The sequence below is a fragment of the Cnephaeus nilssonii genome, assembly GCF_951640355.1.
Source record: "Cnephaeus nilssonii genome assembly, chromosome: 24".
NCBI lineage: Eukaryota > Metazoa > Chordata > Mammalia > Chiroptera > Vespertilionidae > Cnephaeus > Cnephaeus nilssonii.
In genome coordinates this window covers 13,893,363-14,035,307 of record NC_137095.1, presented here as the reverse complement: position 1 = coordinate 14,035,307, position 141,945 = coordinate 13,893,363, and the positions used below count along the sequence as shown (strand labels likewise).

At 50.3% G+C, this 141,945-nt stretch overlaps 3 protein-coding genes across 10 annotated transcripts; 1 reads left to right on the top strand and 2 right to left on the bottom strand.

The window, feature by feature from the left end:
- Positions 1 to 43,085: 43,085 nt before the first annotated feature.
- On the bottom strand, positions 43,086 to 85,245 carry LRRC28 (leucine rich repeat containing 28). 3 transcript variants are annotated; one of them, XR_013813167.1, is made up of 11 exons: positions 85,174 to 85,245; positions 83,527 to 83,754; positions 80,702 to 80,742; positions 77,280 to 77,317; positions 76,513 to 76,650; positions 62,644 to 62,850; positions 57,047 to 57,149; positions 50,905 to 51,080; positions 49,856 to 50,015; positions 44,281 to 44,475; positions 43,086 to 43,216 (listed from the first exon to the last, which is right to left on the bottom strand). XR_013813167.1 is itself a non-coding variant. In XM_079764200.1 (10 exons), the coding sequence occupies exons 2-10, from the start codon at positions 83,692 to 83,694 to the stop codon at positions 44,403 to 44,405; spliced, it is 1,104 nt and encodes a 367-aa protein (XP_079620326.1). In that variant the 5' UTR covers positions 83,695 to 83,754; positions 85,174 to 85,245; the 3' UTR covers positions 43,826 to 44,402. The 3 variants fall into 3 exon arrangements, 2 of the variants coding, with proteins under 2 accessions (XP_079620327.1, XP_079620326.1); XM_079764200.1 differs by lacking the exon at positions 43,086 to 43,216 and having other exon boundaries at positions 43,826 to 44,475; XM_079764201.1 differs by lacking the exons at positions 43,086 to 43,216; positions 85,174 to 85,245 and having other exon boundaries at positions 43,825 to 44,475; positions 83,527 to 83,710.
- Positions 85,246 to 85,468: 223 nt separating this feature from the next.
- TTC23 (tetratricopeptide repeat domain 23) lies at positions 85,469 to 114,016 on the top strand. Of its 6 annotated transcripts, XM_079763841.1 has the most exons (13): positions 85,469 to 85,736; positions 86,529 to 86,728; positions 87,454 to 87,577; positions 89,522 to 89,672; positions 90,306 to 90,431; positions 94,989 to 95,166; positions 98,743 to 98,844; positions 99,282 to 99,387; positions 103,885 to 104,012; positions 104,468 to 104,617; positions 107,796 to 107,918; positions 112,129 to 112,211; positions 113,495 to 114,016. In XM_079763841.1, the coding sequence occupies exons 2-13, from the start codon at positions 86,549 to 86,551 to the stop codon at positions 113,610 to 113,612; spliced, it is 1,569 nt and encodes a 522-aa protein (XP_079619967.1). In that variant the 5' UTR covers positions 85,469 to 85,736; positions 86,529 to 86,548; the 3' UTR covers positions 113,613 to 114,016. The 6 variants fall into 6 exon arrangements, with proteins under 6 accessions (XP_079619967.1, XP_079619968.1, XP_079619969.1 ...); XM_079763842.1 differs by lacking the exon at positions 98,743 to 98,844 and having other exon boundaries at positions 113,495 to 114,015; XM_079763843.1 differs by lacking the exon at positions 107,796 to 107,918 and having other exon boundaries at positions 113,495 to 114,014.
- Positions 114,017 to 114,625: 609 nt separating this feature from the next.
- On the bottom strand, positions 114,626 to 130,017 carry SYNM (synemin). Its single transcript, XM_079764026.1, has 5 exons — positions 129,099 to 130,017; positions 126,269 to 126,393; positions 122,285 to 122,355; positions 117,786 to 120,235; positions 114,626 to 116,854 (listed from the first exon to the last, which is right to left on the bottom strand). Exons 1-5 carry the CDS (start codon positions 129,909 to 129,911, stop codon positions 116,570 to 116,572), a joined length of 3,744 nt encoding a protein of 1,247 aa, XP_079620152.1. The 5' UTR covers positions 129,912 to 130,017; the 3' UTR covers positions 114,626 to 116,569.
- Between the last annotated feature and the right edge of the window lie 11,928 nt (positions 130,018 to 141,945).

Below are 141,945 nucleotides of genomic sequence, written 5' to 3'. Positions count from 1 at the left end.
ATGCTCAGTGAGGTTCCTCACGCAGGCTCCGAGGCTCCACGCAGCAGTGCTCATGGAGATGGTGTCCCGGCCGTGCGGGCCAGCGTTGGGGCTCCGTGCCCCCGAAGGCAGGTCTGCTCCGCGTGCAAGCTCAGCAGCCTTGGTGTCTCCGGGGGTGTCTGGCCGGGAGGATCTTTGCTGAGTCTTGTCTTCAAGCAAGCAGGGCTGGCCCACGCGGCCGGGCTCTGGCTGACCCGTGAGGAGGACTGTCTGGCCTCTGAGGAAGCCAGCCACCCTCACTCAGCCTTTTCTTCCGGCCTCTAGGGCAGGCCAGGCTCCCAGAAGCAGCCGCCCAGTCTGATCACTTCGCAGAGGGCTCTGAGCTTACTTGTTCCCACGGTCGTTTTGCTAATAGCTTTGTGCACCAAGAGTGCTGCTGAGAGGCAGAATATAATCGGGGGGTGTCCTGGGTTTAAATTCTGGCTGTGCAGCCCGGGCGACGTGGCTCCGTGGTTGAGCCATGACCTATGAACCAGGAGGTCACAGTTCGATTCCCAGTCAGGGGCACATGCCCGGGTTTCAGGATCGATCCCCAGTGTGGGGCATGCAGGAGGCAGCCGATCCATGATTCCCTCTTATCATTGACTAGAGGCCCGGTGCATGAAATTCGTGCCCAGGGTGTGTGTGGGGGGGGGGAGATGTGTGTCCTTCAGCCCAGCTTGCACCCTCTCCAATCTGGAACCCCTCAAGGGATGTCCGACTCCCCTCTCATAATCCAGGACTGCTGGCTCCCAACTGCTTGCCTGCCTGCCAGCCTGATCACCCCTAACCACTCCCCTGCCAGCCTGATCAATGCCTAACTGCTCCCCTGCCGGCCCGATTGCCCCTAAATGACCTCCCCTGCCAGCCTGGTCACCCCTAACTGCCCTCCCCTGCCAGCCTGGTCACCCTTAACTGTCTTCCCCAGCAGGCCTGGTCGACCCCAACTGCCCTTCCCTGCTAGCCCGGTAACCCCTAACTGCCCCCCCTTGCCAGTCTGGTCACCCCTAACTGCCCTCCCCTGAAGGCCTGGTCACCCCCAACTACTCTCCCCTGCAGGCCTGATCACCCCCAATTGTCCTCCCCTGCTGGCCTGGTCACCCCTAACTGCTCTCCCCTGTAGGACTGGTCTCCCCCATCTGCCCTCCTCTGCTGGCCTGGTCACCCCTAACTGCCCTCCCCTGCTAGCCTGATCGCCCCCAACTGCCCTCCCCTGCAGGCCATCTTGTGGCGGCCATCTTGTGTCCACATGGGGGCAGCCATCTTTGACCACATGGGGGTGGCCATCTTGTGTGTTGGAGTGACGGTCAATTTGCATATTATTCTTTTATTAGATAGGATGTTTCTCTCTCTTTCTCTCTCTCCTTTCATATCTGAAGTCAATAAAAAACATATATGTATATGTGTATATATATATATAAAATTTCTGGCTGTGCAACCTATTGGCTGTATGGTCCTGGAAAAGCTGTCTAACCTCTCCAAGCCTGCTGCTTCATCTGCCAAGTGAGAAAGTGACAGTACCCGCCTTGCAAGGGCTCTCATGAGGCTCAACCAGGACATTCTCATGGCAGCACGAGTCAGCCCACAGCCACTGCGGTCATGCCTCAGTATCAACGGCTTGCTTGTAGGGATCTGTCTGTTTTCTTCAAGGCCGCCTCACTTGGTTCCTGGGAGCATCCCTGCAGAGGGGAAAAGGTGGCTTAAAATAACCCCAAGAATGCTGAGCCCTTTCAAAAGTTCACTGAAGGAAAAAAAAAAAAAAGCAAGATTCCAGACAAACCTAAAGCGGCCTTGTCATTACCGGTTTTATTGTTCCGAGTGGCCTTGAGAGCCCTTGGCTTTGAAGCCGCGGAGGGTAGCAATTAGGCCCCTCGTGAACGGCATCGCAGCTGTCAGCCTTGCCACGGGGCACAGGGCTGCGCCTCCTTCCCCATTCTGTGGCCACTGGGTCTGGTGTCTGCACCCGTCTGGACAGACCGACAGGGGCCCAGGCAGGGGTGGGGGACGGGCTGGGTGACCCCTCCTTGCCCATCGCCCTGATGACTCCCAAAAAGGGAAGGCAGATGGGGTGACTCAAACTGAGCCATCTCCTCCCCCCACCCTGCCCCCCCACCCTGCAAGCTGCACCCAGACGGGATCACTGCTCAGGGCTCCGGGGTGCGTGTGAGCCCCTTTCCCAGGCGCTGGCACAGAGATCAGACTGCAGGGTGCCTTGTGGAGGGGAGCAGATCCTCTCTACACGGCAGCCTGCCTTGTGCAGGGAGGCACTTTGTCAAGAAAAAAAAAAAATGCTCTCCGGCTGGCTGCTGGCAGGCTGCTTGCTGGCTGCGAAGCCTCCCCCTGCCCCACGCGGGGCAAGGCTTGTCTAAATATTTGGCTTGATCCTGCTTTCTGATTCATCCTGTGCAGGAACCTCTGTAATTTCACCGGCTGCGTGACTCAGAGGAGGAGACCGAAGCGCAAGTGCGGAGCGCGCGCACCCACCGGAGGCCAGGCCCGCAGCCAGCGCCCCTGCTCCCCGGCCGCCGGCCTCCCGGGCTCAGGGGGAGATGCGGGCGCTCTCCCCAGCCGCCAGCCTCAGATGAAATCTGCTTTGTGTGAGATGATTAATGGAGCCCCTAACACGCCTGAGAGTGCCAGGGTGTGAGGTGCACTTTGTACCTTTTCCAAGGTTTTTTTTTTTTTTTATGCTAAATCCATTTGCATCTCATAAATTATAGTGGCTCCAAAATGAAGTGTGCCTGACAGCAGCAGGCAGGGTGTGGGTGCCACTGAAACATCCCCCCCCTCCCCGCCCCCGCCATCCCCTCTCTCTGGCTCCGAGACCCTAGGAGAAAGCCTGCCTGTCATTCAGAGGAGGAGGAGGGGGGCAGCAGAATGACCTAGATTCCGAATGTGCAAGACAGGTAGAGCCGGCTGGCCCGTCTTCACACGGCTGCCGGGCGCAGGGTAGCAGGACTGGAAGGAGCCTGCGGGAAGAGGCGCTCCACGGTTCTTGCTGGGACCCACCCTCCCAGGGATGGCATGGCTGTCTTCTCTTTCTGCAGGTGTGTCTGCTTGAGAAAGGCTGCGAGTGGGGCCCCTGAGCCCAGCTCCTACCCCCACCTTGTGTCCCTGGGTGATGCTGCCTGGGCAGGGGGTCAGGGAGGGGTGTGATTGACAGCAGAGCTAAGGTATTCCCTGTGCAGGTGTGTGGAGCAAGGGAAGGGGGCCTCTAAGGGGCAGGGAGGGGCGGGGATGGCAGCTCGGGCACCAGGGTCTCCAGTCGAAGCTGATGGAATCCCAAGCCTCTTTCCACCACTTTCCAGCTATCTGGCCTTGGATAAGCAACTTGCCCTCTCTGAGCCTCTCTTACCTCATCCACTCATTCATTCTATGCCTATGTTACACACACACACACACACACACACACACACACACACACACACAATTGATTTCAGAGAGGAAGGGAGAGGGGGAGAGAGAAAGAAACATCAATGATGGGAGAGAATCATGGATCGGCTGCCTCCTGCACGCCCCCTACTGGGGATCAAGCCTGAAACCTGGGCCTGTGCCCTGACTAGGAATCAAACCGTGACCTCCTGGTTCCTAGGTTGATGCTCAACCACGAGCCACACCAGCCGGGCTCCATGCCTATTATCTGAGCACCCCTTCTATGTCAGTCCTAGCCCATGCCCTTGGCATCTGCATTCTAGACGCTACACAAATAAACACAACCACACGTGTGCATACCACGCAAGATGGTGTGGGACAGAGAGCCACAGGGCGCTGTGTGGGGCTGGCGGAGGCTGGGAGGATGAGGGGCTCAGCCTGAGAGACTGAGAAGGTGCAGAGGGGCAGGCAGCGTGGCGGGAGGGACCGCCTGCAGAGGGTGGCCCGGTGGCCCTGCTGCTGTTCCTATTATTGGACCCCAGCAGTACACGTGGGGGAGAAGATGCTGAAGGGCAGAGTGAAGAGGAGCTGGGAGGAAGATGGCTTCAGAGCCGGGGTAAAGGGCACACAAAGCCACATCGCGACGGGCGTCCCGTCACTTCCCGCCAGGCCGCCCTCCCTCCATTCCGGGCCCCCAAGGCCCAGGCGGGCGGCACTTCACCCGAAAGGTCGGCCAGCTAGAGTTTCACGAGCGGGCATTCCAGGCCTGGGGCCCGCACAGGGAGCGACCTGCCCGCGGTCAGGCCTCCAAGTTCCCGTCTGGGACCAGCTGCCCATCCCAGTTGGCCTCAGCGGCTGCCAGGCAGGGGCGGGGCGGGGCGGGCGCGGGAGGAGAGAGGCCGGCCCCAGGCAGCTGTCCTCGCCACGAGGACCTGAGCCAAGGGCAGGGGCGCCCCAGGCTCCGCGCAGAGGGGACACCGAGTGTGCATGTGTGTGTGTTTAAATGTATATGAATGTACATAACACGTACATGTGGGATTTACTGTCGTTATGTGTTTGCTATTCTATTTCATGTGAGTTTCCCAAATTATGGCAGGGGCTATTGTCTGTCCCCATTGTATGAGTAAGATAAAAACAAGACTCAGGGAGCCCTGGCCTGTTTGGCTCAGTGGTTAGAGTGTTGTCCCATGGACCAAAAAGTCACAGGTTAGATTCTCAGTCAAAGGCATGTACCTCGGTTGCAGGTTCAATCCCTGGTCCCTGTCCGGGCGCATGCGGGAGGCAACCAGTCAATGTGTCTCTCTCCCATCGATATTTCTCTCGCTCCCCCTTGCTCCCCTGTCCCCGCCCTTCCACTTCTCAAAAGATCACAGGAAAAAATATCCTTGGGTGAGGATAAAAGAAAAAACAATTTTGTGTAAATCTCTATTTTCTAAACCCTCTACAATGGACATATATTACTTTTGTGGTTATAAAAAGTAATTATATCAGAATAGATTTAAACACACACACACGCCCCACAAGACTCAGGGAGGCCCAACAGCAGAGGACAGAACCGAAGTTCAGACTGAGTCCTGCGTACCTTCAGGGGACGGCCAGGAAGCCGAGGCGCTGGCTGGGCCCTCTCCTGCTCCCAGGTTTCATTATGCTGCGCCCAGAGGAACAAGAGGAAGTGTTTGTGTCCTGTGTTTAAGGCTGAAAGAGAGTCGACAGAAGGAGATGCAGGTTAAGCAAGGCCCCCTCTGGCCTCACTGCCCACGCCTGCGCTGCCCGCACCGTGACCTTGCCCCCGCGTGACCTTGCCCCCGAGTGACCCTGCCCCCGCGTGACCCTGCCCCCGGGCCCCCGCAGACGGTGGGTGGGCTCCGTCGGAAGCCCACACTTAGCACTTCCCGCCGCCTTCTCCTTCCTCTTCCTCTTCGGGAGGGATGCTCTTAGGGTCTGCGTCTGCCTCCTCCGAGGACACAGCGTGCTCATTCTGAGTCCCGGGGCGCCGGGCATCATGAACTGCCAGTGTGTGTGTGTGTGTCTGTGTGGGTGTCTGTGTGTGTGTGTGTCTCTGTGTGTGTGTGTCTGTGTGTGTGTGTGTCTGTGTGTGTGTGTCTGTGTGTGTGTCTGTGTGTCTGTCTGTGTGTGTGTCTGTGTGTGTGTCTGTCTGTGTGTGTGTATGTGTGTGTGTTGGAATGGGGAGCAGGTGTGTGTGTGTGTGTGTGTTTGGATGGGGAGCAGTGTGTGTGTGTGTGTGTGTGTGTGTGTGTGTGTGTTGGAATGGGGAGCAGGTGTGTGTGTGTGTGTTGGGATGGGGAGCAGGTGTGTGTGTGTGTCTGTGTGTGTGTGTGTGTGTGTTGGGATGGGGAGCAGGTGTGTGTGTGTGTGTGTGTGTGTTTGTCTGTGTGTGTGTGTGTGTGTGTGTGTGTGTGTGTGTTGGGATGGGGAGCAGGGCTCCTCCTCATTTTCCACCTTCATTTCCATCAGGGAAACAAAATGCATCGCACACCAGGCCAGGGCCGCGCTTGGAGGACCTGCCAGCATGGCTGTGCCCAGGCTTTCTGCGGCCGCGAGGCCAGGAGGGCGGCGGCTGCACCCGGCCTCGGCCTCGGCCTCCGCGGTGTGGCCGGCCAGCCTGCTGCAGGCAGCCCCTCCGGATGGGAGCAGGCAGCTCCTCCGGGTGGGAGCAGGCAGCCACGGGGCGGGGGCTGCTTTTCTGATGAGCTTTACAGAAACAAATGGAAGTCGCCCTTGTATCTGAGGGAAGTTTAAAGACACGTGGGGAATGAAACCTCAGACTTTACCTTCCCGAGGGGTGAGCCTGGGCAGAGCTCTCTGTCTTTGTCCCCCTCCTTTGTCGTGGGGACGTGTTCCGGCCACGCTGTCCCTGCGGTTTTATTGTCGTCCGTCTGGCAATGGGCAGGAATGGAACCAGGGAGGGAAGTGTTCCAGCGTAGCTCTCTGACCTGGTGTGGAAGGAGACGGAGAAGCAGCAGGCACTTAATGGATGCCTCTGGGGCTTGGGATGGGCATGGGATCCTCATAAAAGGCAATGTCCTGCCCGGCCGGCGTGGCTCGGTGTTTGAGTGTGGACCCATGAACCAGGAGGTCACATTCGATTCCCGGTCAGGGCACAGGCCTGGGTTGCGGGCTCGATCCCCAGTGAGAGGCGTGCAGGAGGCAGCCCATCCATGAGTCTCTCTCATCGTAGATTTCGCTCTCCCTCTCCCTCTCTCTCTCTCCCTCTCCCTTCCTCTCTGAGATCAATAAAAAAATATTTTAAAAAAGGCAATGTTCGCTTTGAAGTTACACACACTGAACGCGGAGTGGTCCTTGGGCCTCGGGCCACCGTACGAACAGCGCTGAGGCCTTGAGCTGCCACCCTGACATGGGCAGCTGCTGGGGTCGTCAGTCCCTGGTCACCTCTGTCCCTGGCCACCTCTGTCCCTGGCCACCTCTGTCCCTGGCCACCTCTGTCCCTGGCCACCTCTGTCCCTGCCCGGAAGGGGGACGGCTCCTTGCCACAGCCAGCAGCAAACATGCCACCTACATGCCACCTGAACTTTACCCTTTGACTCGGGGGGAGGCAGCTGTGATGTCGAGTGAGGTCAAGGTCAAGATGTGGCCTTGAGAGTCATCAGCCACGCATAGATTAGTGGGTTAATGCAGAGCCGTCTGGACAGATGAATTACACCCAGAAGCTGAGAGTGTGTGTGTGTCCTTGGGGTTGACATTGAAAGGTTCAGTTATCGCAGGAGGAGAGGAATGCCTGCTTAATTCTGAGAGGGCTTAATTACTGTGATAAACGCCCTTGGAGTTTAACTCTTTCGTTTCAGCTGTTGTCAGAATGAGGATTTCAACCTCAACCGGGTGTGAGTGGACCGGTCCCTGCTCTCCCCAGCCCCTCTGGGACCCTTGGGGAGGATCCTTGGGGAGCAAAAGTCCAGTGTTTCAAAGGTATGCATCGTCCTCACCTGGGACTGTCAGGACACTTTTGGTCACACATGAGAGACACTCACTCCAATAAGCCTATGACATTACTAGGAGGAAATTGGGCACTGGCTATTGGGTAACCAAAAATCCACCAATCTGCCCCACTCCAAGTCCTGGTCATTCTGCCTACAATATTTATCTATACTAATAAAAGGGTAATATGCTAATTAGACCGGGAGACCTTCCAGACATCCTTCCAGACAAAGGCAGAGGTGTTTAGGGGCAATCAGGCCAAGAGGGGAGGGAAGTTGGGGGTGATCAGGCTGGCAGGCAGAGTGGTTAGGGGCAATCAGGCAGGCAGGCAGGTGAGTGGTTAGGAGCCAGCAGTCCCGGATTGCGAGAAGGATGTCCAACTGCCAGTATAGGCCCACAAGGATCGGGCCTATACCAGCAGTCGGACATCCCCCAAGGAGTCCCAGATTGGAGAAGGTGCAGGCTGGGCTAATGCACGAATTTCGTGCACCGGGCCACTAGTGTGTGTGTGTGTGTGTGTACACACACACACACACACACACACACACACACATACCTGAGCCAGATACATTTAAATATATTTCTTAAAACCAGTCCTGACTTTCTGGTTCCCTGGCCTCTACCTCATCCCGTGGTGTCTTACCCGCCACAGCAGCGGGCCTCCACATTTCCTCCCCCTCCTCCCCTGCCCCTTCCCCTCCACCCAGGACTCACTGCCAGGAACACACACTGACCTTGGCACTGTCCCGTGCACAGACCTCCGATGGCTCCTGACCACCTGCAGAGCAAGAGCATGTCAACACAACATGGGGCCCTGAGCTTGCTGCCTGGCCCCACACCCCCACTTCCGCTTTCCAATTCAGGTTCCCACCTGCCTCCATGCCATGGTCCATGCTGATTCTTTCACTTGGAAAAACCACCTGATCTTGCCCGGCTGGTGTGGCTCAGTGGTTGAGCATCAACCTATGAACCAGGAGGTCACGGTTCGATTCCCGGTCAGGGCGCATGCCCAGGTTGCAGGCTCGATCCCCAGTGTGGGGCGTGCCCAAGGCAGCCGATCCATGATTCTTATCATAGATGCTTCTATCTCTCGCTCCCTTTCCCTTCCTCTCTGAGATCAATAAAAATATTAAAAAGAAAATCACCTCTTCTTGCTCTACCCAGCCCCCTCTTCCGCACTCTTTCCCAGGGTCCCAGTCAAGTGTTTTCTTCTCTGAGCAGTCCCACCCCCCCCCCCCCCCGCACCCCCTCCTCCCCGGCAGCTGTGATTGGCAGGATCTCCTTGCACCCTGGGGATCTGACTGCCTGGATGGTGAGATCCTAGAGGGCAGGGACTTAGCCTACCCAGGGCCCACTAGGAGCCTGGCACCGTGACTGGGCGTCTCCTGAAACCCTGGCGCGCTGGCCCCTCCTGCCCCTCCGCTGGGTTCCCGGTGGCAGGGAAAATCCCAGCCGACAGAATTTCCTGTCCTCCCGCTCCGCTCAGATCTTCTTTGTCCCAGATCCTTCCTCTCCCGGGAGCTCCTTATCTGAGGACGGTCCAGCGCAGAGCAGCCGGCCCGGAGGGGCCATCCTGCCGGTTTCCTGCCTCGGCCGCTCTGCATTCGAGTCAGAAGACCTGAGTTTGCAGCCAAGCTTTGAATCGCTTCTCAGCTCGGTGACCTTGGCCGTGGCTTTCACCTTGGCTCAGCCTTGGTTTCTTAATCTGTAAAAATAAAGGATGTTCGTGTTCAGTACAGGTTTGTGGAAAGGGAAACTGTCTTTCAACCAATCTCTTCCCATGAAGAATCTTACGTAAACCTGTTTTAAATACGTTTTTATTAATTTCAGAGAGAGGAAGGGAGAGGGAGAGGGAGATAGAAACATCCATGATGAGAGAGGATCATGGATCGGCTGCCTCCTGCATGCCCCCTACTGGCGATCGAGCCCACAACCCGGGCATGTGCCCTGACCGGGAATCAAACCCTGACCTCCTGGTTCCTAGGTTGACACTCAACCACAGAGCCACATGGGCTGGGGGGATCAGCATCGGATTTATAACAAAGCTCGTTAACATAGGCTTCGTTAGACACACATCAGTTACGGCAGGCGAGGTGCCTGTGCAGCGAAATTCCCCTGCTGGCCGTTGGGAGAAGAGCAGCTGCTTGGATGGGCCCTGGGGGATGACGGATGGGTTTCCAAGGAGGGACAGGTCAGGAGGTTCCCAGGGGGAGGAGAGTTGCAAAAATGTTCAGAACTTTCAAAAGACGGTTCTCTTGCCAGCAGAAGTTGTTCCCCAGCGTCTCTCCTCCTGACCTCCCGCCCCCACCCCCGGCCTGCGTGGGGGCCTCGCCTCCAGAGGCAGCTGCCTCCGTTCAGCTCCCGACTCCTTCAGCAGCTCTGCTAATAAATCCGTATCAGAGACGTGTCCTGCCCAAGGGGACGATCTCTCCTTCCACCACCCGTGGCTTCGCGACCTGACATTCAAGGCGGCAGCCAGTGATTGCAGCTGGTGCCGGGGAACCTGGTCTGTGCGCCTCCCCCCTGGGTCACCCCCACCTAGCATTCGGGGACCAAGCAAAATGTGGGGCTTGGCCCAGCTGGTGTGGCTCAGCAGTTGAGTGTTGACCTATGAACCAGGAAGTCATGGTTCGATTCCCGGTCAGGGCACATGCCCGGGTTACGGGCTCGATCTCCAGTAGGGGGCGTGCAGGAGGCAGCCGATCCATGGTTCTCTCTCATCATGGATGTTTCTCTCTCTCCCTCTCCCTTCCTCTCCGAAATCAATACAAATATATTTTAAAAATTAAAGAAATAAAGGATGTCACCATGGCGTTGGGCCTGAGCTAAGAAGGGATGGAGCGGCTAAGGTACCAGGAGGAGTAGCCCTTGGGGGTGGAATCGGGAATGATGGTTTGGGGAGGAGGCAGCTGGATTTATGGGCCCCGAGTCCAGGGCGGAGGGCCAGGCTGGAGATATAAAGTGGGAGGCATCGGCTGGCCGGGACATTCTTTCCCCAGCTACTTCATACCTGGCAGAGGCCCTGCGGCCCCGGGGGAGGCAGATGCCTGCTCCCCTGGGTCTCCGGCCCACCTGCCCTCTCTCCTTCAGAGACAAGCAGGTGGGCAGGCTGTGGGCTCTGCCCCCCCGCCAGTCAGGCCCCTGGGCTGGCGAGCTCTCTCTGGGTTTGGGCCCCAAAGAGAACTCTGATAACAGCCCCTCCCCCCCGCCACCACCCCCCCCCCCCCCCCCCCCCGTCCCCAGACCACTCAGGGCTGCCCACCCACACCGGCCAAGTGTCGCAGCAGGAATGCGGTGGCAGCTGGGCCCGAGTCACAAGACAGAAACACCCAGGACACGTATGTCAGGCTGGGAAGCGCCTCCTGAGAGGGAGAAGCCCAAACAGGCCACGGGGTGTGGGGGTGGGGCGGGCGGGGGAGGGGTGGGCGCAGAGGAAACCAGTCCCGGTGACTCAGCCTGCACTTCTGTGTTGGCGCAGCCCCCACGTGCTGTCACAGAAAACAAAGTCCCCAGCGGGTTTATCTCCTCCCGGAGGAGGCCAGTCAGCAGCGAGAGGTGGCGGAGGAGGGAGGCCATGTGCTCCTGCTGGGGCCAGGGTCAGCTGGGCATGGTGGACAGGGGACCCGGGATGGAGGCTCTGGTGGGCCGTGCAGGGGAGAGACCCCCACACCGTGAGGCCACGCCGCCAGCCAGATCAGTCCCAGCCCGCATTGCCCTGGGGCTGGTGGCCACAGGGGAGGTGGAGCTCCTGCAGAAATGGGGAGGGGGAGACAAGTTACAGCAGACTGAGGCGCAGAATTTCCGGGGCGCTATGTGAACATCTCCATGGTGACGCTGAGCTGAGCGTTCAGCGGGAAGCCTGGGGGGCTTGGCACATGCCCGGGTTGCAGGCTGGACCCCCAGTGTGGGGCTTGGTGGCCCCTGGAGGTGTCTGTGCACAGCCTGCCCAGCCATCCTGGGGCCCTGATGCCAGCCCCCGTTCTCCATCTGAGTGGCGGTAATTACGTCACAAGAGACGGGTTCCCACTCTCGGCACGGGCATTTGGGAGAACCCCGTGTCACACCTAAGAAAATAGGACCAGCCCGGCCGGCGTGGCTCAGCGGTTGAGCATCGACCCCAGGAACCAGGAGGTTAAGGTTCGATTCCAGGAGGCGGCCGACCCATGATTCTCTCTCATCATTGATGTTTCTCTCTCTCTCTCCCTCTCCCTTCCTCTCTGAAATCAATTTTAAAAAAAATATTTTTTATAAAGGAAACTGCTGGGTTGTCAGCTGCCTGCCTGACAGTTGAGCCTGGCAGGGTGAAGACAGAAGTGGGGGGAACACCAGGCCCAGAGTGGGGGGGTGTCACGCACAGCTCCTGGATGCCCCGGGGAGGGCCTGTGGGGCTGAGTGTGTGCTGGGTAAGGGGATGGTCCCCAGGACCTGGAACCCAGGTCTGAGACCGAGAGACCTCCAGGTCAGGGGGCCCCTCCTGACGGCTCCACGGCCGTTGGGACTTGGGATTGGACTCAGCTGCCCCTGACCACAGCCGACCACAGCCACTCATAGAGGTTTCGGTTCCTCACAGAACCCGGCTGCAGCAGACAGGGCTGGGTGGCTGTGGGAGGGGCACGGGGGAGCCAGGCTCCTTGGAGCTCCGGGCTCTGCCATCCTCAGGCACCCCGCGGCTGCCCCTGGCCGGGCCTCACTTCTGCACTGAGGCAGGAGGAGCAGGAAGAGCAGGAGACAGGGTGGTGACCATGTCTGGAGCCGGTCCTTCCCCTGAAGCCGGCACGCTGCCACGTGCCACTCACTGGTGAACTCGGTCACGTGAGGTGCCAGCGGCCGGGGAAGCTGGGGAGTGGGGCGGCCCGCAACCAAGTCCAGGTGGTGAGGCAGAGCGGGGCGGGGGGGCTGGCTCCCAGGCTGGGACCTGTTACCCCACCTCTCCTTGGCCACTCTACAGTGGGGTGACTCACACCACCACGGGGCTTCACAGGTCACCACAGGGCCTCTTGGTCCTCCCTGCCCCAGGCCCTGGCCCAAAAAGCCCAGGACACTTCCCGAGAGGCTGGGCCCTGGGGAGAGAGGCGCTGAGGGACACAGCCCTGTGCCCAGAGCCTCGGTGTCTGTGACATTCCCTGACCACCCGCTGGTGCTTTTAAGAATCAAATGAGGCCCGGCCAGTGTCGCTCAGTGGTTGAGCTTCGACCTATGAACCAGGAGGTCATGGTCCGATTCCCGGTCAGGGCACAGGCCCAGGTTGCAGGCTGGATCCCCAGTGTGGGGCGTGCAGGAGGCAGACGATGGATGATTCTCATCATGGATGCTTCTCTCTCTCTCTCCCTCTCCCTTCCTCTCTGACATCAATAAAAATTAAACAATTCAAAATAAAAAAGAATCACATGAGGACAGGACCGTGGGCAGAATGGAAGGGTAAAAGCCTGGCAGACATGACAGATGCTCAACCCTGGCTTGCTTTCTCCACGTTCCTCATACTCACTCAATCCAGGCCTCATCCCCCTGCGCCCAGGATCTGCGCCCACATCCTCCTCGCGTCTGCTGCTTCCAGTGGGTGCTGGTGTCCCCCTCGAGCAGTTCCTGGACCCTCTGGGCTGGGGTCTCTGTCCCCACAGCCTCCGCCCTGCACACCGGCCCAGCCTCCACGCCTGGCGGTGACGAGGGCCCCCGCCGTGTCCTGGGCTGCGTGGCGTCTGACCTTGGCCGCCCGTGGGCCTCTCTCGGTCAGCACTTTTTTACCTGTCAAGAGGAGATAATAACGTTACCTCCACTCAGGCAGGGCCGGGAGGGAAGGCAAACAAAAGTCCCAGCGCTTGGCCAACCTAAACAGCCCTGGAAATGCTTCGTAATCAAAACGCCTTTTCCCCCTTTTGAAAGCAGAAATGGAGGGAGGATGTAGAGAACCAAGAGAGGGCAATGCGGTCACAGCTGAGGGGGTGGGGTGGAGAGAGGATGAGGGAGAGCAGGGCCTTTCCTACAGCCACTTAGCAGGGGGCTGAGGGCAGCCCCCTGGGAGGCCGGGAGGTGCATCTGAGGTGACTGCTGGCTGAGGGTGTGTGGGCATCCACCTGGTCCTGAGTGATTTGCAGCCCTCCCCAGACCTGTCAATCAGACACTCGGGGGCACGCCCAGCACGCGGTGGTGAATGAGACCCTCCCGGGGACCCTGCTGCACCCTCAGACACAGACAGAGAAGGAAGGAGACTGTGGCAGGTAAACTTCTCCCTCTCAGGGCTCTGCCCCTGAGAGAATCTTTTTAAAAAATATATTTTTTATTGATTTCAGAAACAGGAAGAGAGGGATAAATAGAAACATCAATGATGAGAAAGAACCATGGACCGGCTGCCTCCTGCACGCCCCACACTGGGGATGGAGCCCACAACCCGGGCATGTGCCCTTGACCGGAATCAAACCCTGACCTCCTGGGTCAGAGGCCGATGCTCCACCCCTGAGCCACACGGGCCGGGCAGGGAATCTTTCTTGATTTACATTTTCACACAGTTAGGACCACATCCCTCTACACCCCGCTGAGCACTCCTGGGGACCCCTTCCTCTGTCCTCTGCCAGCTGGTGGCCCTGACACCAGGCCGGAGGGTTCGAGCCCCTGGAGACAGGGCGGGCTGGGAAATCCGGAAGGCGGGGTGCCGATTCAGACGGAGGTTTGCTCAGGGTCCAGGATGGCAGCGTGCTGGAGGCGGCACCGACCAGGACAGCGCTGCTGGCCCAGTCCGGGAGACGCCCTTCCTGGGGACCGTTGGCGCCTTCCTTTGCTGGTCACTCGGGTCCTGATGAAGGTGCTCCATGCAGGGCAGGGGCCTCAGGCCCCTTCCATAAAAGGGGGGCTCCCCTCGAAGACTCCCAGACCTCCTTCAGTGCCCCCTGATTCCCCACCTGCCACCCCAGCGCTGAGCTGGGTTGGGCGTGGCATAGTGGGATGCTCCTGTGATTTGGCCCCGAGGCCCAGACAGGCCTGGGTGCCGGCCGCCACCCAGCTCTGCCCGCCGTGGAGGCCACGTCTGCTAATGAGCCAGTTGCCAAGGAGGGCTCCCGGCAGCTGCCCTGGCCCGGCCAGGTGTGCATGGCCCGGGGCGGGCAGACAGCTGGGCCGGCCGAGCGCCACTTGTAAAGGGTAATAACCCGGTGCGGCAGGGTAATCGCCTCTTCCCAGCAGGCAGACGTGATCTCATTAGCCATCATACAGGAAGGCGGTCAGGGGAGGTCTCCCCGCTCCCTCAGAGGGGAGGCGCTCCAGGCCAGGGGAGGGCCGCCGTCTGCTCCAGGTACAGATGGGACCGAGCTCTGAGTGTGGAGGGGTCGGCACAGAGACTGGGCATCGTGGCCAAGAAGATGGGCTCGCGGGCAGTGCTCCCTGGGCTAGCAGGCCCAGGCCTGGCTCCTCCCAGGCCAGGCGTACTTCCACCTCCATGCTGGAACTCGGGCTGTGTCCCCTCCTACGGGGGCCAGATGAGCCCCCCTCTGCTGGGAAGAGCTGTGGCCCAGGCCATCCTGTCACCCTCTCTCTTCTCTCTGAGCTCCCGTTCTTCTGTCACCTGCACGCCCAGGGTTGGAGGAAAGAGCTGCCAACGCCTGATAGCACAGGGAGGCCTCGGAGCTGCAGATTCCATGCTTGACCCTGGGCTCCGCGGTGGCCAGTGTCTGCTGCGAGGCCTAGTTCTAGTCTCCTCGCCTCGGTCATCCTTCCCAGCGGTCAGGAACCTGTTTCCGATGCAATGCCGCTTTGGAGATCCTGGTGGGAGCCGCTCCCCAGAAAGATATCTGTGCCAATAAATGTTTTCAATGGTCACGGGTCCTCTGAAGTCCACCCAGGGGTCGTCCATGGCTTCCCTGGTGCCCATCAGCATCATCCGGGGCTTGGTCAAAAGACAGATGTCCATTCCGGCTGGTGTGGCTCAGTGGTTGAGCATCAGCCTAGGAACCAGGAGGTCATGGTTCGATTCCTGGTCAGGGCCCATGCCTGGGTTGTGGGCTCCATCCCCAGTAGGGGGCGTGCAGGAGGCAGCCGATCCATGATTCTCTCTCATCATGGATGTTTCTATCCCTTTCTCTCTCTCTCCCTACTTCTCTTTCTAAAGTCAATAATAAAGTCTCTTTAGACAAAGTTAAAAAACTACGTGAGTTTTCTCAAGGAGGAGTCTGGGGAAAATCCAACCAAATCAACATAGGGAGATGCTATTTCTTCTTCTACCGCCGATGGGGTCAAGCAATGGCTGCCTTGCGGTGTGATGGGATCCCACTTGCTCTCCTCCATGATGCCACCATCGGGGACTCTCTCAGGGGAAGGGTCATCACAGGTAGGGGTCAGCACGAGGCCCCTGGCCTCCCGCCCAGGCTCCGGCGGCTGTGTGCATTTTCATCACCAGGCCTCTGTGTTAGCTGGTTTGCATTTGGAATGCTAATCTGATTGATTAGGTAACTTTTACTCTCATTACAGTGGTAGGGTTTGTTCTCAATCTGCAACCATTTGATCTTCCGTCTCATTCATTGTTCGAAGGTCTTTATAAATATGCAGGTCGGGAAGGGAACGAGAGGTGATTTGACCTTGGAGCAACACGTATGGAGTAGGCATGCATGCCCCCAGCCGCCCGCTTCTCCTTCTCATGCAGATGCAAACATCAGGATGGCCCCAAATCAGGCTGCCTTAGGCGACCTGCAATCCTGCAGCCAGTTCAGTTACAGCCTCTGATGAACCACAGTTTAATAATCGTCATGTGAGTGGCTTGATGCCAATTTTCATGTCAATCAAAAAGTGGCTGTCAAACCTGCCAGAAACAGCCACTGATGAAAAATCCTCAACAAGGTCCAGCATAAAAAAAGAAAGGGTTAAATGTCGCCTGCCTTGACTTTTACGAAAAACACTTGTTTTTCGGATAAATGGCCTTCTGAATATAGCTCACTTCTTCCCTTTGAGAAATATTGGTGAGCCCGGCCGCTGTGGCTCGGTGGTTGAGCGTTGACCTGTGAACCAGGAGGCCACAGTTGGATTCCCGGTCAGGGCACATGCCCGGGTTGTAGGCTCCATCCCCAGTAAGATTTCCGAAGGCCATCTGTCTTGAAGAAGGCTCAGCTTCATCCTCCTCCAAGGGGGAGCCATGGACACTCTTTGACTTGGGCCAGTAAGTATTTAAGGGAATGTCCTGAAGGGGGCAGTTGGCCACTAAAGCACCCACTGTCCAGCTCAGCAACTTCATGCCCGGCACCCAGGCTGTCGGAGCTGGTGGGGAGAGGTCACGGCTGGAGGAGAGACTGTGTTCCTGGCCAGGGCCAGGCGGGAGTTTTGGCTCCTAGCCTCTGACATCGGTTACTCATCTTTTCCATGCCAAGAGCCTGCGAGGAAGGGCATGCGAGATGAAGATGGGGGGAGGGGGTGTCTTCCTCCAGTTGCCTTTTTCAGAAGCAGGAGGGGGGGATACACAGTTATTATTCCTTTTTTGTTGTTGTTGTTAACCCTCACCGGAGGATATTTTTTTCCATTGATTTTTAGAGAGAGTGGAAAGGAGAGGGAAAGACAGAGAGAAAGAGAGAGAGTGAAGCATCAATGTGAGAGCGACACATCAATTGGTTGCCTTCCGCACACACCCAACCAGGGCCGGGGATTGAGCCTGCAACTGTGGTACGATCCCTTGACCAGAATCAAACTCAGGGCCCTTCAGTCCTCGGGCCGACGCTCTATCCACTGAACCAAACTGGCCAGGGCGGCTGTTACTGCTTTTGATCTTTACATGTAGAGCAAATGACAGCAGGATCATTTTAATAGTTAATCAGCAGTTCTCACATTCCTTTTTGTATTCAAGCTCTAGTGAGAGAACTCCTGGCAAAAAAAAAAAAAAAAGATCAACTCCATAGATGCTTGAGTGAGGGAAAAAAAAAAATAGTGACACAGTTTTTCCATTGCAAGTCACAAAGATATGATCTTGTGTGAGTCCAGGGAGATGCTTAGGAGCCGTGATAGTCAAGGGGGGCAAGACCAAAGTTGGCACGCGTCCACTAATGAGAAGTGGGGGGAAAGGGCGCCGCGTTCGTCAACAAGGATCAGGTGCAGCCTCAGAGCCACGGCACCGGGGAGGGGGCCTCTCCTCCGAACGCTAAGCTAGGTGTTAAATTGTTCTGGGGAATTTTAATCAGCGATCTGGACCAGTAGCTCCTGGAGGAGGCGGCATTCCCGGGGACCAGCCGAGTGTTTCTCAAACGACTGGTGCCAGGCCCCCTCCTGCGACAGACACGGGGCCACCTCTCCCGCTGCCTTGGGTGACCCGTCCGAAGGCGACCTCTGATGGGTGGGTTTGGAACGTTCTCTGCGACAGGAGGGTGGGCCCCGGCCGGTTGCTCAGTGGTTAGCGCGTCGGCCCTTGGACTAAAGAGTCTCGGGTTTGATTTCCAGTCAAGGGCACGTCTACTTCGGTTGCAGGTTCGATCCCTGGGCCTGGTTGGGGCGTGTGCGGGAGTCGATGTCTCTCTCTCTCTGTCTCTCCCTCTTCTCCCTCCCTTCGACTCTCTAAAGATCAATAGAAAAAATACCCTGGGCTGAGGATTCAAACAAAACCAAACAAAAAGAGGACAGGAGGTGAGGGAGGAAGTAGGGCAGTGTCCACAAAACACACCCAAACACCAGGGGAAGGACAGATCCGCCCAGGGACGCACTTCTGGGTCCGGCTGGCCAAAAGTCCCCGTCCCCATGTTGGCCTCTGGGGAGTAAACAAAGCGCCTGGAGGTGGGGAAGGAGGGAGTGCCACTCCATCCCACTTTGCCTTAGGAAAAAGGACAGGCATTTCCTACTCCAGAAATGAACTGAATGGTTATTATACATCTTTAAATGAACCCCATTAATGCACACAGCCCAACTCCCAACAAGATACCCTGAGAACTTAGGACATTAAGCCTCATCCGCCCGCTCGGGTCCCCAGCGTGACTCCCTCTCTCCCCGCCCGCCACCGCACCCACAGGAGTGAGCTCCCTCCCTTCCTGGGCTGGCTGTGCAGAGGGAAGGTGTCTCAAAGGACTCAGCCCTGAACTTTTCCTTTCCTCAAGTCCTCACACCCAACCTTCTCCCTGGTGGTCAGCCAGAGGCAGCCGCACCCTCATTGCGTTCAGAAGAAGGAAAGTTCGAGAGAGAATAAAAAAACAAGAAACAGGCAATGTGCTTAAAAAAAAAAAATCCACGATGGCCCGGCCGGTGTTGCTCAGTCAGCATCAACCCATGAACCAGGAGGTCATGGTTCGATTCCTGGTCAAGGGCACATGCCCAGGTTGCGGGCTTGATCCCCAGTAGGGGGCATGCAGGAGGCAGCCGATCCATGATTCCCTCTCATCATTGATGTTTCTCTCTCACTCTCTCTCCCTCTTCCTCTCTCTGAAATCAATAAGAACATATTTTTAAAAAAGATCCAAGATGGATTTTACAAATAAAAAAAGAAACCCTAGAAGTGTGTAGAGTTTGTATCTTGAGAATAGGGTAGAGGGAAAACAGAGCACCCTCTTCTCCTGGGGTGGGGTGCAGGGGTGCATTTGGGCTGAGGGAGGGGGAGGAGCAGGATGGGTGAAGCTTTGGGGAGGCGAGGGGGGGGCTGAGGGCAGAGACGTGAGGAGAGCATGGAGCTGGAAGGAGATAAGATAAAACAGAGGATGCTAGTTAAAACTGAATTTCAGGTAAACAATGAACACTTGTTAAGTGTAAATCTGTCTCAGGTATTCCTATATTGCTGTAGATGAGGACCCCCTCCCCATACATTTTGGGTGAAACTGGACCAAGGTGAAGCCCCTCCCCACCCCCCACTCCATGGCTACAACGATATTCCATCCCCTTGTTCCCAAGAGACTGGGGTGCCCCTGGCATCCGAAACCATCATCCCAATGTCCTAGTTTTATGGGAGACACACCCGAGACCCCGAGGCCTGGATGAATGGCCCCGTGTCTCTGCAGTTGCCCACCTGGGGAGGGGCAGGTCTGGGTTCCCACGGAGACACAGGGGGCCCCCGGAGGAGGCTGCTGTGGCCCCCGGAGGAGGCTGGGATGCGGCCGTGTCTCCCTGTGCCTGAGCCCAGCTCGGGGTCCTCGGGCTCTTGCTGCCCAGATGAACACACTCGGGCGTCCCTGGATGTCCCTGCCCTGCCCGGTGGACCACGGCGTCAGGTTCCTTTTCACTCTTCCGCCTTCGGAAGTATCACCTATGGAGACATTGGACACTCGGTTGGACCGTTGGATCTGAGGTGGGTGCCAGTCCCTATGACCTCTCCACTAGAAGCGTCTAGGTCACGACCCTACCCACTCAGGAGGTGGAAGTCCCAAGTCGAAATGTAGGGGGCGTGCAGGAGTCAGCTGATCCATGATTCTCTCTCACCATCGATGTTTCTCTCTCTCTCTTTCTCTCTCTCTCTCCCTCTCCCTTCCTCTCTGAAATCAATAAAATAATTTATGTTTTAAAAATGTATCGCTGAGACTCTGTGCAAAGGGATGAAAAACCTCACTTCCAACAGGCTTAGGCCAAACAGAATAATAATAATAATTCCCATCAGACATGTCTGTGTGGTGGGAACCATTCCGACCTCTCTTTCATAGACGAAAAGATTGAGGCAGAATGTGGTTGGAACGCTTGCCCAGGCTCACAGGGCCGATGACGGAGCTGGGAGGGGACCCAGACAGCTTGGCGCTCTCCCCTGGGGCCAGCGGCGGTGACCCCCCCTCCCCCGGGGAGCTTGTTAAAAATGCAGAGCCTCAGGCCCCTCCTGACTCCTGCTCAGGTTCCGCTTCGACTTCTAACAAGGTCCCAGGTGACTCAGCGTCGCGCTCTGGGCTGAGGCGGGAGCCCCGGAGAACTGCTTATGTTCTATCTGGGTTTCTCAGCCCGTGCGGTGGACGGGCAGGAGCAAGGCTGGCTGGAGCCCTTTTGTTTCCTGCTGTATACCTAGCACCTAGAGCAGGGACTGCGTATAGTGTTTACTGAGTGAATGGATGGATGGATGAATGAATGGATGGATGAGTGAATGGATGGATGAATGGATAAATGAATGAATGAATCTGGGTACCTCTGAGTTAGGTTCTAGGCTCAGAGCTGCCTTGCTGGAAGGTGGGGAGGGAGCGAAAGGTGCCTCTCCGAGGGGATTGCCCACCATTTGGGATTATTCCTGTCCCTCCTTAGTAGAAGTAACGAGCAGTGATCACATTGGCCCAGTGTTGGCTCACATCATCAAAACGCCTGAAATAGCCCGGCCGGCATGGCTCAGTGGTTGAGCATCAATCTATGCACCAGGAGGTCACAGTTCAATTCCTGTTCAGGGCACATGCCTGGGTTGCACTGCGGCTCGATCCCCAGTAGGGGGGCGTGCAGGAGGCAGCTGATCCATGATTCTCTCTCATCATTGATGTTTCTCTCTCTCTCTCCCTCCCTCTCCCTTCCTCTCTAAAATCAGTAAAAATATTTTTAAAAAAACAACAACAAAAAATGCCTGAAATCTCCCAGGAAACAGCCTCTCTCCGTGTCCTCCCCTTTGTTAGTCAAACCTTCCTCACCTTGAGCCCCGGGCTGTTCTTCTGCCCCCCACATGTCAGCCGCAAGGCACACCCCTGGGGGGGGGGGGACCTCAGCCCATTTCCCCAGCCTCCGTGGAGGTTTTATTTCTGTTCCGTGAAAAACCCTCAAAGGCCCCTCTCTGAGCTTTGAGGGAGGCGCGGAGCATTTGAAACATTTAACGGGAATTGTTATGTGTGTGTGTTAGAGGAGGAATTATTCTCTGCCCAGTCTGGGGCTGGCCTGAAGGAGACGGCCAGGCACCCAGGTAGAAAGAGCTCCCCGCTGCTGCTCTGGGGAAAATCAAAGCGAAACCGGCCGCTCGCGCCCCCCACATGCCTGGGCTGACCCCCGCCTTTCATGCGCAGTGGCCACGGGAGGAGAGGAGGCACAAAACCAGCACAAACCCCCAAAGTAAAGGCTTCAAATGAAACCGTTTCATGAGGACAATACTCTCTCTTCTTTCAACTCTCCCTGAGAACAAATGGCAGTCTTTTTTCGGGGGAAAGACTGGCTTCGGGCTTTCATCCTCAGCGGCCTTTATTTGGGGTGCCTCTCCCCGGTACCTCCTTTCTTCATTTCAGATCTCACAGGCCGGGGGAGGACAGAAGTCGCCCACCCGCCCCAGGTGGGGATCTATGGCCTGGGTGTGGGGACACTTGGTCTTGGGGGTTTGGGGGGTGAGGAAGGGTCTGCTTTTATCCGGGCAGCACGGGATAAGATAAGTCCAGAAACATCATGGTTATGTCAGATGGAAACATTTTCCTCCCCTTCCCTTTTTTTTCAAAAAAGTAGCAAAAGCTCATTTCTGAAGTGATGTCTCATTCAGAGTTCTGATATATAAAACAGACAGGAACCGAGCCGCCTGGTGGCAGTTGGGGTGCATGGATGGGGTTGGGGCGAGGGGCAGCAAGCCCACCTGATTCCTCCTCTCGCCCCTCCATGGCGCCCCAGGGTCCTAGGGACCCCAGTTTGAGCATCACTCCGAAGGCCTACTCCTCTGTAGACTTCATTCCGAAGTGGGAAATGGAGCTGTCAGCAGGAAGCCCGGCCCTCCAGGTGCCAAGGAGCCTGGTGCAGGCCCCTGCAGTTAGTAACCTGGGGCGGCATCCCTGGGTGGGGCAGTGAGGGGTCTGGCCTAGTGGAGACAAAAGCTCAGCAAGCCCGGCCGACCTGCAGACCTGGGGAGGGTGGGTGCAGACGCGGGGAGGGTGGGTGCAGGCCCGGGGAGGGTGGGTGCAGATCCGGGGAGGGTGGGTGCAGACCCGGGGAGGGTGGGTGCAGGCCTGCAGAGCCCCCCGGCAGCTGGGTTCCCAGTTCTCTGCATCCCTGTCACCCTACTCCTCCCCTGCTGCCCCCCCCTCCCCAACACACACACACACACTCTGACAGGCCCTCACACAGAGGTGGCTGCTGTCTCAATGCCCCTCCCCCTCGCACACGAGGCCCCAGGCTGGCACACCCCGCAATTAGGCCTGCTGTTTCCCTGGCTCTCCAGCGCGCCTGCCTCGCCTCCCCACTCTCCCAGGCTAATTGCTGGGTTCGCCCTTCACCGTTCCCCATTTCCCCGCAGGAACATGAAGGCCCGGCCCCCTCAGCCCCGCGCTGGCTTTTCGGCAGCTGCAGAGGCAAGAAAGGAAGAAACCAAGATGGTTTCAGCAAAGCATTTCTCTGAGCCCGGGAGAAGGGATCGTTTGTGGGCCGGCCACCCACACTTCCTTTAGGCTCCGGGATTTTGTTAAAATGCAGACTCTGTGCCCTAGCTGGTGTGGCTCAGCAGATAGAGCGTGAGCCCTCGGACGGAAGGGTCCTGGGTTCGATTCCGGTCAAGGGCACGTACCTCGGTTGCAGGCTCGATCCCTGACCCTGGTCTGGGTACGTGCAGGAGGCAACTAATGGATGTGTCTCTCATCGATGTTTCCCTCTCTGTCTCTCCCACTCTCTAAAGAACAATGGAAAAATATCCACGGGTGAGGATTAACAACAACAAAAAATAGCAATAAGAGCACAGACTCTGGTCCACGGGCCCAGGGTGGGGCTGGAGGCTTCCCATGTCTGACCGGCTGCTGGTGACCGGCTGCGGGCCTCGGTGTGAGGATGAGGGGCGTGGGGAGAGCACAGGGGACGTTGGGAAGCCAGGACTTGCTGGTCAACTTGGAGCAGGGCCTTCCTGGCTGAGGTGAGGATTGGAAAGGGGGTGGGCTTGATTCTCCGCCAGAAAGCTGCTGCCAGGAGGCTCCCAGGAGCCTCTTCCCAACCTGCTGAGAAAGGGTCCCTCGCTTCTGAGAGAAGGCTCCTCATGGTTCATTCTAGAAATATTTACTGAGTGCCTATGGCCAGCCAGGCACAGTTTGGGTTGTGATGATATAGAGTAACGCCCTCTCACTCGTCACTCCCTCATGGGGCTTCCTTTTTCCTGGGGTGAGGTGGGAAGAGATGCAAAGCAAGACAAATCAGTAACATACAGAGTGCAGTTTTGGCAATGAATGCTGTGGAGAAAGAAAAAGCAGGAGAGGTTGGTAGTGAATCCAGACAGGTGAGGAGGGGTGTGATTTTTAAAATATATATATATTTTTATTAATTTCAGAGAGGAAGGGAGAGGGAGAGAGAGAGAAACATCCATGATGAGAGAGAATTATGGATGGGCTGCCTCCTGCACGCCCCCTACTGGGAATTGAGTCTGCAACCCGGGCATGTGCTCTGACCCGGAATCGAACCGTGACCTCCAGGTTCATAGGTCGATGCTCAATACTGACCCACGATAGCCGGGCGAGGGGGTGTGATTTTGAACACAGTGGCCCTGAGCCTATCCGAGGGTCCCAGGTGGACTGTGAGAAGATGGCTCACTTATGATCCAAATATAAATAAACCCTTTATTAAAAAAGGGAAAGAGGTCATTTCCGAATGTGTGACCAGAATATGAGCCCCTCTGGGGTGGGTCTTGCTCTTCCCTTGCTTGGCCCCTGGGAGCTGCGAGGCGGCCGCCATGGGGCACCGTGGGCCGGGCAGTGGCAGCCAGGAGACAAATTCTGGGCTGCGAGCTCCGAACCAGCTGCGTCCTTCAGAGCGCCCACAGGGCTCTGCCACGGCCTATTCCCTTGGCAATGGGGTGCCTTCCTGGCCCCCCGCCCTGTTGTAGGGGAGGAAGATGGAGGTTGTCACAGACTGCTGAACCCTCCAACCAGAGAAAGTGACTACACGCGCTGTGGGCCCACATAGCTCTATGGGGTCCCTGCCATGGGAAAAGTTACCAGAAGCCCCCCAAGCCTGGCGGGGAGCACTAGCAGGTTCTGCTCGGGCAGGGACAGTGGAGTGAGCCACGATTGTTCTCATTTTCCAAACTTTCCATTTTAACTGGACTCCCAGGGGTTAAATCTGCCCTTCACCTGGCAAAGGGGCCTGCTGCCTGGCCAGCCAGGCTGGTCTCCCCCTCCTTGCCAGGGCCTGCCCTGCGGGTGGCCTCTCGGTCTAACCCAGACAGAGGTGGGGGCGGAGGGAGAGAAACCGAGCCAGGAAGCGGCAGAAATAGCTTTCAGGGGGCGGAGGGCGTGGTGCCGCTGGAGGCCGCACACCCACGCGGGGCTGGGCGTGGTGGCTCCGTCCTCCCGGGCCGAGGGGATTTCTCAGACGCAGGCGCTTGCCCCAGGAGCCTGGGCTCAGGGAGGTCCCCACCCCATCTCAGCCTGTTTCCTCTCACTGTTCTCCACCTAACCGCTGGGAGGGGACAGCAGCGTCCTGCTGGGGTGCCGCTTGAGAAGGTGGAATGGACCAGAATGTTCTATTTTTAGCCCATGTGGTGGCTTAGGGGACAGAGAGAAGGACCCCAGAGAGCCGGGCAGGGTCCCCCTTGCCACACACACTGTCCTGAGCCGGGTGATACCCACCTAGCTGGGTCCTGAGGATGAATCCAGGGCCCCCATGGATGCCCCTCCTCCTCATGGCTAGGAGATCACAGGTCCCTCCCTAAGGGTGACCCCGCCTCAGTGTGTCACCCCTGGAGGGCTGGCAACTGTCTCCCTAGCACTGGCTGGAGGTTGGCACCTAGTAGGTACTCACGACCCTCCCAGGGAGCTGCTGTTTGGGGTCAAATCGGTTCTAGGGGTTCAGTGTGGGGTGCAGGGTAGGTTGTTGGAGAAAACTCCAGTCCTGCCTTTTTTTGTTGTTGTTAATCTTCACCCAAGGATATTTTTCCATTGATTTTTTAGAGAGAGTGGAAGAGAGAAGGAAAGACAGAGAGAAACATCGATGTGAGAGAAACATACCAATGGGTTGCCGCCTGCACGAGCCCCTACCAGGGCCCGGGCCGGGGAGGAGACTGCAACCAAGATACGTGCCCTTGACCCGAATCGAACCCGGGACCCTTTGGTCTGTAGGCAGATGCTCTATCCACGAAGTCAAACCAGCTAGGGCCAGTCCTACCTTTTGATGCCACATTAATCTGGTCCCCTGCCTCCCTCGGGTGGGACAACTGCCTTCTCGCCCACGTCTTGTCACCTGCTGCCACAGCCTCAATCTCCTTATCGGACAGGTCGGGAAAGGCTGAGTCATACCTGTGTAGGGAGGCCGCTGAGAAAAGTGTCTGGCCCTGGCGGTATATGGCATCGCCAGGTGACACAGGTTCGGAGCCACTGAACCCACAGCGAGGTGACTTGCCCAAGGTCACGTAGCCAGCGGGGAGCTGGTCACACTCCAGGAAGCCTGCAGGAAACAGATGGGACAGGGCAGCACTGGTTTCCAGCCTCCCTCCAGCGCGAGTGGGCTGAAGTTGACCGCACCACCCAGAAATCGATACGCAGGAGGCTGTTAAAAACCACCTCCCCATCGAGCCTGCCGCTGGCCAGGAGCCGAGGGATGCTGGCTTCGTGGCCTGGGCAGGAAACTTAGGACACCAAGTGTGTGGGGTTCAGACAGACCAGGAGGAGGCAGGGCTGGGCCTGCAAGGTTACGCACATACCTCTCAGCTCCCTCCTTAGCACTGAGCATTCCCGGGGGGGGGGGGGGGGAGGAGGGGGCGCCACTTTCCCCTGGGACTTGGCTAAGGCAGAGCAAGGCCCAGGCTAGGGGCCAGACCCGCAGGCCAATTTGGCACTTGGCCTGAGCTACGAAATCCCAACTCCCACGGGCAGGGAGGGCGCTGCTAAAGCAGCTGGGCCCACTTGGGGGCAAGGGAGCCACCGCCTCCACCCAGCCCTGCCATCCATCCTCCATCCGAGGCCCCGTGGTGGGTGTCGGCGACTCAGGAAGTTCTGGTTTCTGTGAGATTCTTGAGCCTCGAGCGACCTGCTTCTGAAACAATGACAGCCTTGGAACAAGGCTCCCCCATCGCAGGCCTGGCCAGGACTCAGCCGAACGGAAAACGAGGCTGAGAGGGAAAGGTCAAGTGCGTGCTGGGCCTCCTGGGCCCTGGGCAGGTGGCTGCTGGGCCAGAGGGCCAAGTGGCATGGCCTGCGGGCACAGGTGAGTGGCAGTGACCCACAGACCAGCCTGGGCCTCGCTCTGACCCAGAGCAGACGGCACCCAGCCTGGCCTGGCTGACTGGCGGGGCCCCACCACTGCCCGGGCCCTCGGCCAGCAGCCATTCAGTGTGTTCCCGTCAGATTTGCCCCGAGCCCCGGGCTGCCCGCAGATGCCCATGCAGGACGGGGGGGAGTGGAGCCCAGGTGGCAGGAGGGAAGGCGGACCCCAGAGTCACCGCCTTGGGCGAGATGACGGTCCTTGCGTAAGGAGCCACCTTATAAAGCCAGCACTGGCAGAGCCCTTCTCACGCCAGGAAGTGCATTTGCTATTACCCCTTGCATGAGCTCTGCCATGTGAGTACCACCAGCCCATTTTACAGGTCAGGAAACTGAGGCTTCCATGACCGTGTGGAGAGCAGGCTGTGATGCCCGTCCACCTCTCCTGCCACCTGGGGAAGTTGCTCCCTCCCCTGCGGGCACAGCCCAGAAGTGCCAGGGGGAGTCTGTGCCCCCAGGGGCCTCTCAGCCCCCAGGGATGGGTGCCCGGGGATACATCCTCTCTGGAAGCCTGGCTCCCTCATCTCTCCAGGGCCCAGCCGCCTGAGCCCATCCCTGCAAGTGGGAACCCCATTTCAGCCCTAGGCATGGCCTTCCTCCCTCCCCCATCTTCCTTCTCCACCCCTGCCCTGTGCTTCCTGGAGTCACCCCACAAATAGATCAGGGTCTGCTTTGGGGGACACCCACAGGAAGACAGAGAGAGGAACGGCGTCCTCGGCAGGATGGTGGTGATGGTGGTGATGCTCAGACACCAGGGCCCAATTTGGAGTCCGACAGGGACGAGGGAAGCTGCCGCCACGCACAGGGACAACCTTTCACCTGCTGAAGGGGGCACAGAGGTTGCGTGGAACTGTCGTGCTCACGATGCTGTGGGCTCAGTAACCGGAAGTCCTGCTGAGAGTGGTCTAAGCCGGTGCCACTGGAGCCCGGCGAGGGGCTGCAGGTGGGTTTGCCCGCGGCTCCTGCTCCGGCCCCTGTGGCTCCTCCGAGGGGCCCCTCCCCCTGGGAGTGTAGCCGATGGTTATGACAGTTCTGGCCGCATATCCGCGCTGGAAACCGTCCAGAGAGCATCGCTCCTGGGGGCTCATCCGGGCCCTGCCAAGAGACCGTGAAGACAGCCCGGGTGCTTGCGAGGGAACTCAGTGTCTCCAGGCTGAGTTTTCCATCAGCCTTCCCTGGCTGCGCGCAGAGGCGAGGCGATGACAAAGGCCATGGACAGGCCGCACGGAAAAGCTCAGAAACAGCCAATCCTCTCAGGACCTTCCTGGGGACGGGGAACCACGGGCTGTGGTTTAACTGTGTGTAAACAGCATCAAGCCGTATTACATGAGTAAACATGCTAATGTGAGGAGCGGATCTGAACGGAAGAGTGTTCCGGGGCCTTCTCCAACGAGCTGGGTGTCCTGCCCACGGGGCCGCGGGCGCCTGGCTTTGGCCTGGCTGCTCGCCTGTGTCCTTGCACGGCTGAGCTGGGGGCCAGGGCGGGAGCAGCCGTTTCAGGCCGGTGTGCAGGGCGCACGGGCTGCGCTGTCCTGGACACGCCCTTGCCTCCCCCTGGGCAGGGGGAGGGAGGGGGAGGATCCTCATGGCACAGGACACATTTCTATCCCTTCCTCCATCCCAGCCAAGACTTTCAGGCCTCAGCTCCCGCTTTAAAGAGTTTCCAGCTCCCTGTCCTCCCAGATTGAAAAATGCTTGGAAATGTGGGAGCAACTCAAGGCTGGAGTCCTAAGTCGCCACTTCCTCAGGGAGGGGGCGGCCGTGGGTGACCTTGCAGCTGTGTGACCTTGAGCGAGGTAGTGCATTCATCCTGTGGGTCACCAGGCTGCCCTGAGAGCCTGGGAGAGGATGGTGAGATGAGATTAGAGTGCGTGCCCTTGACCTGCATGGCTCAGGGTCTAGCTGGAGGCAGAAACGGTCCTCGCTTGGCAGAAGGGGTGAGGCGTTCTCTGGGGTCCTAACCCCGCTCATGAGGGCACCGATCCCACTCACGAGGGCTCTTAATCACCTTCCAAAGGCCCCACCTCCACACCGCATCACACTGGGGACTAGGTTTTAACATATGAGTTTGGGGGGGGGGGGGCGGGAGGGGAGCACAAACATGGAGTCCATAGCACCCTTCATTCCAGACCTACTTTCTCCGACATGACAAGCCACACACCAGTGCTCCTCTAGTGTCAGGCGGCCAAGATTATATACATTATTCCCTATAGCTGGTAGCTGGACAAACGTCCCACCCCTGGCAGTGAAAGCTGAGACGCTGTGTGTGACTGGACTGAACCCTGGCAATCTCTGCAGAACCCCATGCCCTCGGTCCCCTCCGCTTTGGCGCCCCCTGCAGGCTCAGTTTCCCACGGGCGCTGTCCTGAGACCTGCCTGGGAAGCACGGGGAGGTAATGGCCCTCGTTCTGACATCAGATCTATGCTTTCTCACTTCCCCGTCATGAGCACAGGTGCCCTTTGCCCCCTGACCATGCGATGACCACTTACTCCAGCCACAGCCCGCCCAGGGCCCCTCAGCGGGAAATGGCGGTTTGCCAAAGGAGAACAGAGAAGAAGGCTCCTGGGAACCTCCTCCCCCTCCTGGCCCTGGGCCATCCTTTTCCTCCATGAGGAAGTGACATGTGCACAGTGAGAGGGCGGAGAGCCACAAGCCCAAGGCCCTGCACTGCCATGGCAGGCAGCACTTCACTTACTGCGCCATTCATTCATTCATTCATTCACTCACTCACTCATTCATTCATTCACTCACTCATTCATTCACTCATCCATCAATCCACTCATTCATTCATTCACTCATCCATCCACTCATTCATTCACTCATCCATCCATACATCCATCCACTCATTCTTTCATTCATTCATTCACTCATCCATCTACCCATCCACTCATTCATTCATTCACTCACCCATCCACCCACTCATTCATTCATTCACTCATCCATGCACCCATCCACTCATTCATTCATTCACTCATCCATCCGTCCACTCATTCATTCATTCACTCATCCATCCATCCACTCACTCATTCATTCACTCATCCATCCATCCACTCACTCATTCATTCACTCATCCATCCATCCATCCATCCATCCACTCATTCATTCATTCACTCATCCATCCATCCACCCACTTTAGAAGAGACTTGTCTGCTTAGGATCTCCTCATGGGGTTTCCTCTTTCCCAAGGCTCTGTTTCCTGGAAGAACATTTTTCTCCTCCCCACTATGGTGGGACCGTAAGGGACCCCGGAGAGGTGGCAATTGGGTCTCCCTCTTCTCGTGGCCAGAAGCGGCCCCCGTTTTAGAAAGTAGGAAGTGGAGACCACAGACTCCCATGGACCCACCCCCTCCTCCCAAAGTGAACCGCTTTCTCCAATCCAGCAGCAGAGGGGAGATCGGAGGGGACCTTCGCACGGGACCTCAGCAGACCCGAAGGGTGGGGCGTTACCTTTGCCGAGCCTGGGGGCAGGTCCAGGGAAGGACTGCTGTGGCCAGCACCCAGTCTCCTGGACTCGTCACCATGGCAGCACGCCCCTTCCGAGAACAAGCTGAACAGGGCGATGCTTCTCCTTGTTCGGTGATCAGTGTGGTCACTTCTCTCTCTCCACTTCCCCTTTCTACTGACACCTTCTTACTCCAATAAGTGAACACGCTATAAACCTCTCAAAGGCAGGGGCCACGGCCACAGTCTCTATGTATGTACACCCGCAGAGTCTAGCCCTTTGCACTCGTTTGCTTTTTTCTCGATTCCTTTATTCTAATGCTAACTGTGTCGAGTCACACTCGACATCCGAGTGCAAAAGGCTAGAATAATATCTTTTTGTTGTTGTTCATCCTCACCCGAGGATATTTTTCCCATTGATTTTTAGAGAGAGTGGAAGGGAGGGGGAGAGACAGAGAGAGAGAAACATCGATGTGAGAGATACGCATCGATTGGTTATCTCCTGCACACGCCCCAGCTGGGGCCGGGGATCGAACCTGCAACCCAGGTACGTGCCCTTGACTGGAATCGAATCCATAACCTTTTGGTACAAGGACCGACACTCTAACCACTTAGCTACAACAGCCAGGGCTAGAAGAATATCTTCAATATCACAGATACTCAGGAATATTTCTAGAACGATAGGACCTGAACTTGGCTCAGATAGGCACTCATCATGGACCGCATGGGAAGATGGCTCACTTACCCATGAAGAAGGCTGTGATCTCTGTCATGGGAGAACTACCAACAGGACTTCCTCAAGGTCCGGGAGGGGAGAGCTTGCTGCGGACCAGCGCTGATGAGCAGGGTCGCCTGCCCTGAGGAGAGGGAAGTGAGGAGGTCAAAGGCAAAGATCCAGAGAGCAAAGAGTAACCAAGGATGGCCTCCCAGGGCTCAGGTGGGGCTTCACACTGTCACTGTCACGGGTGAGGGACAGACAGTACAGGGTCAGCTGGGGGGAAGGGGCAGGCCCCCATCCTCCTGCATCCCGTGGAGAGTGGGCGGGGCAGGCCTGGCAGGTGGATGGATGTTCCAGGGGAGGCTCTGGCCTATGTTATTCTCCCTTTTTATAGGCAGCCCCGTCACCGGGGGAATGCCCGGGCCGCGTGGTGCCAGGAAGTCTGGCTGGTGATGCCAGCTGTTTGTAGGAGTTAGTTGGCTGGGAACTCCAGCTGCCTGGCCACTGGAGCCCGGGCCCAGGAAAGTGGCAAAGAAACCACCTGTCCCCCGGGAGGCCGAGCCTGGGGACTGGGCACGGACCCCCTCGTTGGAAGAAGGGGGCCCAGGGCCCAGCTGGCTCAATGTCCAAGCGACCTGGAATGACCCCCGGGTTCGCAGACGGCCCTGCTCCTGCACGCTGAAGCCGCAGGGAGGCAAGCAGGTGCTGACAACTAGATGCCATGAGTAAGTGTGAATGTAAGAAAAGAAGAGGATCAGAAGGCAGAAGGCATTCAGAGAAACAAAGAGCCGGCACAGGCTGGGACAAGAATGGCTGAGTATTTGTATAGGTCACAGCAGGCAAGCCCGGTCTGTAGAGGGAGAGTGGTAAGACGTTCTGAAGGCCTGGAGGGCGGGGGACACTGTTGTAGGGAGCCCCTTGCCCCCACCCACTATTGCGTGTGCCTTAGACCCATGTGACAACCCTCCCAATGACAGGGGTGGGAATACAACGCTGGAGCCCAGCTGTAACTGTAAGGAGTAGGGATCGTGCTCTGTTAACTGCGATCGTGCTGTTCTGATGAAAGAAGGCACCTTCTAACCTGGCTGGGAGCTCACCTGGAAATGGGGCCCAGCCTCCCCATCAGGGGGCTGCCTATGAGCGTGGAAAGATTGACAACCTTGTTGCAGAAACCAGAGCCGCCAGCCCTTTGCCTATCACCAGCCCTTTGAAGACCCCCAGCCCTTTGCCTATCACCAGCCCTTTGAAGACCCCAGCCTTTGCATACCCACAGGCCTTTGCAAGTCTCCAGCCCCCTGACCTGTAAACTGCCCATTTGGCATAACCCTTTGGCCGACTTCCCCTGTAATCTTTGTCCTTCCTCCCACTACCAGCAGCTGGCCTGTGGTGGGGGCAGAGCAGATGTTTGTGGGTACCCTGCTGCTCTCCCATGCTCCTGGCTGGATTGGAATCAGCACTGATGTAGGATTCCACCCTGTCTCTGCCGAACGGGCTCAGGGAGTGACCGGCAGCTGGGACCCACTGACTGTGTGGTTACATGTGGACTTGGGAAGGTAGTCAGAGGGAAGAGTCAGGCGTGACCCGGGCTCGAGGCCACTGTGCTGGTGATGAGGGCAGGGGTGGGAGGTCAGGGCTAGGAGCGGGACAGATAGGAGGGCTGCTGCATTTTCCCTCTCTGCTTGTTTTCTGAACTAAAGTGTAACTTATGCCCTAACCGGTTTGGCTCAGTGGATAGAGCATCACCCTGTGGACTCAAGGGTCCCAGGTTCAATTCCGGTCAAGGGCATGTACCTTGGTTGCAGGCACATCCCCAGTGGGGGGTGTGCAGGAGGCGGCTGATCAATGTTTCTCTTTCATCGATGTTTCTAACTCTCTATCCCTTTCCCTTCCACCTCTCTGTAAAAAAATCAATAAAATATATTTTAAAAAAAATAAAGTGTAACTTATATGCAATAAAACTAATTTCACCCGGGGGCGAGGGCGGGGGCGGGGATTGGCGACATTACAATGGACTCAAAGCCACCCAGGCCCTGCCTCAGGGACTCTGCCCAGAGTCTTGTGTGGCTTCTCCCGGGTGGATCCCCCCATTTCTGATGTCTGGAAAAGGAGATCAAGTGTGTCTCCTCACCTGGCTGCTGCCTGCTCCCTCCGTGGGCTCTGGGTGGGTGACACTTCAGTGCCTGCTCTGTTGCTGTTTGGGGGCTGGGAAGCCTGCAGCCTGCGCTGTTAGCACCAGGTGCTGGAAAAGGAAGACATTATCAGGCGCCACCATCAAAGCGAGGTGGGGAAGGGAGGTTTCAACTCGTCCCAAATTTCCCCAGGGAATCTGGCCTCCCGTCAAATTCCCCTCTCGTGGGGCTGATGTCGCTGCCAGAACTTCTCACCAGCGGCCCAGCAGCCTGGGGTTGGCTCAATGGAAACCCCATCCCATGGCCTCATCCTAAGCAAGAGAAGGAAACCACCCTTTGCCCTGGCCGGGGTGGCTCAGTGGATAGAGCTTCGGCCTGCGGACTGAAGGGTCCCGGGTTTGATTCCAGTCAAGGGCACGTACTTTGGTTGCGCGCACATCCCCAGTGGGGGGCGTGCAGGAGGCAGCCAATCAATGACTCTCTCATCATTGATGTTTCTATCTCTCTCCCTCTTCCTTCCTCTCTGAAATCAATTAAAAAATATATATTATAAAAAAATAAGGAAACCACCTTTGCTAATGGATAATATGCTGGCTGTTTCTCGCAATTGGACTGTGGGACTCTAAGAATTAGTGTATTTTTTTTTCTTTTTCTGGAAGAGTTTTAACAACCTAGAAAGCTTAATTAAGCTTTCCTACTACACTTCTTTTTAATTGAGTTTAGTAGCAGGAGAGTATTTTTAGAATTGAAGTGATGATTCCATGTAATGGATACACGTCTGCAGATTCTTAAACTGCTACACGGGGCAAAATGGAGCGAAAGAGCCCGGCCGGTGTGGCTCAGTGGTTGAGCATCGACCTATGAATCAGGAGGTCACGGTTCGGTTCCCGGTCAAGGGCACATGCCCGGGTTGCAGGCTCAATCCCCGGTGGGGGCGTGCATTGATCGATGATTCTCTCTCATCATTGATGTTTCTCTCTCTCTCTCCCTCTCCCTGCTTCCCTGAAGTAAAAAAAAAAAAAAACAGCAACCAAGAAAACAAGGGAGCTAAAGAATGGACTCCCCAAGTCTAAAAGTATGACCCGTTGTTTTTACACATCGTAACTATCGTATTTATGTTCATTTATTCTATTCATTCGTTACTTACACCCTGAGTTCTTTCTGCCTAAGGACAAGGGGTTTTCTGCCTGGGGTGGGGTTGGGAAGACAGTTTGGGTTTTTTTAAGGAGCTTTTTAAAAATTTTTTATTTTTATTGATTTCAGAGAGGAAGGGAGAGGGAGAGATAGAAATATTCATGATGAGAGAGAACCATTGATTGGCTGCCTCCTGCAGGCCCCCTACTGGGGTTGGAGCCTGCAACCTGGGCATGTGCCCTGACTGGGAATCGAACCTGGGACCCTTCAGTCTGTAGGCCGACGCTCTATCCACTGAGCCACACTGGCCAGGGTTGGGGGGACAGTTTTAATGACACTTGGCACACTCGGCAGGCACCGAATGTTGTTTCCAATCCCCTCTGGTTTTGCTGGTCCTGGATTGCCGTTGCATTTGGAATTTTTTCTCTTATTGAGAGGAACCAGGATGATCAGTTCGAGGTCAGCGGTTTGTATGTCACTTCAAATAGTAAAAATAACATGAAAAAGCTTTGTTAGGAGGAAGCTGCGGGTTAAAAAAGATAGCAGATGCCCTTGGTCAGCGTGGCTCGGTAGTTAGTGTCGACCTGAGTATGGGAGGGTCCTGAGTTTGATTCCGGTCAAGGGCACACCTGGGTTGCAAGTTCGAGACCTGCCCTGGGACGCATGTGGGAGCAACCATTCGATGTGTCTTTTTCCAATTGATGTTTCTCTCTCTCTCTCTCTCTCTCTCTCTCTCTCTCTCTCTCTCTCTCTCTTTCCCTTTCTTTCTTTCCTTCCTTCTTTCTTTCTTTCTTTCTTTCTTTCTTTCTTTCTTTCTTTCTTTCTTTCTTTCTTTCTTTCTTTCTTTCTTTCTTCCTTCCTTCCTTCCTTCCTTCCTTCCTTCCTTCCTTCCTTCCTTCCTTCCTTCCTTCCTTTCTTTCTTTCTTTCTTTCTCTCTCCCTCTCCCTCCTACCTCCCACTCTCTCTAAAAATCTATGGGGGGGGGGGATATTATCACTCTTTGGGGGTGAGGATTAAAAAGAAAAAGATAGTAACCACTGAACTACAGCTGGGAAGAGGATGGGTGATGTGTCAGCACCTCATGGTGACCAAGTACGAGATGGCATGTTTTCAAATGAAGGCTCTAGCTAGATCGGCTCCTTAAGACTCCAGTGGAAAACATGATCCAAATGAAACTTTCAGATTTTTCTAGACAGTTCTTTATACACACATAGAACCAAGATGATTGTAATAACGTGGACATTATACTATTGTTTGAATAATATAGAAACTACAACTCCTGGGTCAGACCACCAAAATGTTTATATATGAATAATGGACATCATCTAATAAAATAAAAATAAAAAAAAACAGAGTTAACCATCTGAAGCAGAAATGGTCCACGTTTGCACAAATTCACACGTTTGGCAAAGGCGCTGGGAAGGAACCTGTGAGAAACCCGAGGGCGAGGCGGGCGGGGCGGGATGAATTCTATTTAAGGAATTTTCCCCCTCCCCCCGAGAGGAGTTCGCCAACTCAGATAGCTCAGTGAGATCCACGCGAAGATACGGGCCCGGGGAGCACTGTCCCAAAGGAAGGTGGCGTGCGAAGGCAGCTCCTCGGGTGGCCACAGGCACGGGCAAAAATCAAGTCATTGCTTGCTTTTCTCATATGTGTGGTATCAGATGATTCTGCCCCTGAATCTCAGCTTTCCATGTTTACCTTTAGAGCGAGCATTTCCTCTGCCAAACACAGCAGGTCCGGGGACCTTGGGCAGAGGCGCGTGCACCGTTTCTCCTGAGCCGTACTCACTGAGGGCCTCTCTTCGTCCTCAGGCACCCAGCGTCGCCTCCTACGGGGTAAACACAGACGTGCTCGTGTTCAGTCTAGGTTTCCTCAATTCTGCGTTTAACTTCCTCTTCAGAAGACAGAGTCATCAAGACATCCTCCTCCTCTGGGGCTCCCACCCGCTGGCCTATAAGCAATCTCGGCTGCCTGCCTGGAGGAGAGCGCCTGGTACCCGCACAAGCAGGGCGCTGGGATTACCTAGGAGGGCTGTGGATGGCGAGAGGCAGAGCACACTGACACGATCACGCTCACACGTTTGTTTCCTCACATTCAGGGTCTCGTGCACCGAGGGGGTGCACATTGTTAAAGCAGGCCCAGGTCCTCGTTTTTGTTACAGTAAGGGGGTACTGTTCCTCGTCCACCCCCTCTTCTTTTCTTGTTACTCTAACCTCCTTACGCTCCACGCTTCTTAAGTCTGCAGAGTTGGCTGGCCACTTGGGTGTGAGCCCCGAAAACTCCCCCAAAGGGTTCGGTTTGCTCTCGAGCTGCTGACTCGGGCCTCTCCTTGGCTCCCTACCCCTTGTCCTTGCCATTTTCTCCTTGGCATGAACGCTTTCTTGTTTCAAAGCTCGTTCCCATATCTTACTTTTGCAGGGACCCCAGACTACTATGTTAACTCTAAATATTTTGGCTGTGAATCTGATTATAAATCAATGTTGTGAATTTAATATTACACAGAAACTTAATTGATCAAATCCCAGCTCATGCTTTGTTGGCGATTTAAAAATATATGCCATATTGCCCTGGCTGGGGCTCAGTGGTTAGCACCAAAGGGTCATGGGTTCGATTCCTGGTCAGGGCACATGCCCGGGTTTCGAGCTCAATCCCCAGTAGGGAGCGTGCAGGAGGCAGCCAATCAACGATTCTCTCTCATCAGTGATGTTTCTGTATCTCTCTCCCTCTCCCTTCCACTCTGAAAGCAATAAAAAAAAGTAATATTTTAGCTGGATTATTTTGAATAGAAGGTCATTCTAATAATATTACAACTAGATTTTATATTTTTCTCTTAAACATTTTTTTTTACCAGCCCAAAGAACTGAAAATAAAGTACATAATATCTGGAGAGAGCAAGATATAAATACTATACAATTTTTAAATCCCTACATTTTATTTAAAATCTAGCTATCATTTTGGTCTACTGACCAAATTTGACTGCACACCTACAAAGAGGGTGTAATTGTTTGGCCAATATATTATAATAGCTACTTTGATCAGTTTCAGAAAATTATGAAAAGCCTTGAATCGAGGTATGTTTGGAATACCTGATAAAAATAACACAAATATTTAATAATCATGCTGAAGAGATAGGACCTTTAGTAAATAATAGCCTCCCTTTACATTTTTGTTCTGGGGAAAGAATGGTACCAAACAGTGCTACAAACTAGGATCAAAGCCAACACGACCTCTTAGTTCATTACAGAATTTTCCACTTGATTATATTTTCAAGCCCACTCATTTCACGATGTTTTACTTCCAGGGGGCCTTGGTCCTTGAGGGGGCTTCATTCAATGGATGAAGTGAGATGGAAGCTCACACCTGGGATCTTTAAAATTACTGCATGTTGGCCTGATGCTGGTGCTAACCAGTGAGGACCAACTCTGATACCCGGTGAGCTGTTAACACTGAGTTTCCATCTATCTCCCAGCCACCGAGAGCCGTTTCGTTCACACCTTCTGCAAGGGTTGTGGATCTACCCCCAAAATAATTTATTTTTAAAAAATTTAAATTTTTATTGATTTCAGAGAGGAAGGGAGAGGAAGAGAGAGAGAGAAACATCAATGATGAGAGAGAATCATGGATCGGCTGCCTCCTGCACGCCCCCTACTGGGGATCGAGCCTGCAACCCGGGCATGTGCCCTGACTGGGAATCGAACCGTGACCTCCTGGTTCCTAGGCTGACGCTCAACCACTGAGCCACGCAGGCCGGGCCCAAAATAGTTTATGAACAGATACATAAAATAAGGTGCAACACTGTTTAAAACTGAGATATAATTCACATACCATAAAAGTCACCTCTTTAAGAGTGGCATTCAGTGGTTAGTATATTCACCAGGATGTACAGCTATCACCACTATCTAACTCTTATCACCTCAACAAGAAACTCTGTACCCATTAGCAGTCACTACCCATTTTCTCCACCCACCTGCCCCAGCCCTTGTCAACCGCTAATCTACTTTCTGTTTCTATAGATTTGCTTATTCTTGATAGTTCATGTAAGTGGAGTCATACAGTATGAGGTCTTTTGTGTCTGGCTTCCATCATAATGTTACAAGGTCCATCCATGTTGTAGCATGTGTACTTCTTTCCTTTCGTGGCTGGTAACAGTCCATCATGGTTATACCACATTGTATTCTACCACTCATCCACTGGTGGGCATTTGAGTAGTTTCTACTTTTTGGCTATTATGAATTTTTGTGGTTGTTTTCTTGTTTTTGCATGGACTTATTTTCTTTTTAAAATATATTTTATTGACTTCTTACAGAGAGGAAGGGAGAGGGATAGAGAGCTAGAAACATCGATGAGAGAGAAACATCCATCAGCTGCCTCCTGCACACCTCCTACTGGGGATGTGCCTGCAACCAAGGTACATGCCCTTGACCGGCATCAAACCTGGGACCTTTCAGTCCGCAGGCCGACGCTCTATCCACTGAGCCAAACCAGTTAGGGCTGCGTGGACATATTTTCAATTCCCTCAGATACCTAGAAGTGGAATTGCTGGGTCATATGGTAACTCTAGGTTCAAGCTTTTGAGAAACTGCCAGTCTGTTTTTCACAAGACAGTTGAGACAGCCTTGGTATTTTTAGCTCATATGTCCCACCAGGAGTTGGAATTCTTCGTGTCCTTGTCAACACTTGTTATTGTCCCATGGTTTTGTTTCCAGTGAGTATAAAGTGGAATCTCATTGTCACTTTGATTTGCACTTCCCTGAAGACAGTGATCTGGAGCACCTTTTCCTGGGGATGTAAACTAGTTTTTCATCAAGTTTTAAAGTCTTTCACCATTTTTTATTGTTGTTAATCCTAACCTGAGGATATTTTTTTCCACTGCTTTTCAAAAACAGTGGGAGGGAGGAGAGAGAAACATTGATGGGGGAGACTCATCGACTGGTTGCCTTCTGCACACATCCCAACTGGGGGGTGGAAGCAAGCCTGCAACCCTTGAGCAGGAATTGAACCCCTGACCCTTTGTGTGGGGGCTGACACTCTAACCACTGAGCAAACACCAGCCAGAGTTCACCATTATTTTTAAAAATATTCTTTCTGCCTCTTTCACTTCTGCTCGTATGGGACTCCCATTATGCATATGTTGGTACCCTTGATGGTGTCCCGTAGGTCTAAGGCTCTATTCATTTTTCTTGGTCCTTTTTCCTTTCTATTCCTCCAATGAAAGAATGTCAATTGACCCAGATTCCAGCTTGCGGATTCTTTCTTCCCCCTGCTCAAATCTGAGGCTGAGCACCTCTCGGGAATTTTTATTTCAGTTAATTGTATTTCAACTATGGAATTTCTATATTTTAAAATAATTTCTATCTTTTAACTAATAAATGATAGTGAGGCATCATTTTGATACTTTAGTTCTTTGGACATATTTAAAAATAGCTGATTTAAAGTCATCTATGAAGCCCATTGTCTGGACTTCCTTTAGGTACAGGTAATTGACAGCTTTTTGCCCTGTGTATGGGACGTATTCTCTTGTTTCTTTGAATGTCTATAATTTTTTTAGGAAAACTGGATATTTCAAATAATAAGGGGTAAATCTTAAAATTAGATTGACTTACCCCCCTTGCCAAGGGTTCGATGTAGCTGCTGGTTTTTGTTTGTTGAGTGACTCATCTGAACTCATTCTGTAAAGCCTGTATTCTTTGTGATGTACAGAGACCAATGTCTTGCTCAGATAGCTCTGTGATGAATTAATAATTGGACAGGGATTTCCTTAATCACCTGAATACCTCTCCCAGTCTTGGTGGAGGGTTTTGTGTGCATGTTGGAACACCCTTCAACACTTGACCAGGAAGTTGGCTGCTCTGCCTTATGCTTCACTTTCTGCTTGTGCAAATCCTCAAGGTCAACGTAAGGCGAGAAATGATGATGCTCACAGGCCTTCCCTCATCAGACATACCACCCTTGGCTTGAGACAAGCCCTACGCATATGCCTGCACATGTCAATTTCCAGGAATGTCAGAGCCGCACCAAGCCCCTACAAATATCTCATTCCTCAGCTTTTCCTTTCAAGGTTTTGGTTAGCCTACTGTTTGCTCTGATGTTTATTTGCTGCTTTCGGGCAGCCACGACTGCCTCTGATGTTTTTCCTTCTTCAGTCAATGTCCCTGTGAAAAAGGCTTTCACATCTGGCAAACTCTGATCAGGCAAAACTAAGATGGCCTTGCAATTGAGGTCTTCCAGGGCGCCCCCAGACAAGCCCAATAACGATGATTCTCTGGGAATAAGAATTTTAAAGGGCTCCAACCCCATTCACTCCTCCAGTGGCTTCCACACTGTGGCTTCTACCTTGATTGTGGGCTGTTGTTTGCAAGGGTACAACAGAGCTGGAGAGGAGTTGGGAGGGAATGGAAACGGGGCAAGTTAAAATGCCACCAGGATTACTGTCCTGAGATTCAGCGATTTCTCGAGTAAGTAGCCCTTGGATTGCTGCGGGCCTCTGGTTAATTTCCACCGTTCTGAAAAAAGTTGGTTCTGCCAATTTTTGCCAATTTTCTCCTTGCTGTGAGAAGGGCAGAATTTTCAATGTCTTCACTCTACCATTTTTTTTCTGGCTTTAACTATTTAATATCCTCTTATTTTTCTTAACCAAATGCATCTGGGTAAAAGAATAAAGCTACCACCATCGACATTTCTAAGCATTCACATGGTTCAAGCTCAACTGCGCTATAAACAGCAGCAGCTGTACAAGACAATCATTGGATATAGTATGAGCTTTAGAAAACGTCCACACTTCAAATAAATGTTGCCATCATTTTTCAGTATGTAGATTCTGAGTTTTAGAAAATCCTTCCAGTATACAAAAAAAGAAAAAATTAATTAATCTTGAATTATTATAGTCTCAAAATTGCTATAAGAAATAAAACCTTGCCTGGCCAGTGTGGCTCAATGGTTGAGCATCAACCCATGAACCAGGAGGTCATGGTTTGATTCCCCGTCAGGGCACATGTCCGGGTTGCAGGCTCGATTACCAGTAGGATGTTTTTATCTCTCTCCCCCTCTTCCTGAAATCAATATATATATATATATATATTTTTTTTTTTAAATGTCCAGGGATGTAAGAATACATTTTAAAATAAGGTTCCTAAAGAGAGTGCGTTTACAAGTCTATGGAATAGATTTATATCTTAACATTTCATTACATCAGGTTGTATTACGATTGGCCCAGTTAGTAATCCATGTCCATAAATCATCTGAATACAAATATTTTGATTTCTGAAGCAACGTATTGTGTTTAAGCTTTTCATAGTACAGATAAAAATGCCTGATTTTTAAAATCCAGGACACAGAAACCTAATCTTACTATTAACTTTTGAAAACCAGCTTTGAGAGTCCCCAGTGATTCTAAAATAGGTATGTGTGTGTGTGTGTGTGTGTGTGTGTGTGTGTGTGTGTGTGTGTGTATTAGGGAACACTACATTCAAAGCCTCAGAAGTCCATTGGCATAGAAGCCTTTATTCTTAGATGGTAGACATTTTAATTCATAATGCAAGATGTGGAAGAAAAGCGAGATGTACATTCAACTAGTCGGACCCGCCAGAATGTGCAAGTTGTATAGTGAGTGTTGAGCATGTCAACCAAAAAATGCTGAGGGTGTACCTCGCTTTACGGAAGAGGGCCAGGTGACTCTTCTCGTTAAGCAGAGCGGATCCCCCACCAGACAGAGCTCTCTTGCATATTATCACTTAAAAAATGTGTTAAGTGTGCTCAAAATACATATACATATATATATATTTTAATGTATTTTTATTGATTTCAGAGAGGAAGGGAGAGGGAGAGAAACATCCATGATGAGAATCATTGATTGGCTGCCTCCTGCACACCCCTTACTGGGGCTTGAGCCTGCAACCCAGGCACATGCCCTTGATCGGAATCGAACCTGGGACCCTTCATTCCGCAACCGACGCTCTATCCACTGAGCCAAACCAGCCAGGGCACAATTTTTTTTTTTTTTATGGAAGAGGCAACATTTCATCTACACCATGTTCTGTAATCCTGGAATTAGGTATGATAACAAGTAGGCATCTTGAATGGCACTGACAGGGCAATCCCGTTCAAATGGATTGTCTTTCACACCCTGTCATAAGAAGGCCCCTGCTGAACAGGCGATTCTGAATTATAAAATTTACCATGAACCACATCAGATTATTGATATAAACTTACCTGAACAGACTATTTTCCAAGCGACTCGCTCTTTTTTTTGCAATATTATGACTGCATGAAATATTTCTCTACGGAGCATAACTGTTAATCAAGAAGACACGATATAACAACTTTAGAATTTTCTGCAAAGTACTGCACACAACTCAAAAATATAGAGCATGTAGGCAAATTTTCTCCAGTCTCCAATGCTCACTTAATATCAAGTTTTAAGAATGACATCAGTGAATCTGGTATAATTTTTTTTTAATAATAAACAGCACCAGGGAAGCCAAACTATAAATTGCATTTTCCATCAATCAAGCTGGGTGCTGCACCAGGGTCAAGGCTGAGTCTGCCCAAAGGTTGCCCACTGCTGGTGCTCAATGCACATCTATAATAATAAAAGCGTAATATGCTAATTAGACCGGACAGCCAGACGACCTTCTGGACGAATCTGGGGCTACGATGGCCGAGTCCCTTGCATGAATTTCGTGCATCGGGCCTCTAGTGGTTTATAATAGGTACAGAGAGGATACTTGGATTCTGTGTTTGTAAACTTTCAAACCAGCTAAAAGTATTGCCCGGCCTGAGTGGCTCAGTGATTGTCCACTTATGAACCAGGAGGTCATAGTTAGATTCCTGGTCAGGGCACATACCCAGGTTGTGGGCTCCATCCCCAGTGTGGGGTGTGCAGGAGGCAGCTGATCAGTGATTCTTTCCCATCATTGATGTTTCTCTTTCTCTTTCCCTTCCTCTCTGAAATCAGTAAAATTACATTTAAAAATAAATAAAAGTACCACATATCCTCATCCCAGAGAGAATCCTGAGTATCAAGTTAGCACATGTCTTTTTACGACATGACTGTAGGAGGGTGAGAGAGAAAGATGCTGCGATATGGTTACTGTCATGTAAGTGATAGGCAGCAGCCACGTGGGCCGGAATCACATCTGTGAGGGTTCACGCCACATTTTTCACCTGCCAACTTACAGGCACGGAGAGCTTCCGCTAAAACGTCCATTATTCTCCAGGATGAAAGAAGTGTTATGTTTTGATGTCGATCTTCAGTATCTATTATACTCGATGCCTTTGAAGGCGGAACAGGCCAAGTCATGAAAGGGACAAGGGGAGGTGAGAACAGTGGAAATGCAGCTGGGACATACGTAACGCTCTGCCTTCAGCGTTCTGCGTGGAGAGTCTGCTTTCCGGGCAGCGGGGGGTGTGACTGTGAAAAGATCACACAGTTGTCAGTAACTAGGTAGGATTTTTAGCACGGTTAGAGCCGAGCGTGACAGATTTAGGGCAGCGAACAAAGTTCCATAAACGGAATTTTAGACAAGTCTGACATTTTTTGGAAAATACTTTTCCTGCCAAGTCAACCTTCTTGGTCCCCCTTTCCATCCCAACTTAGAGAAAACACTATATAATGAAAATATTTAAAAATATATGCCTGACTGGTGTGGCTCAATGGCTGAGCGTTAACCTGTGAACCAGGTCACGGTTTGATTCCCAGTCAGGACACACGCCCGGAATGAGGGCTCGATCCCCAGTAGGAGACACGCAGGAGGTGGCCAATTGATGTCTCTCTCTTATCATTGATGTTTCTCTCTCTCCCCCTCTCCCTTCCACTCTGAAATAAATAAAATATATATTTTAAAAAATCTTATCAGGAAAGCAACCATTTCAATGATTATTTTCCTGTAAATAGTCTTTCAAAATAAGTGTATTTTTATTTATAGTCTACATTTTTATTTTTGAGATCCCTCATAAAAGTCCCTTAACATGTTGCAGAACTTACAAACTAGGTTATAACTTTCCAAAGGGTGTATACGGGCACCCTGCAGAATCACCACTGGGTCTAACTTCTCTGCCAACTCGGGGTCCCCCCATACCCCTTGCTATTCATACTATTGAGGCGGTGGAGTTTGCTGAAATGTGTTATAAACATGGAGAATAACCTCTGGGGGGAAATTATTGTCGGGGGTGGGGGGGCAGGGGAGAAAGAGAACATTAAGAGTATCATCGAGTTAGACTGTGTTCAAAAGGTCACTTGACAATATTATCAAACCACAGCTCTTCGGGGAGCTGAAGCTTGCTTTAAATTAGATTTGGGGAGGCACGTCTAACCAAACCGTTTCTGTCCGAGACACTTTCATACAAAGAAACACACGAGACAAAGGGTCCTTAATTTGGGGGCAGGATGTATTCCAACCGGGGGGAAGGGCGAAGGCCTTTCAGCTCCGAAGCTCGGTCACCACACTTCCAGAGAGTTCTGCGGTCCCCCCGCACCTGACGGGACAGGATGTGAGGGCCTGTGTGGCCTGGCTGGGCGCCCCGGTCCCTCCGCCCGCAGACGGCGTGTGACACGCAGGCAGCTGCGGTGTCGGGCTGGCAGCCCTCCTGAGTGTTTATCAGCTGAGAAGGTCAAAAGTCTGCAGACACTGGGTGGAGCAGCAGTAAGCCACAAAACTGACAGTTGTCCTCCTGCAAGCGGAAAAGAGGGAGAGAGGGACGCGGTGAGTTCTAGGTGAAAGCCGCGGGACTCGTTCCGTTATAGACGGTCTCTTTCTTTGTCAAAATAAAGGATGAGGTATGGTCAACACAGCACGCAGCAGAAATGTCCATCTCCTTTCAGCACCGAGCCCTGGCATCAGGTGGGGTGTGTCTGTGCTCCTGTTATTAGCGGTGATCAGATGACATCATATCCCACCGCTAACAGCAAATGAAAAACAAGGGTTCTGCATGCTACGGTCTGAAGTCTGCTTACTAGAACCAACACTGGGAGGACAGAATTTCAAACGTGTTGTAAAAATCATGAAGCCAGCCCGGCTGGTGTGGCTCAGTGGTTGAGCATCGACCTATGAACCAGGGTTGAATTCCCGGTCTGGGCACATGCCCGGGTTGCAGGCTCAATCCCCAGGAAGGGCCGAGTAGGAGGCAGCTGATCAATGATTCTCTCGCCTCACTGATGTTTCTGTCTCTCTCTCCCTTGCCCTCCATTTCTGAAATAAATTTTTTTTTAAATCATGTAACAGAAAACCTTACCAATTTAGCTAGAACACACACACACACACACACACACACACACACACACACACACACCAGAGAGCCTAAAAAACATAATTTTAAAGAATTTACCCTATAAATGTAGTCACAGAGATTGCTTGTAGAGGGAATTTAAGAATCTGAATAGTAGAGTTTGAGGGTCCTTTTCCCAGCAAAGGCTGTACTAAAGGGAAATTTATAACACTAAACACACTTATTAGGGGGGGGGGGGAAGCTCTAAAACCAGTAACCTGAGTTTTCACCAGGAAGTTGGAGAATAAAGAGCCATTTAAGTCTAAAGCAAGTAACAAATCATAGCGCATGTTCTCTCTGTTACGGAATCAAACTAGAAAGCAGTAACAGAAAGACCAGAGGAGAGACTCCAAATGTGACAATCCAACACCACAGTTCTTTGCCCTTTTCTAACCTGTCGGTCAAATGAGCACTTTCCCGTGGGTTAAAGAGGAAGTCTCAAAGGATAAAACCTCACATGAACTGAATGGAAACGAAAACTTCAGCAAATCAAAAAAATCTGACATCAAGTGGGAATTATTCTGGGGCTGGAAGGCGGGTTCAATATTTAGAAAGCCAGTGCTATCCACCATATCAACAGGTGAACAAAGTAAAATGTGTAGGGTATCAATGGACTCGGAGGAAAGCATTTGAAAAAATACACCACCTACTCACACTAAAAACGCAGCAAACTAGAAATAGAGGGGATCTTTTCCAATTTCATAAACATCATCTACAAAAAGGACTTGCTAATGTCCTACTTTGTAGTGATGTCTCTTTCACCACCTTAGTCAACACAGTACTGGAAGTCCTAACCGCTGTAATAAAGCAAGAAAAATAAAAGCCAAACCGATGAAAGAGGAAGAAATAAAACTAGTCCTCATTTCAGATGGCATGACATGACTGTCTACACAGAAAATGCCAAGGAATCTACAAAAACACTCCTAGCCTCTCAAGCAAATTCAGTATGGTTTCAAGCACGTAAGAACAAAATTAAAAAAAAAAAAATCAACCGTATTTTCATATACTAACAATGAACACATAGAAGTTGACATTAAAAACTCTAAGATAATTTACCATCACACAAAGAAAGTGAAATACTTGGGTGTAGACTTGACATTTAAGGACCTGCCCCAAATAAAAGTCCTAAGCAAAAGAATCCAAACTTACAGAGATGCGGGGTTTTTATTCACTGAGGCATAATGCCCTCTGGATCATTTTTTTAAAATAATATATTTTATTCATTTTTTACAGAGAGGAAGGGAGAGCGATAGAGAGGTAGAAACATCGATGAGAGGGAAACATCGATTAGCTGCCTCCTGCACACCTCCTACTGGGGATGTGCCCGCAACCAAGGTACATGCCCTTGATCGGAATTGAACCTGGGACCTTTCAGTCCGCAGGCCGACGCTCTATCCACTGAGCCAGATCGGTTAGGGCCATTATTAACTCCTTCCGATGCACACTCAAGCGGGGAGCGTGGGCAACCGGGAGGAGTCATGTTAGTGCTACAAAGAAACCTGTGTGCTATTTACTATTGGGAGACTCATCAATAACACACTGTATGCGCCTGCTGCGTTAATGATCGAGGTGGTCACCAGTGTACCAACAAGTCTACTGCCTTAAGGAGGGATCTGCGTTGGGTAGGTCCTTCAAAATGCCAGAACCCTGGCACTGGAGATGCGACTGTTTTAGGGGAGACACTTTGAGCTAAGTGATCAACTGTACAGTGAGGAAGGAGATGCTGATAAACCCTACAAAGCACATCAGACGTGACATTTGTTGCTACAGAATCCGAGCATATTTATAGGAAGGCAGAAGAAAGAGCATTTCAGCTCACTTCTGAAATACAGAAATGCCACCGTTCTGAAAACAAACAAAAAACAAATCACAATGCTATTGGCACATACTGGAGGCCACAAAAATCGTAAGAAATGTGGTATTTTCCTTGCAAATGTGTTTCCTGATTAGAAACAAAAAGCATATCTTTGACTCATACAGGAATTCAAGCCAAAAGAAAATTAATATTTATTAGACAGAGTTGATCAGATAAAACCGCCAGCCTGTGGACTGCTAACTGAGGGGAGAACCCTCTATTAACGTATTGCATCTGCTTGTTACATTTATGTTACCTGGCTCTCACGGGAAGATTCCGTGAGCAGATCCTTCCCTCATAGCCCCCATAAGAAACCCATCCTGCCAACACCTTCATTTCTGACCTCCAGCCTTCAGAGCTGAGACAACAGATTTCTGTTGTGTCAGTCAGCATTTTGTGGTATTTTGGTTCGATATCTCTAGCAAACTAATACACTACCTTTGAAAAACTTTTGGTAGCCTGATTTTAGATTGGGAAATACAGAACTTGTGAGAATCATACATGCCTGGGAAAAGCCAGATACATGTTATGTTGATCAAGAATCTTCTAAGTTGATGTCTTTCATTTTAATAAATGCACAGTAAGTTTTGGGAATGAAAATTTGCTATCCCTATAAGGATCAAAAGTTATCAATATACCACTCACTCTTCTCTGCGATAGATATTTAAAGGTTTGGGTATTTATCATTTATGTGAAATTACAGTAATTTCTTTTTACTTCACACTGCACTAATTTAGGTTAGAACTAACACTTGTAAGGGACGTGGTATTTTAGAAGAATATTCAATATGTTCTTTCACAATAATGCCAGATGTCCATATTAATGTAGACTTTGGCTGAAACAATACTTGATTTTAGGACAAGCAATGCAAACAGACCTCAATATATTAGAAAACTTAAAAAATAAGATTACCAAGACCTTTTAGAATTTATGACATTCAAAATATTGATTTTACTTTGAGCAATAAGGTCCTGAGATTCAAGTATTTGGTTTTCTGTTACCAAAAAAGTACTTTAAAGGCTATGGTGGAAACCGAAGTCAATGCTTTTAATACAATCTCCATAGCAACATGGGAAGGAGCAAAGGCTGGTGGACCGAATGAAAACCACAAGCTCTCGATTTCAGACCCAGCATTAACTGGCCACAGAGAGCCATGTTTATAGCTCGGCGTATTATCTCTGCTATAAACACAGGCTCTATGGCTTCGCTCAACCAGAGGGCACTGTCTAAGTCCTATGTACTTGATACACACATTTTATTAAATGACCACTATTAAATTTATGTTCTGAAACAATGTAAGATTATCCATACTGAATTTCTAGAATAAGCAGAAGTAAATGGAATTTGAAAATACTGAGTAAGTTTCCCAATTTCATGTAAAGATAACACAAAAATGACTTCATTTGAAGGGCCTTCTTTACTTTCACCAGTTAATTAGCATGACAAAAGAAAGTCTATCTTTTTTTAAATAGGTATTTAGAATTTTATCAGCTACTAATAGTGCATCCTGACCATAATGAATTATTTTCATTTTCATATTTTTGGTAAGAAAATATCTTCTATAGGAAATTGTGCAATAACAATGCATTAGAATTTTACTACAGCTGAATGAATTAGATGAATTTTCTAGTACGATCTTACTCATATAAAGATACTGATATTAATATTTGCTTATATACACAATTTTTTTTAAGTCTCAGACTAGATTTTGAGTGAACACACAATGCAATATACAGATGGTAAATGATAGAATTGTACACTTGAAACTTACATAATCTTATTAACCAATGTCACCCCAATAAATTTAATTTTGAAGAAGTCTCTGAGCTACAGAAATAAATAGTTAACATTTACTTAGTCTTGATTACATATCAGGCACCATCCTGGGCTCCTGACATGAATCATTTCACTTAAACCTCACAAAGACCTTATTAAACAGGTATTATTATGATGCTCATTTTACTGATGAAAAGATGAAGCTCGGAGAAGTTAAGTAATTTGCCTAAGGTCTCCCAGTGGAGAGGTCAGGGTTGCAGGCTGGATTCCCAATATGGGGCGTGCAGGAGGCAGCTGATCAATTATTCTCTCATCATTGATGTTTCTCTTTCCCTCTCCCTCTCCCTCCCTCTCTGAAATCAGTAACAAATAAAATAAAAAAGAAATGATTACAAAGGAAACACCTCTTGACATGGAATAGAGGTAACAAGTGATCTGGAAAATTTACTAACCCAGAACACCACATTGGATAAATAAGTAAGGTATTATAGCACCTTTTTTTTTAACTTTGAAAAATGCAAACCTAGAAAATCTTAAATTTAGAAAAATCTATATGCTATGGTTGTGCTAATGGGGGAATTTTTTATTTGATGTTCTATTTTTAATTGTCTGGTATTCTTTTTTAAACTACCAGTATGGCGTTTTTTACTTAGTGAACATTTTTAGCAAATTCAAGGCATTGTGCCAAGAAACAGAGAGTGGCAAGAGAATGCCATTTGGAAGGGTTAGAAATTCAAAACACTCACACACACACACACACACACACACTCACACACACACACACACACACAGGTCAGCCACACACTTTCAGTTAGCAACACCCATGACATAGAAGGGCTGGGCTGGTCCCATTATATAATAACTATCTGGTTCTTGCAATTCCTTATTGCCTGAAGACTATGTTGAACAGGGGAATAGCAGAAAAACATGCCTGCAAAGCATGAGCTACTCTAAATAATATATGCAATAAAACTGTTCTGTGTATGAGCAAAAATGTTTTCTCGTGATGCTAAAATTGCGCATGTTTCATTTAGCACTATCTGTGCCCCTATATAGCTGCTGCCTTCACAGTACTTGCATGCGAGGCATCCACCCCTCCCTGAACCCCCACCCGCGCCCAGGGATACACCCTGGTGCCCACGTGGGCATGATTACCCCTGGTGCAGCCCCGCCATCGGCGTCTCTCTCAAGGGAAAGAGCTTGGGGTAGACGATTGTAAACATGGGCTCGCTACACCGGTGGCAGTGCCCCAGGGGGCAGTGCAGCAGCTCCAAGAGACTTCTGGGTAACGAGACGGGAGACAGGAAGTTCAGATCTGGAACATAAGAGAAAATCATGCATGAATAAAAAAAAAATCAGAGTGCTTTATAGTACCAGGCTTTTAAATATAGTTCTCTTTGTTACCAAGTCAGTTCAGTTAGTTAAAAGTACTGCATGTTGGAAATTCTTTTATCTGTCAGGCACGGAATAAAAATGGAACATTATTTAGAAATGAAGATGCTTTTACATTTTTTATACTAAGAGGAAACCCACATCGACTCTTTTTAAGAGCAACCAGAAGCTGTCCTGAGGAAGAGGCAAGGAAAGAATAAGAGCAAGTATTCTTTAAGGACGAAGATCAGAAAGGCTTAATTTTACCAGAGAGGGTTTGTAAACTTCTATAAGAGACAGAGAATAAAAAAGGGACTGGATTGGAGATGAAAAAGGGCTTTCATTAAGTTCTTCCTAAATCTATCAGGCATTTAGAATCAATCAAGTTAAATCATATTTACTGAAAAGAATAAAAAAAGGGAAAGTAAGAATTTAAAGGGAATGAAAAGCAATGAAACCAAGCTTGTATTTAAAAAAACTGCCCCTCACTGTTTGGCTCAATGGATAGAGCGTTGGCCTGCTGACTGAAGGGTCCTGGGTTCGATTCTGGTCAAGGGCACATGCCTGGGTTGCAGGCTCAATCCCCAGTAGGGGGTGTGCAGGAGGCAGCAGATCCATGATTCTCTCTCATCACTGATGTTTCTCTCCCTCTCCCTTCCTCTCTGAAATCAACAAAAAAATATTTTAAGAAAATTATAAAAAAATAAATAAAAATTAAAAAACTGAATTTTACTTCTGTGTATTTTTCCACAATAAAAAAAAGAACACGAAACAGGCGGCATGACACAATTACGCAGGTCCCTGGATGGGGGCCAGGAAGGGAGGGCCGGTACCTTTGAGAAAACTGTGGTAGATGTGATGCAGGCGCCGCATGGCCAGCTCCTGCAGCGGCAGGATGTGGTCCTTCTCCGTCCCTATGGCCTTCACCTCGGCGGGGAGGAAGACGGTGAGGGGCCCGGATGAGAAGGACAGCAGCTTCCCCTCGGAAACTTGGACGGGAGCCCCACAGCTGCGGAAAGACATGCATTCACGGCCGGGTGAGCAACGAGGAAAGGAAGACACGTGCCAATAAAAATGTGTTCGTCAAAATATACATTGAACATCTGAAGACGCCGCTGAATTGCCAGGATGCTTTGCAAAGCGAACAGATGCTCTCCCGGGTTCCTTAATAAAACCTGGCACAGCCCGGCCGGTGTGGCTCACTGGTTGAGCGTCAGTCAACCCATGAACCAGGAGGTCACAGTTCAATTCCCGGTCGGGGCACATGCCCGGGTTGTAGGCCCGATCCCCAGTTGGGGGCGTGCAGGAGGCAGCTGATCCATGATTCTCTCTCATCGTGGATGTTTTTCTCTCTTTCCCTCTTCCTTCCTCTCTGAAATCAATAAAAATATATTTTAGAAAATAACAAAAATTAGAAAATAAATAAATAAATGAAGCCTGGCGTGCAATCTACATTCGCCAGTTGAAACCCAGCTAAGCCACTGCTGAGGTCCAGGCACTTCCAGCGAGGACAGACTGTGAGGGAACTTTCCTTCCTCGGATCCACACGGTATGGTTTGTGAGCTCTGTTTGTCCTCATTTTAGGAGCCTCTTCGCGTTTATGTTTATTGACATTTTCAAAATTAAAAGGAAAAAAAAGGACACGCTGTTAAGTTATAGTACCGTGGTTTAATAGAACTTTTTGGCGTGGAAAAATACCCTGCGGAGCAAATAGATTTTTAATAGTAGAAGATACCTTTATTGGAGCCTTTCATAAACTTGTGGTGAAAATATTCTTGGCCAAACCTACTGACTAAGCCAAGCCACACCCTGTTCCCTGTAGCCACTCCTAACCAGGAGGCACAGAAGGCCTTGTTCCTTCAGGGTTCCCACACTCGGGAGTCTGACCTCATTCCACCCCCGGCCTGCGACCACTGGGTTACCTAAAAGCCTTCACACGTTCCTTCCCTAATGACGAGCAGGCGCCAACAGACCTGGCTCTGCAGACATAACCTGGGACAACCTCCCCAACCTCCACGGGGAACGGGCCATGAAGGGGAGCGCACGGGGAGGAAAAGAAGCCCTTGGCTCGCTGGTTCATTAGGCCCTTCGTTTGCTCATTCCTTCCACTAGGAAATGTTCCCAGAGAACCTGCTCTTCGCCAGTCAATCAAGGTACTTAAAGAAACAAACAGCCCAGCTGGTGTGGCTCAGTGGTTGAGCATCGACTTATGAACCAGGAGGTCATGGTTCGATTCCTGGTCAGGGCACATGCCCAGGTTTCGGGCTTGATCCCCAGTAGGGGGAATGCAGGAGGCAGCCAATTGATGTTTCTCTCTCATCATTGACGTTTCTCTCTCTCTCTCTCTTCCTCTCCTTTCCTCTCTGAAATCAATAAAAATATTATTTTTTAAAAAAAGAGAGAACAAACTAACAGATGACCCCTTTTCCTTGGAAAATGAAATGATTACAATTATTCTAATGTTAGTCAGAGAAGACGGAGTGACTGACCCTGTCCAGGGAATTAAGGAAGACTTTAAGATTTTTCAGAGGAGAGAACATGGGACCTAGAACTCAACTGATTTCACCCATCCGATTTCTCCACTCAGCTCAAGGAAGAGAAGATCCCACTCCTTCTAACAGGCAAAACCCATATCCCAAAGCGAACAGCCACTCTAAATGCTAACATTACAGTTTAGTTTGTCTAAAGCAATGTCTCCTGGGAGTTCAATAAAATTCACTGCAGAATAGATTTTTTTTAAAACAGCAAAGCAACTGGAATAGTCAGACACTTTTCAAAAAAACCGGAGGACAAATACCACCCAATTTTAAGACTTACTGTAAAACCCTGGTAATCAAGACAATGTGTTACTGGTGTCAAAACGGACAAAGAGATGAATGGGGCAGACAAAGTAGCCAGAAATAGGCCTACACCTATATGGACAACTAATTTTCAACAAAGGTACAAAGGCAATACAGTGGAGAAAGGATAGGATTTTAAACCAAGGGTGTCGGAACAACTGTATATCCACGTGCAAAAAGAAAAAAAAAGAAACTTCACCTATAAGTTGTATCATACAAAAACGAACTGAAAATAAATCAGAGACCTACATGCAAACCTAAGCCCTTACAAATCTTAGAAGACATGATGTTAGTATTTTTGTTGGTTATCAAGCTATTACCCTTATGAACCACTTGTGAAGATGAGGAAATGATTCTAAGTTTTACTTTATAATTCTTGTTTCTTTCCTAATATAGAGGAAATGAAGGTGAGAGGATCATATCCAAAATGTTATCAGACCATGTGGCCATTACGTCTGGAAACAGGCAAAAACACACTAAGTGATTCTTTTGATGATATACTACAATACCTGGCGTGGTGATTAGATTTTTGTATCAGCTTGGCTAGGCACACGGTACCCTGATATTTGGTCAAACACCAGTCCAGATGTTGCTGTGAAGGTATTTCTTGAAATGAGATTAATATATAAATCAGCAGACTTTGTCAGGTTTTTTTTAAAAAAAAAAAAAAAAAAATATATATATATATATATATATATATATATATTTTATTGATTTCAGAGAGGAAGGGACAAGGAGATAGAACCATCAATAATGAGAGAAAATCATCGATCCGCTGCCTCCTGCACACCCCACTGGGGATCAAGACTGCAACTCGGGCATGTGTCCTGACCAGGAATTGAACCATGACCTCCTGGTTCATAGGTCGACACCCAACCACTGCACCATGCCAGCCGGGCATAAGTCAGCAGACTTGAACTAAAGCCGATTCATCTCTGTGATGTGAGGGAGCCTCATGCAATCAGCTGAAGACCTTAGAGGAAAGGAACGAGGTCCCTTGAGGAAGAGGGAGTTCTGCCTCCAGAGTCTTCAGCCTCAAGCTGCCTCATCAGCTCTCCCCTGGGCCTCCAGCCCGCCTACAGATTTCAGACTTACAAGCCTTCACAATCAGATAAGCCAATTTCTTTTTTTATCTTTTCTTAACGTATTTTTATTGATTTCAGAGAGCCATGGAGAGGGAGAGAGAGCGATAGAAATATCAATGATGAGAGTTCATTGATCGGCTGCCTCCTGCATGCCCCCTACTGGGGATCAAGCCCAAAACCCGGACAAGTGCCCTTTACTGGAATTGAACCCGGGACCCTTTAGTCCGCAGGCTGACACTATCCACTGAACCAAACCAGTTAGGGTGAGCCAATTTCTTAAATAAATTAATCTCCCCCTCCCCGCCCACCCCTTCACCTCATTCTCTTGGTTCTGTTGCTATGGAGAACACATGGTAAAAGAGTATTTGTTTCCAAACTTTATAGCCACACTGTAGTATGAGAACCCTGAGCAAAACCATAAAGCAATGAAACAAGCCAATCATCCGTGAGTATTTACTTCATACTGTTATGGCCTTGGCAGTGGCTGTTCTTCACCAGACGGGCTCTACGTGGAGCCGCCTGAAGAATTTAATAATACAGAGGAACAAACAAAGGCTTAGAAAACTCAAAACCAGATTTTGCCTAATGCTCTCCTGGTCTCCAATAATGAGAAAGACAGGGGTCTGACTGACACTACTACAAAGGCTCACTAGCAAGGAAGTGGATCCTCGTTTTGCATAAGGTCTAATTTCCCTTTGACAATTCTCTTAGAAGAAGTTCCTACTCTTCGTGACTGGATGGAAAGAGCTAATTAAATCCATTTAAGATCCATCTATTAATGCCTTCTCTGCCTAAGACGAGAGAAGAGTAGCAGGTATAGAGAATGGAGGCTGCAAGGGAGGAAGTCACAGGGGTGAGGGACCTTTCTGCTGGCCATGGCCAACCTCCCTTGACCTCATCAACCTCCCTTTTCTTTTTCGTATATTTTATTGATTTCAGAGAGGAAGGGAGATGGAGAGAAACAGAAACATCAATGATGAGAATCATTGATTGCTGCCTCCTGAACGCCCCCTACTAGGGATCGACCCCACAACCCGGGCATGTGCCCTGACCAGGAATCGAACCGTGACCTCCTGGTTCATAGGTCGATGCTCAACCACTGAGCCATGCCAGCCGGACCTTTTAATGAGCAATTCTGGAATAGAAGGACCAGAACTGCACCTGTGACAAATGCATGCGGAGCTACTAGTAAGCCAACAGACTAAAAATGCCTTTGGGCCTTTGTAGGTGGGACTGCCTACACCCCCAAACTACCGATGTGAGAAAGCTGTGTGGTGCTCTCCTTCTAATAATAATTTTATTTTCTCATTGCTAATATCAAGGGAAAATGTCACTACACTATTAATAATAATAAAACGTAGGCTACTAGCTAAAAATCTGCATATTTTGCACTACTACTTATTTTCTGCAAAGATGTGGAGCTCTCAGAAAATTCACTTTCTCTGCTACCAGATACCAAGTCAAGGATTGAAACCTCTCTCCCTGCTCAGAACCAACAGAACTTTCTGGCAGTCAACACCACATCTAAACACGGGAGCAAAAGGCCAGCTCTCTCGATCATGGCGCAGCCTAAATGCACCTCAGCGCCTGTCTCTGACGGCTGGCTTGGTGCGGGGAACACTGCCTCATCCTGGGGGCTGGCCTGCGTCATTCCCTGTATCTGGGTGATGGGGGGGGGGGCACCTTCCTCCCCCGGAAGAAGTGGGCCAGCGTGCGGATCCTGGAAGACCTCATCGGGACCAGTGACAGGAGAATCACAGCTGTCACACCAGCTGCAGGAATCGCTGAGCTACACAACTCCACGGCACATGCCATCGCCTGCGCTTCACAGGGGGCTCTGCAGTCAGCGCCCGGCTTGTGTTTCATCAGCCTGCATAGGCGCTGACCTCATCCACCCAGGGCTCTCCCGAGATCAAACCGTGTCATTTCTCCTCGGGGAGGCCGCTACTCCGAGGCTGGCGCTCTCCGGAGCGATCGCTGCTGGGCGCCCGTCCCCCGGAGCCATGCCGGCAGGGGGACGGCTGTGCTCTGGGCACCAGCTGATCGCCAAACCCTCTCTGGCCAGAACTGCGATGGTGAGAAGCGGGTTAGGCAGGGTGTTGGGGATTGTGAGAGCAGAATCAAACGTGTTAAGTGGCCTCAGAGGTGTCCCAAGCGTCTTTTGGCTGCTTAAGTGAGGGAAGCGAGGCCAGCCAAGAGCAGGTTCTGGAAGCTGGGTGGCCTATATTAACCCCAAAGCACTTTAAGGTGAGTCCATCCCACTATTGTGGGAGGAGCTAAACCTGTCTTTTTTTTAAATATGTATATTGATTTTTTAGAGAGAGGAAAGGAGAGGGGGAGAGAAAGAGAGAGAGAGAGAGACATCAATGAGAGACACATCGATTGGCTGCCTCCTGCACACCTCCTACTGGGGATGGAGCCTGCAACCCGGGCACGTGGCCCGACCAGGAATGCAACCAGCGACCTCTTGGTCCACGGGACACTCACTGCTCAACCCACTGAGCCACGCCAAGAGGGCTGAAGCCATCTTTCTAAAAGCCCGACTGAGAAGAGAAGGTTACTGCTGTTCTGAAAACAAGGCCTAGCATTCCCCATTAAAGGAAACATCTGCTCTGGCTGCCGGAATCATGATCTGCATGAGGGGCTATTTCAGACGTTGAGTTCTAAATAGTCCAAGTGGTACAGTTCTAGATCCGAGGGCGGCCCTGCAGTGCAGGGCTGAGGAGGACAGCTTTTACGTTACTGCTGACACCGCCCGTTCTGTGACTGATACTGAGCTTAGAATGGTATGCAGAGATTCATTTTTCACTTGTGTCCTGTCTGAACTCCCAGCTTACTGGCTGAACTTGAATGACAACGCTCTAAACTGCTTGCCCCATATGCTTAGCTTCTAAAGGTATGTGCTTTAGCATATTAAGGCCAAAGATAAAACTGAGCAGGATTATCAAAACAGTGCATCTCTCCCTCAGTTAGATCAACACCAAATGCTGAAACAGAAACAAAGGCAGCAGAGGAGCTGGGCTACAGGCTGAAACGTGACGTCCGCTCACCCGTTGCACCCGACGACCTTATTGTACAGGTAGGACGGCAGGCCTTTCAGGTGGGTGTTGTTATCCACGTACACGTACTGCAGCTCTCGAGATCGACCTAAATCTGGATCAGAAAGCAAAGTACCATAACTCCCATAAGCACGCACCAATGTAATAGGAAATGTAAAATTTAATGCAATGACACGGACACCATCCAAATATGCTCTCAGCCCAGATGTGCCTTTTAGATTCCCTAGGGCAGTGGTCGGCAAACCGCGGCTCGCGAGCCACATGCGGCTCTTTGGCCCCTTGAGTGTGGCTCTTCCACAAAATACCACGGCCTGGGCGAGTCTATTTTGAAGAAGTGGCGTTAGAAGAAGTTTAAGTTTAAAAGATGTGGCTCTCCAAAGAAATTTCAATCGTTGTACTGTTGATATTTGGCTCTGTGGACTGATGAGTTTGCCGACCACTGGCCTAGGGGGCTCAAGGAAAGAGTCTCCGCTCGAGCTGACGCAGCGGGAAGGCATGTAGGATACTCATTACGGGAACCCCGTCTTGGAGTCAGACGCCCAGGGTCTGAATTCTCATTCTCCTATTTACAAAATGTGTGTCCTCGGTGTCACCATCTGGACAAAGGGGGGAATAATGCTGCCTCTTAAATTCGGTGGGAATTACTAACAAAGTTTCTAAATGATCAAGCAGAATTCTTGGCACACAGCCTTCTCCAATAGATGGCCGTTATTATTATTCCCGTTATTAGTAAGTGATATTTGGAGGCGTGCCCTCCAGGAGAGGGTCAATGAAGAAAGAATTCTCCCCCTAGCTGGTTTGGCTCAGTGGATAGAGCGTGGGCCTTCAGATTCAAGGGTCCCGGGTTCCATTCCAGCCAAGGGCACGTACCTTGGTTGCAGGCTCAATCCCTGGCCCTGGTCAGGGCGCATGCAAGAGGCAACCAATCGATGTATCTTTCTCATCATTGATGCTTCTATATCTCTCCCTTCCTCTCTGAAATCAATAAAAATATATTTTAGAGAGAGAGAGAGAGAGAGAGAGAGAGAGAGAGAATTCTCTTTGGCATGCAGCAAAAGGTACTGGCGCTCTTCTGGACTTGAACTGCACAGAAGAGGGTTGGAGGCAACGGCCTTGGGAGATGGTGCTTCATCCACTTGAGCCAAGGACACAGAATGGGACATGGCAGAGGCGGCGCCTCTCTCCTCTGAGCTACACGAAAGGCAGAGCGTGTGCAAATCAGAGGAGGCTGCCTGCAGAGACCCTAGCACTGAGCTACATGAAAGCTGACACTGGTACTTCCGATAGCCTTAGTCTTCGTTCCTATCTGGGTGTAGAGGAAAAATGAGGAGTCGATGATTTAAAACGCGAGCTGGTTTAGATCTTCTCGTAGGCCTTCCTTTCCAGAGAGTTCTCACTGCACCTCTTTGGCTGGGGATGTTATTTTATTCAGTAGGCTCGTGATGGAATGAACTACTTTCTTTTTTTCATGTTTTTTCTGTTGTTGTTAATCCTCACTCAAGGGTATTTTTTCCATCAATTTTTAGAGAGAAGGGAGGAAGGGAAGAAGGAAGGGAGGGGGAGAGAGAGAGATATTGATGTGAGAGACACGAATGATTGCCTCCCCGACGCGCCCCAATCGAGGGCGGGGAGCAAACCTGCAACCCAGGTATGTGCCCTGGATCAGGAATCGAACTCAAGACCCTTCAGTGCATAGCCTGACACTCTAACCAATGAACACCACTGGCCAGAGCTGAACTATTTTCTACTGAAGCTGAAAGAAAACGGGAATCGACTGCTAAAATCTATTACATGTTAGCCAGTATACTACATGGCCGTAAGATTTTAATACAGATATTTAAGCTTTCCAAGTAACACAATCTCACATAGAGTACGAAAAAGCAGTACTAAAATGACACGATGAAGTGGGCTTTGGCGTCAGAACCAGTTCTGAACCCTGGCTTTCCACCTTCTGCCTGCTGGGGGAAATACAAGGCTCCATGCCTGTCACCTCCTCTGTGAAATGGAGATAATAGTACCCCGGCCACAGGCTTGTTCTGAAGATTCAACATACACAATGCCAACTCGATCCCTTGCATGCTAATGGGTGCTGAATGCATCTTCGTTTCTTTTACCCCTCTCTTCTGGATATGAAGAGGAAAGTCACAGAAGAGTGCGGAATTACAGAGAACCAGGCCGCTCCTGCCTCAGCTGACACAGCACACAGCACGGCCTGCTGGCGAGGCTGCGACACCTAACACCCAGCAAGGTCACAGGCTGTACGACCAGAACCTCAAGCACACGGAACGGCCTTTCTAATCATATCGAGGCTAACGGGTAAGTGCTTGCTGCATGGAAAAGCTTTGACATACTTCTTCCATTCTGAAAACAGAAAATTTTCACTCAGTAACTAACTTTGTGAATCTTTTTTTAAAAAATGACTTCAGAGAGGAAGAGGGAGAGAGAGAGAGAGAGAGAGGGAAACCTCGATGATGAGAGAGAATCACTGGGGATCGAGCCCAGGAGCCGGGCATGTGTCCTGACTGGGAAACAAACTGTGACCTCCTGGTTCATAGGTCAATCACTGAGCCACACTGGCCGGGCAATAATTACCTTTGGAAGATACCAGTGACCCGCTAGCTAATGAGATGGTGTGTTTCCTTCCTTCTATTAATTTTAATGGACCAATACCTTGCAATAAAATATGTCATGCAATAATACCCTTCCTGGTTCCTGTGCGAGAATGCTCAGTACGTGAACTTCATAAAGCGAGGAAGTGAACATCTGCACAGATGTGAAAGCCACAAAGAACTTCTTCATGTGGCTTTCTAAAGTGTCCAAAATGTTTTCCTCTTTTCCTTCCAGACGCCCAGATCAAAGTGCTGTGACTTGCCAATTAGCAAAAGCTAGCAGTCTTGCACAGACTCCAACTCTTTTCCATTGAACTTCAAGGCGCTGGCATGTGCGGTGCACATGGCTGCCGAGGGAACACAGAGGTCCTGTGTGTGGGGGTGCTTGCTGTGTAACCGCACTGTAAAAGCAAGCACGGCACCACAGCCCGGCCAGGACCAGCAGCGTCTGCTTACTGAGACCCGACCAGTGCGAGACTCATTTCTTTTATCAAAGATGAATGATGGATTCTCTTCAAGAAAACGACAGACCAAAACAGGTTGTTTAGAATGCTCTATCAATATTATGCCAATAATCAGTTTGGTAAATTGGATCTATAATTAGTCATGATTACATTTTTAATGCCTATAAAATGTGGGTATCTTCGTAATGAATTGAGAGTAATTTGTAGTCTATTCAGAAAAAACTTTAAAGCTGATATAAAGTACCTACATGAGCCCAGTCAGTATGGCTCAGTGGTTGAGCGTCGACCCATGAACCAGGAGGTCCAGCGCACATGCCCAGGTTGTGGGCACCATCCCCTGTAGGGGGCGTGCAGGAGGCAGCTGATTAATGATTCTCTCTCATCACTGACGTTTCTCTCTCTCCTTCTCCCCTCCTCCCTCTGAAATCAATAAAAACATATTAAAAACTAAAAAATAAATAAATAACCTACATGATGCCTTTTACAAGAATTTTTCAACCACTTTTTCAGAATAATGAATTTTTTCAGTGCTAGCTTCTTCAAATACTCACACTCCACTAAATCTTTTACATAGTCATATTCTTTCCGACCTATTCAACTTTCACAAAGTATGATTTCACAGTGAATTATAATTTAATCAGATGCTTTATACAGAGTAAATCAACAACTGGTAAGTTATAATAAGTGGGTTTTGATGAATCTGAGTGACTGAAGTGCCCCTTTGCTGTAGGTTTAAATATGCAGGTGTCACTGTCTCTAAGTCGGATTCTGTCCCACAGTTCAGGTAACAAAGGCTTATTACAAGCAGTGGGTTCGATACAGTGCTAGCTGCTTGGGGCACAAAAGTGAAGACAGAGCTCCAACTCTGGCTTCCAGCCTGGGGCAACAATGAAGATAGTTCACACTGACTGCGTGCTTATGCAGTAGTGATAGCGATACAAGTGCTTTAAAGGGATCTTATTCAATTCTCACAAGAGCAGAGGCAGTAGGTATTGATATTGCCCTGTTACTGAGACTTATACGAATGAAAAAGCCTTTCTAAGCCCGAGCTCACACAGCTATTCGTGGCAGAGCGGACATTTAAATGTGGGGCTGCCTGCTTTCCTGTGAGCTAGACAACCTCCGCCAACAGATCACGCCACAGAAGTGGGCCATCATCCCCTAGAACTAGGGAGTGATACCGCTGAGCAGGCTGCATGGGGGCAGTGGGTGCCCCGAGGGCTGGCGCTGTGCCCAGCATCCAGGTGTGACACCAGGAGGCACTGCCAGAGAGACCAGCGATGAACCAAGTGTCTAGCTTCCTTTAAAAGCCCAGATCACTGTGAGATGGTTCCGTCTTCCAGATTTGGGGCAGGGATTTCAGTAAGTCCCAGGAATTCCTTCAGAGAAGATCCTGGGGGAGGAGACTCATGCTGACGGTCCAGCACAGAATGGGGGGTTTCATGTTGAAATTTTTTTTAAGTGGCACTTTTGCTTCTTACCAGTTAAAATAATTCAATTCTCAGTGGAAATAAATGTATTGTTTTATTAAAGGCCAATGTTTGTTTACACATATTATGTCAGAACGGGTCAACTACAGAGGTCTGCAGTGGATAATGTTCCTTATTAGCCAGAGTGACATCTCATATGTGTGTGTGTGTGTGTGTGTGTGTGTGTGTTTTCACCTGAGGATATTTTTCCATTGATTTTGAGAGAGAGTGGAAGGGAGAGGGGAGACAGAGAAAGAGAAGCATTGATGTGAGAGAGACACATCTACTTGTTGTCTCCCGCAGGCTCCCTGGCCTGGGATCAAGCCTACAACGGAGGTACATGCCCTTGACCGGTATCAAACCCGGGACCCTTCAGCCCATGGGCCGATGCTCTATCCACTGAGCCAAACCGGCTAGGTCCAGAGTGACATTTCTAGCTCAGTCTTTAAAAATGTCTAGTCTGGTTACCTGGCAATGCTAACCTTTAGAACACCCGATACAAATGTTTCTACATGGAAGCCCACATCTAAGCAGGTATATCTGTACTAGTGGCCACCCTTTCATGTTGGTCTATAACCCCTGTCAACTGTAATGTTATCTACATGAAAAATATAACACATACGTGTACATACACATACAGGGTGTCCCAAAAATGTCTACACACTTTAACCGCTGATGGCTCAATTTTGAAAATGCAATGTATTTTGATAAACACTGCCTTTATAATTATTCAACGTGTGTGTAGACAATTTTTGGGACACCCTATATATGTCAATCCTTTCTCAGAGTAAATCATCTCATATTTCACGTTTTGTCCCTAATCACATTTTTCGCACAGATTTTTTTTTTTTCTTTTAATCTCAAATCCCGAAATGAACTTTGTTACCTGGGCAGGAAGCCTTCTTCACGCCACAGGTGGATTTAGAGAGGAAGCTTCAAGGTCAACAGAATGGAGAAAACGAACTCCTCCCTCCTAGTCAAGGGCCCAGAGGTGTTCTATCTTACTCTCTGCCTCCTGGCTTTCTCACGGCCACACGCTCACTTACCAAGCGGCAGAAATGCGAGCCGGTTTCCAGCCATGGAGAGCTCATTGAGGCTGGGCAGCTGGCAGAGGTGGCGCGGCACACACCACAGCCGGTTCCGGTCCACGGTGAGGTACTGCAGAGAAAGGCACAGGTGAAGCCTCTCGGGTAAAGCTAGCAAACGATTGGTAGAAATGTCTAGTGTCTGCAGCTCCTTCAAATCGCCAACCTCTACAACCAAAACCAAAATGAAGATAAATCGCATCCTCATCACAGCAGTTAGGCTGATTAAATAAAATGAATCAACACTGCAACAGTTCACCCACGTAAACCCAGTGGCTGCAGCTATTGCCATAGATAGGAATGCGGAGGCACGGGGTTGAGGTCTAGTATGCAAATGATCCAACCTGGGCAGGTGTCTTTAAAGGAGCCTGCCAGAATTGGTTTGGTTTTTTAAAATATTTTTATTGATTTCAGAGAGGAAGGGAGAGGGAGAGAGATATATAGAAAATCAGTGATGAGAGAGAATCATGGATCAGCTGCCTCCTGCACACCCCCTACTGGGGATGGAGCCCACAACCCCGGGCAAGCGCCCTGACCAGGAATCGAACCGTGACCTCCTGGTTCATAGGCCGATGCTCAACTACTGAGCCAAAATTGTCTATAATTAATTTTATCCTTTAACATTACTGACACCTTCAAAAATATTCATTGATAAGTCACCTTGAAATTAGTGTGGTATTACTGATAAAGAGTTTCAATGCATCCTTTTTAGGATATTAGTGGAATCTTACTCTTTCCAGCTGGTCTCCCCGTCAGCACCCACTCCCCAAGGAGTAAACACCAGTTTGCAGACTCTGTTTCCTTAGTGTGCCTAGAATAATCCTAACTTCACGGCTGTCTGCATGGTTTCCTTTAATGCTACACCTACAGTACCTTACAACTTTGCAGCTACTTATAGAACATCCTGAGAATGACTTCCCTGTTGCCACGCACTAATTACTTACACGAAGCATAAAAATAACGTGAGAGTGCAGCTTCTAAAGAGAAAGCAGTAGGCTCCCTCCGGACCACCCTTCTCTGCTGATGCACACTGACCTCATCTGAAATCCAAACGGGAATGGGAAGGAAGCCACCCACTCCGTGCCAGGGCAGTGACCACAGTCAATAGCAAGGCTCGGTATTTTCCAAACACTGGCTTTTTTTTTTTTAAATATATATTTTATTGATTTTTTTTACAGAGAGGAAGAGAGAGGGATAGAGAGCTAGAAACATCGATGAGAGAGAAACATCGATCAGCTGCCTCCTGCACACCCCCCACTGGGGATGTGCCCGCAACCAAGGTACATGCCCTTGACCGGAATCGAACCTGGGACCCTTGAGTCCGCAGGCCGACGCTCTATCCACTGAGCCAAACCGGTTTTCGGCCAAGCACTGGCTTTTTCCGGTGCCACTCAGACCGCTCTAAAGAAGCTGCCAAGCACACCAGGTAAGGGAGAGCACACAGAGACATAAAGGACAAGATCTCAGTGCCGGGCTCCGTTCTGCGTAACAGTGTGTCCCTCTTTACACTCACTCCCTCTCTCTACCGGTAGACCGGCGTTGGAAGGCCCATACTCTGGTACGTAGAAATACATTCAAGCCGTAACCCTACTACTCATCAGCCGTGCAACTTTGGGTTATTCACTCAGATATTTAGATCTGGTGGTGTGATGTTTAAAAAATCATCTACAGCCTGGCTGGCATGGCTCAGTGCTTGAGTATCGACCTATGAACCAGGAAGTCCTGGTTCAATTCACAGTCAGGGCACATGCCCAGGTTGCAGACTCTATCCCCAGTAGGGGGCGTGCAGAAAGCAGCCAATCCATGAATCTCTCTCATCACTGATGTTTATCTCTCTCTACCTCTTTGTTCCTCTCTGTAATCAATAAAAATATATTTTAAAAAATAAAGTAAATAAGAAATCATCTATAAAAACACCAGAATAACATGTACATAAAGTGATTAAATGAAATATCCGTAGATTCAACAAGTCATGGCAGAAAACAATTATTTATTTTTAATTTTCAGCTCATTAAACCACATAATATTCTAAATGTAAATTCTAAATATAAGTGCCTTTTTAATTGATGCAGTTTTATCACAGAATCAATTATGAACACAGTATGTCCATGTTTGTTATATCTAACACAGAGAAAGGGGCTCTCAGAAAGTAGATGATCTTTCAGAAAATGGGTAGGACTACCTTGGTCAACTAATAAAATGAAAACCAATCGTACGGAGCTTGCTGTATATTCATAAGTTTGTGTGGCAGGTTATGTTTAATAACAAACAATCACAAGAAAGAATAAAATTAACAATACCAGAAAGCTCATTGAAAAAAAATCTATTAACTATGCATTTGTCTAATAGAAGTAACATCAAACAAGCAATTAAGAAGTCCTCTTAATTAGGAAAGACAATTACATATTATTTGGGAGCTTTAAAATAAAATGCTCTAAAACACGTGACATCGGAGAAACACAACAGACACCGATAGGGCTTAAATATTTATGTCTGGGCGTCAAACTTGGCAACTACTTCCCAGTAGACATTTTAAAATGTGAAAGACACACTTCAAAAAAAAAATCACATTGTTTTGACATTTTAGCTGGGGCTTTGTGTGCAATTAAATTATGCACTAAAGTTTCTATCAATGTCATTCAAAATAAGTTACTTACCAGGCGTTTACTGCTTATCTAACCAAATGGTTGACCTGACCCTAGCAAAATGCCCCTGAGACTACTGTAGAAGATAAGAAATGGTTTCTTGAAAGCGCACTTCCTGAGTGCCAACTATAATCTAACCCACTGCTAGACAGAAGTGGCCTCTATCTCCTCTTTAGATACAGCCGGTCTTTGAAATTGAAAAGCATTTATTCTAAAACTTAGCATCTGTATCATTGCTTTGTGTCAATACACGAATTGCTACTTAGAAAAATCCTTTATTGTCTTCATTCTGCAAGATTAATGGAGACCACATACGCAGATTTTCACTTCTATGTTATATTTTAGTGATTGTCTGCTTCCCAGATTTCTTCGAGGAGGGCTTTCTTCCCTCTTCACTGAGGTAGCACAATGGAGTTTTTGACCTGAATGAGATCACCAGGTGTCCATTGTTGGCATAAAACTATTATAACCGCTGCCTCAAGAAATATCACAGCATCATGGTCCAACATAAAAATTTATTTTTTATTTTACTACTTTGAAGAGAATAACTACAAACAATCCATATTACACTATCTGAATAAAATATCATTATAATGACTGCTTTCATTTCACTTTCTAAACTCAAATTAGTATAGGGAGCCCGGCCGGTGTTGCTCAGTGGTTGAGCATCGACCTGTGAACCAAGAGGTCAACGGTTCGATTCCCAGTCAGGGCACATGCCCGGGTTGCGGGCTCAAACACCGGTAGGCGGCGTGAGGAGGCAGCCGATCGATGTTTCTCTCTCATCACTGATGTTTCTCTCTCTCTCCCCTTCTCCCTTCCTCTCTGAACTCAATAAAGATGTATTCTATAAATGGCTTAAGAATATTTCAAGAGCGGGGCCAAAGGTGGTTTGAAGAGCTGGGTGAAGTCTCCCCCCCAAAAACAAGCGGAACACTGGACACACCTGTAAAGAACCAACTATTTCAGGGCTCTGGACACCACCCAGAGGCAGACAAATTCGTAAGTGTCTATTCTTGGAAACCTGTTAAAGCTTCATTCAAGAACAGTGGGAGTCTGCAGCCTTTTATTGCTTGCGGTGGCTCCTCTCCCATCCAGGCCCCGAGCTCAATCTCAAGAATGTGAGCTTACCAAGGCAGGGCTGCCAAGGAATGGCTAGGAAGGACAACCAGCCGTCTGGCAGTCAGAGAGAGCATCCTTGACTTGGGGGTGGGGAAAATCTCACACCTTCCCCCCTCCCTTTTTTTTTTTTTTTTTTTTTTAGCTAAAAGTGCCAACGGTGTAGGAAAAGAATGAGGAAAACATGTGCCTTGCTAGCCTGGGATTCAGACCCCGTTGGAGTGAGCGGCTGAACAGCCATAAATTTAATTGGGCGATTCTGGAAATGGGAGAGCAGATGAAGTGCTAGCTATGCTCTCCACAAATCCTTCCACAGCCCAGGAGCCATGTGTCCGCGCGGGGAAGGCCCGAGAGTCTGCACAAAGTCACCGGCAGAGCAGATGTGACAGCTGACTCGCTCTGACAGCACTTGACAGTCCAAACACATTTCAGTTCGCGTAAGACGGGAGCTTCACGGGCTGGAAGTGTTTGAGCAAACTTCTTTCCAAAGCCGTGGCTGCGCCCCGGCTATACAGACATCGCGGCTGCCCCCACGGAGCCAGGTTAAAGAACACAAGACTCAAGTCTGAGCAGCTACGTACCACAGAGGGGAAAAGAGTCTGAAATTTAAACCGCAGGAAGGAACAAGAATTTAAAAAATAAAACAACTTTCAGAAAAAGAAGTCAAAATCCAAAGTTGTCCCAATATGCTAACTAAATTTTCCAGTTTTCCACAACAACAAAAATACAAGATAGCAAAGTGTGACCCATAACCAAGGGTGCGTGGAGGGGGGGGGGAGGGGGGGATGGGGAGAAGCAGTCAACAGAAACTAACTCTGAATGGGTCCAGATGTTGAACTTGGCAGAGATTTCAAAGCAGCTGTTACAAATGTGTTTAAAGAAGCAAAGGAAACTATGTCAAAAACTAAAGAAAACTATGATGACAATGACTCAATCAATAGAGAATCTAAATAGAAAAAGAAAAGTCATAAAAAGAGCCATTCTAAAGTAGAAAATACGGTAACTGAGATAAAATAGTCACTCGATGGTCTCAGGATCAGATTTGACATGGTGGAGGAAAGAACAGTAAACTCAAAGACATGGCAATAGGAATTATTAAATTTGGAGAATAGAAAAAAAATCAACAGAAAATGATCAGCGCCTCAGAGACCTGTGGGATACCATCATATCTATAATGGGAGCTCCAGAAGGAGAGGAAAACGAGAAAGTGGGAGAAAAAATATATATATGTTAAAAGACAATGGCTGAAAATGTTCTATATTTGATGACAAGCATTAATCTACAGATCCAAGAAGTTCAAGGAATTCCAAGTAGGAAAAACACAAAGAAATCCCTATCTAGACACATCATAGTCAAATTGCTGAAAGATAAACAAAAATAGAAAAGCTTCCATGAGAGCCAAAGCTGGTGTGGCTCAGTGAATGGAGCATTGGCCTGCGGACTGAAGGGTCCCAGGTTTGATTCCAGTCAAGGGCATATGCCCGGGTTGCGAACTCCATCCCCAATGGGGGGTGTGCAGGAGACAGCCGATCAATGATTCTCTCTCATCAGTGATGTTTCTCTCTCTCTCTCCCCCTCTCCCTTCCTCTCTGAAATCAATTAAAAATATATTTTGTAAAAGTAACTGTTAAGATATTATTTTTAAACTATTATTACTAGGCAAAACTGCATCATGAATAGAGTGCATTTAAGAAATTAAATTTACTGACTGCAAACATATCTGTATAGTTCTTCCCAAATGTTTTGCATTGCCTAGTAACCAGTGGATACCATTTTGAGTCTCTGACAACAGAGACCTCCCCTCTGCCCATCTCTTTGGCAGCCAAAACCTTGTTAGGACAGTGCCCTCTCCCCCAGGAAAGCAAAGGGAAGGCCAGCAGCAGAGGAACTGTGAGTCAGTCTCCGTGGGATGTGGATTTTAAGAGCACTGGAATACACTGGGAGGCAGAGGACTAAGATAGGGAAGGGAGTACAGAGGGAGGAAACCTGGACATCTGCCCTATTTACAAAATGAGGAGCAGACCATCCTAAGGACGACTATTTTTAAGGATTATAACCACTTTTGGTCAAGAAATCCATGATGGTCAGTCTTCTTTCTTACTAAAACTTTTGGGTGGCATTTATACAACACAAAAATCGTAATCCTAAAGTCGATATGATTTGACTCCTAAGTTTACATGACATCCACTCTGTTGCACACTGTGACTCATACTGCTGTAGTGTGGTTCAGAGCGTCCGAGTGGGAGAATGAATTGGTCAAAGATGATCAGGATGGACAGCTGGCCCTCAGCTGACAATGAAAGGCCGAGTCTAGAAGCAATACGTCAAGGTTGGCAGGGGCCCAGAAGGGACCTCAAGACCCTTCTCCAAATTCAGAGGCAACGAGCGTGAAGACCAAGGCTATGCCAGGCAAGAAGCAGCGACAGGAAGGACAAGTGTGAGCAGACAGGAAAGCGACCAGTGCCACCCACCCAGAGTACAGGGAGGACGCCGAGCACTAAGGATGCCCACAGAGCAGGGGACACAACGGCCACCAGCCGTGCATGGCCGGGGCAGGGGCAGGGGCATGGCCAGGGGCAGCCTTATAAAACCAGGTGTGTTTTGCTTTTGTGAAGTTTATCTCTGTCAGAGCTTTCTTTCATTTCCTCACACAAAAGCACATTACATTTGTATATTATCAGCTCTGTTATATTAGGCTATTTTGAATGGTATTACGCATGCACACAATAATTGAATAGAGTGAAGTAAATCTGATGCATTTATTCATTCACTGAAAGAGAAAGTGTTTTTTACACGTTTACACAATGCCCTGGCCGGTGTGGCTCAGGTTCCATCCCGGGGCCTGGTCGGGGTGGATGCGGCACATGCGGGAGGCAACCAATCCATGTAAGCCACTCACATAGATGTTTCTCTCTCTCTCCCTCTCGCTCTCCTTCTGCCCCCCTTCCTTCCACTCTCTCTAAAAATCAATGGGCCAAAAATTCTGACACAAATACAACATTAAAACTACAAAAAGGAAGGGTGATTTTGGAAAAGGAAACAACACATCATTTAGGGTGAATGCGTGTTTCAACAAAACTGACTTTTATTTCGATGGCGTGGGTTAGCTGAGTTCCTTTAAATAGTTAGGGATTTGTAAAGTGCAAAGCTCATGTAACGTAATGTAATTAATCTGTGTTTTCCACAAATCCCCATCGGTCCATTTACTTAAGAAACCCATGCTTGCTGGCTGGGGGCCAGCATACCAAACCTGCCCGGCAGTGCATACTTGTATTTCTGTTACTAAATTAGGAAGCCAAGCAGGCAATGTCGGGGCCAGGAGCGAAGAGAAAAGGTTCGGCATTATTAGCCTGCACGGCTTCTCAAAAGCAAGATCGTGATAAGATATTTAATTTTTAATTAGAAATGCCCAAGTAATTTAGCCTAATAAGAAGCAATACGAAGAGATAATTAAGTGAAGACAAAGGGAGAAATAAAAACATTTCACAAAAGTAGCCTTCTAAATAGCCTTAATCATCGTGTTGAAAAGAAATTAACTACCGCCACTTGAGGCTTAACGTCTCAGTGACTGATACTGAAACACTGCCAGCTTTCTCCTGAGGAAGAAATGGGCAGTTATCCATTCCCATTTTTACTAAGCTTTACTCACATACTCTATGTAGACCACTGTTCAGAGCAGCGGTCGCCAACCAGTGGCCCTCGAGGTCCTAAAGGTAGGCGACCGCTGGTGGAGAGCAGGGTGGGGAATGTCCGGTCCACGGAATCATTTGGTCTGTCCCTGCCAAGGCATTAGGGGTGAGTTCATTAAATATCTGACCAAATACAGCAGGCTAATTTTTAAGTGGATAAGTTTGTATGGCCAGAGAATCTACAATAATAAAAGTGTACTATGCTAATCAGACCGGACAGCCAAACGACCTTCTGGACGTCCTTCCGGACGACCTTCCAGATGAAGCCTCGGCTGCAAGGGCTGAGGCAAGCCACTGAGGCTGCGAGGGCCAAGCCCCTTGCATGAATTTCATGCATCGGGCCTCTAGTGATGTTATAAATATTCAAATGGCCCTTGGCAGAAAAAAGGTTCCCTCCTCGTGGGTTAGAGAAACTGGGTAGAACAATCAAAGAGACTCGAGTGGAGAAACACAAAAAGGATTTCAAGAGAACAAAATCACTGTGTTGAAATTCAAAGTCATTTTTAAGATGACATAAACATATAGAAGGATAAATATGAATTTTCCACTTTCCAAATTTCACTTGCCCCTAGTTAGCACGTCCAATAGGTTTAAAAAGACAGTGGTTGTTAATTAACATTCCTGAAAGTATTTGTGAACATATCCCAATCCTTTATCAAAAGCTAAAAGCTAAAGAATCTTAAAGATATTGGGAGAATTTTAGTTCTAGCAATAGCTGAATGATAATTCTTCTTATAAACATTTTGTTAAATATTGATAAATTTCAAAGTAGTATTTATTTTAGCTTTATGAAAGAATTAAAAAATTAAATGGGTATTTGCTACAAAAGCTATATTTTTATGTAAATGAAATGTATTTAATGCCAGGATATGTAAATTACAGAAAATTAAATAACAAAGTCTGAGCACTGTAACAGGCACTTGAAAGACTTACCAAACATGATTTTTTTTTAAAAAAAAGATGTTCATACTACGTTAGCAATACAGAAATTAATTCTTGTTTATAAAGAAGCCACAGACACAACAAGAAACAAACTATAATGTATCCATGTAATAACAACTAAATAAATAATAAAAGCACAGAGTGAAGACCCCTTGCCCGTACGCATCCTAATTGTTTGGTGTCCTTTCACCTAATATATATATTTACATGATCTCTATAGGACATTGAAATGCATTTAGGACATCCATCTGTGAGTCAAAACCCAGAGCCTTTAGCTTCTTCTTGCTCAACTCCCACGGCCAGGAGCTGGTCATCAGTGACCAGCAGAAGCAGGTACACAGGGGGTGGGACAAAGAGACACAGCTCCCTCTTCTCAAGTCCGTCTATCCTTCAACTATCCCCCTCCAGGAGCACAACGCAGAGCGTGTCAGCTGGCTCCTGGTCTGGCCTTTCACTGTCCCTGCATTACTGATAAGAGGCACAATGTTATGTATGGAAGGCACAACAGAATTAGAGACCCTCGCTTAAAGTTCTAAGTTACAAAAATAAATAAAAGAAATAGATTGAGTCCGGCCAGTGTGGCTCAATGGTTGAGCATCAACCTATGAACCAGGAGGTCACGGTTTGACTCCCGGTCAGAGCACATGCCCAGGTAAGGGGCGTGCAGGAGGCAGCCGATCCTTGACTCTCTCTCATCACTGATATTTCTATCCCCCTCTCCCTTCCTCTCTCTGAAATGAATAAAAACGTATTTAAAAAGAACTAGGTTGAGTGATTAGAAATTATACTGGTTAGTATAATGATCCCCATGGATCACTTTGATACAAAGTCTTCCATTCCATTTTTACCTTCTTATTGCTACCAAATATGCATAAACATATATACACAGATGGAATACCCCAAAAGTAAGAAAAATAAACTTTCTTTGGTGGTAAAAAAAAAAAAAAATCAATGAAATTTGTTTTTTTTCTAAAGAAATTTGGAAAAGAACAAAGTTGAAGGAATTACACAAGCTCACTTTAAAACTTCCTATAAAGCTACAGTAATCGAGCCAATATGGTACTGCCATAAGGACAGACATAAAGACTAATGGAAACAGAACATTTGAAATAAACCCATGTGTTCATGGTCAGTCAACTGATTTTCAACAAGAAAAAATAGTCTTTCAACAGATTGTACTGGAAAAACTGAATATCCCATATCTAAAAATATCCAAACCCTTTCTTCACATCCCATACGATAATTAACTTGAAAATTTTTTGTGACCCTAGATTGGGCGAATAGTTCTTAAATGTGATGTCAATAGCATACTCCAGCAAATTAACAAAAAAAAACAACCAAACAGATAAACTGGGCTTCCCCAATTTTTAAAACTTCTGCTCTTCTAATGATAGATATTTAAGTTTCCCACACTGAGAATTCCATGGAGCTTTAAGAATTGTGAATGTTCAATAAAGCAAAAGCCTATAAAATTAATGGCACTTGGTCCGTAGGCCTCCATTTGCTTATCCAATGTGGTAGCTAAATTTTAACTTGATGGGTTGTGATATTCCTTCTACCACTAACATCCAACATCAGAGATTATGGTAACTCCGATGGGCTTGATTTTATGAAGGGCATAATGACAGCCTTGGATATCTGCTTCCTGTTTCTAAAAGGCATGACATAACAGCGTATGAGGGTTTACATATTGTGTATATTACATAATGTTAATTTTCAAAAAGGGATAATAAAAAGTATTAAACAAAGAACTGTGATGTCAATTATGTGTGGAGCGTGGAGGAGAACTTGGTAACAACCCATATCAAACTAAATTTTGTTTAATTACTTCTATTACATCAACCCTTGGCAAATCATAAAGCTTTTCATTCACTAAAACAATCATTAACTTCCAAATTACTTGCAGAATAGACAATCTGATTTAAATTAAAACCTTTAACAGATTAAGCCATAATTTATAGAAGCAGCAGCAAGCCTGTTCCCATAACACACAAAAAAAAAAATTTTTTACATATTGAAGACACTTTTTAACAAATACTTATTTCAGCACATACCCTATATCCTACCTGTTCATTTTTCTTCACAATTATATAGTCTGACACGAAACTAGAATTTTTCTGATCATGTCATAAAACAATACCTCTAAAATACTGCAAGTTGATTTAGATCCAAAAAAAAAAATTAAATCTCTGAATTGTCAATAATAGGTTGTGTCTTAAAAACATGCAACCCAGGCATGTGCCCTGACCGAGAATCGAACCGTGACCTCCTGGTTCATAGGTCGATGCTCAACCACTGAGCCACACTGGCCGGGCAGTACTCTCTTTATGGTTCCCATACAGCACCACGCCTGTAACAGACCATGGCGAAGGAAATTAATTGTAGGCAGAAAGGAAAGAGAAACAGCACTGCGTGTGAGGTGAACTCGGATGATCATCCCTGAAGATTTCAAATTGGATCTCTGCTATTATATTAGCTGCTTTTAAATCTATTCAACAGAGGAACAGTCCAGGCCTTAGTCAGTGGTATGAGTGACAGGAGAGGATTTCCAAGTCTGAAGGACTAACTTTTCTCCTTTTGCTTTTTTTTTTTTTTTTAAAAAGCATCATCATGCCCAGTGGGTGTGGCTCAGTGGTTGAGCAGCAACCTATGAACCAGGAGGTGTTGTTTGGAATCCCAGCCAGGGCACATGCCCGGGTTGCGGGCTCCATCCCCAGAAGAGTGGAGCCTACCCCTCTGCTCCTTTAAGTAATCAAATGAAGTAAGGCATTCCTAACAGAGCACAGGGTCTGTGGACCAGGGCTCCGCTCTTTGGGCCTGGGTTTGGCCCTGCCCTTGGGGTCTGGAAAGCCCCATGCAAAAGGCGCACTCCCTGTACCAGGAGACGTTCTAACTGCCAGAGACGGGGACTCAAGGCCAAGGGAAATCGGTACAAACAGACCTTGTTACGCTGACCTTGATCTTCCCCGTCATTTTCCCACAATGCACTGTCCTAGCCCAAGCCCCGCTGCCCTCCCAAGTTTTCACAATGTGCTACTCTGTCTAATCCAACGTGAGAGTATTTGGCTCCAACTGCTCTTTTGGGTCTTCCCTTTTCTTACGAAGGCTCTGAGCACATGTCAAAATTACTAATTACCAGTTGTATACTCTTCTGCAAAATGCGTACCAGTGAGGGCGCTCGTGAAACCCGTGTAATGTATTCTTAGATCCTAATCTTAAAACTCTCTATAGCCACTAGGTATTTCAAATGTTTCCAACTTTTCAAATATGCTCTACAATTATAAATACTGATTACGATCTTATATTCAAAGTGTATTCAACCACAACAAATACGCATAGTAAAACGTTAAGTCTTTCGAGGGGAGATAACGCATAAGAAGTCTACACGGCCTGGCCGGCGTGGCTTAGTGGTTGAGTGTCGCCCTATGAACCAGGAGGTCACGGTTCAATTCCCAGTCAGGGCACATGCCTGCATTGCAGGCTCGATCCCCAGTGTGGGGCGTGCAGGAGGCAGCCAATCAATGATTCTCTCTCATCATTGATGTTTCTATCTCTCTCTCCCTCTTCCTTCCTCGCTGAGATCAATAAAAATATATTCTTTTTAAAAAAGAAGTCTACATGTAGTAGTATGGACTAGGTAGAAGGGAGATCAATCACACAGTCACGTGTCTATGGTCATCAAATGGAGACAACATGGCATCCCTCACATTTTTTAAAAACTATAATTAAAATACATTTCCATAGTATGTGCCCAAACATAATCAAACATTTGCAGAGGTGTACCTAGCCCCTCACCCATTCAAATTATAACATTGAAATTACCTCATAAAGAGAGCTAGAAAGTGAATCAAGACCTAGTCCATTGCTATTCATGAAAGCCTAGAAAGAAAAAAAAAGTCTATACATGGCTCAAAATACATAGCTATTACTGCATATAGTTTTACTCGAAACAAGCAAAAACAAACAGACAACAGAAATAAGCTAAGGAGATAAAATCAGGGATAAATGCCTCCAACCTATTAAGCAGCAGGTGTGATATAAATAACAAATTACATGAAAGGAGTCAGGAAACCTATGTCCTTCGCTGGTGAGTAGGAAGCAGTCAATGCTATCGGCCGCACATCCTTAACCTCCGAGAGTATATAATGGAAGGAAATGGCCACATTCTACCACAAAGTGTCTTACGTTACAGGAAAAGAGAATAATAGAATACAAAGAACAATGGCTTAGCAGGGAATTCTATTCTGTTACTTACACATACATAAAAAGGGCGTACAAGCAGTGTTATATCCATCCATGCATTTTGATTCTACAATGTATATCTTTATAAGTCCCATCCAGGAAAATTTAAAGTATCATTTTAATGATACATTTTCGAGGTGATCTCCAAAAGAGAATCTAATTTCCTGAATATCTGGCTATGTGAACCTGACAAAGGTAGAATGATGGAACACCACTGAGCCTAATTACCGACAATAAAATCTAAAGGGAAGACCATATTCCTATATTATATTGAAAATCCTTATATTAACTATAGCTTTGCATGTTTGGAGTAAAATTATATGCAGTAATAGCAATGTATTTTGAATAGAAACTTTTGAAAAAACATTATATGAGGTTAAGAAATTATTTTTTAAACAGACTGACTGCTATACCAGGACCATTTTTGTAAGCGATATTGAACCTCTTTGTGAAGGCCAGCACATCAAGTCTCAAAACTAATCATGTATTGTGTATTCATCAAGAAATTTCTGTACTTGCAAAACTTTGGATAAAGTACTTCTTAAGACATAAAGAAATATTCTGACCAAATGTAGCAGGCTAATTTTTAGGTTGATGACTGCGTATGGCCTGCGAAGGGTGTTATAAATACCCACAAGGCCCTTGGCAGAAAAAAGGTTCCCCACCCCTGGTCTATAGGTACATCACAATCTAATAGAATGTTCAATAGGCAAAACTGACCATTAATCCTAGGTCAAACTTAAATTGTGCTGCTAAATTCCTGTATGGTTTCTTATGAAATCACAGTTAATGGACATCTGTTATCTCACTAGAGAATGAGAAAACACTGTACATTTCTGCAAAAATGATCGCACCATGCAAATTTCCCCTAAATTCTCTAATGAGAAATTCAGAGCTGAAGTAGCTTTTTGTAAAAGTATTTCACCAGAGCAGTGATCTGAAGACCAATGCTCAATTGTGGTAAATGTAGCTCAAAAACATAAGTGCCCCCTTCTTATGTTTGCATCTGGGAAAAGACTGTCACATTCCTCCCCTCCCCCTCCACACACACTTCTTAGCTTCATAGTCAAACAAATGAACAATGAAATACTTACAAATCTTTCCAAAGCCCACCGCCTCGACACACAGGGAGACACAGGAATGAAAACAGACTTGTAAGAGAAAAGAGACCGCGTGCCCCCGACTACGATTACCTGGAGGTAGGAATTGCAGTTGGTTGTTAGCTAATCGAAGATGACGCAAAGCTCTCAGGCGGCCAATTTCTGGGCAAACGATTTCTAAGGCATTGTCACTAAGATCCAAACACTGGAGTTTTATAAGGGATCCAATGGCTTCAAAGAGAAAAGGAGGGGAAAGGCTAAATCCATTTGACCCAAGCGTTATGCCAGATCTTTAATGCAAGAACTCCACGGTACAATATTTTCATACTTAGTATCACTATCTCACAATGTACTACTAGAGTTGCTCGCAAAATAATAAAAACATACATAAAACTAAATTGTATGGAGGTGATAAGACTTCTACCTCTATATAAAATATGACTTTAAAAAAAGCGCACATCAACATTTTTAAAACAATGTAAAATATTGCTTGAATAAAAAAAATAACTCATGAAACAGTATATAAGGATGTTTTCAATCTAACCAACATTCTTAACTGGATTTACTGAATTTAGAACTTATCATTTTGTTATTTACCCAACAACAATATATCTAAAAATAATTTATCTAATCATGATAACCATTTTGGACTCTATTAATGTCATGTAGTCATAATTCTTAACTGGATTTACTAATTGGGGGGAGAATCTTTGAAACGAATAAATTAAAGATGCTTTATAATTAAAATTCATTAATATACCAAACACAATGGGTTTAAAGACACTATCTGTTCTTCTGTTATAAAGGAAAGCTTCAACTATAGTGTCTCCTAGCTAAAAGTTGGAAGTGTGCTCACTTACCTTCTGGAACCACAACTATGTTATTTGAATGAAGGTACCTGGGGAAATACCAAAAAAAAAAAAAGCTGTTGTCATTCAGAACTTCTGCTACAGAATGGTTTTGTAAAATGCTCACTTAGAAATATATCAAATATAAAGGGACCGAACTTTCTTTAACACCCTATTCTAAGTACATAACACAAAATATATGGTCACCACAGATAACTAATAATACTTTGAAATATTTTATGCTGGGATTGCAAATATTAAAACTATGTATTGGTTTAATTGCTATTTTATTTTTTTAATATGTATTTTTATTTTCTTTTTAGGGCTTCGTTTGTATTTTTGACATTTTCTGTAATAAGCAGGGATTTTTATCTTTTTTTTTTTCTTTTTAATCCTCACCCAAGGATATTTTTCCATTGATTTTTAGAGAGAGTGGAAGAGAGAGGGAAAGACAGAAATATCGGTGTGAGAGAAACAAATCGATTGGTTGACTCCTGCATGAGTCCTTGACCGGAATCGAACCCAGGACCCTTTGGTCCACAAGGCTGACGCTCTATCCACTGAGCAAAACCAGCTAGGGCTTTAAGTGCTATTTTAAAATAAAAGATACACAAAAGAAAAATTAGAGGTATTTTTTCAACCTCATAAAACAAACTAGTTTCCTACTTTGTTTTAAACTATTCAGGTTTTCAGAGATACAGTTATCGTGTAAAGAAAAATCAGCACTTATTGTGTACAGGAAAATGCAACTTTTCGTTTCTAAAGGATAACTTCACAAAATAATCAAACCAGAGATAGTTCCAGTCAGCAAGCATGCTTACTGATAACCAAGAATGCTGGAGAAGTTAAATAATCATCATTTATAGTATCTGTAGAAATACTCAACTGTCAAGGTACAGAATTTATTTTACAGCAAAATGAATTTCATAAACAAGGTCAAATTTCTTTCTTAAAAAAGAAAAAAAGTTCACCAAGGCTGACAACTCCAGGCGAGTGTCTGCAGCGCCCTCTGGTGGAGATTTTATGCAATCAGAAGCAGCCCACTAACAGAGTAAAACAATAAGGACCACGGGAGATCATCCTATCTAATAAAAGAGTAATATGCAAATTGACCATCACTCCAACACACAAGATGGCTGCCCCCATGTGGTCAAAGATGGCTGCCCCCATGTGGGACACAAGATGGCCACAAGATAACCAGCAGGGGAGGGCAGTTGGGAGGGACCAGGCCTGCAAGGGAGGGCAGTTGGGGGCAATCAGGCCTGCAGGGGAGGGCAGTTAGGGGCAATCAGGCCTGCAGGGGAGGGCAGTTAGGGGTGACCAGGCCAGCAGAGGAGGGCAGTTGGGGGGGACTCAGGCCTGCAGGGGAGAGCACTTGGGGGGGACAAGGCCTGCAGGGGAGGGCAGTTGGGGGGACCAGGCCTGTACGGTATGGCAGTTAGGGGTGACCAGGCCTGCAGGGGAGGGAAGTTAGGGGCAAACAGGCTGGCAGGGGAGCAGTTAGGCATCAATCAGGCTGGCAGGGGAGTGGTTAGGGGGTGATCAGGCTGGCAGGCAGAAGCAGGGGAAATCAGGAAGGCAGGCAGGCAAGCAGTTGGGAGCCAGCAGTCCTGGATTGTGAGAGGGATCCCAGATTGGAAAGGGTGCAGGCTGGGCTGGGGGACACCACCCCCATGCACGAATTTCGTGCACCGGGCCTCTAGTACAGTAATAATTTTTATAATAAATTTATATCATAGATTTTGAGACAAGAAATCAATGTTTTAGACTTTTAAAAACTTTATTTTCAACCTATCTTTTTATTTATTGTACCCACTAATCAATCTTCATAAAATCTTTAAAAATAGAATTTTAAAATATTCTTCTCCATTTTAAAGTGTAATATCAAGTGTGACATAGAATAAGAAAGATAGAAAATTAATAAATTTAAGAAAATTATTCTATGCTGGACTAAATTAATTTTGAAATAGGTATTAACCTGCTGGGTCTAACACAATTTAAATAATTATACCATTCCATGATACATTTTATTCCTTGTTTTGTATACATAAAATGATCCTACATTTTATTTTTTCTTAAAAGTATATTTGTACTGATTTCAGAGAGGAAGGAGGAGGAAGAGAGAGCTAGAAACATCAATGATGAGAGAGAAACATTGATCGGCTGCCTCCTGCACACCCCCTACTGAGGATCCAGCCCGCATCATTGATGTTTCTATCTCTCTCTCCCTCTCTCTTCCTCTGAAATAAATAAAAACATATTCAAAAAAGAAAAAAGAAAGAATCACTGCTGTTACAGTGGATCAGAGAGCAGGCTCTGTGCCTTTAGAGCCATGTGATCGGAATGACTTAACCTCTCGCTTTCTCAGTCTATAGAAGCAGATGGTAATAGCACCAATTAGGACATAGAGATATTGTAAGAAATAAATGAATCAACATATGCAAAGCTCTCCGAATGGAGTTCAATGAATGCTATTGTTATCGTCGTGATAATTATTATTATATCATGAGTCATTTGTAATTATAAGCTTAGCAGTTTGAAGTCCAGAGAAGTTGAAATGGTGTTTTCGATGTGACTAAGTGTTCATCACGCTCATAACACAGGAACTCTCATTCATTGCTGGTGGGAACGCAAGTGAGCACAGCCACTTTGGAAAATGGTGTGGCAGGGTGTGTTTTTTTTAAAATAAAAATTAAGTATAGACTTTACTTAATAGTAACATGCCAACGTTAATTTTTTTTTGTTCTGACACATGTATCATGGAATTGGGAGATGTTAACAATGGGAGAAACTGGCTGAAAGGTATACGGGGCCCGGCCGGCGTGGCTCAGTGGTTGAGCATCAATCTGTGAACCAAGAAGGCACCAGTTCGATTCTTGGTCAGGGCACATGCCTGGGTTGTGGGCTCCATCCTCGGTCGGGGGCGTACGGGAGGCAGCCCCTTGATGACTTTTCTCTCTCATTTCTATTGCTCTATCCATCTCCCTTTCTCTCTCAAAATCAATAAAAACATGTTTTTTTAAAAAATAAAATAAAATAAAACAAAGCATGGAGGATGCAGGTAAGGAGGCTTTTACCATACATTTTAAATCGTCTACAGTGTTTAACTGTTTATATCAAGTATCACATGGAGTAGTAGTAACAATAATAAATGTTGCCAATTACATGGACTATGGAGAATGATTCTGTGACAAAGATGCGGCCCCCAGAGAAATTGTACTCTTCAGCATCTTCACCACCTTGAAGTGAGATATTGAAAACACAAATTTAAATGTTTAAAAAACTTTAAAAGACTTTTGGATTTAGCAGAACCACAGATTTACCATGCTCATGATACTAAAAAATTAATACATGAAAATGGTATTTCCTACTATTTCAAATAACTTAAAATTATTTTCACCCCCGTTTTTAAAAAATTGAATGAACACACTCACAGTTCCACCAGGTTTGGGAGCTTCTGAGCAAGGTTTTCTGGCTGAAAATTAAAAACTCAGAATTAAATTTTATTTTTTGAAATATGTATAAATATCTCTAAATAGCTTAAGCACAAACCATTATCTTCTTGAGGGCCCTGATCAGGGCGCATGCGTAAGTCAATGTATTTCTCTCACATTGATGTTTCTCTCCCTCTCTCCCCCGCCCTCCATCCCTTCCACTAAAATCAATCAATGGAAAAAATTTTCTCGGGTGAGGATTAGCAACCACAACAAAAACAAAAAAATGACATTGTTAATGTCATACTGGGATTCTGATCTATTCAAACACTTAACAACAGTATCCTAAGCTGCTTCCATCATCCATCCTCGCCCTTTTATGATAACCAAATAGCGCTGCATGTGAGCATTTTTCCCAAGTCAGTGAAGCATTTACTGAGAACCCGCTTTTGATAAAACCACCTTTAGTTTTCAAATGCCAAGAGCTGAGATTCTGTCCCTCTTGTTCTGATGTCAATGTCTGTCATGAGGTCCTTCGTGACAAGTCTTTTCTCAGGTGTTACTGCTGGATCTGTCCCAATCCCCAAAATGCTTCTATTAGCACCATTATCTTCCCTAATAAGAGGAATATACGCTTCCACGTACTGGCACCCAAACCAAGTATCCTAGAAAAACTAGAGAACCTGTCCCTCTAACAAGGGAAGACTTGTCCAGAAAGCAGGCACTGTTGACTCTAACCTAGTTCTGTCTGCTCCAATAGCAACATCTCATCTGGCTAACTTACAGGACCAGTGGTCATTCTCTTCTTCCAGATGCCCCCTGGCTCCTGCACATCCATTCTGATCTTTCCATGTCAAGCCAGTCGGGTTGTTGTTGTTTTATTTTGTTTTGAGTTCACAAAGCTACACACACAGTTGAGTACTGAATAAAGTTTCTGCTGCAAACTGTGCATCGATGTGTTTTTATTAACAAGTAAGCATGTTGGTTTTTATCTTTAAATAAGCACAGTGACCTCGGAAAATTGCAATTTATTACAACACTGGGATTTGGGGGGAAAAAAAACTCCACTTATTAGGCTCTGCCCCAAAAGCCTGGTAAGTAAGCGGTCTGTTGCCTAGGCTGTGGCTGACACCTACTGGTGTTCAACAATTCCGTTCTCTGATTTCTACCGGCACATGTTAGTGATACAGCCAAGAAATGAGGGGAAAGTTATACATTTTAATTCTTACGTTTCCATTGGGTTTACATAAAGTCAGAGACTTGATAACTATAAACTGATAACTACAAATGCCAAAAGGTGGTGGGCAGGTTCAATTCCCAGTCAGGGGGCATGCAGGAGGCAACGGATCCATGTTTTTCTCTCTTCTCTCTGTCTCTGTCTCTGTCTCTCCCTTCCTCTCCCTGAAAATCAATTTAAAAACTATAGTTATGTTTTGTGTTACTAAACTCATTATGCTGGATTATCGATGCCACACAAACTAGTTTATCTTGATCCATAGGGTTTATACTAAAAAAATCTATTTTAAAAATCTAACTATGCACTCAAAATAAGATACATAGCAATATGCTAACCACTATAAATGAAAGATACATATCGATTTACTTCTAGAAACAGCAAACACAGCAAATTTTATAATGCTTTCTGCTCCTTATAGGTATTTTACATAGATCAAGAAAACTTTTACAGGAAAACAGTCCATATATACGAAGCCAATAAGATATACGTTCAGATATTTAGCAAAGTCCAATACAGAGAAGGGAATGAAGAATGGATCAATTCACACACAAAAAAGACATCATAAATGATCTAAAACGAGTAAGAACTCGAATTCATATAAAGCAAATCCATTTAAAACGCAGACCAAATTTCTTAATAGTGAGAATGAAAAATCTGATTTGAACATTCTCTTGAAAATAATTAAACAGTTTTCTAAAATCTCATATGTCATAAAACTTAGGTTATAATGATAACTATGTGCTTATTCCTAGAACATAAAAAGAGTGAATCAGATGTTGCTTTGGGGGCAAAACTTTTTCCAACAAATGGGATGATAGCCCGATTCAAAATCATTTGACTTTCACAGTGCAATCATAAAAAAGGTTTTCTGTTTTTTCAAAACACTCAAAGGGCTAAATCAGGCTTCCCAAATGCCCACCTTAGTATTTTAATTTTCAAATCATTCTTTTTTAAAAGTCATTCTTGTTGGTCTTTCTCTTCTTTACTTTTTTAAAATATCTATTTTTATTGATTTGAGAGAGAGGAAGGGAGAGGGAGAGAGAGATAGAAACATCAATGATGAGAGAGAATAAAGGATCAGCTGCCTCCTGCACACCCCCTACTGGGGATCGAGCCCACAACCTGGGCATGTGTCCTGATGGTTAATCAAACCTTGACCTTCTGGTTCCTAGGTGGAGGCTCAACCATTGAACCACACCAGCTGGACTCTTCTTTACTTTTCACTTGGTCTATTCGGTATTGTAACATCCAAAAATCATCTAGGAAGCTGAACGCACACAAAAAAGGCACAGGCACAGGCTAAGTGAAGAGGGGCTTTGAAAGGGGGCAGCTTGGTAAGTGGCACTTTTGCGAGTATTCTGCTTTCCTCCACAGCTCCTCCTGTCCCCACGTAACTGCAGGGTCTGGAGTCATACATTCTCCGCTCACGAGGACCCTCTGTGTGTGGATTTATAGTGCCTGTTTACATAGTAAGAGAGGACACCCATGTTCGTCTGACTGTCTTAAGATATGGAACGTGTACCTTGGTCAGGACCACGTTCTAAATGATTTTTTTTTTTTTTTTAGAGAATGCAACAGAATACTGTACCAAGGTTGTAAGCGAGTTCCTTTTCATATAGAGTCTCTCCAAGAACTGGAGCCCTTCGCCTTTCAGTAACTCCAGCGGGAAGTGGTCGAGATTCCTGTAGTTTAAGAACAAGTTCTTGTGCTTCTCCAGCCTTGCCACAGAGATCGTCTTGCAGAGCTCGGACGCCATGGCTGAGCAGATCCCATCCGGCACGCGGCGGCACTACATCCTGTCAGAACCGGTCCATCTCTAAGGAGGAAAAAGACAAGTGCATAGTTATAACAACCGCTGACAACATTGCCGGGTAAACCAGTGAGCAGAGGGAGCTACTGCGGATACGAAAGACAGAGTTCTACATTGAATCCCCATATTTTGCTTTTGTAACAACTAAATTTGTCATACACACTTAGAGGGAAATTAGATTACTAAATATTTAATAAAAATACATTCCCTGTTTGGGAAATATTTATCACTCAGTAGAAATAGTCCTAATTGAAAAAAACAGTCTTGAAACTGAGATCGGAATCTCTAAGACGAGAGAGACCGGTTTCACAGTGGGCAACCAAAGAAACAAGTTAAAAATCAAACATGGCAAATCCTCGTGTTTTTGTACCCAGCTTAAGGTATTTCAAGAATATTTAAATATGTATGTAAAATATAGCCACATCAGCCTGGCTTGTCGAGGCTCAGTGGTTGAGCTCCGACCTATGAACCAGGAGGTCATGGTTCAATTCACAGTCAGGGCACATGCCCAGGTTGCAGGCTCCATCCCAGTGTGGGGGGTGCAGGAGGCAACCTATTAATGATTCTCTCTCATCATGGATATTTCTCTCTCTCTCTCTCTCTCTCTCTCTCTCTCATCATGGATGTTTCTCTCTCTCCCCACCTTCCTCTCTGACATCAATAAAATATATATAAAAATATAAACTTAAATTAAAATTTAAAAAATAATGCAAATAGTTTTTCAATGTGCATTCATCGGCCACAGACCTCCTTTACCTGGGTATTTTTTTTCTTACACAAATTCCCTTCACTACCTCTTACCTACAGCTAAAAGTAAACGACAAGGGACACAGGTAATACTTTCAACAATAAAGATTTTTTTAAAATAGAGAGAGAGATACTGACATAGCAAATAAAAAGAAAATAAAAAGGAAGCGACAGCCTCAGTATTAACTGCATACAACTGCACCTCCACACGAGTTTTCTTGACAGGTAAACACCACCACACGTTAGTGTTTTTGTTTTGTTTTGTTTTCTTAAAGAAACAAAACCTTCCACTTTAAGAATATTTCGCCCATTTGAGGCAGGGGTGCCTTCAAGGAAAGGAGGGAGCCCCTAAGACTGACTTCGCTACTTGCTTCAGAAATGCCACTCCGACTTCCTAACCCTGCACGGTGGAGCACAGAAAACGGTACAGTAAAAGCATTTGTAAAAGGTTATTTCCTCCGAAGCCCCGACAGGTGCTTCGCAGACCCAGCACCCGGACCCCCAGGGACTCGGAGGGCCCGGCGGCTGTGGGGACCCGAGGCCCCGGCCGGGCCCGCTCGCCCCGCGGTCCACCCCCCGCGGCCCGGACGCTGTCGCCGGACCCAGCCTGCGAGGCGGAGGCCGGGACAGAAGGCCTCGCCACTCCAGTCCCGGGAGACTCGGGGACGCCACACTCACCTGGGGGCCGGCGGAGCTGGGACAGCAACCGTGGGGCGCCGGGCGGGGCGGAGCGCCGGGCAGGGGGCGGGGCTAGGCGGTGAGGGGCGGGGCGGAGCCCTCCCTACCGGGAGCTGGGAAAGCGGGAATGGCGCCGGAGGCCGGAATCTCGCGATAACTGCCCCCCTGGTCTCGCGGTTCCACGAAAGGTCGGACGAGACGCTCGTTTTCCCAAGCCGTGTGGCCATTGGTCGAGAGCATCGCTTCCGGCATACTGGCCCCGCCCACCTCCGACCCTCGCTTCCGGCTCCGGCTCCGGCTCCGGGCTCGCTGTCAGGAAGGTGTAGCTTTTTGCTTTTGCAGGGGGAAGGTGTGGTTTATCCGGGCTCCAACCTCAGAGGCCGCCGGTACCTCCTCTGCGCTCTCATTCGTGCATCCGTTCAGGCATTCGTGCACGCCCTGAATGTGTGCGTGGAGGGGTTACAACAATAATTGATGCCGGGCGCTTGTCGGGTTCCAGGCGGCGTGCTAAGAGCTGTGCATGGCTTACCTCTTGTAACCCTCACAGCAACCCCATGGCACAGGTACTATTATTATAATCCTTTGACGGACGAAAAACGGAGGCTGGGTGGGTTTCGGCAGCACGGCCAAGGTTAGGGAGCGAGCAGTGAGCCTGAGCGCCGGGTTTGCAGGGCCCGGCGGTGCGCGCTGATAGGTCCCTGCCAAAGGGGAGGCGGTAACCTGGTCTCTGAAATACCTGTTGTGAGGAAGGATCGCTAGAAAAAGACAGTGACAACTTCGTCATTGAAATATTGAGGCGGTTCCTAGCATGACCGAATAGGCCGTGAATAAGTATTCCTTCTGGACGAAAATGTCTATATCAGGGAATAAAGACATCAAAGGAAGAGAGCTTTATGTTGGTTAAAAAAAAAAAAAGAAAGAAAAATCCAAGAATTCTTAGGGAAGTTTTTTTAAAAAAACATACTAGTATTTTAAATACCTTGTTTGGTAACATGGCCACTTTCTTTTTTATTTTTTTAAATATATTTTTATTGCTTTCAGAGAGGAAGGGAGAGGGAAAGAGAGAGAGAAACATCAGTGATGAGAGAGAATCATTGATCGGCTGCCTCTTGCACGCCCCCAACCTGGGAATGGAGTCCACCACCCTGGCATGTACCCTGATCGGGAATCCCGCCGTGACCTGGTTCATAGGTCAATGCTCAACCACTGAGCCATGTAGGCTGGGCGAGAATGCTCCTATTTTCAAAGAAGTCATTAATATAGTGTTGAAATCTTCCTGGAGCCTCAGTTTCTCGGGGAAAAGTCGACATGAAAAAGATCACGTAACACGTCTCTTTTTTTTATTTAAAAACCAGAGGATAATGTCTATAAGAACATGGAAGAATCACAGGAAACCCACATATCCAAGTACTTAGATGAAATTGTGGCTGCCGTCAGCATCACGCCGAGAAGGAAGTTCGCCAGCAAGCTGCCTCAGACAGTCCTCTTCCAGCCTCCCCGAGAGAAACTCCAGCTCTGTGAAGAGAAAGCAAAGTCCTATGCCAGCCGACACGAGGTAGGGAGCCTTCCTGCTCCATCCCTGTACACGGGTCATTGAGAAGGGCAATAGCTTAGGTCAGTGGTCGGCAAACTGCGGCTCGCGAGCCACATGCGGCTCTTTGGCCCCTTGAGTGTGGCTTTTCCACAAAATACCACGTGCGGGCGCGCACGTATAGTGCAATTGAAACTTCATGGCCCATGCGCAGAAGTCGGTTTTCAGCTCTCAAAAGAAATTTCAATTGTTGTACTGTTGATATTTGGCTCTGTTGACTAATGAGTTTGCCGACCACTGGCTTAGGTTATGTTCCCAAGAAAATGTGTATATATATATACACAATGGAATATTATTCAGCCATAAAAAGAAGGAAATTCTGCCCTGGCCAGTGTTGCTCAGTGGTTGAACGTCGACCTGTGAACAAGGAGGTCACTGTTTGATTCTCCGTCAGGGCACATGCCGGGGTTGTGGGCTCCATCCCCAGCAGGGGGCATGCAGGAGACAGCCGACTGATGATTATCTCTTACTAGAGGCCCGATGCACGAAATTCCTCAGCCCTCGCAGCCCCGGCTTTGTCCGGAAGGACATCCAGAAGGTCATTCGGCTGTCTGGTCTAATTAGCATATTACAGTTTTATTATTATAGATTGATGTTTCTCTCTCTCCCTCTTCATTCCTCTCTGAAATCAATAAAAATATACTTAAAATAATTTTTTTAACGGTAAGCCTGTTTTCTTTTCCTTACAGTATAAGCAGGCGATCCAGGAGCTTGTACGCTGCGTAGCATTGACCAGGATCTGCTATGGCAGCTACCACTGGAAACTAGCAGAGGCGTACGTTAATCTGGCTCAAGGCTACCTCCAGCTGAAAGGTGAGCTCAGCTCAGACCCAGGAGGCTCAGTTGGTTGGATTCTGCTTTTTTCCCCCCAAATTGGACTCACATGTAACTGCAGGGATTAAATTATCCTGATCATTCTCCTCTGCACACATTGGGAAGCCATCTCCCTTCACATAGAGTCAATAAGAGTTTTTTATATATCATGTATAAAAAAAGAGAAGGAAGATTTGGGCCCTTGGAGGTTTGTTTTTTAGGGTGTTAATAGTAGGGTTCTTGGGCCCAGCCGGCGTGGCTCAGTGGTTGAGCATCGACCTCTGAACCAGGAGGTCACAGTTTGATTCCCGGTCCAGGGCACATACCCCGGTTGCAGGCTCGATCCCCAGTGTGGGGCGTGTAGGAGGCAGCCGATCCATGGTTCTCTCTCATCTTTGATGTTTCTATCTCTCTCTGCGTCTCCCTTTCTCTCTAAAATCAATAAAAATATATTTTAGAAAAATTGATAAATAAGAAGACCATTTTCAGGGAGAAATGATCTTATCTCGACTACAGGGTGGGGGGGGGCGGGGGGGAGTGGATTTCATCTTCAGTACTAGGTATAAAACACTTTGGTTGCTACCGTTATGGCAGTACTAGAAGCCCGGTGCACGAAATTCGTGCACGGCGGGGGGTTGTCCCTCAGCCCAGCCTGTACCCTCTCCAATCTGGGATTCCTGGAGGGATGTCCGACTGCCCGTTTAGGCCCGATCCTGGTGGGATCGGGCCTAAACGGGCAGTCGGACATCCCTCTCACAATCCAGGACTGCTGGCTCCCAACTGCTTGCCTGCCTGCCTTCCTGATTGCCCCTAACCGCTTCTGCCTGCCAGCCTGATCACCCCCTAACCACTCTGCTGCCAGCCTGGTTGATGCTTAACTGCTCCCCTGCCAGCCTGTTTGCCCCCAACTTCCCTCCTCTGCCAGCCTGGTCACCCCTAACTGCCCTCTACTGCAGGGTTGATCACCTCCAACTGCCCTCCCTTGCAAGCCTGGTCCCTCACAACTGCCCTCCCTTGCAGGCCGGGTGCCTCACAACTGCCCTCTCCTGCTGGCCATCTTGTAGTGGCCATCTTGTGTCCACATGGGGGCAGGATCTTTGACCACATGGGGGCAGCTATATTGTGTGTTGCAGTGATGATCAATCGTATATTACTCTTTTATTAGATAGGATAGAGGCCTGGTGCATGGGTGGGGGCCAGCTGGTTTGCCCTGAAGGGTGTCCCGGATCAGGGTGGGGTTCCCTTGGGGTGTGGGGCGGCCTGAGCGAGGGGCCTGTGGTGGTTTGCAGGCCGGCCACGCCCCCTGGCAACCCAAGGGGAGGCCCTGGTATCTGGAATTTATTTTCCTTCTACAATTGTAACTTTGTAGCCTGGAGCGGAGCCAAGCCTGGGGCTCCGGCAGCCATTTCTGTGGCAGTTAATTCACCTTCTACAATTGAAACTTTGTTGCCTTAAGCGGGTGAGCCTGGCCAGGGTGTGCGGAAAGCTTTGCTTCCCCTGTTGCCGCCGGCAACCCTGGCTTGCTCTCTCAAGCTCCATTCTGCCGCCATTTGTTTGAATTTGTTTACCTTCTATAATTGAAACTTTGTAGCTTGAATGGAGGCTTAGGCCTGCAATGTCTATGGAAAGCTTGGCTTCCTCTGTTACCTGGGAAACCTTGCTCTCTGTGGCTGTAGCCATCTTGGATTGGGGTTAATTTGCATACTCGCCCTGATTGGCTGGTGGGCGTGGCTTGGCTGGTGGGCGTGGCTTATGGAGCGGAGTGATGGTTAATTTGCATATTACCATTTTATTAGAGAGGATTTCCTGCTGCCCCGGGACCTCTCCCCTTGATAGTGAATAGGTCAAGGAGGCCTCATTGGATTCCCTGACCGTAAGTGACTAACTATATTCTGGCCTACTGGGATGATAGAGAAATTGAGACTTCCTCTTCCTTGTCGCCAGGACTGTCCCTGCAGGCCAAGCACCATGCAGAGAAAGCCAGAGAAATCCTCACCAACTCCATCGTGCCTCCCTATGACGACAACACGGATGTTTTCCGGTGTTCCATTGAGCTATTTCATACGCTGGGGAGAGCCCTACTCTCCCTTCAGAAGTATCCTTTTGGCCCTTGTCGGTGTGGCTCCGAGCGTTGGCCTGCAGACTGAAGGGTCTTGGGTTGGATTCTGGTCAAGGCCATGTACCTCGGTTGCAGGCTAGATCCCCGGCCAAGGTTGGAGCTTGTGTGGGAGGCAACCAATCAATGTGTCTCTCTCACATCAATGTTTCTCTCTGTCTCTCCCCCTCCCTTTCATTCTCTCTAAAAAAAAAAATCTATGGAAAATATCCTGGGCTGAGGATTAACAATAAAAAAGTATCCTTTGGCCTCTGTTTACAAAGAGACATACTGTTCATGTTCCTTATATTTAACTAGAGGCCCAGTGCACGAAATTCGTGCACGGGTAGGGTCCCTAGCAGCTGCCGGCCGGGACCTTCCTCCCCCCAGCTGCCTGCCACCACCACCGCCAGCTGGGGTCTCCCTTCCTGCAGTTGGCCGGCCTGCCCCACCCCCTGTTCGAACTCCTGCTGGAGGGGACAATTTGCATATTAGGCTTTTATTATATATGATTCTCAAAGCTGACAGATGACCCGGGAAGGGTGATGGGAAGTGTATAGAGAGCCCAGGATGTCCAGGAACTCGGGTCCCGGAATCTAGAACCAAGGGTCATGTTTCCTGAACGCGGCTCAGATTTAAGGAGGCCGCAGAGAACTTGGCGAAAGCAGAGAGGCTTTCAAAGGAGCTGCTGCGATGTGGGAGGATCGTGAAGGAAGAGTGGATAGAAATCCAGGCTCGGATCAAACTGTCATTCGCGCGGTAAGTTTCCAGTGCGGGACTTTTCGTGAGCATTGACGGCTGGCGGTTCTTTGCGGGAAGACTCTGTCTCCAGGCAGGAAGTTTCTTGTTTTTTAAATCTGCCTTTATTGATTTCAGAGAGGAAGGGAGAGGGAGTGAGAGAGAGAGAGAAACATCAATGATGAGAGAGATTCATGGATCAGCTGCCTCCTGCACGCCCCCTCCAGTTTTTAGTATCTATAATTTAGTGTATAAATTACCTTTTAATTAAGCCAATGATTATTCACGTGATCTGTGTTTTAGTTTGAAGATATATGAGATTTTTTTTTTCAGGGTGTTTGGATGCTATTCCTGTCTGATTTTATGGTATTATAGACAGAAACGTATTTGTATGGTACGGACCCTGCAATTTTTTACTGACGCTTCCTTTGGGATCTAGTCCAGGGCCAAGTTTCTGGAAGGTTCCTAGGGAGCTATTTGTCGTGTTTAAGGTTGCAATAAGTCTGCCTTAGGGTGACTCAGATTTATATTTTTGTTTATCTTTTGCAACTTTGATATATTAGTTTTGAAGATAAGCGCACTTGAATTTTGATGCACGATTATTGGGCTGTTTGGCGCTGTCCATGGTTCTGCCAGTCATTGTTTTACGTAGTCTATACATTCTGTTGGGTGGGAGGTTAAAACAGCAGCATATCTTCTTTATTATTTTTATTTTTATTTCTTAACTTAGAGCGAGAGAGAGAGAGATTGATGAATTTCAGAGGGAAGGTGGGTGGATGGGGAGAGACTATTGGGGAGCTTATATGCATACATATATGCATAACCCATGGACACAGACAATAGTGGTACAGGCCTGGGAGGGGCGGGGCCAGGATGGATGGGGAGGTCAGTGGAGGAAAAAAGGGGGGACATCTGTAATACTTTCAACAATAAAGGTAAATTTGAAACACTAAAATAAAAAATAAATAAATAAATAAGTTGATGGTTACCTCTGGCAAGAAGGTCGAATAGATAAAACTGTGATATGTTCATCCAAAGAAAATGATCAGAGTGTTCCTATGGTTGACGTCTTGAGTCACTCTCACGAGCAGTGTTTGTGAAAGAAGCCAGACCCCCAAAGAACTCATCATACCGTCTGATCGCACGGGTGTAACAGGAGATGGTAGTGGTTGCAAAAGGCTACTAGTCCAGAATTGCTCCCTGCCCGGAAGTAGGCGTTCTATCGTGCACTGTAAGACAGGACACATGCAGATCAGAGGCCCCGGATCTGATGTTTGTTGCCATCTGTTGAGATGTGACTAATGTCATTTGTGCTTAATATTGAACAACGTTGCTGCCAAGTCAAATAGATGCCTTCCTTCCTCCACCCAGAATCCGGCACCTCCTCCCGGAGTGCTTTCCAGACAAGCAGTACCAAATCTCGCCAGCAGGTGGCGGGCCTCGCACGCATCTGTCCTTGAATTCCTAACAAATGAGTCCCCTTTCTCAGCTGTCCTTGTATTTAGGGGAGTTGTTTTAAACTTCGCCACTTCTTTTTCCATGCTGAATCTTCACCTTGACCCAGTTCCTACAACTCGCATGTTTCAACTAGTGGTTTCCATTCAATCCCTCGGCTTTGTTTCCTGGCTGAAGTGTGAATGTTCTGCCCAAACTGATCTGCTCTAGAAAGCAACAAGGCTTTGCCCTGGCCGGCCGGTGTTGCTCAGTGGTTAGAGTGTTGGCCCGTGCACCGAAGGGTCATGGGTTCCATTCCCATCAAGGGCACGTACCTTGATGGTTGCAGGTTTGATCCCCGTGAAGGAGGCAGCCAGCCAATCAAGGTGTCTCTCTCCCATCGGTGTTTCTCTCTGTGTCTCTCTGCTCTCCCCTCCGCCCTGCTCTTCCACTCTCTCTAAAAATCAACAGAAAAAATATCCCCGGGTGCAGATAAAACAAAAAAGAAAGCAAGGAGGCTTTGGTTTTGTGCATTTCTGTAGTCACAGTCACAGCCACCAGGGCCAGGCCTTGGAGGTGGAAGGCCAGGATAATCCCTCGGGCAGCTCTCACGGGATTTGCATTTCTCTTAAAAGGGTATCTTTTAGGTGCATCCACCTCCTCCATCTGCCTCGCCTTTTATGGTGCCCATCGGGCCAGGCCAGCTCTCGCCTCCTTGGGCAGGCAGATGCGTGCTGCAGAGTGACTCATGCTCCAGCCTCCCAGCCCTAACTGGGGCCTGCAGCTCCGTCCCGTGTACCTGTCCGCGTCCCTCCCACCACCATTCCATCCAGTCATGCTTACTCACTTTGGAGAGAGAATCCAGCCATGTGTTTTGATTCCTGCAGGTTTGTTGTTGTTGTTGTTGTTGTTATGTGTTTTGTTAATCCTCACCCAGGATATTTTTCCATTGATTTTCAGAGAGAGCGGAAGGGAGGGGGAGAGACAAAGTGGATTGAATGGTCCCTTCTCGGGAACATGAGAGTAAAACTTGTAAATCGCCTCCTGACTTTGCCTCTTAGACACGCCGTTCCCCTGACCCCTCTTCCGCATGTCTCTTTGGGCACACGCACAACGTTATCTCTGAGGTGTGTGCCCAGAGTGGGACTGCGGTATGAGAGCCCGGCTGGCGTGGCTCCGTGGTTTGAGCGTCGACCTATGAACCAGGAGGTCACGGTTCGATTCCCAGTCGGGGTTCAATCCCCAGTGTGGGGTGTGCAGCAGGCAGCCAATCAGTGATTCTCATCATTGATTCTCTCTCCCTCTCCATTCCTCTCTGAAATCAATTAAAAAAAAAAACCACAAAAATACAGTATGAGAGATGTTTTCTGAGCAGAGGGGTTCCCAATTCTGGGGAAGCACAGTGAAGTGTTCACAGAGGCACCCCACTCAGTCTAGGACGTTAGACCAGAGCCAGGACTAAGATGAGCAATGGAAAAAGATCCTGGGGTGAGGATTAACAAAACACACACAACAACAACAACAAAAAAACCTGCGGGAATTGGAACACATGGCTGGATTCTCTCTCCAAAGTGAGTGCCCAGGACACGCACGCCATTTAAGGAGCCTTGGAAACGAGAGGCCGATTCTCGCCTCCCTTGGCAAATGCTTCATCCTTTATGAGCATGAGAGGAAGAAGGTGATTTTTTTTCCCCCTTTACTCAAATATCTGTGGTATTGTCTGAGTTCTCGAGGTTCAATTCGGTGGAAAGAATCTGCAGTCATTTTGAAACTATGCGACTTGCTCTAGATTCTAGCCCAGAGGTTGGCAAACTTTTTCTGTAAAGTAGGGGTGGGGACTTTTTTTTCTACCGTGGGCCATTTGGATAGTTAAAACATCTGCGGGCCGTACAAAATTATCATCTTAAAAATCAGCCTGCTCTATTTGGTCAAGCATTTAATTAACTCACCCCTAATGCCTTGGCAGGGCCAGACCAAATGATTTCAGGGGCCTTATATGGACGGTCCCCACCCCTGCTGTAAAGGCCCAGGCAGTAAGTATTTTATGCTTCATCGGCCACAGGCAAAAGCAGCCGTGGACAATATGTAAACAAGTGGGCGTGGCTATGTGCCAATAAAACTTTATGTGTAAAAACAGTACATTTGACCCAAAGGCCATAGTTTGCTGACTTCTGTGTTCAATTATGTAATCTTTATGTAACCTTATTTTTCAGCTAAGTGATATGTTACCAACCCTATGTTTCAAAGCCTCTTCAAAATCCAATTATTATATTCTAAGCTTTTTTTTAAAAAAATATTTTGATTGAAAAGAGAGAAACATCAGTGATGAGCGAGAATCATGGATCGGCTGCCTCCTGCACGCCCCCCCACTGGGGATCGAGCCCACAATCCAGGCATGTGCCCTGACCAGGAATTGAAATGGCAGCGCCCAACCAACTGAGCCACACCCACCAGGGCTAAATATCTCTTTATGCGTTTGTGTACATATAGATTAGATATAAAGTTTTTGTATAGCATGCAAAGTTATTTTTGTAATTTGCTTTTTCGCTTAGAATAGGTAGTAGATGTGCTTCCATATGGGTAAATATGGATCGACATTACCTGTAATGGCTAAGTGGCATTCCGCGGTGTATGGATGTACTTACTGTAACCTGCTTGGACAATTGCCTGTTGGTGCAATTTAAGTGCTTTGTTCTTTTCCACTAGTACAGAGAATGCTTAGGTAAGCATTCTTTCATGGAGATCTTCTTGTCTTGCCAGAGTACCTCTTCAAGATAAATTACTATTGGGCCCCCCCAGGCCAGCGTGGCTCAGTGGTTGAGCGTCACCCTATGAACCAGGAGGTCACAGTCCGCTTCCCAGTCAAGCCATATGCCTGGGTTGAGGGCTCGATCCCCAGCGGGGGCGCATGCAGGAGGCAGCTGATCCATGATTCTCATCATTGATATTTCTATCTCTCTCTCCCTCTCCCTTCCTCTCTGAAACCCATTAAAAAAAATTTTTTTTTTTTTAAAAGTCATAGCTGGCTAGGAAACGAACCTGGACAACAGGGGTCGGAGAGCCAAATCCTCACCACCCAGACCACCTGTATTCCCAGCAATTTCCATTGTAATTATTGTAAAAACCGTCACTCTGATGTTTTAGGATGTATCAAGGCCGGAGGAAATCCGAAGAAGCTCTGCCCCACTACCAAGAGGCTCTGGAGCACACGGAGAGCAGCAGAGGAGAGAAGAGTCTGGAATGCGTGCCGGTGCTGAGGGAGCTGGCAGGCGCAGAGCGGGCCCTGAGGCTCCACGACGCGTCCATCAACCACTTCCTGCAGGTGAGCCGCAGCACGCCGGCTGCCAAAGCTGTTCCAGACCCAGCGCTTTTCTCTTTCCTTTTTCATATTTTTTTATTGATTTCAGAGAGGAAGGGAGAGAGAGAAACATCAATGATGAGAGCGAATCATGGATCGGCTGCCTCCTGCACGGCCCCCACTGGGGATCGAGCCCACAACCCCGGGCACATGCCCTGACCGGGAATTGACCCATGATCTCCTGGTTCATAGGTCGATGCTCAACCACTGAGCCACACCAGCCAGACCACCATCATGCTCTTTTTAAATGGACCTTTCTAACCCAGGACCCTTCAGTCTGTGGGCCGACGCTCTAACCTCTGAGCAAACCGGCCAGGGCATACTTGTCAGGTTTGACCGGTGACTTTTCTTGTTGTTTACTCTTGAGGTTCAGAAAGATTAGAGAGTTGCAATAAAGACTTGCCGATTCCTGTTCAAGGGGTCCCTTGGTGAAGTCAGAATAGCATGGGATTTGGAATGGGAAGATCTGACTTGGAGTTCCGATGCTTCTGTTTGATGAAAGAAGTCACTTAACCCCTCAAGCAGAGAAAAGGAAAGGGAGAGAGACCCTCAGCCACTTCACAGAACCGCTCACGGGTTCAAGTTGGACAGGGCTTTGTGAGCCAGTGGGCGTGTTCCCAGCACAAGCTCCTCTTATGTGTCAGCGGCCGTCATTAGACATTGATCATGCCCCCCTTTTCTCTGGGGACGTCCCCTGAGACAGAAAGGTCCAATGTGGCCGAAGCTCTCCGAGGGAGCTCGTGCCTCCGAGCCATTTATCAGACGCACACAGAGAAAAGGGGGTTTATTACTTCCCGTCTTGTTTTTCACTCCGCATTCCTTCGCGGTGACCAGCACCCAGAGAGAAAAGACCTTTCGTTTTCTGCAGAATGTAGAACAGTCCCCAAGCCTTTCAGGAACGGACCCAAGCAAGCGGAGAAAAATAGAGCCAGCCCCACTGAGCCACCGCGGGTGGACTCGAACCCTGACCTCCTGGTTCATAGGTCAGCGCTCAGCCACTGAGCCACGCGGGTGGGCGCCTGTCGGTATTTCCGAGAGGATAAGGATACACGGGAAACAGTGGACAGCAGGGAGCTGTCCGGAATCAGACTGGGAGTGGGGAGAAGAGAGAGTGCGGCTTACAGACAGCAGGGAGGGGGCATTAAAGTTGTTGTTTAGTCTTTCCTACCACTTAGGAGTTGTTGTTTTTTTTTGGTTTTGGTTTTAATATATTTTATTGATTTTTTTATAGAGAGGAAGGGAGAGGGATAGGGAGTTAGAAACATCAATGGGAGAGAAACATCGATCTGCTGCCTCCTGCACTCCCCCTACTGGGGATGTGCCCGCAACCAAGGTACATGCCCTTGACCAGAATCGAACCTGGGACCCTTCAGTCGCAGGCCGATGCTCTATCCACTGAGCCAAACCGGTCAGGGCACCACTTAGGGTTTTTAAAGTGACAGGCCAGTATTAGCGTTCCTATCTAAAAGCCTAGTTAAGTGTTAAGAGAACACCTACTTGCTACCAAACCTGGACAGAAAACGCAAGCCCCCGACACATCTATTTTGGTGCTAACCCTTAGCGGAGTGGGGGGCAGGGCCTTCTCTCGCCAGCCCTTTGGAGGAGCTAAAATTGACCCCTGGAGAGCTGCCACGGAGGACTCTCTCCGGCTATTAAAAGAAGCTGGCTCAGGCCGGGGCCCTGAGAACTCGGTTTTCTACGGCCACGGGCACCCTGCGACTTCCCTTCCAGCCACTGCCCCGGGGACTCCCAGCTGCGTCTTGCTCTTAGCCGAGGTTCCCCCTCCCCCCCACCGCCCTCCCCGCTGCCCCGATGCCCCTGTGGTGTGTGCGGCCCTGAAAACCTTCCCTACAGTGAGCCCAGGGCAGAATCATCAACATGATCCGTTGGCATGGGGAGCGGGGCAGGCTCGCCTCTCGCTCTCCTCCTCTCCCCACACACTGACCACCAGACCCCTTGCCTCCATCCCTGCGGCTCCTGCTGTCTTCACTTACAGGGCGTTGCTTTCCGGGGCGCCTGCTGTTTGAAAAGCATCTCCAGTCGGCCCTTCAGGCCAGATGGGGTGCGGGGCGGGGGGGTGGGGGGGGATGACTAATCGGGGCGTTGCCAAGACCACTTTCTCCCATTTGTCTCTATCCTTTAATAACAAAAGTAGTTCCCAAACAAGGGATGTCATTAGCATTTAAGAATATGAAATTCTGATGGTTCTAACACAGCAATGAGAGTCATGACCAGCAACCTTGACGTGGAGTAGCCCCGATCATAAAAAGTCTAGAGCTACCTACCGCCCACTGCCCAGCCGGTGTGGCTCAGCGGTTGAGTATTGACCCGTGAGCCAGAGCCAGGAGGTCACGGTTCGATTCCCAGTCAGGGCACATGCCAGGGTGGCAGGCTCGGCCCCCAGTGTGGGGCGTCCAGGAGGCAGCCGATCCATGATTCTCTGTCATCGTTGATGTCTCTCTCTCTCTCTCTTCCCCTTCTCTCTTCTCTGAAATCAATAAAAACATGTTTTTTAAAAAGTATATATATAAAGTGTGCAGCTCCAATATCAGTTGTTGTTCATCTGTTTGGCCTGCTGTTTCTCCTTGAAACGCGTGGGATTCTGGTCTTGGTGTTCTGGCGATTTATTGGGCGCTATCTGCCCGCTCACGGCAGTGCATTGTGTGACTTGGTGTTTTCTGTCTGTTTCTTCCTGTACCGCCCTGCTTTCTGGCCCGCGCGTGTCCTGTAGCAGGCGACCTGTAAGTATACCTGTGTATCGGATGAATGGACCTGTGTTACTCATAGGCACTTGTAAACCCCCCCTGCTGATAGGCAGGCGAGAAGTGACTGGACCGTTTCGTCCACGCATGTATTTTACATGTTTTTCCGCGAAGCGATGCACTTTGTGTTTTGCTCGCGAGGGTTCGTTATTGCTTTACGTCCCCCCGGATGGCAGGGTTGTGTTTTTTCCCCGAAGGAATTTAAAAACCGGCTTGATTTTTAAGGACTGAGCTGTGCTCTGTGCCTGGGCCGCCCTCCCCGCCCAGTTTGCAGAGAATGCTGGCAGATGGACTCACTGGGACGAGGCATGGGGAGGGATCCAGGTTTCTGTGGGGGAGGCTGCTGACACGGGGGGGGGGGACCCCCGTGCTGAGCTGACCAGTGGATGGAGGGTCTGGGCTTGCCCACTTCCTCTGCACAGCACTGCCCCCCCCCCCGTTTTTTTTCTTTTTAAATCCTCACCTGAAGATATTTTTTCTATTGATTTCTAGAGAGTGGAAGGGAAGGAGCAGAGAGAGATGGAAGGGAGGGAGGAGGGAGAGGGAGAGAGAGAGAGAAACATCGACATGAGAGACACTGATGGGTTGCCTCCTGCACTTGCCCCTACTGGGGTTTGGGAGCCTGCAACCCAGATATGTGCCCATGACCAGGAATCGAACCCACTACCCTTTCGTCCCAGGGTTGATGCTCTAACCACTCAGCCAAATCCTCCATCGCAGCACTGACCCTTTTATTTATTTATTTTTAAATATATATTTTATTGATTTTTTTTTACAGACAGGAAGGGAGAAGGATAGAGAGTTAGAAACATCGATGAGAGAGAAACATCGATCAGCTGCCTCCTGCACACCTCCTACTGGGGATGTGCCCGCAACCAAGGTACGTGCCTTTGACCGGAATTGAACCTGGGACCTTTCAGTCCGCAGGCTGACGCTCTATCCACTGAGCCACACCGGTTAGGGCTGCACTGACCCTTTTAAATCCATCTCCTTCCTCCTGGAGACCCTCCCACCCCCTCTGCTGACACCCCTCTCCTCGGAGCAGAGCCTTTGAAATAATTTGCTTACCGATGGGCCCTGGCCTCTGGCCGCAGCCACAAGCCATCGGGACTCAGTGCCCCGTGCTTTCCCTCTCCCGCCACACAGCGCTTTTAGAATCCATCGCCCCCAGAGTAGGTCGCTGCTTCCACCTCCATCACACTGTCCAGCTGGCTAGAACGTTCCTCGGCTCCCTGCTTATCGCCACGGGGACAGTGCGTTCCCTGCCGCTGCTGCCAAGCGTGGAAACCAGCCTGTTTCTTCTTCCCACGGCGACAGGCGCATCTCATCGTCCTGAGCGGAGAGCCGTCCGCAGAGGAGGCCGGGGAGTCCGCCCACTGTGTCGCCCGCGCCGCCGTGGCTTCCGGGAGGCCCGAGCACCACGGTGAGAGCCAGCCTTCCGTGGGGGGGTGGGGGGGGGGTTGCGGGCAGGTGCTGCCTGCTGCCCGCCTGGCCTGCACACGTCTGGGCTTTGGGGATGGGCAGGGGGACGGAGCTGTGACGCAGGCCCTGCGGGGAGCGGCCGAGGCTCTATCCAGGCATCTGAGCATCCCCAGGTCCTTAGATGTCTCCCTGTGCGCCTTCCTCCAGTCTTTGGTTCTCAAATCCAGCGAATCTGCACCCGAACGTGGGTAGCAAAGAGCCCGAGGGAACCCGGGCTGGGCGCCCAGGGACGTCTGGTCTGCTTTCAGAGGTGATCAGTTTTTATTTTTGTTTATTTTTAAATATATTTTTTTTATTTTTTTATTTTTTAAATGTATTTTATTGATTTTTTACAGAGAGGAAGAGAGAGGGATAGAGAGTTAGAAACATCGATGGGAGAGAAACATCGATCAGCTGCCTCTTGCACACCCCCTACTGGGGATGTGCCCGCAACCAAGGTACATGCCCTTGACCAGAATCGAACCTGGGACCCTTGAGTCCGCAAGCCGATGCTCTATCCACTGAGCCAAACCGGTTTCGGCTAAATATATTTTTATTGATTTCAGAGAGGAAGGGAGAGAGAGAGAGATAGTAACATCCATGATGAGACAGTGATGGTAACATCATTGTCTCTCTCACATTGATGTTTCTCTCTCCCTCCCTCCCTCCCTCTAAAATTCAGTGGAAAAAATATCCTCGAGCAAGTCTTAACAACAACAAGAAAGTTAAGGCCAATAAATAGAAGGCAAAGATAAAAAAGAGTAATTAATGAGGGAAAAAATCTCCTCTGGGGAATCTTCCCTAGCCTGCTTGCTGATTGCCCATGCAAGGCATTGCCCTCTGATGAAAAAAATGCCCCTGGCCCAGCAGCCAGCGAGCATCACGCTAATCCCCTTGCCCCAAGCCTTCCCCGCATTCCTTATGCAGACAACGCTGCCCTAGAAGTCAGGCGGGACCCGGATTGCTTAAGGCCTCCCACGGCAGGCCCCCGGAATGCCATGAACCGGAGCCAGGCCGCCTTATCGACAAACTTGGTCTCAACAGCTCTCCCAGCCCCGCCTGCCAGGGGTCAGGGCTCTTAACTCTCCTTTCGAAGGATGTGAAGATGGAGTGGGTGGAAGCCAAGTACATGTCAGTGTAAACTTACTTCAAGAGGCCCAGCACGGGCGGCCTTGTTTGGAAGTGGCCCATCTGCCGCCGGGCGCCAGGGGGCCGGGCAGCGCCGGGCACATCCAAGCGGAACGGGCTGTGCCCCCTCAGAGCCTCGGGGGCGGGGGTGGGTCCCTCGCTCTGTGGACCGGACTCATGAGCGTGGGGTGCATTCTTTTTTTTTCTTTTCTTTTTTTTTAAATCCTCACCCGAGGATATTTTTCCATTGATTTTTAGAGAGAGGGAAAGACAGAAACGTCGATGCAAGAGAAACACATCTATTGGTTGCCTCCTGCACGTGCCCCGACCAGAGCCCGGGTGAGGAAGAGGCAGGGAGGGGCCTGCAACCGAGGTACATGCCCTTGACTGGAATCGAACCCGGGACCCTTCGGTCCACAGGCCGACGCTCTGTCCACTGAGCCAAACTGGCCAAGGCTGGGGTGCATTCTTGAGGTACAGCTCCCTATGCACCAGTATGTTCCCGGCCCCCCCATGGCCTAGCCCAGTGGTCAGCAAACTCATTAGTCAACAGAGCCAAATATCAACCGTACAATGATTGAAATTTCTTTTGAGATCCAAATTTTTTAAACTTAAACTCTATAGGTAGGTACATTGTTATTAACTTAATTAGGGTACTCCTAAGCTGGCCTTTGCTAAAAACTCAAGGGGCCAAAGAGCCGCATGTGGCTCGCCAGCTGCAGTGTGCCGACCATGGGCCTAGCCTCTCCCACACTTTGCACAGTAGACAGGAAATATGTGAGTATCAGGACCCAGGCCCTGGATCTTGATGACGTCTCCTCTTTTTCACCCTACACACCCCGCCCTCTTCTCCACTCTCCCTCCTGGGCTGCCTCCTCCGCCTGCCCCAGGCTGGGCCCGCTCCCTGCTGTTGGGTTACTGATGCTCCTTGGTCCCGTGTGCCCTAGAGAAACCGGAAGTCGGGCAGCCCCTGGCGTCCTCGTGCACTCAGCTCCCACGGGCTCCTGACAGGTGACAGGGCCACCTGGGCGCAGCCTCCGTTAGGTGTCCTTCCCCTCTTCCCGTGGCCCTCCTGAGCTGCCCCTGCTGCTGGACACCCGTGGAAGCCAGTACTGGCCACACCCCCACCTCTCTCCCCTGCTCTTCCTTCCTCTCCTCTCCTTCCTTCCTCCCCGGCCTCCCCACCCTCTTGACCCCCCTGTGCTCTTCCTCAGGCCCATCTCTCAGTACAGAATGCCCAGCCAGCCCGAGCCAGTCCTGCTCTGAGCTCCCCAAGCAGATGTCAGCATCCATGTATATTTTTAAAATATGTTTTTATTGATTTCAGAGAGGAAGGGAGAGAGAGAGAAACGTCCGTGATGAGAGAGAATCCTGGATCAGCTGCCTCCTGCACGCCCCAGCCCAGCCCTGCGACGCCCTCCCGGCACGCCCCGCAGGATCTTAGTGGGTTCAGTCCGCCTGCTGGGTGACTGCTCCTCGGGGTTCATGCCAAGCTGGGCTCTAAGACTTTCCATTTTCAAATCCCCTGGGGTCCTTAATGCTTCAGTACAGAGTGCAGCCTTTCCCAAGACCTTCACAAAGGATCATTGTTGCCCGGTACACACAGGCCTCCCTTTAAGTGCACGCTGCCCAGAGTTACAGGAATTGTTGTTGTTTTAATCTGTTTTTAAAATATATTTTTATTGATGTCAGAGAGGAAGGGAGGGGGGGGGGGAGAGAGATAGAAACATTAATGATGAGAGAGAATCATTGATGCGCTGCCTCCTGCCCGCCCCCTACTTGGGGATCGAGCCCACAACCCAGGCATGTGTCCTGACCGGGAATCGAACCCTGACCCCCAGGTTGATGCTCAACCACTGAGCCACGCCGGCTGGGCTACAGGAATTGGTTTTAATTAAAGCCTCCTGCCCCGCCGGGTGCCCAGTCGTGACCCTGCATTCCTCATGTTCTCTGAGTGAAGTCACACAGACGGAACGGGGTCTGACGGGCAGTGAGGGGACCTTACACCGCCCTGCCCACGGGGACTTGCTTCCTCCCTCGCCCTGACCCACAGGCAGCCTGAACGTCCCATGGGAGTGAAAACAGGAGGAGATTGATGGCCTTGACCTGTGCCCCGAGGGCTCAGGTTTACAGCTAAGCCATGCTCCTCTGCTTTAGAAAGTGACTCATCCGCTGCCCAGGCCAGCGCATCGGGTTGCTGAAGATTCTAGAAGAGGTGTTCTGTTGGTGGTGGTGGTGTTTTTCTAGTGAGGGTTGTGTTTGTTTAAAATATTTTTAAAATATGTCTTTATTCATTTCAGAGAGGAAGGGAGAGGGAGAGAGAGATACAAACATCAATGATAAGAGAAAATCATTCATCAGCTGCCCCCTGCATGCCCCCTACTGGGCATTGAGCCCGCAACCAGGAATCGAACCGGCGACCTCTTGGTTCCTGGGTCGATGGTGAACCACTAAGCCACACTAGCCGGGAAAGATCCTTACTCTTCAAGAGGGCTTGGTTCCGTTCTTCGGCTCATTTCCGATTAGAAAACAGAACTCTCCGGCATACTCCACTCGTTGATTTTGAGACGTGGAATGTTGATGTCGGTAATGCCAACAGAAAAAATGCCACATCATGCCCCATTCGCTGTCATCCGATCATCAACACAGCAAAGTGAATACAGAGTTTGAGCATTAAATTGCGATGAGTCAGCTGCAAGTAAAAGGGAAGGAATACTTTCCAGGCAGTAGAATTTTCTCCTACCAAGAGAAAAACAAAGTGGAGTAATACTCTAGAAATGCACAGACACCACCACCCCCCACATTGGCTCAGTGGATAGAGCGTCGGTCCTTGGACTGAAGGGTTCCAGGTTCGATTCCCGGTCAAGGGCACAGACCTCGGTTGCAGGCTCCATCCCCGGCCTGGGTCAGAGTGCGTGCAGAAGGCAACTAATTGATGTGTTTCTTTCACATCAATGTTTCTCTGCCTCTGTCTCCTTCCCTTCCACTCTCTCTTAAAATTCAGTGGAAAAATATCCTTGGGTGAGGAGTAACAAAAAAGAAAAGAAAGAGGGGTCTCTTTAAGCTGGTATCTTGCATTACCGAATCCCTGGGAGAGCTAAGATGTCTCAAAAAAGCGAGGAAAGTAAATGGCCGTATCCTTCCGCAATCTGAATCTTTTCTGATGACACAGGCAGCTGAACGGGCAAACGACATTCTCCTCAACAGGGTTCAGGGTTCTCTTACCCAAGCTTATTTTCAGATAGTTCACCGCCCCTACAAGCGTCTCTGTGGTTTCCATTTCGAGTCCGAGAGCCATTTTCACAGTTGTTGTCACAATACTTTGCTTCAGATGTGGCTGAACGGTACTTCCGAGAGAGCCTGGCTCACCTGAAGGATGCAGAAGGGATGGGGAAAGCCAAGTTCCTCTCGGTTCAAGATGAATATTGCCATTTTCTGCAAGGCGCTGGGCAAGAAGAGGTGAGTGAGTTTGGGCCACAACTGGCCAGTTATCTGCATGGGCGACCCAGTTGATACCCAGAGGGCTACGCAACACCCTCACTCTTCGAGCATCCAGTAGGCGTCTACTTTGTGCAAGGCATGGATGAGGAAGGCCATGTGGCCACTGTCAGGCAGTGAGTTACATCATTTCTTTCTTTTTTAATATATATATTTTTTATTTCAGAGAAGAAGGAAGAGAGAGAGAGAGATGGAAACATCAATGATGAGAATCATTGATCGGCTGCCTCCCGCACGCCCCACACTGGGGATCGAGCATGTGCCCTGACCGGCAATCGAACCCTGCCCTCCTGGTTCCTAGGTCCACGCTTGACCACTGAGCTACGCCGGCCGGGCTACCTCGTTTTCTTAATGGGCACTGATCTTCATCAGCTTTTGAACATGTTTAACCAGACAGCTCTGTGTCCCTTTCACAGAGAGCGACCTCGATCCTGAGGGAGTCCCTGGAGGCCAAAGTGGGGGTGTTTGGTGACCTCAGTCCCGAGGTGGCAGAGACCTACCGGCTCCTGAGTGGCGCCGACCTGGCACAGGGGAACCACAGCGGGGCCCACAAGAAACTGAACAAGGTAAACCTGGAGCCGACACTAATGCAGAGAGAAGCCCTCCTCCCCTCCTCCCTCCCTCCCTGTGGGTCATCTCTCCCTCCCCATGCTCTCTCTATTTTTATATTTTTTAAAATATACTTTGATTATGGGAGAGGGAGAGAGAGATAGAAACATCAATGATGAGAGAGAATCATGGATTGGCTGCCTCCTGCACGACCCCACTGGGGATCGAGCCCACAACCTGGGCAGGTGCCCTGACCGGGAATTGACCCATGATCTCCTGGTTCATAGGTCGATGCTCAACCACTGAGCCACACCAGCCAGGCCACCATGCTCTTTTTAAATGGACCTTTCTAAGTGGTTTATTTAGGAAAGGTGACTTCACTTTCACAGTTGATCTAAACTAACACTTTTTCGGTAAAAGCTGCAGTAATCCTCTTATACAAATATGTATATATCTTTTACTGAATTATCAATTATTTTGCCATGTAAAAACATTTTTAATTTTTATGGAGTGCAATTTATTTATCTTTTATTTTATTGTACTCTCTCTGTGCACACAGTTTATAGAGGATTTTTTTTGTGTTCTTCTAGTACTTGTATATTTATTTCTTTTTTATTTGAATGTATTGGGGTGACATTGGTTAATAAAATTATATAGGTTTCAGAGGTACAGTTCTGTAACACATCATCTGTCTATTGTATTGGGTGGTCACCCCAAGTCAAGTCCCTTTCCATCACCAGTTTTTTCTTGAGTTTGGAGTTCATTTGTGTGGATGGTGTGAGGTACGGATCTAATGTTATTTTTTTTCTAAATGGCTACCCAGTTGTCCAGCACTTTTGTTAAAGAGCCCAGTGGTCTGAGATAACACCTTTACCATATGCCACATTTCCACATGAACTTGAGTCTCTTTCTGGATTTCTCTTCTGCTCCACTGACGGCTTTGTTTGTGTAAATGCCAGTTCCTCGTTGGTTTTAAATTTAGAGATTTCATAGCATGGTTCAATGGTGGGAGGACTAGACACCACTCGTGTGTCTCTGACTCTAGAATATCCGGTTTCCCCGGTGTTCTAGCATGTGTTGTTGTTGTTTTCTTCCCCATGAATTTTAGTGTTAACAACTTGTCTTGCTAGATACAACGTTTGGTGGTATTTTCTGGAGGATTGTGTTATTTATGAATGACCTTCAGGAGCACTGACATCTGTATGGTGTGGAGTCATTTTACTCAAGAGCAGGGATGTCATTATACTTGTTGATGTCCACTTTTGCATCATGTAGGCCCGTTTTTAAAGTGTCCCTTTATCCTGGGTTTTGCACATTTCTGACCAGGTTGATTTCTAAGCATTTCACCTTCTTTAATACTGTTGTCTATGGGGTTGTATTCGCTGTTATGTGTATGTGAAGACGATTGGTTTCTCTGTTAATTTTATATGCTGCTGCTTGCTTAAGGCTTTTCCTGCCTGAGTTAATTTGAGCCTTCTCTCAGGTTTCCAGGGCATATCCTGTTATATCATCTGCAAATCGTTTTACTTTCTGTTTTTCAGCTCTGGTGGCGCTGCCTGATTTCTCTTGTCTAATTGCACCGGTTCCTACCTCCAGGACAATAATGAATGGTAGTGGGGGTAGTAGGCGCCCTTGTCTTGTCCTGATCTTAGTGGACATGCCTCTAGTGGTTCTTCATTTAGTGGATGCTGGCTTTGGGACTACGGTTTCTATATTTTTATCATGTTAAGGAAGTAGACATCATGTGGTTTGTTTTGTTTTTTAACTAGAAATAAGTGTTGGATTTTATCAAATGTTTTTTTAGCATCGGTGGAGATAATCAGATGACTTTTTTTAGATCACTTAATATGGTATATTTTATTCTAGTATTAAACCAACCTTGCATTCCTGGAATAAATGTGCATGGTTATATTGAATTATATTCTTAATATGAGGTTGATTTTGCCTGCTAATATTTATTTTACGATTTTTGCACCAATATTTATAAGTGATATTTAAGTATCAATGTTATATTTGCTTCATAAAAATAATATGGAAGCTTACCTTTATTTTCTTTTTTTTTAACTTTTTATTGAATGTATTGGGGTGACGTTGGTTAATAAAATTATGTAGGTTTCAGGGGTACGGTTCTATAATGCATCATCTATGTATTGTATTGTGTGTTCACCACCCCAAATCAGGTCTCCTTCCTTACCTTTATTTCCTGTGCACTGAAGGAATTTATGCAGCGTTAAAACTATCGAGTGTTTGAAGTTTTGTACTTCTTGTGAAACTCTTTAGGCCTGGTGCTTCTTTTAGGAGGAAATTCCTTGACAATTTTCTGTATTATACAAAAACTTGATTTGTTGAAGCTTTTGATCTTTAATGGGGTCATTTTGGTGTATTTTTCTAGGTAATTGTCTGTTTCATTTACATTTTCAGATTGATTTGCATAGAGACTTGCAACATAGTCTCGTGAATTTTTTAAATTTCTATTTTTTAAATAGTTACATTCCCATTGTAACATCTCAGTTTTACATTTGGATTTCTCTTTTTTTCTAGACTGGGTTGCGGGGGAAGTAGGGAGAGGTTTAGGGAAGGGTGTTTAATAAGTAGTCCTGAAAAAGAGGGTAGCCTGGGGGAGGCCAGCATCCCCAGGTTGGAAATGGGGTGGAAGAGGAGGCGGGGGGCTGGAGAGTACAACCCACTGAAGAAGCAGAGAGTGCCTGGGGAGGACTGTCAGGGAGCACCAGGAAGACGTGGGCAGGGCTCGGGGTGCAGTTCCTAGGTTAAGGGGCTGAGACTTGATCCTTTAGGTGACTGTCCCAACGATGGGCTCTGAGGCCGAATCCAGCCCACTCCCAGCTTTCCTATGGCCCACGAGTTTACTCTTTTATTAATTTCTTTTTTATATATATTTTTATTGATTTGTGAGAGGAAAGGAGAGTGAGAGAGAAACATCAATGATGAGAGAGAATCATGGATAGGCTGCCTCCTGCACGCTCCCTACTAGGAGCCGAGCCCACAACCCGGGCATGTGCCCTGACCGGGAATCAAATCGTGACCTCTTGGATCTTAGGTCAGCGCTCAACCACTGAGCCACACCAGCCGGGCTGGCCCGCAAGGTTAAAATGGTTCCTACCGCCCGGCCGGCTGTGGAGGGGGATCCTGCCGCGCACCCATGATGCATCTGTCCTCTGAACATTTGTGTTGCAGTTGTCCTGGAGAAAGATGATGGTAGCTTGCTCCAAGACAGTGGCCAGGGGATGGAGCAGAGTCGTGGGGGAGTCGAGGGGTGTCGATAAGGATAGAGAGCTCACGGCACTTGGCAACGCAGAGGTGAGGAGTGAGGGCGCGGCCAGGCTTCCCAGGCCCGGGGAGAGCAGCGGAGTGAGAGGCAGCGCCTGGGCACCCGCCCCCCACCCCTTTCTCGCTCATCTCCATGTCCCTCCTGTGCACAGCTCAGAATGAGTGCTCCTCCAGGTAAGGGGGCTGCAGGGGTGTGTGTGCATGTGAGAGAGGAAGAGAGAGAGAGAGATGTACCACCATCACCTCCCCACCCGGTACTGCTCACCTGGCTGACCCCCACCCCACCCCCCCGCCCGCCATCCTGCGCGTCTCCACTCGAATGTGAGGCTTCACTGACCCAGGTACCCTCTGCCTCCACCGGCCTCCCCCTCAGTTCATTCTTTCACAGCCCGTGTTCTTTTCTTTTTTAAAAAAAAATATATTTATTTAAGATTTTATATTTGCTTCATAAAAATAATTTGGAAGCTTACCTTTATTCTCTTTTTTTAACTTTTTTTTTTTAATGTATTCTGGATACTCAGGACTTCAGGGTTTTGTCCACTTAAAGAAAAGTGAGAAACTCCCCCTCTCGAGGCTGGTTTCCAACAGGGGCTTCCCTGGAGGAATCGAGAAAGCCCAGAAAACCTTCCCCATGGCAGGGGGTGTTCTACCGCAGGGGCTTGGGGCCCTTTGACTTCGAGCAGCGCCTGGCGCCCGGTCGGTCCCGTTAACTTTTACCGGCTTTGTCTCCGTCGAGTCAGTGTCAATGTCAAGGTCTTGATCAAAAGAATCGAAGTGCATCCTTCGCGCCCAGTGCTTAAGCACATTTCCCCAAGAGCAGCAGAACATTGAAAAAGCCAACTTCTGGTTCTTAGAGTCACGTGGCTGCTCAGCTTCGGGCTCAGTTGCCCAGCTTCGTAAAAACACTTTCCGGGAAAAGCCAGGAAGGGGTTAGGTCGCTTTAGAAGAAAATCCATTTCCGTTCCCGGATGGACGGATGTTTCCTGTCTGGGCATCTGGAACGGCTGTCGTCACACAGGGATGACACGGACCGGGGTGTTTCTCTCTCTCCCGGCTGACATCCGGAGCATCTCTCACATCAGCTGGAACTTTGAGCAAATCTGCTTAGTGAGGATAAGTAGCCCTTTAAAAAAAATCAATTCATTCCAGGAAGACAGGAGTCCGGATCGGGGTGGAGGAGATGGGAGGGAGCTGGGGCTCACCTCTGTCTGGACTGATTCTCGGAAAGGGTCCTTTTATCCACCCACAATCCCCGCGCCCTCCTAACGTGGTGCCCGCCGGGAAAACGGTGAGCGCCCAAGGTCAGGGGTAGAGGAGGCGAGAGTTGGCAGAAGAATACCAGCTGCCTTCTCCTTCTCGGGGGCGGGTGCCTGAGCTCACTGTTGGATAGAAGACATAAAATGTGACCCACAGGAAGTGCCCGCTCCTGCCCGTGCCCGCCCCATACCGGGTGACTGCTACCCTGCACTTGACATCATTCCCACACTGTATTTTACTATGGTTTTCTTTTACGTGTTTTTTTAAGCTTCATATAAAATGTGCATATTTTATCTATATAATTTGCATTCATCTGCTATTTGCTCTTTTCTGCCTATAATCATGAGATTCATCTACATGGACACACACACACCAAACGTGTATGATATCACGCATGTACAATCCATGTGCATGTTACAGGTTAGTCGTCCATTAGCCGAGTTACCAAATGGCTCTATGACTCTCAGTCTGTATAAAGGCGTGCTTGCTCATTCATTTCTTTGACAGGCCTTGGTTTTGCCATTGTCAGGCGATTCGTTTTGCAATCCGACAGATGAAGGTTTTAGGTGGTTTCTGGTTACCTGTGAGATTGAACATGCTTCTCCGCTGTTCTGTTTTTCAAGGTCTTTGAATAATCCTGTCATATCTTTCCATCAGTGGTCTGTAGGGAGGTTGTGTTCGTTTCTCTCGTTACCTTGTGGGAGTTCTTGATCTATTCTGCATGCTGATCTTTTCTCCACTTTGTACAGTGTCTCCACCCCGCCCCCCCAAAAAAATCTTTTGGTTTGTCCAGATCTTGTCCAAGAACTACTTCTCCATAAAGGTCGGCTCCAGTATTTTCACCTAAAAGTTCCAAGTTCTGCATTTCGTACTTAGCTCTCCCATCAGCCCGGGGTTCCTTGCTGGGCTTGGCATGGGGCAGGGGTTCATTTCCTTCCAGTTCCATCCATTGACGAGCTCAGCTCTCCCTGGCCGACCCCTCAAGGTCACTTCTCTTCTGTCATCTGTCATGTTGGACTCTCTGCCATGTCCCATTGGTCTGCTGTCTCCCCCTGGATGAGAACGCAGTGCCTTCATTACTGGAGTTTCATGAAGGTGGTGATGGGAAAGCAGTTTCCTCCACCTGGCTCTTCTTCAAAATTACTTTGCCCGTTTGGGGGCACAAATTGAATCTTTATCTTCCCCTTGAGTTTTCCCTGGCCAGGTGCAAGCAGTCAAATGGCAGGATAATAAGCAGAATAAAGCTGAATATTTAACTCCTCAATAAGTGACTCCCTAGGAAATTGCTGTGATGTAATGATTACAGAAAGCCCATTGAAAATAGAACAATAGTTTGTTGATTTTGAGAGAGAGAGGAAGGGAGAAGAGAGAGTCATCGCCGTGAGAGAGTGTAACATGGATCGGCTGCCTCCTGCACGCCCCCCACTGGGGATCGAGCCCACAACCCAGGCATGTGCCCTGATCTGGGAATCGAACCGGCAACTTCTGGGTGCACAGGGCGACGCCCAACCAACTGAGCCACACTGGGCAGGGCACAACACTTTTTTTTTTTTTTAAACTTGTCTGGGCTGTAGCAAGGGTCATTCAAAAATAGAAACTGGACACCATCCTCTCATGAATACCAATTCTCTTGCCTTTATTTTTAAAAATAGTACTTTTGAAACATGTTTTTGCATGCAGGTTGTCACAGAGGGTTCTATAACAGTGCTAGAGCTGTACACTTGTTTCCAGGATCTCTCGGAACATCCAAGTTGAAGGTCAGACGGTCCCTAGCAATCGCAGTGAAGGTCAGACGGTCCCTAGCAATCGCAGTGAAGGTCAGACGGTCCCTGGCATTCACACTGAAGTTCACACGGTCCCTGGCATTCGTAGTGAAGGTCAGACTGTCCATAGCATTCACATTGAAGGTCAGACAGTCCCTGGCATTCACACTGAAGGTCAGACGGTCCCTAGCATTCAGAGTGAAGGTCAGACTGTCCCTAGCATTCACAGTGAAGGTCAGACGGTCCCTAGCATTCGGAGTGAAGGTCAGACTGTCCCTAGCATTCACAGTGAAGGTCAGACGGTCCCTGGCATTCACACTGAAGGTTAGACTGTCCCTGGCATTCACACTGAAGGTCAGACGGTCCCTAGCATTTTCAGTGAAGGTCAGACGGTCCCTAGCATTCACACTGAAGGTCAGACGGTCCCTAGCATTCATATGGAAGGTCAGATGGTCCCTGGCATTCACACTGAAGGTCAGACGGTCCCTGGCATTCATAGTGAAGGTCAGACGGTCCCTAGCATTCATATGGAAGGTCAGACGGTCCCTGGCATTCGCAGTGAAGGTCAGACGGTCCCTAGCATTCATATGGAAGGTCAGACGGTCCCTAGCATTCGGAGTGAAGGTCAGACGGTCCCTGGCATTCGCAGTGAAGGTCAGACGGTCCCTAGCATTCATATGGAAGGTCAGACGGTCCCTAGCATTCAGAGTGAAGGTCAGATGGCCTAGCATTCAGAGTGAAGGTCAGATGGTCCCTGGCATTCGCAGTGAAGGTCAGACGGTCCCTAGCATTCGGAGTGAAGGTCAGACGGTCCCTGGCATTCGCAGTGAAGGTCAGACGGTCCCTGGCATTCGCAGTGAAGGTCAGACGGTCCCTGGCATTCGCAGTGAAGGTCAGACGGTCCCTGGCATTCGCAGTGAAGGTCAGACGGTCCCTAGCATTCATATGGAAGGTCAGACGGTCCCTAGCATTCAGAGTGAAGGTCAGATGGTCCCTGGCATTCGCAGTGAAGGTCAGACGGTCCCTAGTATTCGGAGTGAAGGTCAGACGGTCCCTGGCATTCGCAGTGAAGGTCAGACGGTCCCTGGCATTCGCAGTGAAGGTCAGACAGGGGTCTGTGACTGAAGCAGTCTCTCTCCCATTCTCGGGAGCCTCGTCCTGCTGCTGCACGCTCTCCGGGACGTTTCCTCCCCTCACGATGACTGCTTGGTGTTCTGCAGTGTCTCCAGATTCAGACCCTCCTGTACGGACCGCAGGACAGGCGGACGCTGGCCACCCAGCAGGCCCTGGACGTGCTGTCCAAGTGAGTCGGCGTTCCCTCGCTGTTCCCCTGGGCCCCTCACTCCTCGGTCGTCCGGAACCTCCCAGGAAGCCGGTCTGCGGGGTTCTGGGGAACTGTCCGAGCGTGGAAAACTGTACCGACTTCCTGTTACTCAGACACCACGCAAGACCAGCTCCTTGGAAGCCCAGCTGTGAAATACCGTCCTTGCCCCGATCCCGAGGAGGAATTAGCTCTTGAAACAGGAGCTGGGATGTGTCCTCCTGCCGACCAGCCGCCTGCAGGTCACCTGGTCTTGCTGGGGGGTGCTGGCTCCCAGCACTGCCTGGGCCCGCTGGAACCTGCCTGGGGCTCCCCTGCGCTCTTGGGGTGCCCGTCGAGATGGGAGCCCGAGAGCCCTCTGACTTCACCCACATCTTTCTTTTCTTTAAGATTTAAATTCTGATTATATTTTATTTTTTAATGTATTTTTATTGATTTCAGAGAGGAAGGAAGAGAGAGAAAGAAACATCAATGATGAGAGAATCATTGATGGGCTGCCTCCTGCACGCCCCCCACTGGGGATCGAGCCCGCAGCCCGGGCATGTGCCCTGACCGGGAATCAAACCGTGACCTCCTGGTTCACAGGTCGAAGCTCAACCCTGAGCAAAGCCAGCCGGGCCGCCCACCTCTTTCTTAGAAGGCCCCACTTCTGCTGTGGAGGCTCCCCACCTCACACAGCCTGTGTTCCCAGAGGGCCCGTGGACCCGCTGCCAGATCCCCACTCATGGGAGCTCCCGATTGGGACACAGCCAGCGGGGGCGCTGTTCTGCGCTCCAGGCCCCTTACCACAGGGAAGATGAGCCACTAAGGCAGGGGTGGGGAACGTCCGGCCCAAGGGCCATATAAGACCCAGGAAACCCTTTGTTCTGGCTCTGCCAGGGTATTAGGAGTGAGTTAATTAAATGCTAGACCCCATATGTCAGGCTCACGTTTAAGCTGATCATTCTGTACGGCCGTGAAGGATGCTATAAACATCCAGATGGCCCTTGGCAAAGAGAAGTCCCCACCCCTGCACTAAGGCCTGCAGCCCGGCCTTCCTGCTCCTGTTCGGCTCCGAGGGAAGGGTCACAGGAGTGAGAAAGCACCTTGCCTTTTAGGTCCCCGTGCCGCGGTTCTCCTCCCACCCGCACCCCCTCCTGAGGCTCCTCCATGAAATCTAACCGGGAAGCTACCGGGCTGTCCCACAGCAGCCGGGGGGAGGGGGGAAGGCATGCGGGGCGGGGGTCCCACGGGCGCCCCACTCACCGCCCTCCGCTTGCTCGCAGGGCCCCTGAGATGGCCACCGTGAAGCTGAGGTCGGCCCCGAGAGCCAGACCGGCCTTCTGCACCGGAGCGGCCCAGCACGCGGCGCCCGGGAGGGCCAGGCCCCACGCGGCGGACTGAGACGCACCACACCCCAACGACAGCTGGGCAGGCCCGGGCGCTGGCTACACGCCTCCCCAACCGGGAGGTGGCACCAGCAGGCACCGTGCCAGTCCTCACGGCGGGCTGGGCCCCCGCGCCTCCGGGCCGTGCTGGCAGGGCGGGGCCTTTCGTGGCCTCTGGTGCGCCCATAAGCCGTTCCCTCTTTACCTCCGAAGTGGTGCTTCGTGCCAACCAACGCCTTTCCCCATCAGCACGACGGTGGCCCGAGGGCTCCTCTCCAAGAGGTCAAGGCTTCCCACGCGGGAAAGAGACGGCATCTCACTGCGCGCACACAGCCGCGGCCCCGGTCGGGGGTCCGATTTGGAGTTCAATTCTGGGAAAAGCCCTTTCTCACGGGAAGGGGATGGGGATGGAGAATAAAACGCTGATAAAAGGAGCTTGAAGGTGCTGGAGTCAGTATGTGTAGGCGGTGCTTCCCCCCCCCTTTGCCCCGGGCTGCAGGCTGGTGCCCTCGCCCCAACCCACTGTGGTTCCATCTGTGACAGGCCACCTCAAGAATCCATGGGGAAAACAAAGCAAAAGATCCGAGTGACAGGGTGCAGGGAGGCAGGGTCCCCTGTCCTCCTCAGGCGCGTGACAGTGACCACATAACGCCTCTCACACCCGCCCACCCCAGACAGGCCTGTGGCATGAAGGCCGCGTGGGAAGAAGCGGCAAGAGGCAGTCACCACTCGCCACGAGTCCCATTTCCTGCCACCAGGCTCCCTGGTGGTGACGGTGACGTTCTTGCCGCAAACCGTCCAGTCCGTATTTGAGCACCAGCCACCGGGCCTACGCCCCGTCTGCCACGCTTTCTAGTTCTGTGCTGACCGGGTCAAGTCGTGGCTGTATTAAAGAACTGGAGCTTTCCACATGATTCTGCCGTGGTTCGGGCCATCATGTAAAGCACGCGTGTGAACACATGTTTTCATTAGCGTTTAAATAGGAAACAAACACCCCCATGGAGAACATTCATTCTCTCGAGTGGCAATGCCAGGGTTTATTTTTTTTCCTTAGGTTTTTATTTTTACACATTCATTTGTGACATTTCCCTTTGTGGGGAACAGGAGGTTAGCAAGGCAAGTCTTTCAGATGAGGCCATCCTCAATATGCATTTTAAACAATCTCGCAACAGCCCGTGGGAAGGTGAGACGCAGTCTGCGAATACTATTACGGCGAAACAACAATGAACAGAAGACCGTGTCCTCACCCCAAAAGCCGTGCTCACTTATTCTCCACTTATCCATGCCGGAGACCAACTCCCTAAACGTTCTCTTGAACCTGGGGAGATGCGCGTCTCGGGGGCCTGAGAACCGTCCATGTGACACCCAGAGGGGAGAACTTCAAATGCCACACGCACCCCCCGAGGCCATGACCTACCTGAGGGTGCCGTCACCTGGCTCATTATTACTCCTCTGTGCACTCCAGGCAGGTCTATGATACTGTCGGAGGTGGGAAAGAAGCTAGCTTGGATTAAAATAATGCTGGCGTGTCTGAGATACTAGTTTTAACGTGACGTTACACCTTTAAAGATGGAACCTTTCAGCCTGGCTGGCTTAGCTCAGGGGTTGAGCATCGACCTATGAACCTGGAGGTCACGGTTCAATTCCCAGGCAGAACTCATGCCTGGACTGTGGGCTCCATCCCCAGTAGGGGGCGTGCAGGAGGCAGCCGATCCATGGTTCTCTCCCATCAATGTTTCTCTCTCCCTTCCTCTCTGAAATCAATAAAAATATATTTTTTAAAAATGAAATGCTGCAATAGCCTAGAGTACCCTCTCCATAAATAAAATGCTCTATTTTCTAAAATTCTGTACAGAGAACGCAATTCCTTCAAGCCTTACAGTGGGTTTAACTCTTAAGATGTGTAACTTTTTCCTAAAGGTGGGATCACGTAGATTTCTCTTCAAGTGAGCAATCTGCTTATCTCCTACGATTTCTTTCTGAAAAGACTTCAGAAAGAGAAAAGTGCATTGTTTTTTTTTTTTTCCTTACAAGGTTAGTTGACTATTTCTTAGTAGCACATGCAAAGGTTAAGTCCTCTGTAATATGTAACTCTTATCCGGTTGCCGGTTCGGCAGCTTACCTAAAGGTAGAGATGCATACAGGTGCGAGGTGTGTCTGTGACCAGGTGCAAACTGGTGCAAACCATCCCCAGGAGCGAAAACTCCAGGGAAAAAAAAAAAAGAGGAACTTTAAAGCCCAGCGGCCATGGCTCAGTGGTTGAGCATCAACCTATGAACCTGAAGGTAACTGTTCAACGCCCAGGTTGCAGGCTTGATCCCCAGTAGGGGGCATGCAGGAGGCAGCCAATCAATGATTCTCTCCCATCATTGATGTTTTTATCTCTCCTTCTCCTTCTTGGAAATCAATAAAAATATTTTTTAAAAAGACAACAACAAAAAATACAGCCCTGACTGGTTTGGCTCAGTGGATAGAGCGTCGGCCTGCGGACTGAAGGGTCCCAGGTTCGATTCCCGGTCAGGGCACATGCCGGGTTGCGGGCACATCCCCAGTAGGGGGTATTCAGGAGGCAGCTGATCAATGTTTCTCTCTCTTCAATGTCTCTAACTCTCTATCCCTCTCCCTTCCTCTCTGTAAAAAAAATCAATAAAATATATATTTTTAAAAATACCAACTTTTAAGACTACAGAGAGAAACGGTATTTTTGAAAAGCCCCAACTCAAAGATAAAAAACTCCAGCGCCTTTTAAGACACACATTCATTCATTCTTTCATTCAACACCTTTCCAGGCTGCAAAGCTGACATTACCTGGCGTCCTCTTTGGAGAAATGGAAAAAGAAGGGGGAGGTTTCAGTGAAGAGTGGGAACTCCCCCCCCCGCCCCCCCCGTGCAGCCCACCCCGCTGACAGTGAGCCAAGGCCTCTGTGTGTTGGTAAATGACGAAACCAAGCGCCATCGGAAACAAAGACGTTCTCAAAACCAGTGTCCGTCATCCTCGTCCCCCTGATGGTCTAGGTAGAGGACGGCCACTTTCTTCTCGTCCGAGATCACCGACCTCTGGTCCACCATCCTCTGCAGCTGCACCGTCCTGTCGAACACAGCCCGCTCCTGGGAGGAGGCCACGCCAGCGGCCTGGTCCCTCTCGCGGCCGGCCTCTCTCCAGGTACCGCTGTGAGCATCCCCTTCCGTCCCCGTGGCGAAGAGGACCGTGGCCTCTCGGGCCCAGCGGGGGGCCGCCTCCGTGGGACTCACGTCCATCTGAAAGGTAAACGCAGTTCCTTTGGGCCCCAGCGCCACCTGCCGTGGTGTCCTGCCGTCTGCGGACTCGCCTAGCTCCTCCGGGGAGCCCACAGGACCAGCCAGGGCCAATGTCAGAAATGGGCCCACAGGCCCTGGCCGGTGTGGCTCAGTGGATAGAGCGTCGGCCTGCGGACTCAAGGGTCCCAGGTTCGATTCCGGTCAAGGGCATGGACCTTGGTTGCGGGCACATCCCCAATGGGAGGTGTGCAGGAGGCAGCTGATGGATGTTTCTCTCTCATCAATGTCTCTAGCATTCTATCCCTCTCCCTTCCTCTCTGTAAAAAATCAATAAAATATATTTTTAAAATAAAAAAGGAATGGGCCCACAGAAGGCAGCATGCTCAGAGGTTTGGGTTTCTGCAAGACCTCGGTGCCTAAAGGATCGGCTCGTGCCCCGCTGGCGGTGGCTTAGTGGTGGGGCGTTAACCAGGGGGTCACGGTTCGATTCCCGGTCAGGGCACATGGCAGGTTGCGGGCTCCATCCTCAGTGGGGGGCGTGCAGGAGGCAGCCGATCCATGATTCTCTCTCATCATGGATGTTTCTCTCTCTCCCTCTCTCTTCCTCTCTGAAATTGATAAAAATCTATTTTAAAAAAGGAATAATAATAATCACCAACCTCCCCTACGCCGGAAACGGGGCCCTAAAAACTCCTTTCCCTTTGAGCATGAAACTGTTTGGAGCCACACACCTGGTGGCTCCCCGACCTGTGTCGAGTTCTGGGGGGGCCGAGCTCTTCTGCACCCCTGCCTCCTGCCAGGCAGGGTCTGGCGCTTGGGAGACGATTTCTTTGGACACTCGCCTTTGACCGGGACCTACTGTCGAGTGCCTCAAAAAGCAGCGGGCTCCCTCGGAACTGGCTGCCCGGCCCCAGCCACCTTCCCCACTCACCTGTCCCGCAGGCGGTCCTTCGGGGGGGACCCGCTCGGTCCTCCAAACTCCAGAGGGGCCTATTTTAACGTGTCTTACAGACGCGCTGACGTCCTCCAGCACGTGCGAGCGGGCAAAGCCCCGCGGGCTGGTGACCTCCACGGTGGCCGACACCGGCCCCTGCGTGGTGACGGTCTCGGAGCTGTGAGAGGCCCAGCCGGCATCCTCCTCCTCCTCCGCGGAGGCGCTGTACAGCTCCTGGGTGGCCCAGCGCTTGAAGCCAAAGCCGGTCGCCGGTGCCGACCCTCCCGCGTCCCCGTCTGGGCTCCCGGGCCCCGGGCTGCGTCGCCTGGCCAGACTGTCCCGCACCACGGCCTCCACGGCTCGCTCGATCTCACCCGCCTCGTCTCTGCTCAGCTCCTCCAGGTCTAACTGGTCGGTGTCCACCGTCTGGGAGAGGTTGACTTCGGCCACCAGGGTCATGGCCCCGCCGCCCGAGGGCTGGACTTTCTTCACGTCCACCGAGAGGTGGCCCAGCCCGGCCCGGTCCTGGCTGGTGAGGGCGGACAGCTCCTCCCTCACCCGCTCCGGGAGGCTCTCTTCCAGCTGCCCCATCACCTCCACCAGCTGGTGCCGGGGCTCCTTGAAGTCCCGGCTGATGGACGTGTGGAACTGGTGCGGGATTTTAATCTCCTTGTCGATGACCGTGGCCTCGGCGCGGAACTCGCCGCTGGTCGTCTCCTCGATCCAGTGCGGGGAGCCCACCTCCGCCTCCGGAGAAGATTCCGGAGCGTCCGGGGGCTTCACCACCGTCTCTCCCCACGAGGACGCCGCGCCGGGCCCCGTGAGCCTCCTCCCGGACGCCGGCACGATCTCGTCCTGCCAGGAGTACCGGATGGTGGACTCCTCTTCGATGTGGATCTGCCCGTACACCGAGCCCGCGTCCCCGTCGCGCCCGGAGCCGCGCTCCTCGGGGCCCTCCTCCGGGGTGGACACGAAATAGCTCTGCTCTTCCTCCGAGTCGCCGGCCTCCGTCACTTCTTCCACCCGCGTCCCCTGCTCCGGGGGCCGCTTGGATTTCTCACGTCGATCCGCTGAGAACGCAACCCCCGTTTCGCCATACACCTCCTCCTCCTCCTCCTCCCCGAACCCCGGGGACGCGTCGTCGGCCTCCTCCACGCGGAAGGGGGTGGAAAGCTCCTCCGTCTTCGCGCCCGCCACGTAGCTCACCGGCTCCTCCACGATCTCCACGTTGACCACCTTGGCTCTGCCCTCCCTGCCCTTCAGCCCAAGACTGAGGATGTCTCCGATCACCCGCTCCGTGGGCTTGCCCTTCAGCTCCACCCCGGCCTTCCCGCCCGGGCTCAGGAGGGCGTCCAGGCCGGCTCCGTCCCGCACGTCCACCTCCTCGGTCCGTCTCGACTCCACCACGATCTCCGTCCTGGCTCTCTTGTCCCCGGGAAGCTCCGTCCTGCCCACGTACGTGACCTTCGTGTCCGTTGGGGACTCGGTCTCGGGGGACTGGGTGAACCGCTTCAGCACGCTGGACACGATGCTCTCGGCGATGGTTTCGGTCGTGGCCTCGCCCCCCAGCGATCCCTTGGCGTCCCTGGCGTCCAACCCGAACCTCGTCTCTCTCATCGTCTCTCTCATCGTGTCCTTCCCTCCTCCCGGACCGCCGCCTGCATCCTTCCGTAGGGGAGTCCGGGCCCCTCGGGGGGCCCCCTCCTCCGCCCTGCTGTCCCGGGACACTTCCAGGCGGATCGGTACCTCTCGCACCCGCACACCCGTCTCCTGGGGGGCCCCCTTCCCTTTCGCCTTGTCCCTCCGGAGCTCGCTCTCCCTCTCCCTCGCTTCTTTATCCAACTTGGTCAGCTCCTCCCACCGCAGGTTCCGCTCCTCGGAAGCCTTCTCCTTCGAGTCGAACATCTTCTCTTCTCGCCGCACGTGGACCGTCACGGGTCGGTTTCTCTCCTGCTCCCTCGCGGCGGCCGGAGCTTCCGTTTTCTTCCCCAAAACGACGATCCTCTCCTCGGACCGGGTGCTTTGGGAAGCGCCCGCCGCCCCTCGGTCCCCGCGGTCGCGGTACGGCTCCCGGGCGGGGCTGGCCTCTCCGGCTAGACGCGCCTTGGTGCCTTCCGTTCTCGGCCTCCCGGGGAACGTCTGCAGGGGAACCTCAGCTTTCCTCGAGAGCCCACCGTACATTGGAGAGAAAGTCCTGGAACTGGCCTGGCCGCTGGTGGTTTTCTCGTAGGCGGTCTCGCGCCGGGCGGGGGTCAGGGCAGGAGATCCCGGGCCCGGGAAGCGTCTCCTGGCGGCGTGCCCCGTGGCTGTGGGCGGCGCGGGCCAGGCCCAGCTGCGATGGACCCTCCCGGGAGGTGGCTTGTGCCTCAAAAACAGGTTCCTCTCGTTTTCCCTCATTTCCCTCTGGAACGCCGCGCTGGTGTACTGGGAGGCCGTGGCTCTGAGCTCTGTGGGAATCGAACGGTTCGTTAAAACGAGAATCATCGGAACCTTTTTCTATCGTAAAAGCATCCCCACAGGTCTAGCCATCCCATCCCAATAAACACACACTATCACCACGGAACAGTCATCATAAATAAGATAGTTTCAAATCTCCAAATGATGCTGTTACAGGAAAACACAGCACTATAGCCCTGGCGGGTGTTCTCGGTGGTTATAGAGCAGGGGTCCTCAAACTTTTTAAACAGGGGGCCAGTTCACTGTCCCTCAGACTGTTGGAGGGCCGGACTATAGTTTTAAAAAAAAAACTATGCACAAATTCCTATGCACACTGCGCATATCTTATTTTGAAGTAAAAAAAAAAACAAAACGGCAAAAACACCCGCGTGTGGCCCACGGGCCGTAGTTCGAGGATGCCTGGTATAGAGTGTTAGCCCGCACACCTAAGGGTCTTGGGTTCGATTCCCAGTCAAGGGCCCCTACCTCGGTTGCAGGTTCGATCACCACCCCGAAGTTGGGGCACGTGTAGGAGGCAACCCATCGATGTGTCTCTCACATTGATGTTCCTCTCTCTCTCACTCTCTCTGTCTCTTTCTCTCTCTCACCATCCACCCCGAGAGCGTCCCCCTCCCCCCCCAATGCTACCCACACCCCATCCTGCCTTCTCTCCCATCGGTTTCCATGGCAGCAAAGGCCAGGGGCCCCTTCAGGACAGATGTCAGGATACAGGAGAGAGATCAAGACAGGACCCTTTCTACAAAGATCCCCCTTTTGGGGTCAACAGGCTGGTTCTCCACGGAGACGTCCCAGGCGGTGAATCCCTGGAAACAATGCGGGAACTGCCTGGTTGTTTAATGAGGGGTCACCGGGACATGTGCAGGAGCACAGGCCAGCTTTAGGCCCATCGTCTTGCGGGCAGGTGCCCCGCCCTATCCGGCGCGCTATTACCACAGGAACACGCGTGCACGCACAGGCGTGACAGACTCGCTGTCTGGGAACGCATCCGAACACTCATCCGGTGAACAGCGCCATGGGCACCCACCCCGCCGGGTTACAGACCTCTTTGGAAGCTCAGAGCCTAACGAAGGAGTTCCGGAACAACCCTCTTTAGTCCAATCCTTCCTTCCTTTGGCCGCGATACATAATGGCCACGATACATTTTAGTTTACGGACACTGTCTCTGGACCCCTGAAGGAGCTCGGAGAACCAGGAACGCATGAAACCAGGTGGCAGACGCCCGAATGCCTTCTTCCTGAGCTCTTCCCAGGATCCAAAGTCAGAGCCAGGAAAAGATTAGGGAGCCCCGGACCTAACCTGGGGTCCTACTAGGAGTCTGTCTGGTCCTGCCTGGCCACTGTTTGCTCCCCCCACAGCACCTCCCCCACCCCACCTTCTTTCTAAGTCACGGGTGGGGAACCTTTTTTCTGTCCAGGGCCATTTGGATACTGACCACATCATTCGCGGGCCCTACAAAATGATCCACTTATAGCCCTAACCGATTTGGCTCCGTGGATAGAGCATCGGCCTGCGGACAGGGGGGTCCCAGGTTCGATTCCGGTCAAGGGCATGGACCTTGGTTGCAGGCACATCCCCAGTAGGAGGTGTGCAGGAGGCAGCTGATCGATATTTCTCTCTCATCGATGTTTCTGACTCTCTATCCCTCTCCCTTCCTCTCTGTAAAAAATCAATAAAATATATTTTTTTTTAAAAAAAAGATCCACTTATAAATTGTCCGGCCCTGCCAAGGCCTTAGGGGTGAGTCATGAGCTGTTTGACCACACAGAGCAGGCTGATTCCTAAGCGGGTCCTTCTGGATGGCCCAAGAGTGGTATCACCCACACGCAGATGGCCCCTGGCAGGAGAAAAGGTCCCCCACCCCTAAAAGCGATGGCCCGTTGGGTAACATCTATCTGGTACGTAAGAGGGGGTGAGCCACGGTGTTGCCACAAAATCGCATCTAAACCCCAATGCCTCCGGATCAACGATGCTGTGCTGTTCATCCTCCTCGGGCGGAAGCTCATTCTTCAAGTTCAAGAATGAGCTTTTCGGGTCTTTACCTCGGGGCAGGTGTTCCAGGCGCTCCGCCAGGATCCGTATCTCTGGATTACTTTCTCCTTCCAATAAGGCTCTGCAGAAATAATAATACTAATAATAATAACTCGTTAGGAAATAGAGCACAAGATTGTGGGCCCCTCGCCCCCTTCTAGGCCCACCCAGAGCCATCATTTCATTCAGAGAAGCATCCTGTGAGCTCCTTGAGTAAAACTCGAAAAGCATTCGATCAGGTGACATCTCTGGCCACGTCTAGCTCCAAAAGGCTAAAGAACGGCAGCATCTTCGTCACGGTGTGATTCCCGTCGACAACCGAGGGCCCTGAGGACACGGTGGCCACGCCGGCTGTGGGCCGGCCGACCAGGCGTGCTGGGGCTGGGTCAGCCCAGCATGTCCCTTGCTCGAGGAGACCCTAGGAAGCTGGCGGCTGCGGGCACAACTGTCTCGTTGCCGGAGCGACGTGGGACGTCACCGACTTCCCTTCCAAGAAATAACACCCTGTGGATGGCCACGGGCGGGCAGCAGCTGCCAATGACCGCTGAGAGCCGGGCACGGAAACAGAGGTGGGACGCCAGGGCCGGGCAGGGGCCTGGCGCTTCAGGCAAATGGGAACCAGGTTCCATGCCCACTGACTCCAAGGCTGGTGATTCCCACAGATAAAGGAACCCCGTGGGCGGCGGGGGGGTCAGGGGGGCAGCAAGCCAAGGGGAACCCCTTCTTTTTTTTTTTTCTTAATATATTTTTATTGATTTCAGAGAGGAAGGGAGAGGGAGAGGGAGAGGGAGAGGGAGAGGGAGAGGGAGAGGGAGAGGGAGAGGGAGAGAAACATCAATGATGAGAGAGAATCATGGATCGGCTGCCTCCTGCACGCCCCCCACTGGGGATCAAGCCTCCAACCCAGGCATGTGCCCTGACCGGGAATCGAACCCTCACCTCCTGGTTCCTAGGTCGACGCTCAACCCGAGCCATGTTGGCTGCTGGCGGGGAACCCCTTCTCATGAAAACAGCCAAGATGATGGCGAGACGGATTCTATGCAAGGTGTGCGCGGACAGGTTTGCCACGGACACAGGGCCCGACACTCACACGTGTGCAGATGCCAGAAGGCAGGCGAGGGGCAGGGCCCAGAGCCCAGTCCTTCCACTCGGGTCCACAGCCAGAAAGCGGGACATCAGCCCATGATCCCACACCCTCGTGACCAGGCGCGTTAGGTCCCAGGAACACAAACTGCTCTGAAGCCGAGTAAATTCTGAGGTCTGCACGGGATCAGAGGAACGTTCCGGGTAAAAGGGAGACTCTGAGGGTGGGCGCCCGAGGATTGCACCGACAGCGAAGGGGCGGGGGGAGGGGAGGGCTTGGCGAGAAGGCCACGTGCTGGTTCAGACCTGGCGGGGAGCCTCAGGCACCACGGGGCTTGTCGCCGGAGTGGCCCACGTCAGGACAGAACGTGTTGGGGAGCACAGGTCAGCAGATACACCCATGACAGGTGTATGTGGAGAGATGTTCAGGGGAAAGAAGATCTCTTGGGCCCGGCTGCCAGGGTGGCTCCGTGGATTGAGCATCGTTCCGTGCGCCAAGAGGTCACCTGTTCGATTCCCGGTCAGGGCACAGGCCTGGGTTGCAGGTTCAGTCCCCAGTAGGGGGCGTGCAGGAGGCAGCCGATCGATGATCAAGGTTTCTCTCTCATTGATGTTTCTATCTCTCCCTCTCCCTTCCCCTCCCTCTAAAATCAATAAAAACATATTTATTTAAAAAAAAAAAAAAAAAGATCTCTCGCCTGCCCTGGCTGGTTTGGCTCAGTGGATGGAGCGTCTGCCTGCGAACTGAGGGGTCCCGGGTTCGATTCCAGTCAAGGGCATGTACCTTGGTTGCAGGCACAACCCCAGTGGGGGGTGTGCAGGAGGCGGCTGATCGATGTTTCTCTCTCATCGATGTTTCTAACTCTCTATCCCTCTCCCTTCCTCTCTGTAAAAAATCAACAAAATATATTTTTTTAAAAAGGAAAAAGATCTCTCGCTTGGCCACAGTGGCTCAAGGGTTGAGCATCGACCTATAAAACCAGGAGGTCACAGTTCCATTCCCAGTCAGGGCATATGCTAGGATTGCGGGCTCCATCCCCAGTAGGGGGCGTGCAGGAGGCAGCTGATCCCTGATTCTCTCTTATCATGGATGTTTCTCTCTCCCTCTCCCTTCCTCTCTGAAATCAATAAAGATATTTTTTAAAATATATTTTATTGATTTTTTTACAGAGAGGAAGGGAGAGAGAGTTAGAAACATCGATGAGAGAGAAACATCAATCAGCTGCCTCCTGCACACCCCCTACTGGGGATGTGCCCGCAACCAAGGTACATGCCCTTGACCGGAATAGAACCCGGGACCCTTGAGTCCGCAGGCCGATGCTCTTCACTGAGCCAAACCGGTCAGGGCTCAATAAAGGTATTTTTAAAAAAGAAAGAACAAATCCTGCAGACAGGCCCTCCAGACCATGCTGACGGAAGCCTATTCACCATCTTTTGGAGCTTTTCACCAAAACGCCCCTACAGGGTTCCCTGCCGGGGGAAGGGGTCAGATCCACATCCGGGTCCCCCTCTCGATGGCTGGCACAGGCAGGTGTCACCTTCTGCACCTGGGCACCCCTCCGGGGCCTTTCCAGGCACGGACAGGCAGGCCCTGGCCATGTAACTGGTGCCTGAATTAACACACACCCTTCACAACGCACTGCCCTCCACCAGACCAATGGCAGAGGCATCAACAAACACACAGGAATAGGGGCCAGAAACGCACGATTTCCTCAAAACCTCTCCAAGGACCGTTTTTAAAAAATACATTTTTGTTGATTCCAGAGAGAGGAAGGGAGAGGGAAAGAGAGAGATAGAAACATCCATGATGAGAATCATGGATCGGCTGCCTCCTGCACACTCCCTCTTGGGGATGGAGCCCGCAACCCGGGCATGTGCCCTGACCGGGAATCGAACCGTGACCTCCTGGTTCCTAGGCCGACACTCAACCACGGAGCCATGCCAGCTGGGCTCAAAGGGCTATTTTTAAGGAAGAGACTCGTATGGCTTTAAGAAGTGGGTAGAGCTTCTCTGGTTATTTTGAGGCGAGGAAACCGGCCTTCGGGCCTTGGTAACTGTGAGATGCCAACCTCCTGACTCAACGGCTATTTGTGACCGTTTCATGTGGCTCCCCAGGTCGGCAGCCTCCTCAGCAAGAAAATAAGTGAACACGTGTGAGAAAACCAAGTCTCGGCCTCATTAAGGAGTCGGGACAAGCCCGGCCAGCATGGCTCAGTGGTTGAGCATCGACCTATGAACCAGGAGGTCACGGTTCGATTCCCAGTCAGGGCACATGCCCGGGTTGCAGGCTCCATCCCCAGTGTGGGGCGTGCAGGAGGCAGCCGATCCATGATTCTTTCTCATCATGGATGTTTCTATCTCCCCCGCTCCCTTCCTCTCTGAAATCAATAAAAATATATGTTAAAAAAAACAAAATCCCAGAGACAAAGCACGAAATCAGAGTCTCCTTATTGCAGCCCAGAAAACTGTCCCAGAGAGGAAACAGGAAGATCCCTGCGGGGAAGAGACTGGCCCGGCATCCGGCGTTACCTGACACCGGCACAGAGGTGGGCTTCCCAGGCCGGCCCAGCATCCGCTCTAGAGTGGTGCCAGGTCTGGGGCACCTCCCACCCCAGCCTCAGTCCATGTGACTCACGAGGCACTTTGTCCCCTGGCCAGAGAGGGACGCATGACCCAGGAGAGCCTGAGAGCTGGGCCCTGGAGTTCCACTGGGATGGCTGGGAAACAACCCCTCCTCTGTTGCCAGGACAACAGCCACTCCTCAGTTGCCAGGACAACAATCTCTCCTCCGTTGCCAGGACAACGGCCACTCCTCAGTTGCCAGGACAACAGCCCCTCCTCCGTTGCCAGGACAACGGCCCCTCCTCAGTTGCCAGGACAACAGCCTGGAGCTGCCTGGAGCCCATCCTTACCGATAGGTTGCCACCTCCAGGCTGAGGCTGGTCTTCACCTGCACCAGCTCCTGATGGTCCCGCAGGCGGTCGGCCATGGCCAAGGTGAGGGCAGCCTTCTCATCCTCCAGGCGGGCAATCGCACTCTAGAAAGATGGGAGGGTGCTTAGATCAAGGCCCGGAGCTTCGCTGGGTCCAACGTGCGGTACCAACAGCCCAGGACACAGAGATGAAAGCTCTCCAGGTTAAAGAGGCAGTCATCACAAGGATGGTTCTAAGTGGTGTTTTGGTTTTTTTTATTACATATGGAGGATTTGTTTTTATCCTCACCCAAGGATATTTTTCTTTCTTTCTTTCTTTCTTTCTTTTTTTTTTTTTTTTTTTTTTTTTTTTTTAGAGAGAGAATGGAAGGGAGGAAGGGGACAGAGAGAAACGTCGATATTAAAGAGACACACCAACTGATCATCTCCAACCCGGCTGGGGATTGAGCCTGCAACTGAGGTATATGCCCCTTTTTTAAAATGAATGAATGAATTTAAAATTTTTTAAATATTTTTTTATTGATTTCAGAGAGGAAGGGAAATAGAGATAGAAACATCCATGATGACAGAGAATCATGGATCGGCTGCCTCCTGCACGCCCCCCGCTGGGGATCGAGCCCACAACCCGGGCATGTGCCCTGACCTGGAATCGAACTGTGACCTCCTGGTTCATAGGTCCGACGGTCAACCACTGAGCCATGCCGGCCGGGCTAACTCTTCTTATTTGACTGTACTTGTAGGACATCATTAATAGGGCACGTGCTCACATGACTCTTTCTGCTTGTCAATCACATCTATCCATCTCTCTCTCTGTGCTTGTGTGTCCCCGCCTCTAGAAAAATGCCAGCCACAAGCCAGCCAGCTGCACAGCACCCCACTGATGACTACCGACTCAGCTACAAGGTTAGAGTATAGAACATAAACACATTGCTCCCTTCAACCATAAAACACTCAACCGAAATAGTCAAACCTCAGACTTTGTTGTAGTTTGTCATTTTCAAAGAAGCTCACGTAGTGTCAAGCTGCTTAGAAAAAAACAAACAAACAAAAACATCAGATGCACTCAATTCTCCAACCACAGACCTCCTAAGCAGGTTAAGGTCTCCTAGCCAGGCCGAAGGGGTGTGGGTGAAGAATCGCTCCACCCAGAAGGCACCCCCAAAACACAAAGAGGAAAATCAAGCCGCGTTGGAGGGAAAGGAAGTATTGTCCCAACCACATTTCCATGCAAGTCAGCTCTTCCGGAAACTGCCAGAGGGAAGTTTGACTTTTGGAAGCAGGGACGTAAGAGTCATTGGCGCCCTAGGCGGTGTAGCTCAGTGGATAGAGCGTCGGCCTGCGGACTGAAGGGTCCCAGGTTCGATTCCGGTCAAGGGCACATGCCCGGGTTGCAGACTTGATCCCACTGTGGGGCGTGCAGGAGGCAGCCGATCCATGCTGCTCTCTCATCATTGATGATGTGTCTATCTCTCTCTCCCTCTCCCTTCCTGTCTGAAATCAATATATATATATATATATTTTTAAAAAGACTCATTGGCTCCCAACACTCTCCAGAAAAATTTTAACCCATCCCACTGATGGAATAAAGCTTCATTCAGACTTGGGCCTGGCTGGCGTGGCTCAGTGGTTGAGCATGGGCCTACGAACCAGTTCCATTCTGATCAGGGCACATGCCCAGGTCGATCCCCATTAGGGGGCGTGCAGGAGGCAGCCGATCCATGATGTTTCTCAGCAATGTTTCTATCTCTCTATCTCCCTCTCTCTTCAATCAACTTAAAAAAAAAAAAGATTTAATTAGGGGAAAAGGGGTTCTTTCCACCCCTAAAAAAATAAGACTGAAACCAGAGCTTCGAGGTCCGAGATGAGCCGAGTGAGCCGTTAAGGCCAAGGAACGGCGAGGATTCAGCCCACACAACACGCCTCGGAGCAGCCTCTTCCAGACCCTCCCTTGCACCGCAACATCCCCCGATCGCAAATCTTTAAACTCGGGGCTACACACTGTTCCCTTAAAAAAAAATACTTCTGAATTTATGGGTGTGTTATTTTAAGCCGTCCTCCTGGGAACTACTGATAGGAGGATTTGGGAATATTTCCAGTTCTGTCCTAGACTGGGCAGGGTGTACAGACAGTAAATCACACACCGGTGTCACCCGGGCGGTGTCCGAGGTTTGAGCCTGCGCTTCTCTGAAATAGCAACTGTTTACCTTACTCTGCACTTGTTATAACAGCCTGCCACCAGCCACGTCCCCACGGCTTTTACACTCCCCAGAGACCTGGCTTCAGCTCCGACTGTGAAACACACACACACACACACACACACACACACACACACACACTAGCTGGTTTGGCTCAGTGGATAGAGGGTCCCAGGTTCGATTCCCAGTCAGGGCACATGCCCGGGTTCTGGGCTCCATCCCCAGTAGGGGGTGTTCAGGAGGCAGCTGATCCATGATTCTCTCTCATCATTGATGTTTCTCTCTCTCCCTCTCCCTTCCTCTCTGAAGTCAATTTTTAAAAAAAGGTTTTTTAAGATGACAGGGACAGAGCTAGCCACCAGAACCTGGCACTTGGCACTGGCCCACGAGTCCATGGAGAGATGTTGGGACCCAGAGGTCCTGAGGCAGAGTAAGGGGCCCCCCTTCAGTGTCCTGGCCCCAGGCTGTTTCAGGCACCCTCGGGGCCGACCCCACCCACGGGTGACGCCCGGTGAAGGCGCTGTGGGTTGGGGAGACCCGCCGCTCCCCCACCCCCTGCAGGGCGCTCCGGGCCGGGGTGGGGGCCGGGATGGGGGCCGGTCCCTGGGAACGGACCTGCCGCTCCTGGGCCTGCAGCTCGTAGGCCTCGCGCATCCGCAGCAGCTCGTCCTCCAGCAGCTCGCGCAGCTGCTCCAGCTCCAGCGCCTGGCGCTGCAGGGCTTCGGCCTCCTGCGCGCACAGTCGGCTCTCCTCCTCGGCCTGGCGCCGGCTCTCCTGGCCGCACCTCAGGGCCGCCTCCAGCTCGCGCACTTGGTCCTCGTACACCTGCACGGTGTCCCGCCACGACTCGGCCACCAGCAGCGAGTAGCTGTCCTGCACCTCCCGCAGGCGCGGCGGCGGGGGCGCGGCGGGGAGGAGGGCGCGGGCGCTGTAGCTCAGGGTCAGGCCGGCCGCCAGCGCGCGCAGGTCCCGCAGGTCCCGCTCGTGGGCCGCGTCCAGGCCGCGGCGCTCGGCCTGCAGCCGGCCCAGCAGCGCCTCGAGGGCAGCGCGCGCGCCCAGGGCCTCCTGCAGCTCCCGCCGCTGCGCCCCCAGCTCGGCGTCCAGGCGGCGGCGGGCGGCGCGCGCCTCCTCCGCCAGCAGCCGCACCTCCCGCACCTCGCGCCGCAGGGCATCGCGCTCGCCCTCGGCCAGCGCCGTGGCCCAGCTCAGCTCGTCCAGCTGCTGCCGCAAGCCGCGCGCCTCCTCCGCCCAGCGGGCCTGGCCCTCGGCCTCGGGGCCCTGCAGCCCGTGCCGGCCGCGCAGCTCCTCTTCCAGGAGCAGGTTCTCGCGCTCCAGCTCGCGCACCCGGCACACGTAGTCGTAGAGCCGGGCGTTGAGCTCCTGCAGCTCGGCCTTCTCGGGGCCCGTGTGCAGCCGCCAGGACAGCATCGTCGCGGGTGTGCGGGGCGCTGCCGGCCGGCCGGCCTGTTCCTTCTTGTCCTGGTCTTGTCCCCTCCGATGCGCCGCTCCGGCCCCGCCGCCGCCGCCCGGGAGGCCCCGCAGACTGCGCCGGGAGCGGGCGAGCAGCCGCACTTAGGTCCCGGGCCGGGGAGGGGGCGCGGGCGCAGGTGCGCAGCCAATCAGCGCGCAGCGCGGCGCGGCGCGCCCCGGGCGCGGGGGACGGACGCCGCGGGCTGTGGGGACGCACGGCGCCACCTGGTGCCCGAGCGGCCGCGGCGCCGAGCCGGTGCGCACCTCAGGGCCCGCGCGCCCGGGTCCTTGGCGCCGGCTGGCCGTAGGGGTCCTTGTCGCCGGCGGAAGGGACGTGCGCAGGGCTCCTGGTTGCTGCCCTGCCGCACGCACCGACGGCACCCCAGGGTCCGGGCCTTCGGGGACCGACCTAGACGCCGCCATGAGGTGAGAGGCTGGGTTTGGCAGGGAGGCCTCGGAGTTTGGAGGAATTTCTGTCTTTAAAAAGTAGACATGCACACGTCTAATACACGTATGTAATTTATCGTATGCACTTACATGCACACCTCTATGCAGTACACGTCCCATTTTCACTTAACACAGGAGTACATGCCCAGGTGCTGAAGTTGTGACGCACAAGCGCGACGCCTGAGACGGGGTTGCCGGAATCCCACGTTTGTCTTCTTGCCTAGCTCAGTGGTCGGCAAACTCATGAGTCCACAGAGCCAAATGCCAACAGTAAAAATTTCTTCGGAGAGCCGAATTTTTTAAACTTAAACTTCTTCTAACGCCACTTCTTCAACATAGACTCGCCCAGGCCGTGGTGTTTTGTGGAAGAGCCACACTCAAGGGGCCAAAGAGCCGCATGTGGCTCGCGAGCCGCAGTTTGCCGACCACGGACCTAAAGGGTCGCAGGCTGCCCTGGAGACCTCGGTTTCTATCCTTTCGAGTGAGAGCTTGTGGCGAGCTACGGGCGCAGGGTTTTCGTGGGCATCTAACATTTCCCCACACTTCTTTTTTAGAGAAAATTATTTGCTTCCTTATATTGATTTCAGAGAGGAAGGGAGAGGGAGAGAGAAATAGAAACATCCATGAGGAGAGAGAGAATCATGGATCGGCTGCCTCCTGCACGCCCCACACTGGGGATGGAGCCTGCAACCCGGGCCTGTGCCCTGACCGGGAATCGAACTGAGACCTCCTGGCTCCTAGGTGGACACTCAACCACTGAGCCACTGAGGCCGGGCCCATTGCAAGATTTTGGTAAAATGACCAGTAATTAGAGGCTCATGGTGTGAGTCTAATGGTCGGAATGATGCTATGGCTGAGATTGAAGTAGTAAGTTCCAACCAGGGAGGCACGTGAAACACAGGTATCGTGTGCTCATTCTTAGCCTACCATGTCATATGTGTTACGTCCCTCCTGAACGTGATAGGAAGACGCAGGCAGAATTGTGAATAGGAGGTTTTAACGTGTATAAATGAGACGACCTTAATGAAAAAAGAACTGGAACAAGGCGCTTGTTACCCCAACTTTTCGCTCAAAATGGGGTGCTTTTTTTGATGAGCAGAAGTTTTTATTTTTTTTCACGGGGCCCCGCCCCCTTGTTCACGGACCACTCCAAGGTGTTCACGTAGCCCCGCCCTCTTGTTCACAGGACCGCTCCCCCTCCCCCTTCATGTGGCCCCACCCCCTCGAGACCTGGGATGCTCTCTGTTTGGGGGTGCCAACCCCCCTGGCTGGCTGTCTGCTCCTGCCCTCACACCCATCCACAGTCCCTTTGCCAAAGTCCTTCCAGAAAATCGCTGGCCTGTGCCCTCTCCTTCCTGCTGGGACTGGGACCGCTGGGATTGCGGCCCCCCCCCAGAGTCCATGCGTTAGGTCCGGAGGGGCCTGTGCTGTGCCTGGAAGGCTGGGGGAGGGGAGGGTGGTGAGGCAGGGGTGCTGAGTAAGGAGCGGAACGCCCTCAGGGCAAATGGGGCGCACACACGATCACCCCACCCTCCTGGGAGGAGCCGATGTGGCCCAGGGCTCAGGTGAGCTAAAAACGGAACCCTGGGCGGCCCACAGCCTGTGTCTCCTTGACCTGCAACCTCTGGGTCAGCGGCCCCTCCCCCTGTGGCCGTTTGCTCTGATGGGCTTCACCCCCACACACACACCCTGCCCCCAGCAGGCAGGGCCCTGTCATTGCACCTGTGCCTCTGGGCGGACGTGCCTCTGTCATGGATCGGCTGCCCCCTGCACGCCCCCCTACTGGGGATCAAGCCCGCAACCCGGGCATGTGCCCTGACTGGGAATCGAACCATGACCTCCTGGTGCCTAGGTCGGCGGCGCTCAACCACTGAGCCATGAGATAAGGCCATGTGAAGATGTGAAGAGAGGCTGGACGGATGGGGCCACCAGAAGCTAGAGGAGGGTGGGGGTTGGGGGATGGGAGGTGGGGGTGGGGGTGGGGGGTGGGAGGTGGGGGTGGGGGTGGGGGGTAGGACCCTCCCCCAGAGCCTGCGAGGGTGCCCAACCCTCCTGGCATCTGAATTTCAGCCGTCTGGCTCCAGAACTGTCGGACAATGAGTTTTTTGTTGTTCTGAGCCACTAGGTTTGTGGTGGTGCATTATGGCAGCTCTAGGAAACACCAGGAGGCTGCTGGTTCGGTTCCCAGTCAGGGCACATCCCCGGGTTGCGGGCTTGATCCCACATAAAGGGTGTGCAGGAGGCAGCCGACCCATGGTTCCCTTTCACATTGATGTTTCCCCCTCACTCGCACTCCCTTCCTCTCTCTGTAAAAAATCAACTTAAAAATATTTAAAAAGAAAAGAGATTTCCTTAACGTTCCCAGTTATGCACTATGAAGAATTCATTTATTCAATGTTATCTTTTTAAAATATATATATATATTTAAAATATATTTTATTGATTTTTTTACAGAGAGGAAGGGAGAGGTAGAGAGAGCTAGAAACATCGATGAGAGAGAAATATCTATCAGCTGCCTCCTGCATACCCCCTTCAGGGGATGTGCCTGCAACCAAGGTACATGCCCTTGACTGGAATCGAACTTGGGACCCTTGAGTCCGCAGGCCGACGCTCTATCCACTGAGCCAAACCAGTTAGGGCTAAAATATATTTTTTATTGACATTTACAGAGAGGAAAGGAGAGGGATAGAGAGTTAGAAACAGCAATGAGAGAGAAACATCGATCAGCTGCCTTCTGAACGCCTCTTACTGGGGATCGAGCCTGCAACCGAGGCACATGCCCTTGACCAGAATTCGAACCCGGGACCCTTCAGTCCGAGGGCCAACGCTCTATCCACTGAGCCAAACCAATGAGGGTTCAACATTATCTTTTGAGAACCTATGTGTCTACACTCGTTGCAGAGCATCTATAATAATCTATAATAATAAAAGCGTAATATGCTAATTAGACCAGACAGCCGAACAGCCTTCCGGATGAAGCCGGGGCTGCGAGGGCCGGGCCCCTTGCACGAATTTCGTGCACCAGGCCTCTAGTTTAGTACTGAACAGACAAAAGTCCTGCCACCATGAAACTTAAATTCTAGTGGTGGCAGAGGCGGTATGATGAAAATGAAGTGAAGTGTGTAGTGTGTTAGAGGTGATAAGTGCTCAGAAGAAACGCAGGGTGTGAAATATGACTGTTCGTGCTGACTCTTTCTCCCCACCCCTGTACACTCGCTTCATAATAGTGAAATAGTCATCATACATGCACCTTAAATCTTCTATGAACACTTCTCTTTTTTAAAAAAAAAAAATATTTCTATTGATTTCAGAGAGGAAGGGAGAGGGAGAAAGAGACAGAAACATCCAGGATGAGTCGATGAGAGAGAATCATCGATCGGCTGCCTCCTTCACGCCCCCCACTGGGGATGGAGCCTGCAACCCGGGAATCGAACCGTGACCTCCTGGTTCATAGGTCAACACTCAACCACAGAGCCACGCTCGTTGGGCCCATGAACACGTCTTACTTCAGTCCCTGCCAGCTTTTAGTCGTCTTGTCTTAGATCTGCTGGCACTTGCTGTCCATCCAAGGAAGCTACCTTTTGCAGAATAAATTTCATTTTAAAGGTTTTGTTTGTTTGTTTGTTTGTTTGTTTTAATATATTTTATTGATTTTTTACAGAGAGGAAAGGAGAGGGACAGAGAGCTAGAAACATCGATGAGAGAGAAACATCGACCAGCTGACTCCTGCACACCCCCTACCGGGGATGTGCCCGCAACCAATGTACATGCCCTTGACCAGAATCGAACCCAGGACCTTTCAGTCCGCAGGCCAACGCTCTATCCACTGAGCCAAACCGGTTTTGGCTAAATTTCATTTTAAATAGTGTTTGGTCTCACCTCCAAAATGCTGCACTATTGGGGCTCTTTTTTTTTTTTTTTTAAATCTTTTAAAGATATGTTTTTATTGACTCCAGGGAGAGGGAGGGGGAGGGAGAGAGAGATAGAAACATCAGTGAGAGAGAGAATCATGGTGGAGCTGCCTCCTGCACGCCTTCCCCCCCCCCCCCCGCACTGGGGTTCAAGCCCCCAACCCAGGCATGTGTCCTGACGGGGAGTCGAACTGTAACCTCCTGGTTCATGGGTCTATGGCCCAGTGGTCGGCAAACTCATGAGTCAACAGAGCCAAATATCAACAGGACAACGATGGAAATTTCTTTGGAGAGCCACATTTTTTAAACTTAAACTTCTTCTAACGCCGCTTCCTCAAAATGGACTCGCCCAGGCCGTGGTATTTTGTGGAAGAGCCACACTCAAGGGGCCAAAGAGCCAAATGTGGCTCGCGAGCCGCAGTTTGCCGACCACTGAGACTCTATGCTCAACCACAAGCCAGGCTTTTTTTTTTCTTTTTTTTAATTCCTCTTTTCCTTGCTGCTCAGTCTATAGTCCTTGGGTCATTGTTTCATTTCGTCTTGTACGGCACAAATCACTTTTCTCAAATGCCTAGAAGCAGCCTCACTTTCTTCTCTCCATCCCCTTACAATTAGAGTACGTCCCACTCGCCGAAACCGGTTTGGCTCAGTGGATAGAGCGTCGGTCTGTGGACTGAAAGGTCCCAGGTTTGATTCCGGTCAAGGGCATGTACCTTGGTTGCGGGCACATCCCCGGTAGGGGGTGTGCAAGAGGCAGCTGGTCGATGTTTCTCTCTCATCGATGTTTCTAGCTCTCTGTCCCTCTCCTTTCCTCTCTGTAAAAAATCAATAAAAAAATAGAGAGAGAGAGTACGTCCCACTGAATGCCATAAAACCTCTCTGAACTACATTAACCCTCAATTTTGAAATCTAAATGACCACTGAATCCCATGGCTACGGGCATCTTTTTTCTCTCTTTCTATAAAGATGACTATATTGCTTGGCTATTTCGTCATAGAACCTCACCCCAAAGTCCCCCCAGTCAAGGGAATGCCCGGGCAGCCGCTGGGATTCCGTTTGCCCTGTAAATGCTGCTAAAATGCAATGCAGTCAGCCCACACGGTGTGGCTCAGTGGTTGAGCATCGACCTATGAACCAGGAGGTCACAGTTGGATTCCCAGTCAGGGCACATGCATGGAGTTGGGGGTGGGAGTGAAGGGGAGTGGGGTAGGGGGGTAGGGGGAGGTGAGGGAGGGAGGGTTTGCAAGCTCGATTCCCAGTGTGGGGCATGCAGGAGGCAGCCAATCAACGATTCTCTCTCATCATTGATGTTTCTCTCTCTCTCCCCCCTCTCTCTCTTTCTCTCCCTCCTTCTCTTTCTCTCTCTCTCCCCCTCCTTCCCTCTCCCTTCCTCTCTGGTCTCAATAAAAATATATTTTAAAAATGATCCAATTTTAAAGAAGGGGGGGGGAACCCCTTCTATACATAAAACTATTTTTATGAAATGCGTGACATGAAATATTTACAGGAGGCTTTTCTAGCTTGTCATGCCTCATTTTGGTTGTGGAGCTCACCGGCTTCCTATTGGAGTTTTAAAAAAATGCTGGTGCCCGGGTCCCACTCTCAGAAGTTCCGACTTCATTGGTACGGGGTGCAGCCCGGGCATCAGATTTTTTAGACACCGCTCAGGGGATCGTAGCGGGTGGCAAAGTCTGAGAACCACTGTCATAGATCATGTACCAGGCAGGTCTGAAGCCCAGTTTTGCAAATAGTTTGGTAGCTGACCTGGGAGGCTGTATTTTTGTGTGTTTTTTTGCAATTATCCTGTTGACCACTAGATGGAGCACTGACCCCGTGACAAGGATCTAGCAACCAGGATTTTTGCAAACATTCTTTGTAGGCGAAGTAGGAGGCAGCCAGGGAGCTCTGAGGGATGGAAGGGACTAGATGGGGACCAGGTATTTGTCCCGGTTTTAAGCCTCACCCTGTAGTATGTAGTCAGCACCCGTCTCTTTTAAGTTCTAGGAAGAAAGCCACACTGTCTTTGAAGCCGGACTTTCCGTCAAGTCCGGGAGACACAGCTCTTTCGTTCCCCCCCCCCCCCCCCCGCCCTCGCTGTGTCTTTTCTTGGATGGGAAATGCAGAAAGTCACTCCGTGGAAAGGCCACACCCTCTGTTGTCTGGCCGTAAGGGTGAGATGGGATGAGGCTGTTTGGAAAGTACATATGGGCTCGGCCTGTGTGGCTCAATGGTTGAGCGTCAACCTAGGAACCAGGAGGTCACGGTTCGATTCCCAGTCGGGACACGTGCCCGGGTTGCAGGCTCGATCCCCAGGAGGGGGTGTGTAGGAGGCAGCTGGTCCATGATTCTCTCTCATCATTGATGTTTCTTTCTCTCTCTCTTCTTCTCCCTTCCTTTCTGAAAGCAATAAAGATATATTTTTAAAAAGGTACATAATGGCCCTAACCGGTTTGGCTCACTGGATAGAGCATTGGCCTGCGGACTGAAAGGTCCCAGGTTCGATTCAGGTCAAGGGCATGTACCTTGGTTGTGGGCACATCCCCAGTAGGGGGTGTGCAGGAGGCAGCTGATGGATGTTTCTCTCTCATCGATGTTTCTAACTCTCTCTCCCTCTCCTTTCCTCTCTGTAAAAAAATCAATAAAATTTATTTTTTAAAAAGGTACTTAATGGACTGGGTGGTAAGTAGCTGGGGGTGGGGGCAATTTTGAAACCCTATGTATAGATTCAGATGAGTAAATGGGAGAAAACAGTTACATTTTAAAGGACGGCCGTCTCCCTAACACACAGGCACGTGATTTTCCCAGAAGACAAGCACCCCTGGGCTTCATTTCTCCCTCTTTGACTCCAAAGAAACACCAGCCTCCACGTGGCTGGGCCTTGCACTGTTGGCTCCTTAAAGGGCCATACGCTGGCTTCCTGGAAGTGCTTGCCTCGTTGTGATGAGGGGCAAAGTCAAGACACACGATGCAAGGAAAATTGTGCAAGAAAACCAGCCTCACCAACTGAGGTGTACCGACTGGGTCAGTGTTGACACCATTTGGACTCTTCCCGCCCCCACGGCATGTATACATTGTGTTCTTTGCGAAGGTACAGCTTACGTCCTTCCTAGAAGAAAGAGCAGCAGCTCATGCAGGAATGAGACGCTGGCTGTGTCCCAGAGCAGGGGGTTCACGCGGGGGACCCGAGATTTCCGTCACAGCTATTCCTCCACCAAGCAGGCTCTGAACTCTGAGGTGCCGGGAGCCACCCTATCCCACAAGTTGTACCAAGATCTGTGTGAGTCAGGGTTCCCAGAGAAGGAGAACCAACACACACACACACACACACACACACACACACACACACACACCACACACACGAGTGATGCACCATATAACGACATTTTGGTCAAGGATGCACCACATATACGACGGTGGTCCCATAAGATTATAACAGAACTAAAAACTCGTATTGCCTGGTGACATCATAGTGGCTATGATGTCATAGCCACTATGACGTCATAGTCACCATGATCTCGTAGCCACTGTGATCTTGTAGCCACTGTGATGTCATAGTCACTATGATGTCGTAGCCACTATGATGTCATAGCCACTATGATGTCGTAGCCACTATGATGTCATAGCCCCTATGATGTCATAGCCACTATGATGTCATAGTGAGATGCTGGTGTAAACACACCTACTGCGCTGCCAGTCGCATAAAAGTACAGCACATGTACACTTACATATAACAGCAAATAATACTGGATCATGATGATAAATGACTACTTCCTGGTTTATTATTTACTATATAATATGCTTAACATGTTTTACGTTTATTGATGTCAGAGAGGAAGGGAGAGGGAGAGAGAGATAGAAACATCCATGATGAGAGAGAATCATTGATCGGCTGCCTCCTGCACGCCCCTACCCACCACCCCGCCGGGGATCGAGCCTGCAACCCGGGCATGTGCCCTGACCGGGAATCGAACCATGACCTCCGGGTTCCTAGGTCGGCGCTCAACCCCTGAGTCATGCCGGCCGGGCAACAATTGGGTTTTAATCGTGCGGCAGGGCGCGGGGGTACCAGGGGAGCCTGCACTGGGGAATGGGATGAAGCGGAGAGTCTGTCATTCTGGAAACACGGCAGACCTTTCCAGACACGTCCCCCCCTCCCCCCCCACCACCCCGAGTCATCCTCATTAATATGAGAAGACACTCGCTGCCACTTTAAAAGATGACACTTTGTCACGTGCCTGTCACTAGCATGGAGCACATTCGTTTATTTCAGGTGGATGCATAGCAGCCGCGGGGGACGCTTCGTGCAGACGTCGCGACCCACCCAGCGGGCGCCAGGGGGCCCGTCCTTCCTTCCCTGGGGACTTCGGACAGGGTAGGTCCTTGAGGAAGGTCTCCGTGCCATCGCCGGGGAGAGAGGAGCTGGCCCCTCTTACGTCTCTCCCAGGCACCTTCTCGAGCAAAAGACATCCATTGGCTTTAAGCACAAAACGAGGGGCTGGTTGTCTCTGTAGTGTTTTTGTTTGTTTGTTTGTTTTCCGCAGACATGAGCCAATAGCCCGGTCATTCTATTCTGCGGCTTGTGCCGTCCTCAGGGGTGCATACTCCTAATCCATTGATACACGTCTGGCCCCCGCCAAGGGCAAGGTGATGTGCGAAGGTCTAGGGCCGTGGTCGGCAAACCGCGGCTCGCGAGCCACGGGCGGCTCTTTGGCCCCTTGAGTGTGGCTCTTCCACAAAATACCACGGCCTGGGCGAGTCTATTTTGAAGAAGTGGCGTGAGAAGAAGTTTAAGTTTAAAAAAATGTGGCTCTCCAAAGAAATTTCAGTCGTTGTGCTGTTGATATTTGGCTCTGTTGACTCATGAGTTTGCCAACCACTGGGCTAAAGCCATCAAATCCCCACTGGTTAGCATTTAGTGTTGAGGTCAAGGGCACACAGATGGGACCCCCCACGTCCAGGCCTAAATCCTGCCTCTGCCATTCAGCAGCTGGGTCACCCTGAGTGGAAATCAAACCTCTGAGCACAGGTGCCTCCTCGGTGAGATAGGGGCGTGAATAATACCCACTGCATAGGGATGATGTGAGTAGATATTTTCTTTTTAAAGATGTTTTTATTGATCTCAGAGAGGAAGGGAGAGGGAGAGAGAGAGAGAAACATCCATGATGAGAGAGAATCATGGATCGGCTGCCTCCCGCACGCCCCCTACTGGGGATGGAGCCCGCAACCTGGACATGTGCCCTTGACCGGGAATCGAACCCTGACCTCCTGGTTCCTAGGTCGACGCTCAACCACTGCGCCACGCCGGTTGGGCGTGAGTAGGTATTTGTCTAAAACACGGATGACACTGTCTAGCACATTGTCAGTGCTCAACTAAAGCCAACTGTTGCAGCCACGAGCAGGGCGGTGACCATGTTCTGAGTATGAAGCTTAGATGTGCAAGGAAATAGCCAACGATAACCCTATTGGAGATCCTGAGAACTATCGTCCCATTGCTCATCCCGCTGGGGAGCAGGAGGGTCTGTGTGTGGCAGGAGGCGGGGAGAGGGGGCTGGGACGGGGCGCTGGAGACCCTTACCCGTCCTCACCCGCCACAAACCAGCCAGCCAGGCCTTCTGACCTGCCCCGCCCTGCGGCTGGCATTCTGCAGTAGAGCGGGTGGCCAATGCTCAGCCGGCCAGGGCCAGGTCCGGACGCTCTCCTGTTGATTTCTAGAAGGAGAGAAACCCGGAGCTGAGTCCAGACTCGAAAATATAGGTCACATCTCGGTTTCTGTGGTTACCAGATCCTGTCAGCCACCAGGGACGCCCTCCCTCGGGGGCGATGCCAAGGTCCTGAGGCCTGGCCGCCTGAACTGGGGGTTCTGCAGCTGCGCTCCCTCCCCAAGCCCGTGGGCCTGCATGGGGCAGGGGGGCCCTTTGCACTCCCACTCCTCCAGGGGTGAAGGGCTCCGTGGCACCGCCGATTGGGGCTCTGAGGACCCCAGCGTCCACCCGGGCTGCAGGGAGCGCCCCCCTCCTGGGCTGGGGCAGTGCCCGCCCAGAGGAGGAGGGTGGAGGCCAGCAGGCGGCCTCGGGGAACAATGCGGTCGGTTGTTTTGCGGACCGTCAGCCTCGTTCCCGGATCTTCCTTTCCACGCCCCTTGGCCTCCCCGCCACAGGCCGGGCGCGCCGAGGAAAGAGCCCCCTTATTTGGTGCTGGAGAGAAGGGGGGACGGTGAACCCACATGCCTGCGGCATTGGGTCATCCGCCCGCCCGCCCGCCCGCAGGGGTGGGCCGGCACGCGGTGTAGCGCCGGCTCCTGCCGCCAGGTGGCGGCGCTGAGCAGCCGTCTGGCGGGGAGGCCGCCCCGAGTGGTAAACAAGCCCGCAGGTCTGGCACCTCCGTCTGGTCTGGGGGGCCCCCCTTTGTGTGCGCGCTGGAAGGGAGGTGGGGGCGGCCGGAGGGGGGGATGGAGGGGACGGCAGAGGAGCAGGAAAAGAAGAAAAAAAACACACCAAAAAACCAGAGCCTTTTGAGTAAGACAGGCCAGGCTGAGGTTGGAGGGTGTGACTTGGATGCGTCCATTTCCCGCGTCCCTTTGGCGAGTGCGCAAAGCGAGGGGGACGCGTCTCACGCCCCAGGTTGGGATGCACAGTCTTCGAGGAACACAAGGAAGGTGCCATGTGAGGAGGGTTCCAGCTTCTTACGGGGGTTCCCCTTCCTTTCCTTTCCTTCCTCTCCTCTCCCCCATCCCCCCTCGCCCCCCCCCCCCCACGTGCCAGACCCTCAGGTGAGCTGGTGAGCTGGACGCCTGCCGCCTACCTGCCTTCTTGAGGCCCGAACAGGATGCAAAGGGAGGTCCCCACGCGCTGAGCACGCGCAGGCCGGCCCTGCTCACCCTTGTGAAGGGTCCTTACACCAGCAGCACAACAGCTCTCCTCTCCGCTTTTTATTTTTTAAAATATTTGTATTGATTTCAGAGAGGAAGGGAGAGGGAGATAGAAACATCCATGATGAGAGAGCATCATGGATGGGCTGCCTCCTGCACGCCCCACACTGGGGATGGAGCCCCAACCTGGGCATGTGGCCTCACAGGGAATCGAACCGTGACCTCCTGGTTCCTGGGTCGATGCTCCACCACGGAGCCAGGCCGGCCCGGCTAGATTTCCTTTTCCTGTCCCATCAGGGCAGTGGTTCTCAACCTTCCTAATGCCTCGACCCTTTCATACAGTTCCTCACGTTGTGGTGACCCCCAACCATACAATTATTTTTGTTGCTACTTCGTTAACTGTCATTTTGCTACTGTTAATGAATCGTGATGTAAATATCGGTGTTTTCCGATGGTCTCAGGCGACCCCGCTAGCGGTTCTCAACCTGTGGGTCGCGAGACCGTCGGAAAACACAGATGTTTACATCCCGATTCATGAACAGTAGCAAAATCACAGTTATGAAGTAGCAACGAAAATAATTGTATGGGTGGGGGTCACCACAACATGAGGAGCTGTATCCAAGGGTCGCGGCCTCAGGAAGGTTGGGAACCACTGCATCGGGGGCATGGCACAGTCCATTTCCCTGCGTGTCCTTCGGTGCTGAGGGCCGGATATTAGATCGGTAGGGAGCTGTGCTCTCTCAGAGTCAAAACAAGGGGCCACCCC

Coding starts and splice junctions, on each gene's coding strand:
- LRRC28 (XM_079764200.1), bottom strand. CDS start 83,694: ATGGCGTCCGAGCTCTGCAAGACGATCTCTGTGGCAAGGCTGGAGAAG. Junction 80,743..83,526: donor GGAACTCGCTTACAACCTTG/GTACAGTATTCT, acceptor TTTAATTTTCAG/CCAGAAAACCTTGCTCAGAA. Junction 77,318..80,701: donor CTCCCAAACCTGGTGGAACT/GTGAGTGTGTTC, acceptor GTATTTCCCCAG/GTACCTTCATTCAAATAACA.
- TTC23 (XM_079763841.1), top strand. CDS start 86,549: ATGGAAGAATCACAGGAAACCCACATATCCAAGTACTTAGATGAAATT. Junction 89,673..90,305: donor GCCCTACTCTCCCTTCAGAA/GTATCCTTTTGG, acceptor AACGCGGCTCAG/ATTTAAGGAGGCCGCAGAGA. Junction 112,212..113,494: donor GCCCTGGACGTGCTGTCCAA/GTGAGTCGGCGT, acceptor GCTTGCTCGCAG/GGCCCCTGAGATGGCCACCG.
- SYNM (XM_079764026.1), bottom strand. CDS start 129,911: ATGCTGTCCTGGCGGCTGCACACGGGCCCCGAGAAGGCCGAGCTGCAG. Junction 126,394..129,098: donor TGCAGGCCCAGGAGCGGCAG/GTCCGTTCCCAG, acceptor CCATCTTTCTAG/AGTGCGATTGCCCGCCTGGA. Junction 120,236..122,284: donor CCTGGAACACCTGCCCCGAG/GTAAAGACCCGA, acceptor CGATTCCCACAG/AGCTCAGAGCCACGGCCTCC.